Source organism: Pristis pectinata, chromosome 22 (assembly GCF_009764475.1).
Source record: "Pristis pectinata isolate sPriPec2 chromosome 22, sPriPec2.1.pri, whole genome shotgun sequence".
Lineage (NCBI taxonomy): Eukaryota > Metazoa > Chordata > Chondrichthyes > Rhinopristiformes > Pristidae > Pristis > Pristis pectinata.
In genome coordinates, this window is record NC_067426.1 from 21,121,063 (window position 1) to 21,240,548 (window position 119,486).

At 39.2% G+C, this 119,486-nt stretch overlaps 4 protein-coding genes across 6 annotated transcripts; 3 read left to right on the forward strand and 1 right to left on the reverse strand.

The window, feature by feature from the left end:
• Positions 1-17,457: 17,457 nt before the first annotated feature.
• Positions 17,458-22,923, forward strand: LOC127581843 (elongation factor 1-alpha 1-like). The gene is made up of 8 exons (XM_052036619.1): positions 17,458-17,707; positions 18,955-19,119; positions 19,331-19,510; positions 19,837-20,133; positions 20,287-20,437; positions 20,715-20,971; positions 21,641-21,875; positions 22,542-22,923. Exons 2-8 carry the CDS (start codon positions 18,976-18,978, stop codon positions 22,661-22,663), a joined length of 1,386 nt encoding a protein of 461 aa, XP_051892579.1. The 5' UTR covers positions 17,458-17,707; positions 18,955-18,975; the 3' UTR covers positions 22,664-22,923.
• A 2,643-nt stretch (positions 22,924-25,566) lies between these two features.
• rpl11 (ribosomal protein L11) lies at positions 25,567-32,901 on the forward strand. 2 transcript variants are annotated; one of them, XM_052036175.1, is made up of 6 exons: positions 25,567-25,663; positions 27,521-27,671; positions 27,795-27,901; positions 29,031-29,162; positions 31,727-31,837; positions 31,950-32,899. In XM_052036175.1, exons 1-6 carry the CDS (start codon positions 25,658-25,660, stop codon positions 31,977-31,979), a joined length of 537 nt encoding a protein of 178 aa, XP_051892135.1. In that variant the 5' UTR covers positions 25,567-25,657; the 3' UTR covers positions 31,980-32,899. The 2 variants fall into 2 exon arrangements, with proteins under 2 accessions (XP_051892135.1, XP_051892136.1); XM_052036176.1 differs by lacking the exon at positions 25,567-25,663 and adding an exon at positions 25,685-25,703 and having other exon boundaries at positions 31,950-32,901.
• Positions 32,902-38,487: 5,586 nt separating this feature from the next.
• On the reverse strand, positions 38,488-42,857 carry LOC127581807 (kelch-like protein 31). The gene is made up of 2 exons (XM_052036546.1): positions 41,671-42,857; positions 38,488-39,220 (listed from the first exon to the last, which is right to left on the reverse strand). The coding sequence occupies exons 1-2, from the start codon at positions 42,855-42,857 to the stop codon at positions 38,488-38,490; spliced, it is 1,920 nt and encodes a 639-aa protein (XP_051892506.1).
• A 19,188-nt stretch (positions 42,858-62,045) lies between these two features.
• On the forward strand, positions 62,046-117,495 carry eloa (elongin A). 2 transcript variants are annotated; one of them, XM_052036273.1, is made up of 11 exons: positions 62,046-62,185; positions 82,579-82,635; positions 90,709-90,821; positions 91,673-92,723; positions 99,225-99,339; positions 102,808-102,960; positions 104,423-104,520; positions 108,525-108,705; positions 111,678-111,786; positions 112,402-112,556; positions 113,992-117,495. In XM_052036273.1, the coding sequence occupies exons 1-11, from the start codon at positions 62,111-62,113 to the stop codon at positions 114,051-114,053; spliced, it is 2,169 nt and encodes a 722-aa protein (XP_051892233.1). In that variant the 5' UTR covers positions 62,046-62,110; the 3' UTR covers positions 114,054-117,495. The 2 variants fall into 2 exon arrangements, with proteins under 2 accessions (XP_051892233.1, XP_051892234.1); XM_052036274.1 differs by lacking the exons at positions 108,525-108,705; positions 111,678-111,786; positions 112,402-112,556; positions 113,992-117,495 and adding an exon at positions 107,028-107,153 and having other exon boundaries at positions 62,097-62,185.
• The last annotated feature ends 1,991 nt before the right edge of the window (positions 117,496-119,486 follow it).

The following is a 119,486-nucleotide window of genomic DNA, read 5'->3' on the forward strand; positions in this document are numbered from 1 at the left end:
TAGGTAGACTTCTGATTCCGGATCCTCTTCCAGCTACTAGTATGTAAAGAATAAATCCAGTGTACTGAAGAACTTTTCACCTGCCAATGCAGCAAATTGGAAAATGGACATGTCCATTTTATATACATAACCTCACCTGATTTGCTTTGGTATGACAACAATAGGGGCTGCCCAGTCAATCCTGTTCACTCTCTGCTTCTTTCAAGGCTTAGACCATAGATTAAAGCTTATAAAAAATGGGAGTTACTTCTGCTTCCACATGGTTTTTTTTACTTTGAAATCTTTTTATTCTTCCCATTAGCCCTGCTTGAGATAGAGGTATGACTATCCAGCACTTCCTGCAGAGCATGTGATGGATGGCATGCTACCTTTGCTTTGTAAGCAGATGAACTTTACACAGTTAATATTTTTCATCCAGTTCTGTCCCAATAACACAAGGCTGTCCTCCTTCATTACCACCAGGGACAAGATCCAACTACCACCTCAGTACTTCACTGGAACTTGAATCCCTTCTACAACAGGAATTCTGTCTCCTGTATATGACAAGAGGTGACTGTGTGATGGGTGCAAGGGGCATGTCATAAGCTTCTTCTCTGACACAAGTGACACAGGTGTCCCAGTGTTCAGCTGCATGCTCACTGATTTTCCTGCCAGGTCCACCTGGAGGTAATTTCTGTCTCCAGTCCCTTGACAGATAATAACCCAAATTGCATTTCCTCTGGTTCATTGTCCTCTTTGGTTTTACTCACAAGCAACATGTTTGCACACTCCCTGTGAGTGACCTATTTTTCTGCAATTGTGGCACTGTTCCTGATGAAAACTACTAGGAAATTGTCAGTGGTTTCCATCACAACAGTAGTATGTTTGGCAAACATTTGAGAAGTGTGCTTCTGAGGACTCTGTATTTGCTGATAAAATGGAGGAGATCTTCATCACATGTTGGCACTTGTTGCCTCCTAGCACCGTGTAGACTCTTTGAACAGCATTTCTGGTTGGGTCAGAATGGCACATTAATTCCTTGGTATCCTTAAAGGCAAGTTCCAAATCTAGTGCAATATCACAGACTGACTTAAAAGTCAAACCCTCTTATAGAGTCAGAGGGTTGTACAGCATAGAAACAAGCTTTTCAGCCCACCATGTCTATGCTGACCATCGTGCTTATCTATACTAATCCCACTTGCCTGCATTAATTCTGTATCCTTCTATGCCCTGCCCATTCAAGAACCTGCCCAGATGCCTCTTAAATGATGTTACTGTTCCAGCTTCCACCACCTCCTCTGGCAGCTCATTCCAGATACCAACTACACTTTCTGTGAAAAATTTGCCACTCAGATCTCCTTTAAACCTCCTACCTCCCACCTTAAACCTATGCCCTCTAGTTTTAGACACCCCTGCCATGGGAAACAGACACTGGCTTTCCACCCTATCTATGCCTCTCATAATTTTGCATACCTCTATCATTCAGCCTCCTTCACTCCAGGGAAAACAGACCTAGCGTATACAATTTCTCCAATCCAGGCAACACTTCTGAATCTTTTCTGCATCCTCTCTAGCTTAATCACATCCTTCCAATAGTGTGGTGATCAGAACTGCACACAACACACCAAGTGCTGTAAAACTAACGTTTTGTACAACTATAACATGATGCCCCAACTCTTATATTCATTGCCTCAGCCGATGAAGGAAAGTATGCCATACATGTTCATCACCACTTTGTCTACCTGTGTTCCTATTTTCAGGGAGCTATGTACTTGTACCCCAAGGTCTCTCTATTCAACAACACCCCTCCAGGGTCCTGCCATTCACAGTCTATTCCTGCCTGGGTTTATCTTCCCAAAATGCATCACTTTGCACTTGTCCAAGTTAAATTCCACTCACCATTCCCTTGCCCACTTACCCAGTTGATCTATATCCTATTGTAACCTTAGACAGCTTGCTTCTCTGTCCACTATACCACCAATTTTGATGTCATCTACAAAATTGCTAATCATGCCACCTGCATTCTCATTCCAAATATTTAATATATATGAGAAACAACAAAGGACCCAGTACCGATCCCTGTGGCACACCATTGGTCACAGGCCTCAAATCTAAAAAAACCCTCCACTATCACCTACTGCGTCCTACCACCAAGCTAATCTTGTATCCAATTTGCCAGCTCACCCAGTTCTGACTTTCGGACCAGCCTACCATGTGGGACTTTGTCAAAGGCCTTTGCTAAAGTCCATGTAGACAATGTTTACCATCTGCCTTCATCAGTCCTATTGGCTACTTCTTCAAAAATCTCAATCAAATTCTTGAGACATGATTTCCCAAACCCAAAGCCATGCTGACTATCCCTAATGTCCTTGCCTTTTCAAATGCAAAAAAAATCCTGTCTCTCACAATCCAATAACTTTCCCACCATTTACGTAAGGCTCATCAGCCTGTAATTTCTTGGCTTATCCCTGCTGCCCTTCTTAGATAAAGCTCAACATTAGCTATCCTCCAGTCTTCCGGTATATCACCTGTGGCTAAAGAAGATACAAAAATCTCTGCAAAGGCCCCAACAATCACCTGCCTTGCTTCCCTTAACATCCTAGAATACACCTGGTTAGGCCCTGGGGATTTATGTGTTTCAAGATCCTCAACACCTTCTTTGTAATGTTGATATGCTCCAGGACATCACTTTTCCTTTCCATAAACACAATAGCTTCTATGTCCTTCTCCACGGTAAATACAGATGAAGTATTCATTTAAGAACTTTCGCATTTCCTGTGGTTCCACAAATAGATCACCACACTGATCCTTAAGGAGACCTACTCTCTCCCCAGCTATTCTTGTGCTCTTAATATATTTATAGAATCTTTTAGGATTCTCCTTTATCTTGTCTGCCAGGGATATCTCATGGCCCCTTTTTGCCCTCCTAATTTCCTTCTCAAGTGTACTCCTATATCCCATAGTCCTCAAGGGACTTGCATGTTCTCAGCCGCCTGTACCTGACCATATGCCTCCTTTTTCCTGACCAGACGCTTAATATCCCTCATCCACCAAGGTTCCCTCTAACAGCAACATGCTGGCCCTGAACTCTTCCTAGCTCATTTTTGGAAACCTCCCACTTGCCAGACATCCCTCCACATGCAAACAGCCTCTTCCAATAAACTTCTAAGAGTCTCTGTCTGATGCCATCAAAATCAGCTTTCCCCCAATTTAGGACTTCAATTTGAGGACCAGTTTTATTCATAACTATTTTGAAATTAATAGAACCATGACCATTGGTCCCAAAGCGCTCCCCCACTGACATATCAACCACTTGCCCAGCCTCATTTCCCAAGACGAGATCAAGTGTAGTCCCTTCTCTGGTACAGCCATATATGTACTGTTTCAGAAAACTTTCCTGGGCACACATAACAAATCTGCCCCATCTAATCCCTTAGTACTACGGCAGTCTCAAGCAGCTTGCTAGAAGTTTTAATGCAATGATGTCTTCAGCAAGAGCTTCTCCTTGGTGCCAGTGATGAAATCTGAAATGTTCTGCAATGAGAATGGGCTTGGGCTTGAAATGTTTTGAGTTTTTCAATAAGTTCTGTGTAAGACAAATCCACCAATGTCTCTACTCAACCAGACTTTTGGGAAGTCCAAATTTGCAAGGGCAAAAATATTTGTTTTTTTCTCATCTGAAATTGTCTTTTTTTGATCTCTCAAATTATGTTTCCTGCCCAACTTGGCATTTTACTGTTTTGCATTTTTTTCAACAGTGGAGGTTTAATTGTACTAATGACGTTTTGCTGGTTTCTCATGCATTCCAAAACATCATGTAGGACATTTGCAGAAGCCAGTTCCTGTCAGTTTTACCTCGTCACTATTGCAATAACCATTATTATAACACGGAGAGGAAGACAGAGACACCTGCTGTTCACTTGAGTGCAGCCATCTTTCTTTTTGCCACCTGACTCCCCCTGCTGGTTAACTCCCATAAGCCAGCACTATAGCAACCCAAGGCAGACACAACTCCATATTCTACACTCACAACCTTCTGAGAGGCAATAAAAAAAACATCATTTCTATCTTAGAGGGCAAGTCTTATTTTGAGACAGTGATCCCTCAGTCTGGATTCTCCCACAAAAGGAAATAACCTTTCCACATTCCCTTGTCAGAACCCCTGAGGATCTTGTATGTTTTCACTTGGTGAGTACCCTGAAAGTGCACATTATATATGTATTTTTATTATCTTAAAGACAGTTGTAGATAAAATTATATTTTTTTACCTCAGATACTTGTGTTGAGGTACTTCTAAGTGTTTGGGTTTCTTTCAACTTAAATTCTTGAGCTCTGAAATGCATCCAGAGTTCCTACATTGAAACTAATGGGAAAAGCCATTTCAGTTTACAAAATTTTGCTCAACAGAATGTTTTCCAGGAACACAACCCTTTTGTAAATCAAGGAAAACCTGTAGTCCAGATTTCAATGTGATGATTGATGCCCTTTTATCATTTCCAAGTTGGTAATATGAGAAAGTCTGAACTGTACTACAGCTGTGTGCTTTAAAAAAAACAATTATTCTAGAGAATGGAAAACAAGAAGAGCAAAATCATGAGGATTAGACTCTAAGGCTTCATTCTGAAACTATTTTCCTGAGCCTTAAGGTAACTTGTTACATAACAATGTTTTGATGCCATTCAGGCCATCCTTATAGAACACTATAAATTGAACTCTAGAAATTTTCATGTCTGAGCTAATTAAATAGTTGGATTTAATTTTAAAGTAGATCATTCTTTTGTAATTATAATATATAAAATTTCAGTTCCTGAAAGTCTGAGTCAGAAGAATCTGACTGATGTGAAGCATATTATGTGTCCTACATCAGTCTTTTTATTATATATTTGAATAAACAAGTTGCTCCTATTCAGGCACAATGATAGCAACAACATTCCTATTGCCACTGATTATTAGCGTGTAATTATGCATTGGGTATTCCACTTCTGGCACCTTTATCAACTTTTCAAGGCCGTATATGGAAATAGTGTCTCACAGTTTCAGGAACCTGGGTCCATGGATCTGTGTGAAGTTTACATTTTCTCTCTATAACTGCATGGATTTCCACTAGATGCTCCAGTTTCCTTCCACAACCCAAAGATGTGCTGTTAAGTTAATATTCAACTATAAATTACCGCCTGGTGTACCTGTGACAAAAGGAATGAGAGTTGATGGGCATGTGAGAGAGAATAAGTTGTAGGGGGGAATGAATCAGATGTGATTGCTCTGCTAGGAACCACCATGGACTGCATGGCTTTCTTCTGGATTGTAGCAAGGAAGCAAGTAAATACCTGTCATCTGGACATTACACCCAAGCAAGAATGGGAAATTGAATCACGTGGTTCAAGAAGTTTCTGATGCTAGATGGTGTCAGCCTCACTCCTTTTGCAATTGACTCGGCCCCAAGGCCAGTTCAAACTGGTTGCAGATGCTGAACAAATGTAGGTCTGAACAAAAGACAGTTTTCCATGTACTTGGAGGCTTTGATCTGAGTGCCACCATTACCTGTCAAGGTCACCCCTCATGTTCCTGTTCTTCCTGATGTATTCGGCAAAAGGTTTGATACAACACAGAAACATGCAAATCTCCTTCTCACGACTTGCCCCTCCCACCTGACTTGAAAACAGCCTACAAATCAATACTGTTGATTTTATTATCATTTCACCCACAAATGACAATTTATCTTTACAAATCAAAAACCCAGCTAACTAATTTACATGAATAGAATCTAACTTTTTGCTGAACAGCTTCCAATTCAGAAATTCCTCAAAACTATATAACTTTTATATCCCTTGGATCTTAGTGCCATAAACAACCGTGTTTTTGCAACCTAATCTAAATGCACATAGTTTTCTTTTCATTTTTAAATTAAATGTAGATAAAGTAATTCTGCTTTAAAAGAAACCTTTTGGTTACTCGAACAACAGTAGATTGATGAATAAAACATGAGCAATTTAAAGATTGAAAAAGTGTATATATATGTTACATTTTTATTATTGGAGCAGAGAATGTTTACATTGTAGCTTTTTGACTTGCGTGCTATGGTTTCAGGAGGACTGCCTTAAATAATTTGTTACAATTATGTAAATAGTTCTGTATCTTTGCTTAATCATGCTCAATACTGATTTGATACGCTGTAACATTTTGGGGGAAAAGTCAAAGAGAATAGTCAAAACAGAAATATTATTGCAAGCTCTTTCCTGTTTCCACAATGATGACTACACTACCAGAATTACAACAGATTCAAAAGCCAACAATTTAGTTATTTTTGGTGGGTGCTAAAGAAAAGGAATAGAATGCCACATTTCATAGCTTGGAAATGCTATCTCATGAAGTCATATATTATCATCATCCCTATTCTTACCAACCTACACTTCTTCCTCTGTTCAGTTAAATGAAATCAAAATATTTATTCTTATATTTGTACAAATACACTGCTGCGTACAAGTCCAACTTGCATATACATCCTCTCGTGATCCTTTCAGCCCAAGTATCAGCCCGTGCCATTCAATGTTACAAATCTCACAACACACTTCCTCTCTCACTCAGTGCAATTCTTTGTCAAAAGACTTCTTGCATTAAACTTAGATATTTTGTCAATAAAATTCTGTTAGAGCATGTGCTTTTAAACATGCTCACAATATAATAGTCAGAAGTATCTTATAAGCAACATTGCATTATAATATATTATAAGCAGCATTGCAAAGTACCACACACTACCTGTGGGGACAAGGAAAATACGGCACGCTGGAAAGCCACAATTTAGTCTAAGACATCATGGCCCAGGGCTTTACAAGGGGAAAAGAGCAAAACAGTAATATGGTGATGGTATGGGGACTCTGCAATTAGGAGGATCTTATGTATTTAAGGACAAAAATCCCAAAGGTTGTGTTGCCTACTGGATAAGAGATACCTCACAGTGGCTGGAAAGGATGTGGTACAGGATGGGTGTAAATCAGTTGTTGTGGTTCATGTTAGAACAAATGACATTGTCGTAAACAGGAATGAGGTGCAATTGAAATAGTATTTGAAGTTAGGACGACCTTAATTTAGAAACAGCTACTTTACACAGCACCCTATGTTCTAAGGGTTCTTCTCAGAGATGTATATTGAGAAAAAACAAAGGTCGCTGCTGGAAGATCATTAATTTGGTGAAAGATGCACTTTGCTCAGCCTGAAACTTGCTGGTCTCCAGTGCAAAGAGTTGTCCGCAACCAAGTGCTATAGACTGGCACGTTTCAAGGTGCAGCACTGTTTATTGAGGGTCGCACTGAAGCATGGTCCAACCATTGCAAAGGCTCTATAGGAAAATGCCACAGTTTAGGATCCTCCTGCCAATGGACACTGAGGGGCTGTGCCCTGTGTAATAACCTCTCAAGTTTATCACTGATGGAATATTTGGGAATTCAAAATTTATACCATGTTGACATAATGTAAATTCTGTAAATGGATGTAAAAATATGCAGTGAATGAACTCCGTGCAATGTCCATATTGTACAATGGCATATTTTATGAATAAAAGATATATTTGGAAGAAAAATACTTGATTATTGCCTGAGCCACATGCAAACATGCCACTGTTGTTGGCAGAATCTCAGATGACAATGAGGAGGCATACAGGAGTGAGATAGATCAGCTGGTTGAGTGGTGTCACAACAATGACCTCACACTCAACATCAGCAAGATCAAGGAATTGAATGTGGACTTCAGGAAGCGGAAGTCGGGAGAACACACACAAGTCCTCATTGAGGGGTCAGCAGTGGAAAGGGTGAGCAGATTCAATTTCCTGGGTGTCAACATCTCAGAGGATCTATCCTGGGCCAAACTCATTGATGCAATCACGAAGAAGGCACACCAGTGGCTCTACTTCATTAGGAGTTTGAGGAGATTTGGTATGTCACCAAGGGCTCTTGCAAATTTCTGTAGATGTATGGTGGAGAGCATTCTGACTGGTTGCATCGCCACCTGGTATGGAGGCTCCAATGTGCAGGATTGAAAGAGGCTGGAGATGGTTGTAGACTCAGTCAGCTCTATCACGGACACTAGCCTCCCCACCGTCGAGGACATCTTCAAGAGGCGGTGCCTCAAGAAGGCAGCATCCATCATTAAGGACCCTGACCATCCAGGACATGCCCTCTTCATGTTACTACCATCGGAGAGGAGGTACAGGAGCCTGACGACCCACACTCAACATTTCAGGAATGGTTTCTTACCCTCCACCACCTGATTTCTGAACGGTCCATGAACTCTACCTTATTATTCCTCTTTTGCACTTTTTTTTGGTAACTTATAGTAATTTTTATGTCTTGTACTGTACTACTGCTGCAAAACAACAAATTTCACAATGTATGTCAGCGATAATAAACCCGATTTTTATTCTGATTCAAAATTGGTAATAGAAGCATGCAGATTGAGACAATTAACACTTAGCTAGAGAGCATGTATGGGAAAGAGAAGTTCCTCTTTATGGAACATTGGGTACTTGTTCTGGGACTGTACCAATAAGGTGGGCTCCATTAGAACCAGGATTGGTTCAGTTTCTGGTGGAAAGGCTTCAAACTACTAAGGTCAGGGGGGAATGGGTGTGGAAAGTGGAATCTATATGAAATGTAAACAGCTTAAAAAGAATAGGGAAAGAGAACAAAGGAAAGAATCAGTTCCTCAGGGATCCGTACTGGGACCTCTGCCATTTGTGATGTATATAAATGACCTGAATGAAAATGTACATGGGTGGGTTAGTAAGTTTGCAGATGATACAAACATTGGTGGTGGTGTGGATAACGTAGAAGACTGGCAAAGGATACAGCGGGATATAGATCAGTTGCAGATATAGGTGGAGAAATGGCAGATGGAGTTCAACCTGGCTAAATGTGAAGTGTTGCACGGTGGGAGATCAAATGTAAGGAGACAGTACACTGTTAACGGCAAAACCCTTAACAGTGTTGATGAGCAGTGGAATCTTGGGGTCCAAGTTCATAGCTCCCTGAAAGTGGCTACACAGATTGATAGGGTGGTAAAGAAGGCATATGGCATACTTGCCTTCATTAGTCGAGGCATTGAGTTCAAGAGTCAGTAAGTTATGCTGCAGCTTTATAAAACTTTAGTTAGGCCACATCTGGAGTATTGCATTCAATTCTGGTTGCCCCATTATAGGAAGGATGTTGAGGCTTTGGAGAGGGTCCAGGAGGTTTACCAAGATGCTACTTGGATTAGAGGGCATGTGCTATGAGGATAGGTTGGACAAACTTGGGTTGTTCTCGCTGGAGCGGCAGAGGCTGAGGGGAGATCTGGTTGAGGTTTATAAGGTTATGAGAGGCATAGATAGAGTAGACAATCAGTATCTTTTCCCCAGGGTTGAAATGTCTAATACCAGAGAGCATGCATTTAAGGTGATAGGGGGTAAGTTCAAAGGAGGTGTGCGGGGCAAGTTTTTTTTTAAACACAGAGAGTTGTGGGTGCCTGGAATGCGCTGTCTGGGGTGGTGATGAAGGCAAATACGATAGGGGCATTCAATAAGCTTTTAGACAGGCACATGAATGTGAGGGAAGTGGTAGGATATGGACATTGTGTAGGCAGAAGGGATTAGTTTAGTTGGGCATTTTATTAGTAATGTAATTGGTTTGGCACAACATTGTGGGTCAAAGGGCCTGTTCCTGTACTGTGCTGTTCTATGTTTTAATAATGTGTAAGGGAGCACGTTAATGGCAAAGACGCAAATGGTGCTATAAAACAGGTCTCAGAGGATGGTTAACCATACAATGAGAGGAAAATCTATTAAATGAGTTAACCTGTCTGTACAGCAATGTACGTCATATGTACAGTAAAACAGGAAAGCTGGAGGCAATCGTGCATTGGAAGAAACCAGAAATAGTATGAATTACTGAGACATTGCTGTAGAAAAATCAAGAATGGGTATCAAGTAAGATATTTAGAAAAGATAGAGAAGGGAAAGGGGAGGTGGAGTAAAAATAGGGGAACCTCTAAAGGGACCATAATAGCACAGCTTTAACTTGATAAACGATAACAACATAATTTTACTGATTGGAGTATGTTGTTATGACAGGTTGAAAATAAAACTTGGCAAGATAAACTGGACAACCATATCAGCAAAACATGCAGAACAACAATGGGAAACATTTAAACTAGCATTGAACAGAGTGCAGGAAAATATATTCTGTTTAATGGGAGGAAAAAACAAAACTCAGGAGAGTCCATGGATGAATAAAGTCAAAAGAGAACAATTGAAGGCAAAAGAGAACTATAAAATTAAATTATCAAGGAATGTAAAATAGCAAAATATTTTACAGACAACAATAAGAAAAAATAGTTAAGATTGGAGAAGGTCAGAGAATATTGTGTTAGAGGACAAGTAGAAGAACAGATCGTTATCTGTCAGGACAGAAAGCAGAGAGTAGGAGTAAAGTGTGGTTGTTTGTGGAAGAAGAAGGTGGGTAGTGGTTCACAAGAATCATTGTTGGGGCCACTCTGTAATTAATTTACATTAATGATTTAGTCTCTGGAGTCAAGAATGCTATTTCTTAATTTGCAGGTCCAAATAGAGGTAGATGGTCAATGCTGAGCAGGACCTTAATAAATGACAGGAGGACATTAATAAACATGCACAATGGACAAATAATTAGCAAATCAAGTTTAACAGAGATAAATGCAAGTAATATATTTTGATCAGAAGAATAGAGAAGTCACTTATTACTTGGAAGGACCAAGTCTAGCTGGGATAGAGGAACAAAGGAAGCTATGAGTATAAATACTCATTATCAGAGGGAGTGATTGAAGCAAATATTGCAGATACATTTAAGGGCAGGCTAGATAAGCATATGAGAAGGGGATAGGGGATTATGCTGGTAAATTTAGATGAGGGAAGATGAAAGGAGGTTCAAGTGGAACATAAACACCACTTTGAACCTCTCAAAGTTGGGCTGCTGGCCCAACTGGTATTCCTATTTCAAATATTCTCTGTAATCTTATGGAAGTGTAGAACTACTCAGCACGATGTGCTACTCTATATAGATGTTAATGTTTCACACAAGTGTCCCCAGGGTTCCGGTACAAAACTGGAAGAGTGAGTTCTATTTTGCTTTTTGTCATACTATCATCTTGTAAATCTACCACAAGCTGTCCCACCTGAAGTAGACAGGTCCGACAATTAACTAGTTCTCCAACTGCTCTGATGTCATAACTTACATCTTGCAATCAAAGTGTGACTTTAATTGACAAAGTTAAACTACACTTTGAGTGTACGTTGCTATCCATTTACTGAAGAAATGTTTATAACCAGACCAGCTTTCAATTCATATCAGCATGATAACATCCTATGAAAGTATTTTTAATCCATTCTTCTTTTCACCACCTCCCCACCCCCCATGCTGTATATCACCTAATCTGGTAGAAGTGTAAAATAGTGGGTGAAAAGATTTTACATCACTAAATTCTTGACATTGCAACAAGAAAATACCATGCAAATGTTAACTAATTCTATTCCAAAAAATTTGACATCAGGCATGTTAATTCTCACACCCACATATATTCCTAAGCTTATCTCACCCATCAATGTACTGAGTACACTACTGTATGATATAGACTAACAAGTGTGTCTTAGCATGAGATACCCAGGGCTCAAGCAATCATTCATGTTCAGGCAAGGAGTAATCAACTTGTGTACACATGAGATGTGCCTCCCAGGCTTGCAGTTGAGTCTGAGCTCACAATATTTTCCAAGAAACCCAAGACATCCCCAGCTCTTTAAAAGGAGTGGGCTGGTAGGGTCATTCTGCAGAAGTGTTTGGGACTGAGGTAAGTGCTATGGAGGCCAGCAATCAGAGGCAAGACTGAATTCTTTTCACCAGTCCCCAATTCCAGCTGTCTTTCTGGGTCCCACATATTGCTGGTTCTGGAGCCTTTGTCCTAACACGGCTTGGCATAAGGGACCTGGCTAGCGTTAGGAACTGAGGCCTGACTGGGCTGGGACCAAGGATCAGATCGAACCCTGGCCTCATCTTTTGAACTGGTTTACAGTACTGGTGGGCACAGATTTGTCACCACATAGCACTGGGTTAGAGTTTGGTGGACACAGGTCTCTCACGAATGCTAACTATAATTTTAATGAACTCTTTTAAAGAGCAAGTACAGGCAGTGGGCATAAGATCTTTCGAATTACTATCCCTGCCATAGTCTCCTTCCAGGATTTACTCTAGCTGGAAGCACATACTGTATGCACAGACTTGAAATACACTGCTATGAATTAGGACACTCACTGGTAATTGTTTGCAGTGTTCATTTTAAAACAAACTATTATGTGGTTGTTAGATATGACACAACACCTGGAAAGTCTAACTCTTTGGCCTTGAATCTCACTTTTAAGGACAGCTAAACCTTGGTACCTCTATGTCCTTGATATTTCCCAACTACCCCATGATTTCTTTATCTCCCTACTAGCTAGCTTAATTCTTTTAGACAAACAAATTAGCAGTTAAGTAAACAGAAAATGCTGAAAAACTCAGCAGATTGAACAGTTACAGTTCCAGGTTCATAAATTTTCATGATTGAATTATCAATGTCCAAAGTATTTTGCAAAAATTTCTTGTGTCATCTGGTAGAATTTCAATGCATTATTTAAGGATAAATGCAGAGAAATGTGATGGAGCTATAAAGATAAAGGAAGAATCACAGCATATAATCACAGAATCACATATCATAGGAAAATGCCATTTGACCCATTAAGGTCTCAATGGGGATAGGTCCATAGCAGCTACATGCAAGAGCAATCCAACTAGTTCCACTCCCTTGTAGTCTCCCCATAGTTCTTCAAATTCTTTCAAATATTCATCCAGCTCCCTGTTCAATGCCAGTCGAATCTGTCACTGCTACAATCCCTTTAAGTGCATTCTGGACCCTAAGCACTCATAGCATAAAACATTTTTTCCCTCATATCACTTCTGGTTCTTTTGCCAATTGACTTCACTCTGCATATCCTAGATCTTGCCCCCTCTGCCAATGGAAACAGTTTCTCCCTATCTACTTGGTACCTATAAATGACTTGGATGAGGATGTGGAAGGGTGGGTTAGTAAGTTTGCTGATGATACAAAGGTTGGTGGTGTTGTGTATAGTGTAGAAGGTTGCTGTAGATTACAACAGGATATTGATGGAATGCAGACCTAGGCTGAGAAGTGGCAGATGGAGTTCAACCTGGATAAGTGTGAAGCGATACACTTTGGGAGATTGAATTTGAGGGCAGAATACAAGATTAATGGCAGGACTCTTAGCAGTGTGGAGGAACAGAGGGATCTTGGGGACCACGTCCACAGATCCCTCAAGGTTGCCGCGCAGGTTGATAGGATTGTTAAGAAGGCGTATGATGTGTTGGCCTTCATTAGTCGGGGTATTGAGTTCAAGAGCCGCGAGGTGATGTTGCAGCTCTATAGAATGTCACGAACCAGCAACAAAAGAAACACACTGAGCATGATTCAGTGTTAAAAACTATTTTATTAATTACTACTTATGTTAATACGTAAAATAAAAGTAAAAATGTTAGTATGTTAGAATTCAAAAATGTTAAACCTCGAACGTTAACCCCAAAACTAAACTCGTCGTGTGTGTGTGTGACAAAGTCCCAAACTCCAAGTTCCGGAATGGTTCTTAAAGTTCAGTTCCGCAAGCCATAAGGTGAAACATGAGCAAGGGCTTCTTCAACAACCACCGTTGTCTGAAGATAAGACGTAGACGTAGAGAAACATAGAGAGAGTAAATACGAAATCCAAATGTTCCATGATGGAACCCAAACGACACTTCAGTGTTTACTCAGTAGTGACTTCCTCACCCCGAAAAGCATCCGAATCGTGGTCGTCCACACACAAATACCTGTTTCCTTCTACAGGTCAGCAACAAAGTGAACTCCACCGGATTACTTCCAACTTCCATACATGGATTTCAGTAGCAAACACAGTTATTGTTTCTCATCCATCGATAGAGAAAACAAGCAGGCTGGTGTCTCTCTCCCTTCTCTCTCTCTCTCCTTCTTCTTCTTCAACAACGTCATTATGTCCTTTATCTTCTATTGACGTAAGCACGCCCCACACACACATATATACACACACACACTCTATCTTAAAGGGACTTTCACTGAGTCCGTAACAAGAACTCTGGTTAGACCACACTTGGAGTATTGTGTTCAGTTCTGGTCGCCTCATTATGGAAAGGATGTGGAAGCTTTAGAGAGGGTACAGAGGAGATTTACCAGGATATTGCCTGGATTGGAGAGCATGTCTTATGAGGATAGGTTGAGTGAGCTAGGGCTTTTCTCTTTGGAGAGGAGGATGTGGGGTGACTTTATATAGGTGTACAAGATGATAAGAGGGATTGATCGAGTGGACAGTCAGAGACTTTTTCTCAGTGCAACAATGGCTAACACAAGGGGGCATAATTTTAAGGTGATTGGAGGGGGATGTCAGAGGTAAGTTTTTTTACACAGAGAGTGGTGGGTGCATGGAATGCATTGCCAGCGGAGGTTGTGGGGCAGATACATTGGGGACATTTAAGAGACTCTTAGACAGACACATGAATGATAGAGAAATGGGGGGCTATGTGGGAGGGACAGGTTAGATAGATCTTAGGGCAGGATAAAATGTCGGCACAACATCATGGGCTGAAGGACCTGTACTGTGCTGTAATGTTCTATGTCTATCTTTACTTCCTTCATGATTTTAAGTACCTCTATCAGATCCCAACACAACCATCTCAATTTTAAGAAGAGCAACCCCAGCTTCTCTGGAGTAGAAAATAAAAAGCTGGAAGAACTCAACGGGTCAAGCATCACCTGTCGAGGCTGGTAGGTGATGGATGGAAGTAGATAAGGGAGGGATGATGGGCAGATGGAAACCAGTGGTGGAGGGGATATTAAAGGTGAACCAAAGAAGAAACCCAGGTAAATAGGTATATGGATAATGGGCATATGTAACCACATGTGGGAGGGAGATGAGTCTAATTGATGAGAGGAGGGGGCAGGGGGTGAAAAAAGGGAAAGAGACCCTAGGTAGACTAGTGCAAGTGATCACCTACGTCTCTATCTCTACCCCTCCTCCTCCTCCACCCAGCTCCTTCTGCCTAATTTTTTTCCCCGCAGCTGGCTCCATCTTCCTATCATCCCCCACACCCTTATCTGGTTCCACCTATCACTTACCAGCTTCTATCTCACCTCTCCCTCCTATATACTGGCTATCTTCCCTCTACACTCACAGCCCTGATGCAGAGTCTCGACCTGAAGCGTTGACCATCTACAGATGCTAATTGACCTAATGAGTTCTTCCAGCAGTCTACTTTTTGCTCCAGATTCCAGTGTCTGCAGTCTCTTGTGTCTCCCAGCTTCACTGTTCTATCCACGTAAATAAAGACCCACATCCCTGGAATCATTTTAGTCAATGTTTTTGTGCTTTCTCTGAAGCTTTTACATTTGTAGCCACAGCTAAAGATGCAACTCAAATATTGTAGGTTGCCTTCTCTAGTTGAGGGCATAACAATTAATTTGTCAGGTTATTTACTTTCTTGGTAATTGGAGTTGAAGACTGTTCACTTTCTGTGAACAAAATGACTGTGGCAGCATTTGATGACTCATGGTCATATGACTTTATCAAAGGAATTCATCTCTGTGTACATGATTCTCATGACTGAAATTTTCTGGCCTAGTTTTAGTTCAACTGTGACACCTGTGATAGAGACCTGACATCAGTTGTAGGGAAAATGCTGGAATGTATCACTAAGAGAATGCTCAGAAAATAATAATGCAACTGGGCAGAATCAAGATGAATATACAAAAGGAAAATCATATTAGACAAACCCTTAAGACATTTTCGAAGTTGTACCCCAGCAGAATAGAGCTAAGTTATGTGGATTTTCAGGTGGTTTACAATGTATCCAAAATTATAATACATTGTACTCCCAGTTCTAAAAGATACACTTATTTAAAGTGCACAAATTTAATGATTTGTTATTTTTATGCAGTGGTGGCAGAATAATGGACGTCTCAGTATTTTAAGACACTTACATTTTTGAAATTAACTTTTCCATAAAGTACAATTACCTGCTTAAAGTTGCAATTCCTCTGTGTCAGCCTGAAACCATCTGTAGCTAATAACTGTTACTATTAGTTACAAAGGTTACAGGTATACTCCCAAAATATGAGCTTATGCAAAGCATTTGTCAGTAGTTGTAAAATTAGTGTATCTTATCTGTAAATTTATTTGAACAATTTACAATTACAGATGAATGACAGCAGTTTAATGATGACAAACCACTAATTTCTATTATTTGACCCAGAATAAGGCATAAACCATTTGGAACTATGATGAGGGAACATTTCTTCACTCAGAGGACGGTGAACCCTTGGGATTCTCTATCCTGGATGGCTGTGGAAGTCCTAATTTCATTCAAAACAGAGATAAATAGATTTCTGGACATAGACAAATGAAGGAATATGGATAGCACTCCAAGATGGCACTGAAGTAATCAGCCCTGATCTTGACGAATGGCAGAGGGAGCTCCAAGAACGTGATGGTTCCTCTTTTGCTCATATATGCTCTGTTTTTATTAATTCAGGCATTATTTAATAAATGCTTCCAAAGATTTTCTGGAGAAATAATATTTGATGTTGAAGTAGAATGTAGTTTCTTCCACATATTCCAGTTGCAGTGCGCACAAAAATACTTAGCACATAACTGTGGGAGATTAATATGGGGAACTCCAAATCACGAAAGGCAGAATTGTGTAGCTGCATGGTTTCTGTCATCTACCAGCATTTGTTAACGTTAAACAAAGACGGAACAATTTTGATTTTGGCTAATTGCAATCACGTGCTGGCAACTCCCGGTGCTTTGATTTAAACGTGAAAATCAAAAACAGACTTTTACTGTGCATTTTCAGACATGAAAACTACCAGGCGGTCTGCTTCAACAAAATGTAACTTATTAGGACTCTACCCAAAATAACTCACTCTCTTGTATTTCCAGTTTTTGTGTTTCTTTTAAATTTCTGCATAAAATGTAGGTCTCATGTCCATGCGATGGGAGGGGAGGGGAATCAATTTTTAAACATCACTGCATCATTAATACATTATTGGTAAAAGGACCGGAATATTAATGGAAATCATTACTCGACTTATTTTTTTGATTTCTGAAATTACCTTGCAATTCGGTCGTTAAAACTACGCATTGCACCAGAAGGACAACAAAAAAAAAGTCAATCAAATTTCTGGCACGCCGTTCACACTTGGGAAACTTCTGGATGAAACTTGGGGAGGGGGGTGGGAAGCAACAACGTTAATCCGGTTTAGAACCGGATGGGTGGCAACCTGAACCGATCTCGGAAGATTGATTTGATATTTGGGTCGCTAGCACTTTAATAAATAAGGGTAAAATAAATCACGAAATTGCTTGATTTTTTTTCGTTTTAAGATAAACGAAGAGCAGATGAAAAGGCCAAACAAAAACAGGACTGGAGGAAAATAAAATTAGTGCATGGATCCGCCATTACTAGGCGGGCAGAAAGGGGCGGGAAGAGGAAGGCGCCGTCGCCGTCTGCTTGCCTCCCTCCCTCCCTCCCTCCCTATAAATTGCCACGACGCCATTTCTTTGGTCCTTTAGTCTCCGAGTCAACCGAAGGGCGGTTTGCTGCTGTGTCCTAACGGTAACTATTTTGAAAGAAATGGCTACTGGTCTTTCGAACCTCGGCACATTTGCCCGTCTTAGGAGGAGCCTCGGGCCCTGCAACCTCGGTGTGGTGGGATTTTTAAAGTAGCTTTAAGAGGCGTTTTTCACGATGGAGTCGAGTGGGCCAAATTAATTCGACTTCTCAATCAGCAATTCAGCTGGGTTTCTTGATTTTACCGAGAATAGGGGGCCTGGGAGTGGATATTTCTGTCACTATTTTTCTGTGGTGGTTTTCCTTTTCACGAGTTCTAAGTTTATACCAATATAACGAGAGATTTTTTTAAATTCTAACTCGGACGATCGTGTGAGGAACCGCAGGCCGGCGGCGGCGCCTGTTTCGAAGGCCGCTTTTGTTAGGCGGGCGGGTTTTGACGAACGCAATCCGTTTTAATCCGATGTTTATACATTACCATCCGGTGACATCGGCTGGTTCTGTACAAAACATCGAGGGTCTTTTAGCGTTTCGCGGTGGAATTTGTCCTTTTTAAGCATTTTGTGTTTTTATTTTATTGGGTAAAATGAGGGAGGATGAGTGGCGGCCCCATTGTTCGGCGTCTGATGCAATCATGGCCTCGGAAGGCGAGCCTGTTCCGGTCAGGTTACAGCGTGGGCACGGCCCTTGGCGGAGAATCCTTTACCAGCAGAATTATCTACATTTTGCCTCTAAATGAGGGGTGAATTGAACGTATAATTATAGACAATGGGTGGATATTAAAGTTACATAATGACTTTCGGGTGAGGGGCGTTTGACTAAATTCTGAAGGTAGTTCCTAAGTGTCCCCGCTATAGATGTTTCCACGTGAAATTCATGCACGTCCCATCCAGAGGAGACTTCAGTTTTTTTTGCTCCCAGAGTGCCGTAACCAGCATCCGGAGTAGATTTTTTTTCGTTGTTCATTCTGGAAGGGAGCCATCTGGCGTTGTGTAATTCCAATGTCATAGCACTGATTCTAGTGAATCGTTTGCCACGTCCCCATTGACTCACTCGCAGGATGTGATCTTCTGTGCGAAGGCCTTTACTAGCCCTCGGTGAAACCGAAAGGGTTCTGTTAATCCTTTCCCACGCAGATGATGCTCAGCAAGTTGTCTTTAGTCTTGCCTGGAGGTTGACTTGGCTTCTCATTTCAAGGTTGAACTTTAGCTTAAAAGTAATACTTGTTCAGCTAAACTGTGCACACCAGTTTTATTTTGAAATTACATAATAATCTTGCCCTCTCTTAACAGCACTCAGTCCAACCTTAAAAAATGGGCAAGGAAAAGACTCACATTAACATTGTCGTCATTGGACATGTCGATTCTGGTAAATCTACAACCACTGGTCATCTCATCTACAAATGTGGTGGAATTGACAGGAGAACAATTGAGAAATTTGAGAAGGAAGCTGCTGAGGTTTGCCTTTTCTCTCTTGAATAATAGAAGCCATGGTGCTTGCTAACTGCAGAATGCATTGTGAAACAATTCAATTATTAGTTGGAACACTTGTTCAAAGCATTAGTGAAACTGGATTAGCAAATTGATTGCAAATTAGCATTTTAAACTGTTGTTGAATTAAATGAATATTATTGAATTACAGTCCTAAATTTTACCTGATGTTTTCTAGATGGGCAAAGGATCCTTCAAATATGCCTGGGTTTTAGATAAACTGAAGGCCGAACGTGAGCGTGGTATTACCATTGACATCTCTCTTTGGAAGTTTGAAACTTCAAAGTACTATATCACCATCATTGATGCTCCAGGACACAGGGACTTTATCAAGAACATGATTACTGGAACCTCACAGGTACTGGAACCTTGGTCTACCCAGCATATTTTGGAATCTTGAATTGCTGCTGCTTAACTCAAATGCAGGGCAAAAATAGCTACTATTTCTTGCTCCATTTTGGTTAAATGACATTATCTGGGTACTTAATTCATATGGTCAGTTTTGTGGCTGAAAGCCTGACCCAGATTTCTAAATGTTACTACCATGGGTTGCAGGTTGCACATGACTATAAAGTATGTGCTTGTTTTGTACAAGATCAGTAGTAGAGCCTTTAATGCTTTTATATTTGCTTGATCTAAATTGTCGTGAGCCAACACAGATTGAACAAATTTGCTTTTGTCTAGGCTGACTGTGCTGTGCTGGTAGTCGCGGCCGGTGTGGGTGAGTTTGAAGCTGGTATCTCAAAGAACGGACAGACAAGGGAGCATGCTCTGCTGGCCTACACTTTGGGTGTCAAGCAGCTCATCATTGGTATCAACAAGATGGACTCCACTGAACCCCCATACAGCGAATCACGATACAATGAAATCATGAAGGAAGTCAGCGCATACATTAAGAAGATTGGCTATAACCCAGCAACTGTGGCATTTGTTCCCATCTCTGGTTGGAATGGGGACAATATGTTGGAACAAAGTCAGAATGTAAGTGCTAGTACTGCAGTGACTTTACAGATTTGATTTAAATGTTAGGTGCTATCAAATTTTTAATATTCTTTGCAAGATTAAAATGTTTGGTTCTGGGCACCTTCTACAAATATCCTCATGTTAATTTTCTGTGTTTTTTTTAAAAAACAGATGGGCTGGTTCAAAGGTTGGTCAATTAGCAGGAAAAATGAAAACATCAGTGGTACCACACTGCTGGAAGCCCTGGACAGCATTCAGCCTCCAGAACGCCCAATAAAGAAACCTCTTCGTCTCCCTCTCCAGGATGTCTACAAGATTGGCGGTAAGTTAATTATAATATGGGTACCAGAATTTACGATGCATATGAACACCATTTCAAGAGGCAACAGCTTGTCACAATATAAAAAGCCTGACTTAAAAGGGAGTTGCACACCCTAGGTCAATGGTCTCCACTTAATTCTTGGTGTGAACCTAATTTAGACTGATGATGTCTGCAGTACAGTGTTTTTACTTATCATAGCTGCTTTTGGGAAAACTGGAACAGTGGTGCTCTCTGCTTGTCTTGTTTGGGTTCTGAATTTTACTGGGTTCTATTGCAGGTATTGGCACAGTACCAGTAGGTCGAGTTGAGACTGGTGTTCTGAAACCTTACATGTTGGTACAGTTTGCTCCCAATGGAATCATCACTGAAGTGAAATCTGTGGAAATGCACCACGAAAGCCTGCCAGAAGGTCTTCCTGGTGATAATGTTGGTTTCAACATCAAGAACGTTTCTGTTAAGGATATCCGTCGGGGCTATGTTGCTGGTGACAACAAAAATGATCCCCCATTAGAAACTGCTGACTTTACTGCACAGGTAAAGGAGAATTTTCAGCTAATCAATCTGTAAAGAGTATTCTTCTGTTTAGTGATCATTAGAATGTTCATGTCTGCTTGACTGACTTCAGAAAATGTGAGATTAAAAACAGTAACAATGGTGTTTTGATGTCTTGAACTGGTTAGCATTTTTCTGCAATTCTAACCAGTTCAGTATGTAGATGTACTCTGAACAAAGTAATTATGAAGTTAGTATGCATTGGTTCATATTTTCTTTATGAAACTGGAAAAAGTATTGATGGTCATCCCACCCACTGCCCTAAACATTCATTCCATTTATCATTTGTAAATATTACTATCTAGTTAAATAAAGATATAGATAGCACCTTACAGCAAACTATGAACCTTCCAAAGAGAAAAATTTATGAAAGGCTAGAGGAGGAGGCACCACCTGATTGCATAACATATTGCTAAATCCTGTAGCAATTTAAAGTCACTTGCCACCATCTTCAGAGCATTTTGGGACATTGGAATGAGGGCTGCCACAGATGCCCATGTCCCCCAGAAAAGTTATAATAGCATCCTGTCTGGCATCAACCTGTTGAGTCTGTAATAAGAATACTGTTGCTTTATCTTCTCTTGCTAACAGTTCCAGTTATGGACAAGTAACAAACTTTGATTATGATTTTGTAAATATTTTTATTTGTAGGTTATTATCCTGAACCATCCTGGCCAGATATCTGCTGGCTATGCCCCAGTACTTGATTGTCATACTGCTCACATTGCCTGCAAGTTTAATGAGCTGAAGGAGAAGATTGATCGTCGATCTGGCAAGAAGTTGGAAGATAGTCCCAAATATGTGAAGTCGGGAGATGCAGCCATTGTTGACATGGTTCCATCTAAGCCCCTGTGTGTCGAGAGCTTTTCTGAATATCCACCTCTTGGTATGTTTCTAAAAGTTAGATTGTTGGTTTTGCCAGTTTGTCATCAGTTCATAATAGCATATATTGTGCCTGCATTGTATGTAGTTAGCTGAATTTCTTTATAACAAAGCTTGTGGGTATGAATGCTCAAAGGAATTTGGGTAGGGTTGGGCAGATATGTCAGTCATTAAAATGTCATGGGTGTGTGTGCATAGATTAATCTTCATATCTAAGCTTAAGGGCTCCAAAGATGGAGTTATCATGTCTGAGCACCATTGCATCTAAGAGTGGTATACTTGGCAATTATATAAGATGTGCTAAAAGTACTGGTACAGATATGCCAGAATGATCATTAGCAACAAAGTATATGACAAGAAATTACAGCTAGTTATGTTCCTGACTACTGCAAACTTTGATTAAAGATACAAGATGAGAGAACTGCATGTGTAATCTTGGGACTGAAGGGGAGGGGTGGTAGTGAAGTGCAAGGTTTTTTAATTTGGTTCCAGCCTTTCGGGGATTAATTTTGGTACTTGGGTATTGAATGATAGGGACTGGAATGGGCTTGAGTATGTTCTATGTTTGTTTACATTGGTTTTTTGTGGAAAGCCCCAAAGGTAATTGGCTGTTGATCTGGGTTTGGTATAAATAGCATTGAGGATTCACTGATTATCTTTTCTCTTGTAGGTCGCTTTGCTGTCCGTGATATGAGACAGACGGTGGCTGTTGGTGTGATCAAGTCAGTTGTTAAGAAAGAAACTTCTGGCAAAGCCACCAAGGCTGCCAGTAAACAATTAAACAGGAGGTGAATATCACCACTGGCTACCAAGATACAGCAAACCCTGAGACTGACACCAAAATGTTTATTCATTACCAGCCAAATATGTGTATTAATAAGAGACTGGATATTGACTAAGATGCATTGAAAGAAATTCAGAAGGAAAGGATAAGGAATGATGGATTCTAAAAGTAGATTCCGAAGCAATCAGTGTAATTGTAAATGTCCTTTCACTAATTAGGAGCTGTTTTGGTTGTGTAATGATTTAAAACTAATAAATATCCAAAACCAGTTGAGCTTTGCTTTTTTCTTTAATTTGTCGGGTTAGTATGGGAAATGGAATCTGCATGTTTAGTCACATGCAAACATTTGGTGGATGATAGTATGGGTGATTTTACAGGTTCGTTGGAATAGAGAAATCAAGCTCATTGTTTCCTCTTACTCCAAGTTTACATTCCAAAAGTCTGAATTTGATTGCATACTGTAATGGGATATAAAATTACCTTTTTAGAACATCAAGTTGGTCCTGTGTGAGTAGAAAGCTGTAAAACTGCACTATTGGTAAAATCACCAATAAGTAATAATTACATATGAAAGCAGAATGTCTTATTTTATTGGAAGGCTTCAAACCATATAGTATCGGCAGGCACGGTAGCACAGTGGTTAGCATAATGCTTTACAGCGCCAGCAATCTGGGTTCAAATCTGCCACTGTCTGTGAGTTTGTACATTCTCCCTGTGTGTGTGTGGGTTTCCTCTGGGTGCTCTGGTTTCCTCCCACATTCCAAAGATGTACAGGTTAGGAAGTTATAGGCATGCTATCTTGATGCCAGAAGCATGATGACACTTGTGGGCTGCCCCCCAAAATCACTATGTAAAACATGTATTTTACTGTGTTTTGAGGTACATGTGACTAAAGATCTTATCCATTGTCAAACTTAGTAACTCAGACAAGAGTCCATTGGAGGAGGACATGTTCCTGAAACTGAAACCATGTCTGACAAAGCTAAGAAAATCAAATTCCTTAAATAAGGATTAATGTAAAATAATACTGAAAGTACTCTTTCAGAATTTCACATTTTTACATAAAGGCACAAGCAGACTAAAAGATTTTCAAGAATAATTAATCTTTATACACAATATTGAAGTGCTAGACTGGCTAAATGAGCTCCATAGAAATGCTTTCCTGTAGATTATGCAAAATAATATCATACAACTAAAATACATATACCAACAGATAGATTAGTCTTGCATCCTATCTAAAAATAATGGAATTAAGAATTAGCATTTTGATCATTTGTCCAGTATCCTAGTTGCTATCAGCATGGATTCAGAAATAGAAAATCCTGCTTGACCAATCTCTTAACTACATTGAGCTTGCCATTATTACCCAAATATATACAAATTCCTTAAAGGCTTTACAGAGTGATGCACGTGTGAAGTTCATTAGTTAAACTCAAAAGTTATAGGAACTCACTGAACAATGGCAATTAAATGCAAGACTTTTTAAAATGAATAATAGTTCACAATGGTGCAGCTAATAAGAGCTGCTACCTCCTAGCTCTATCCACTTGGATTTGATCATAACCTGATACTACCTGTGTTGACTTTGTATGTTTTCCCTGTGATCAGGTGGGTTTTCTCTGGGTGTTTCCTTCCACATCCCAAGTATTTGCAAGTTGGCAGATTAATTGGCCACTCTTGTCCCCAGTGTGCCCTTCCTGCTGAGTGTAGAAGCTTGGGATGAGGAATCGGTGATCTCAATAAATTGGATTTGTGTAGATGGGTGTTTGGTTGGCACAGACTCTGGGCTAAAGGGCCTGTTTCTGCGCTGTATGACAGTAGGAAATGAAATAAGCTAATTGTTGGGAAGGTGATATTTTCTGGAGATAGTGGATATATGGGAGGAGGTGGGGTCAGGTGGCAGCAGAGATAAAATCTGGTAAGGCCAGAAACAGAAAGCTTGATGACTTGGAATGTTCTGAAGTAGTGTAAAGTGCTATACAAATATAATTCTAACTAGTTGTGCTCCCTGGTCGAGTTGTGTGAGATATATTCATTAAATTTCTCAAATTTTAAAGTAGAATATATGGCAAGAAAGGTAAGTCCAAAATCCTTCAGAAAGCAACCAGGATTCTCCTTGGGAATATAGTACCAGCACAGGGTTGAGAATTAAGAGTTGGGAGAAGTGTGGTATGGGCAGTGAGAGAAATAGAAAAATGGATTATTAGTCTCATGGTGAAAAAACACAAGTTCCATGCCTATTTCGGAAGCAAGAGTAGATGACCATAAACACCCAGTAGTGGCTTGCTACAGTGTCAGTGCTTAGACTACACTTCTTCAACCTAAACACTGTTTTGGACTAAATCCTGGAAGTTCATTTATGTTAGCGAAAGCAAGCAAAGCCCTCACATCCGGAATACTATTTTGGAACTTGGCACCTCTGACCTAATGCAGCGAAGACAATGTCCTTGTTACAATAAGGCTACAGGTTTCCTTCTGCAGAAGGTATCTTACCCATTGGCCTCATCCTAAACACCTGAGTGTCTTCCTAGATATGGCATCTCATCTAACTAAAACACTGAACCACAACAATGGTCCTTGCATACTCTGGGTCAGGTATATGCATGCCCAAGTTAAATTTGATTTGTTGCTAATTTGACTGTCAATAGAAATGAAATGTCACCACTCTTATTTTTCACAGTAACTTGAGGATATACATGACCCCTTCTCTGATCCCTTGATAAACTTTTCTGAAAAACGTATCACATAAAGGGGGACCTTGGCTCTAGGTCTCCCTTTAGAAAAAAACCTCACAATTGGATCTTCATGTCTGTCCACTCAGACGTTTCATTATGAGTGGTAACTGTCCTGTTGAGGATGCGGGTGTATTTTCCTGGCTTTGAGAAGGTGGCGCTGGTCAGTACATTACGCACTGGGAGAATTCTTGCGCATCTTTCAGGCGCTGCTTGATTCAGGGCCCGAAAAATGTTTTGAGCTGTCGCCGTCTTATCCTTTCCACCAACATGGCGGTAAGAAGACGAGAGGAGGTTATGGTTTCCCGTCACTGCGGTGAATTTCAAGGAGGATCCGAGTTTGAGGGGAATTTTTGGTCGCATTTTACCTTTAGTTTCAGGCGGAAGAAAAGCTCCTGTTCTGGCAGTTTGTGGAGGCCAAATTAGGCCACAGATAACGCGACAGTGCCTCTGTTGCTAGGGGCAACGCCGGTTACTGTTGCTAGTGTGTTTTGCTCCATGTTTAGACTTATGCCTTCTTATCGGGAGTAGTGTTTTATGTTAGGAGGGAAAACAGTGACTTCGGGTTTGGGAGGGGGAGGTGGTGGTGGAGGAGGAGGAGGAGGAGGAAGAAGAAGAACGCAGCATTTACAATAAAGACACGTTCTCATCTTGGTGGCAAAAAATTGGTTTAAGGAGCATTTTGGTGCGTCAGGCAATGAGTAGATACATCGACTTTTGTTTAAATCTCCATGCATTTACTTAGACGTTAGGAACAGGGGACACTAAGATAATAAAAGTTAAATCAGTAACTTCTGTTTACGTAAGCAGCAAAGTGAACGGTTCGGGCTGTAGTAGTTTGGAAAGGATGGGAGTGTAGAGAAATGTAATTCAATATCTGTTTAGTAATATGGGAGTTATTTCTCCTCTCCCAAGGATGCAGCTTTTGTTCTGCTATATAATAATCACACTGGAGGGACTTGAGGACATAAATTAACCTCTAGTTTAAATTTATATTTGGTATTAGACTGTCTTTTCTTAAATAGTGACGTTTTGATGCAAGATTTTAAGGGGTTTCAAAATGATTTTGGCTGGGAGTTAAGTGCATGAGGATCTGCTTGGATGTGTGGATTGCTTGGCTCTTGTTCATAGTGGTTTGGATTTCAGTTCTTTTAGTACTGTTGTAGGCGACTCATTTGTACACTACAAGTTCAGTTTCAGAATTAAAATAATGTATTAATAGGAATTGAATTTTTGTGTTTTGTCTTTTTACAGCAGTGATCTATAACTTGATGAAAGGTCTACATTTTATAAAAGCTTAAATTCAGCTTGCCTAAATGGGAAGCTGATTTCCAACAAATCTTGTAAACTGAAACTTTAATATTGAAGAACATTTACAACTTGAAATGATACAATTTGACTCCTCCATGAAAATGGCTTTTATCCATTTCAGTTAACTATAGACAATTTCTAATGTAAGAAGGGCAATGCTTGTAGTTTAAAAATTAACATACCTAGGGATGTAAGAAGTAAATAATCCTATTAGCTTCTGCAAATTTTTAAGACCACCACGTAAACTGTTTGAAATTATTACATCGAATATCAGCATAATGCCATTTTTAAAATAACATGTAGTAAAATTTGACTCTGACTATGGAGCAGTGACATCAAGTCTACCAAAATTATAATTCAAGCTGATTTTCTGAACTTTGCAACATGTGAAATTGAGGAACTTGTGGTTCTGTTGTAAAATTTATTCAGTGTACAAGTACCAATATATAACATTATAGAGTCACAATTTGTTCTCACCATCAATGACATACCTGTAATAGCCTGTACTTCATTCAAATGTCATTTATCTGAAAATGCTATTTTTAGCCAGTTTGTTTACATATACCATGTGAAATTTCTAATTATATCTTAAAGTTGAGGATGATGTAGAAAGATCTTCCATACATTCACTATAATGTGTACTGAAACCCTACTGGCGTTTGCTATTGTAACTTATTAAGGGCAAGTACAGAGGCAAAATCACAAAAGATATTTTTTAGCAGAGGAGGAAAAAAAACTGTTATTAATGCTATACTAGTCAGCTGTAAACCCTTTAATGCCAGTGAAATAAATATTGGTTTCTAAAGAGATCCTGTATTTTAGGACCAGAGTGAGAAGAAAGAAAACCCTATGCGTGAGCTTCGCATCAGAAAGCTCTGTATGAATATCTGCGTTGGTGAAAGTGGTGATCGACTTACTCGAGCTGCCAAAGTGCTCGAGCAGTTAACGGGCCAAACACCTGTGTTCTCCAAAGGTGTGTTGAGCTTTATAAGACTTACAAGACAATTTGATGAATTTACACTTACTATACAAATCTGTTTCAAATGATCTCTGTTGATTTAAAATGTACTGATGAATAAAATTTATCCTCCATCAGCTCGCTACACTGTGAGATCTTTTGGCATCAGGAGAAATGAAAAGATTGCTGTTCATTGTACAGTCCGTGGTGCTAAAGCTGAAGAAATCCTGGAAAAGGGCCTTAAGGTAAGTTGTTCTACTTCAATTCATAATTGTTAAGATAAATCATTTTTACTTTATTGAAAGGATGGATGAACTTTTTAATTTTAAAAGGTTTTTTTTCCCTTTACAATTTTTTGGGTACAATTTCTATTTGCTTTAATGATTTGACCTATGATCTGTCCAGCCATGAGTTGGGTTGTATGTGAATGACTGGGACATAACTGTCCCTTTATGTGGAGGGACTCTTCTTGAAATTGTCATCTCCAAATGCTGGTTATAAGTGCCCAGTGTTTGGGGTGTGGATATGAATTTGTCCCACTAATGAGGGTTAATAATACTGTGAATCCAGTTTTTTTTGGAAATTGTAGCAAAAATCGTCAATGGAAGTAATTGCTGTAATTTTGGTTTCTCATTCTTTTCAATGAAAAACCAAATACTTGTTACCCACATCTTCACTTACGTAAAGATCTTTATTAATTTGACTAATTACAATATGGAACTTATGATTTTTCTCATTGTATGAATTAAGCATGATTTGTTGCTCATAAAATTATGCATAACTTTCTAGTACACTTGCATTAACTTATAGCAGTTCATTCACAAAATATGCACTGCCTTGTATTTCTTGTCATACACTTTGTCTGATTGTAAAGACAATTGCTGCAGATAGCTTAAAGGCACAAATTCTTAAAACTGATGTAGAATTTCATTTCCAAAATTATAAAATATAATTTTATGCTATGTGCTCAGATTGCATTACTTAAGATTTAATATATAAGGAATATAATACAAGGTGTATCTGTCTGTCCAATCGTCTTTGGAACTGAATTCTGGGGCAGTCATTAACAAAGAAACTTTGATTTGGACACCTTGCATCCATGTGCAAAACCCAGGTTTTTTTTTGCTACTTCAAAATATCTCTATTGTTTTCTTTTGATTTTTTAGATCCTCTAATTTAAATGAAGTATTCTTTTTAAACTATAGTTTACCTAGAAATCTAACTTGAGTAGCTTTTCAAAGAACGGTAGATTTTTATCTCTTCCAAAAGAACTTATATACTTAAAATTGACAGTTATCTGTTGATCATCTGTTGCGAAAATGAAGCATTAGAGGAAGCTCTTTTTTAATATTTTTCTTTTTTTTTCACCTACAGGTTCGTGAATATGAGCTGAGGAAAAACAACTTCTCCGACACTGGCAACTTTGGCTTTGGTATTCAGGAGCATATTGATTTGGGTATCAAGTATGACCCAAGCATTGGTATCTATGGTTTGGACTTCTATGTGGTATGTCCCATCTGCTACGTGGCTGCCTGTTAGGATTAAAACATTTGAGAGAATGTGATTTTAAATGTGCTACTCAAAACTATTTCCCCCTTGTGAGACATTCTTCCTAACCCAGCTTCATCGACTCCAAGCCAAGAACTTCTGTTACCAGGTCACTTTCAGTGCTGCTGTCAATAAAGTAAGTAAAAAAAAAATCCACAAAAAAGTAATAAGTAAAAAAATCCACAAGACAATCTGGAACTCTTTTTATAATATGTTTCCAATAGCTGCCATTCTGCAGCTGGTGCACTGGTGTGATAGGTGAGGGATTCGGTTAACTTGTGCTTGTCAATAACCTTGGTTTAGGTTAAATTATGCATGAACATCGTGTTGTGAAGAACTTGCAGTTTTTCCATGGCTTTTAAATTTGTAGTTCTTGGTCAGGGAAAATTGCAAAATGGACCATTTTCTAGGAACGCAACCCATCCCCTGAAATGTGGGGTCGCTATCTCAAAGAGATCACCTCTCATTCATCTAATCTCTGGTTAGTATGTACCAATTTTACATAGTCTTTCCTTGAGGATAACCCTTCATCCCAGGAATTAGTCTAGTGAATCTATGGTGCATTGACTCCAAGGCAAGAATATAGATATTTAGGTTTGAAGATCAAAATTGCACAATGTATTTCAGATGGGGTCATATTAATTTTTTATAATCTCAGCAAGACTAACTTATTTGCTGTACCTGCAAATTTACTTTTTGTATCTCATTAGCCAGCAAGGATCAAGCCTTAGTCCTTGGCCCTGAGGTCCAAAGTTTCCTGGTGCTGATATTTTTGTACCAGTGTAGCTGTCTTATGAGAATCAGCTGAGCTTGTTGTGATGATTGCTGCTTGCTTGCTGCCTTTAGTCACAAAAGAAGAATGGCTACTTGGACATGGTAACAGATCAAATTTGGCTTCTTTGGAACTGCACTTGAGCAAAGAGTACATGCCTTCAGGGGAGAAAATTGGTGAGAAAGGGAAAATATATGATGGGTAGGTAATAATATGTAAACCATGGTTTTACCTTTTATCCAACCAACAGTTAGTGACATTTGATGGGAGAATGGAAGATACTGTTACTCAAATCTTTTCAAATTGATTAGAGTTGTAGTATGCTATACCACTGGGTCATATGCTGTTAGTTGCCTACAAGCAAACGATGATGAAGCTACTCACAACTTTGAAATAGTTTGAGTCATAATTTGCTGTGGCAGGGCATACAATGGTGTCTGTTCTTAATAGCTTTTGGGGAGACTCTGGTGGTTTCAGGACATATTGGTGGAGCAAGCTGAAAGCTACAATGAAGGTAGACATCCTGCAAGTGTCCTCTGGATCCTACTGAAGAAAAGTAGGAACACTTAAAATGTTGTCAGTTATTTTGTTCAACTAGACCTATCTGCTGTAAACCTATTCCTGTTCCATTTTATATATATTTTTAAATTAAAATTTCTTAAATGCTTACACAGTCCTTACATTTTGGAGTATCTTAGTGACCATTCATGCCAATGTTCTAATCATATGTTGCGAAACCATGTTGTTCACGCGTGGTGGATAAAAATGTAACTTCTTCTGATTAACTATCCACTTCAAAAGCCATAGTTTTGTAAACACCTACTGAATTGTCCGTAATCTTTTCTTGACAAAAGCATTGACATTTCTATGACCTATAATACTTCCTGTACATGTACTTTCTATCTGTTACCATGTTTTTAAAGATCTATTAATGTATTATCAAATATTTAATTTGGCTTTTAACTACCCACTATCCTGTCCAGTCCACCTTCTCCAGATCTTGTACATTCATCTTCCTAGGCTGGTGCTTCATTTGCTTTTAAATGATTTATCTTCCTCTTTATCCATGAAATCCACAGCCTTTGACATGTCCTTACTATTCCAAAGAAGAGTAATCAATGAATCGCTTATTGTCCTATGTTGAACTATTTTTTTCTAGTCAATTTCTGGACCACATTCCATTGAAGTTGATTACCAATATTCTTGATTACAGATCAAATAATAAGAATTAAATATACAGTTTGTGAGGCAGCCAATTTCAGACAGTTTCTGTTTAAGCATTTCCTACAATAAAAACTTGTTCTGTTGACTGCATTCAAACCCTAATTCTCATTTAGTCCACATTACCATGTTTTTGCTCTACCTTAACATTTATAAATTGGTTTATTTAGTTGCTGTTTTCATTCCATTGTCTTCAACTTGCCTTCATTTTACCTAAGGGAGTTCCTTGCTCTTTCTCTTGTACTGCCTCTGTTGTCTATATATTCAACGATTTTTCCCATTCACTATATGCATTCATATTTGTTTCTCCCTCACTTCATTAGCTTTAATCCTCACTAGAACCTCTATTTACCAACTGAAATCATTGGTGTTTAATTGCTTTGTTCAACCCATCTTCTTTGTAATTTCCCACTGCCTGAGAATGCTCACTCCTGACAGATTTACGGAAAATTTTTACTGACACCATTAGAACTTTCCCTTTGCCTACAGACTACTTTGGGTGTGACTCCTGTCTCTTCTCGTTTTGTAGGTTTTGGGTAGACCAGGCTTCAGCATTGCTGATAAAAAGCGTAAACGTGGCCGCATTGGAGCTAAACACAGGATCAGCAAGGAGGAGGCCATGCGCTGGTTTCAGCAGAAGGTACCTTAGCTTTTGAAATTTAAGTCATTGGTCCGGATTGTCTTTGCAAATTTAAATTTGTATCTGAGACATTTCATTTTCTAATGCTTTCCTTTTCTTTCTTTGTTTACAGTACGATGGTATCATACTCCCAGGAAAATAAATGTGTTTTGAAACTATCAATAAAGGAAAAATCTAATCAATAATTATTTGTTTTTAGACTAGTGAGCATCATTGTAACTTGGATTGGGCAAAATGTTAAATGTCAAATGTACTACTTGCTTACATTATCTATATGCTTAAAATGTACAGAATAATTACATTACCATGTCCAGTGATGGGTCATTTATCACATTTTGGTAAGTGCAAGCCTTTAAGGTATTTCACCTCAACAGCCCTATATGCCTTCTCATGTGCATGTGTTTAAATGCCATCAATCAGTCCCTCATCCAAATGCTCATTCTTTAAGTAAAAGCCTAAACACTTAAGTCAATTTTCCAGTTATGCATCCTCAACATAGTCTTGTCAACATAGAACATAAAACAGTACAGCACAGGAACAGGCCCTTCAGCCCACAATGTTGTGCTGAACTAATTAAACTAGTAATTAAACACCTAACTAAACTAATCCCTTCTGCCTACACAATGTCCATATCCCTCTATTCTCTGCACATCCATGTGCCTATCCAAGAGCCTCTTAAATGCCTCTATTGTATTTGCCTCCACTACCAGCCCTGGCAGCACAGCTGTGAGAGATTATCCACTAGGAATAGGACATTTTGAGCTTTGTAAATGTGATTTCCTGATTATGCTCTTGGTGAGGAGGGAGGTGCACCGTGAATTCATAATTGGGAACATTTTTAATGTCAATGGGCAATTCAGCACAGAAGAACTTTACTTCTCAAGTCCTATCCTCTCACCATCTGGATTCACTAGATAGCAAATGATTGGAACTGACACTGCCACCTCCTGTGCTGAGGTTAGTGCAGTATCATACCTTGATAGCTATCTTATTTGAAGGTAAGATGAACTTTATTTAAGAAGGTGTGAAGGGGAAAGAAAATAAGCTTCTGGGAAGAGTTTTTTAAAACAGGTGGAAATTATATAGAGAGTGTCATGTTATGATGGAATGAGGAAGGAGCTGGTTGATACATGAAGCCTAAGATCGGAACATCATGGTGTACCCTCTGATATTGGCCTTTTATTCTATCCACCAGGTCTTGAGATGCTAGAACTGGCTCTACTTTCCTAGATTTCTGTGCTTTCATTTCTCTTTTACCCATATTCCTTTGGTCTCTTATGGTGCTTTTTATTTTCTAACTGTTATCATAAACATTCATTATCACTTTCTAACCATGTTGTAAACATTCTGTTTTCCAGCATTTTGTTATTTTTATCCTTTTAAAGTAAAACACTATCCATAGTTTCTGGTTCTAACAGAGTGCACATCCAAAATATTAATTATACTGTTCTGAGGGTTTCCAATACTTTTTAATCTATCCAATATTGGTTCATTTCACAGAGAATTTTTAAAAATGTTTCATTTCAATCTGTTGGCAAATTAAGAGATTTTTAAGTGTATGGTATTACGGTATGTAAAATCTATCAATGCTAGGGAAGTGACAAATACAATGAAAGCACAATGTTTACCATTTATATACTTTTATTCACACAAATAGTAAATCACTTTTTATGACAGTGAATATGCAAGGAGACAGACATTTCTGTAATGGATCAAGGCAATTTTCTTTTAACTTCAACAAACCATTGTTACTTTCACTACCGTTCACAAAACCTTTATTGACGTCAGTCACCAACCTGTCTACCAGTGTTATACAAAGAGTGGAATTGACTCTCTCTGGTGAAAAGTGGAGATTGGAAAAATGCAACTTGATTTGACTGGCTGAAACCATTCCATTCAATCATGTTGGAGAAATTTTGGTGGTGGTGGTGGGGGTGAGAGTACTTCAGAATTATCTTACTTTTGTTTAACTAAGATTTCAATGAAATAATCTTATCATTCTAAAATTAGGAAGTCTGTCAGGGTTCAATCATGTTATTTTGTATATTTGTTCCATATTCATTTCCTCTCATGGGTAATACCTCTGTTGTCTTCTGAATTAATATGGTAGCAGTAGTAAATTGAAAACCTATTGGAACAGAAGTGCCAGCAGTTTTCAGTAAAAGCTTCAGTAAGAGTGAAGCTCTTACTGAAAATAGTTCAACTGGTATCAAACATTTGTTTTACAGTGGCAACTTTCTTGAAGAGATATCATGCAGCTGACTTCTTTTTGATTATTTATTCTGCATTATTTACTCTGCACTTACCTGATTACTGAAGGCCACAGTCAAGCCTTGACTGGGTCTCAATACATCAAAACCAAGTTTGCAACTGAATGTTAGATTGGTAATTTAGAGTAGTTCTCTGCAATGTTTCTCCTCCAACCAGTTTAATTTCTGGGAAACCCATACCTGGCAATTTCCAGCAACGATAATATTTTATAATTCACTAATCTACTGTTTTTGATGTACATTGCAAGGCTATTTGAAATGTTTGTAACACTTTTTTGGTAAAAGAAACTATCAACTGTATTGCCTTTTAAAAACACAACACTGGATGTCAGCTTTCATTAACAAGCAAACTATCATTAACCTTTTTCAGTGACCTTTCTTACTCTCTTACATTAACTTAAACATTTTTAACTACAACATCTTAAAACTGCTCAAGATTCCATTAACTTCACTGTCATCTTTCTAAAGCCTCTTGCCTTTTCTTAAAGCCAACAGAAAAGCTTTTCACCACCAGCACAGTTTGACAGTCTTCACGTTTCTGAGATCCGGATAGAAATTACAATTGCTAGTAACTAAACTTGAAATTTAATTATATTCCAAGCTAAGTTAAGTTAAGTGCAATTCTAGAATCAATAAAAGCCTTAATTTTCATGTTCTATGTGTAACATACGCCATTTCCCCACATAGCCATCAGGTTGTTCAGGATTTTGGTGTTACTATCTGTTAATATGATGGAAATCCCAAACTTCCTGACAGGACTTTGCTGCTGTCATTCTGAATGTGCTGTGACAAATGTGAAGTGAAGCATAAACTTCCTGCAATTTCCTAGGAGTTATGCTAGAAAATCTGCCCAATCAACAATGATTCCGTTCATTTAAAATAGAGAGGCAAGTTTTTGGTAAGGTAATTTACTTTTTAAAATTTAATTGAAATAAATATGTTTTCATCTTTATAGTATGTTTAAGATTTTAATGTCAAAGTATCTCTGGGATTTATGGTTGGATCAGGTCAAGATGTTCTCCCTGGGGATCCAGTTGTGGCAGGGGCAAGTAGATGAATCACTTGCAGCTCCCAGCAAATACTGGGCCAACAAGTATCTTTTTTTGTTTTGAAGTACATGCTGTGCTATTAGCCATACTTTCTTCATGTCATGTCTAAAAAAACCTCTTAAATTTTAGACTTGATTTTGTCTTTGTTCTGCATTTTAAGGGAGGGGATTAGACTGGGCTCAAGCATTTGCCACTGTTGGTATATACACCACTTCTCATTTAAGACAGAAGTTGCAATATTGCAAACAGAACATGGTAGGTCCTACCATTTTTTTGTTCCCCTTCCTATAGTTGTTTAGCATTTTGTGTAATATTTTAGCTCTGAACCAATTATTTCACTAAAGCAAATTCAGGAGTCTTTATCTTAAATGTGCAATATGATGAATAGTATTTCACTTGCCACATATTTGTTTAGATATTTTGAATTTGCTATTGTTTGACCTCGAAAACCACATGTCCCTCCTTTTTATTCATGAATTGTTCTTTGCCCTATATGGGTGCAATACAAGAGCAGTAATGTTAAACTTGTATAGTTTATTTCAACCTCAGTTTTCATTGTTCTTCTGCTTTATCTGAATCAGCCTTGTAGCTTAGCTTTACAGCTAAGTTTCATTTTATTTCTACCTAGGGACTAGCTCTTCAGCTCAATCCCTATTACTATTGGATGAACCACATTTACAGATTCAATAAAAAGTGCAGTTCTATGTGGGCACAAATCTTCATACTTGGCCATTTAGATCTCCTATCCTCCCTATTTTTTTTATTGGGATTCATAATTATAAGTACAAATTATGTGCTGAAAATACCTAGTAGGTCCAGCAGCATCAGTGGACAATGGAAGGCTGGGTTAATATTTCAGGTACATGACTTTTCCTCTCCCATCTCCTTACTTGTATCTTGAAAATCAAAATCTGCAGATAATGGAAATTTGAAATAAAACAAAGTGCTGGGAATACTCAGCAGGTCAGTCACCATCTGAGAAGGGAGGAAAAACAGATATCGTTTTTGGTCAATGATCCTTCATCAGAACTGAGAAAGGAATGTGTTTTAAGTTAGGGATGGTAGAGGGGATTTGGAGAGAACAAAGGGAATGTCTCTGATAGGGTGGAGACCAAGGTTGTGCGATTGAAGCAATGTTTTTGGATTCATTTAGTTAGCAGATGAATGAGGACAGTAGGGGAGAGAGCAGAGATTGTGAGATGCAGAGCAGTTTTTGAAAATCTGAAACAAAAGAAATTGCTGGAAATACTCAGCAGATCAGGCAGCATCTGCGGAGAGAGAAAAACAGATGTGATGCTATCAGTGGGTGAGCTTGCATCAGAGCTGCTCGGTTCTCATAAAAACAGAAAAGGCTGGTTATTCGAAAACATTGAACTCCGTGTTGAGCCCAAGGTCTGCAACGTGCCTAGAAAGAAAAAGAGGCATGAGCTTGCATTGGGCTTCATTGGAAAAGTGGAGGAAGTTAAAGCCAGAGTGGGATGGAGGATTGAAGTGACAAACTACTGGAAGCTCAGAGTTGCCTGTTACTTTAATTCTCATGCTCGCCTTTCTGTCTTTGACCTCCTGCACTATTTCAGTGAAGCCCAGTGAAAGCTTGAGGAATTGGATCTCCCTTTCCATCACAGTGAATTCAACAATTTCAGATAGCTAGCCTTTCCTGTTTATAGGAGAACAGTTCTGATGCAAAGTCACCTAGCTATGGCATTAACTCTGATCACTGGCAACTGTTCTGCATCCCACAGTTACAGCATGTTTTTTTGTGCTTCCTTCTCTCTCTCTCTCTCTCGCTCTCTCTCGCTCTGCTCTCATTCATATCTATTAATTTTGTTGACTTTGGAAAAAGTTGCATCACCAGTCCAACCTTGACCTCCACCCTATCACAGACATTCCCTTTCTTTTCTCTAATCCTATCTCTTGTAACTTGAACCATGTTTTCTCAGTTCTGATGAAGAGCTATCAACCTTAAACACTATCTCTGCCTGAATTACTGTGTATTTCCAACACAGTTTTGATTTGTGTCTTGCCTTTCTGAATTAAATTGCACCAAGGAAACAATGGATTTTTCAACACTTTTTTAAAATAAACTATTTTAAGGTAGAAAGAAAACTCCTTTCAGTTTTGGGGATGGGGGTGGGTGGGGGGAGTATAAAAGGAGGATAACATCTGAATCACTTTTCTGTTCATACTCTCTGTTCTTTCAAGCTAACTGTAGTTATACGTTCAAACTTCAGGTGATTTACAGCATCTTCCCGTTTTCCATAAACAGTGGACTTAGCACAACATACCCTCCCTTCCTACTACAAAAATGTTGATTGCAAATATGTCTTCCTTAATGCTGTTTTTTCACAACCTTGTTCTCAGAAAGATGGTCAAACTCGACAGCCCACGAGATTCGCACTTTTACCTCCATACAGCCAATAATGCATCTTGTTTAAATGATCGCTGATCTTTTAAAACAAACTCTATAAGACTCAATTCGCCCGAACAACTCGTTCTTTAAATTGTTGAACTTTCATCTTATTCTTTGATTTTTGATTGATAAATTAAAATGATCAACAGAAGTAGTACCTTTAAACCTTCGCAGCTGTTTTGACTGTACCCAGTGAGGTTGTCTAAACGCTGTCAGATGTTCAGCAAAGCCATTTAAAGGTGCTTTTGGGAGAGGCACGGTCATCACCATTCAGCAGAAGTTAAGACCTTACCTTTTGCGTACAAACGCTCACTATCTCAGAGATGTTTAAAAGGGAGAATAAAATCGACGTGGATATTCCTTTTCTGACTTCCAAGTTGGAGACGTAAAGGTACGTTTTAAACGCAGTCTACATTTTGTAGGCTCTTCCTCACTCGGGCTGGTTAATATTGATGCAACTTTACCAAGTCTGAATTCCAGAAGTAAAACTGTTCTTGTTCTCCGCATACAAGTCATAATGGAATCAAAGAATACATTTGATAGTAGTTGTCCGTTGTATGATTGTGTCTTAGAGGATACCATGGCCAGTGAACCATTCAATTTGATAAATAGATATGTCTTGGCTACTCACACTACCTTCATGGGAAATATTTGATGAAACTTGTTTTGAGAATGAAAATATCTCTGCACTTCACAATGTTGGGGCACAATTGGGGTAAGGAAAAAAATGATTTGCCAAACACTTTCGTACAGATAAACCTTTGTATGTCATAAGACAGCCACCCTCTGCTTCAGCCCAATCTAGGATATTATTCATGGAATGGGGCAGGAATGGTGCAGTAACGTAGGGTTTGGATTCCTGAGTGGATCTTGAACACTGGGTGTGTGGGGAGGTTTTTTAAAATTAAAACATGTTGTTCATCAGATACTGATTGCTGCAGATGCCACGGAACTAGCTCTGGACTCTCGGAGTGTGTTGTTGGGTAACATGATGGTGCAGCAAGAAACGCCCACGGTGGCTTCTGGTAGCTCATCTTCCTCAATCCATTCATTCAGATCGGGATTGTAGACTTGGATACAGCTCTTGTATTTCTTTGTGCTTTCGTTCCAACCTCCGACTAGATAGATTCTGTCATTCAGGGTCGTTGCACCTGCTGTGCTTACGCCAATTGATAGAGGAGCCACGTAGCTCCATTGGCCATTGTAGGCACTGTAACGTTCAATTGTTAACACATCAACTCGCTCACCGTGTGGCCCGAGCTGACTACCGCCCATCACGTAGCTATAATCACCGAGGGTGACTGAGCAGTGCCAGCCTCTCGGGGTGCTCAGGCCGGTACGGTCCTTCCACATGTCTGTTGTAGGGTCGTAGGTGCAAACTGTGCGAGAATAGCCATTGTTGATGTAGCCGCCTGTCACCAGGATCTGGCCGTCATTCAATGCAGAAGCATGGCAGCAGCGGGCGACATCCATTGGAGCCTTCATCTGCCACTGATTGGTGGAAGGGATGTAACATTCCACGGATGCGAGAGGACCTTCTAAATTCCGACCTCCCAGAGCAAAGAGAAGGCCATTATATGCACACATGCTGAAGTGGGTTCGCTTCTGAAGCATGCTGGAGAGGTGAAACCAAGTGTTGAAACGAGGGTCATATCTGAAAAAGAAAATTTTAAAAAATCAGTGTACCTCTCGATTTTTGGAAAGACCAAATCAAACTCATGATTTAATTAGATTTGTGATATTTGCATAGGAATTGGTAGACAAGAGAGACAAGGATCCATATTGACAGTCGTCCACCATACCAGAAGTCACGCAGCAAAGATAATAAGAGATATTGATTTCATAGCAATCGATCTCTATCTATTAATGCCAGGCATGATATAAGAAGTAGATCAAAGAGAATTCCTGCGACTCCCTTTGTGACCATTTGATAATTTAGTGGATACATTAAATTAACTGCATATTAGTGAGGCGCTTCATTAGTCTTATAGGTAATCGGCCTATCCCAAGATGGTGAAAGGCACTGCATAAATGCTAACCATCTTACTTATGAAGTTAATTGTGCATTGGCTGTTGACTTAGGTTTCTAACGATAAAAAAGAGCTTTAACTGGTAGCTTGTAGTGTGCAGTAAGAACGTTCAGTGATTATGAAATATCTTCTTGAAACAGACAATTTCATAACCTCAGGATATCCCAAAGAGCTTTTTATTGTCCTGAAGTCACTCCTGTGAAGAAATACAACTCAGTAGTGCACAGCAAGTCCAGCACTCAGCAAAGTGAGAGTAAACAGATAATCTGTATTTTGTCAATGCTGGTTGAGAAGTAACTACTGGCTAGCTGCTTTTTAAAACTGTAACATAGCAAATTTTTTGCATCCACCTGAAATGGAGATGGATTCTCAGTTTAACTTTTCATCTGAAAGATGGCACCTCCAACAATCCAGAATGGTCAAATCAGAAATAAAATTTGAACCATCAAGCCTTTTGACTCAGAAGGATGCTACCCATTGCAACAGGTAAAGGAGCAGGGCCAAAAAAATTACATGTGTAACAGTTAATTTGAAATTAAGATGGAACAAAAGTTGAACATCGCAAATATTAGACTTGAAAGTCCTTCCTTCCTTCCTTGGAGCTTGTTGCTTTCGAGATAGGTAAATCATCTTTGTATTCAGGTCAGTAGTGCTAAATAACCTAGTCTTATCAGCCCTTGAATATACCCAAAGATTAAATAATGCTAAAAAAAAAATTCTAGTCCAGAGTATTGTGATGGGCAGCAGGAAACTCATGGGAAAATTCAGGAGCATTCCAGAAATATCCAAACTTGGAAACACTGTGTCCTTCTGTTTCTAATAAAGTGCCATGGGAAATCCCATGATTATGAAAGTCTTGTTAAGTTTTCCATTAGGTTTTCAGTCTTAGAATTGAATCCCAACATATCCCTGATGTTTTATTTAATGTCTGTGGTTCCTGTAGTGGTGTGCTGTATTTCACAGCTTTAAAATAGTGGTAACCACAAACCTAACAATATTTGGATAACTTTAGACATCAGATTAGAAATTAGTGTGTCAATGACTTTTGTATTTTAAGAATCTTTTACATTTTAAAAATTATGTTAAACATCTGTTTATTGCATTAATAACTTGGAGTTTTAATTTTCTATTCCCTACTGTTATTCAATCTGCATAGAACTTATTAGACATGCAAAGACCATTCATTTATTAAGAAGAATGAAACATAACTGTCATCAGCACCTCATCTATATAGAAATATATACAGCACTATGTCATGTCTCTGTGAGGTCCTAAATTAAAGCTCTTACTTTTCTATAAAGTAACTTTTATGACTGAAAATGAACAAAGAAATGTTACACAATCAAGGCCAATGAGTTTGACTAAAAATAGGCAGGTAGTGGAAGCCTCAATTTGAATTCTTCTAGGTATCCATTAAAATGTTCAATTGCTTCTTTGGTCTTAGTCTGAGATCTGGAGCTAGCTAAACAAACCAGTTTTCAAGAATAAGTGGTAGTCTCACCTGCAATCAAACCCAGGTCCCATAGGTAAGAGGTTATGTGTTCTTGCAATGTTTCATAACTTCACCAGCAGAAATAGAGATTATCGTCTCATTTGTTTGAATTGCAGCTGAAGTTCAAGGGAAGTACAGTGGAAATACAGCACATTTCAGCTTAGTTTCTCTCCCTCCAGAGATTTTGACACAAATAGTTCTTGTAGTTTGACTATCAGCAGATTGAGAATTTATCTCATTGCTGTCCAGGTGTACAAAATTAACTATTGCATTTTCCAACTTACCTTGGATGTAAAGTATTTAGGAATGTCCAGAGAACGTGAAAGGCATTATATACATGCAAACACTTCTATTGTGAAAAGCATGTATCTGATCTGATATTTAGCAAATGGTTAGAGTCTTAGGGTGATAGTTATACAGCATACCTGCAATTGGCCCATATCGCTCTAAACCTTTCCTATCCATGTATCTGTCTAAATGTCTTTTAAACATTGTACTTGAATAGTTCCTAGTCCTTATTTTTCAAAACTTTAAAAAAAATGGTATACTAACATAGTCCAGAGGATAATTAATTCATTTTACCTGCTTAAATTGCTAACAGCATGTTTAGCCTGATTTCGGGCATCATTTTGATCTTCACCACCTGCCACATATAAAAAGCCATCCATCACTACAACACATTGATTGAAACTCTTGGCTGGCATTTCTGCAAGTTTGTTCCATCCATTTTCAGGGTCTCTGTATAAGATTTCTCTGCTCAAAGCCTTCTCAGTCAAAGCTGGCCGACCACCCACAGTTACCAGTGCCTTTTGTCCTCCCCTTAGCTTTGTTCTTCTAGACTGCATCGAGTTCTGTTGATGAGGCAGGAGGTGGTAGTTCATGGCATTAACTAGAAGTCGATGGCAATCTGGATCTTGCATCATACATGGGATAGGTTGAACATAACTGACCAGATCATGAGCTGAAATGGTACCAAATCTGATATTACTCAACAAATCAGCTGCTTGCTTCACCCTCTTGGAATCAAACTGCAACCACTTCATAGCAATTTGGAAAGCAGTGAGCTCAGAGGGCAGTTGGAGGCAATCATCCATTAACAAGTCACTAATTTGGTCATAAGTTAGCTTCATAAATTGATCATTCTCTGAAAACTCCAAGAAATTTTCACGGATGAATTTCTTCACTGACTCTTTAACCTGTTTGAGCCCATATGTTCCAGCAATGTTGGAGATGTACATGCAGTTTTCCACATTAATTTCTTGAATAAGGAAGTCAGTGCACATGTTGATCAAAGTATACATTTGGAATTGGGTGGCAGTAGCAATGGTGCATCCAATGGTATAAAGAGACAAACTGAGTGTCCCTGTGTAGGCGTAGGTTATGGCAGTGGCCAAACCTAAAGGTGATACATCATTGACATCTACACATTGAACAGATGGATCTTTCTTTAACATATTGCGGAAATAATCACTGCAAGCTGCCATCACCACTTTGTGGACATAATAGGATTTGTTTTTAGTGGATAGTGTGAGATCAGAGAGGAGTCTCTCCTGGCGCATCCTGCTGATTTCCTCCAAGATGATGGAGCCATGGTTGGGATTGGAGATTTCTGTGGCTGTGCATCGAAATCCATTTGATCCACTATCATAGAGAGTGTTAAGATGGTTCAGTTGGTCAATATCAATGGTTGTTTCCTCAACAATACTTATTTTTGGTAATTCATTCTTTTCACTTTTGTTTTTTTTGGTACTTTTCTTCTTTGGTGCCATTATGACAATTCAGCCTAAAGATAGAAATTCAATTAACAAATTTAATTACAATTCACAATTCCTCTGCCCCCTTTTAAAACAACAGGCTTTAAAACGTAGAAGCAAACCACATGAATGTTTTTTTTTCTGAACTGACATCTCAGCTACTCAAAGTTAAAAATTGTCAAAAATGTTAAGATTCATTACTTTTCTCCTTGGAATGCGTGTCAAGGGAAGGTTCGTTCATATTGTACAGTTCTCTAGCATATCTTAAGTACTGTTTCAGTTCTGGTCAGTAAGCAAGATGGATTCAAGTTCTGAAGATGAAAGGCCAATCTTGATTACAGAAGACTGGATTATGAGCAAAGATAGGAGAATGTGGTCTTTATAACCTCTTAAAGGAGGGAATTGTGCTGATCTTGTAGGTATATTTGTGGTATTGAAAATGTTATAACATAATGATTAGCTAAATTAATATTATACCAAAAATATACTTAAATTTTAAACTAATCAAAGGAAAATTTAGCCTTGTATTAGAAAGTAAACAAAAACGGTATTCATAATCTTTATTGGAATTTTGTTTAGAATAGTAGAAGCAAAATTCTGGAATTAAAAAAAAAGTCTGATTTACAATATAGCATAGAGACATCTGGCTGAACAATATGAAGGTGGGGGTAAATTTGCATTTAGCTTTTAATTAATTGCCAAAAACTATTTAAAAAGCTAATTGTAAACTATTCTTGTATTTTACGTTATCAGTTGAGAATTTCTTTTAATCTCTGTGGTACATGGCTGATTCAGTGACTGTTTTGTCTATATAAAGATCTCTATTTTTAGATAAAGCATTCCAGTACATGTGATCCCTCATAAAAAAGATTTGTGGCAATCATATAGACTTGTAATTTTTTGGGTGACTAATGCTATTAATGTTTTTCTTTAAAAAAGGCAACAAATTGTTAAAGTTGTACATTATATAAAATCATAAAAAAGAATGACAATTTAATAGTGATCCCAAGATTTATGACCTTAAGGATCTATTTTATTAGCACATTTTAAAAAAAAACTTAAGACCAACAAGGTGATATGCAGGTACAGTGACAGGACTTAATGGATTACTTGGGATTCATGGTAGCTCAATAAAATTCTTAACTTGAATGTAATTTTTCAAAGTATCAATGGACAAAAAAAGATTGTCAGTGATAGTTACAGAATAGATATGTGAGCTATCATTGTGATAATAGGAAACTCCTGATTGATGAGTGGATTTTCCAGCAGGAGTGCCAAACGATTCCCAAATTTGAAAATGATGTGAATATTGTGTAAATGAAACCACTGATATTTACATTTGACTATCTTCCTTATTTCACATATTTTCCAATCTCTCCTCTGAAATGTCTCACAATTACTGCTGTATAGCCTCTATTGTACCCTACCACAAGCTGGGTTGTAAAAGATAGTCAAAGATTGTATTAGATCTAAGGCATATAATGTTGCCAAAAAAATGTAAGCCTGAAGATTGTGGAAATTTCAGAATTCAGCAGAGGACAACCAAGGCATTGATAAGGAAAGGGAAAGTAGAATATGACAGTGGTCTAGTGAGAAACATTAAAACAATGTAAAAGCTTCTCTAAATACACAAAAAAGAAAAGATTAGCAAAAGTTAATGTGGATCTCTTACAGAGAGATACAGGAGAAAGTTTTGTGTGTTTTCATCCTAGCTGTTTACAACCAAATCAATAATTTGAATGAGGGGATCAAGTGTAAAATATACAAATTTACTAATCTTACAAAATGGGAGTATGGGCTTTGAATAGGATGCCGAGAGGCTTCAGGAGGATGTATACCAGTGAAGTGGGTGGGTGAGAACAGGGCAGCTGGAATATTATGTGGAAAAGTGTGAGGTCATCCACTTTGGTAGAAAAATAGAAAGGGGTAAGACATTGAAATTTATTTATATTCAGAGTCATAGATCTGGACCTGGCCAACCAAGTCTGTGGTGACCAAGAATTCATCAACATTAATCTCTTAATCTGCATTAATCCCTTATTATTCTCTCACATTCCCACTAAACTGTTCCTAGATTCTACCACTTATACACTAGGGGCAATTTACAATAGATGATTAACCTGCATATCCACACGTCTTTGGGATGTGGGAGGAAACTGGAGCACCCAGGGAAACCCACGTGCTCACAGATAGAACCTATGAACTCCACACTTCCAGCACCAGAGGATAGGATTGGATCAGACTCACTGAGCTGTGAGGTAGCAGCCCTACTAGCTGCACCAGTATGGTGCCCCAGAGGAACCTGGATGTCCATGTGCACAAACTAATGCAAGTACAGCACACAATTTGTAAGACAGATGGTATGTTGGCTTTTATTGCAAAAGGACTTGAGGAAAAGTAGAGATGTCATGCACCAAAATCCTGTCTGAGGAAGCATAAACTTGTGATCAAGGGGCCTCCAGATTGAGTCCTAAAGTGGTGGCTTTATCACATGAAGAGATTACGTACCTGTGCATTCTTGAGTTCAGAAGAATGAAAGGGGTGATGTCTTTGAAATGTAAAAAATTTCCTACAGAGCACCATGAAGTAGATGCAGGATTGATGTTTCCCTGACGGAGTGTTTAGAGATAGGGACCACCATTTCAGACTATGGCGTTAGCCATTCAGGCAGAGGTGAGAAGAAATTTCTTCTCTGAGTATAGTGAATCTTTGGAATTCTGTATCCAAGAGGGCTACTGAGGCTCAGTCACTCAGTTTATTCAAGAATGAGACTGATAAGGGTTTTGGATGGAAAGGGAATCAAGGAATATGGGATTAGTGAAAATAATGGGAAAGTAGTTCTGAGGTAATGGCGCAGATGTGAGGGGCCAAATGGCCTATTCCTGCTTTGATTTTTATGTTTTTATAAACTATGACTCTTTGCAGAGAACAGATGGAATATCTAACCAAGAGGACTCAAAAAATTCCATTGCAACCCAGCTGAAATTGACAAAATCATAGATCATAGAACAGTACAGCACAATACAGGCCCTTCGGCCCACAATGTTGTGCCAATGTTTAAACCTCACCTAAGACGTTCTAAACCCTTGCTCTCACATATCCCTCTATTTTAAATTCCTCCATATGCTTATCTAGCAATCTCTTGAATTTGACCAATATACCTGCCTCCACCACCGCCCCAGGCCGTGCATTCCACGCCCCAACCACTCTCTGGGTAAAAAACCTTCCTCTGATATCTCCCTTGAACTTCCCACCCATTACTTTAAAGCCATGCCCTTTTGTATTGAGCATTGGTGCCCTGGGAAAGAGGCGCTGGCTGTCCACTCTATCTATTCCTCTTAATATTTTGTACACCTCTATCACGTCTTCTCTCATCCTCCTTCTCGCCAAAGAGTAAAGTCCTAGCTTCCTTAGTCTCTCCTCATAATCCATACTCTCTAATCCAGGCAGCATCCTGGTAAATCTCCTCTGCACCCTTTCCAACACTTCCACATCCTTCCTATAATGAGGCGACCAGAACTGGACACAATACTCCAAGTGTGGTCTAACCAGAGTTTTGTAGAGCTGCATCATTACCTTGTGGCTCTTAAACTCGATCTCATGACTTATGAATGCTAACATCCCGTAAGCTTTCTTAACTATCCTATCCACCCGTGAGGCAACTTTCAGGGATCTGTGGATATGGGGCCCCAGATCCCTCTGCTCCTCCTCACTATCCAGAATCCTGCCATTAACTTTGTACTCTGCCTTGGAGTTTGTCCTTCCAAAGTGTACCACCTCACACTTCTCTGATTGAACTCCATCTGCCACTTCTCAGCCCAGCTCTGCATCCTATCAATGTCCCTCTGCAATCTTCAACAAAATCTTCTGAGAAAATCTAACTTTAGGTTTTAGGGGATTGTGGAGGCTTGCATTTGGATTCCCATTTCAGGCAAACCTTAGCAATGTCTTCTGTCACTAGCATAGTACACATGATTAACCCTTTCTGCTTCCCCTTTAGTACTGAACCATTTCCCCTTGTCATGCTGCAAGTCTTTACAGATGTGGCAGTATAATCCAGAGCACCACTGAATATCCCAAAGCCTGATATGTGTGAAACCCTTCAAAAGATTTATCTTTTGCCCTGGATTGAGGTTTCAAAATCAGGTCAGGCAGCATCTATGGAAAGTTATAGACCCTTCCCGAAAAGGATGCTACCTGATATGTTATTTCCAGCATTTTTTCTTTTATGTCAAATTTCCAGCATCTGCACTGTTTTATAATTTCCCCCCTCTCTATATAAATGCGAACTTTCTTTAAACGTGCTTCAAACGATAAGGGTGCAGTGTGAATTCTGGGGAACATATTGGCTATTGTCGGTAAAAGATTATACCAGTTTAAGTCACATTCCATATATACTGTAAGTAATTACCCAGGAAACCCGAAGAATATTCCTGTCCCAGGATGAAAGACCCCGGGACTTTGCTATAATTAACCACCAGAAAAAAACAAATAGGTGAAACCCAAAAATCCGCAAATGCTGGAAATCTAAACGTTACCTCTGTTTCTCTTTTCACAGATGCGGCCTGACCTGCTGAGTATTTTCAGCATTTTCTGTTTTTATTTTAGGTAAACAAGTAGTTCGTTTGATTTACCATTTAACTTTATACTGTATGTGGGGGAAAAATTCACGGATAGTGCCCGCTGGTTGAAAACTGGGATTAATGTTTTGGATTTTATAATTTATCATCAAGTCTGAAAGAAAGACCGGATCTTTGAAAAGCTGATACAGCTCCTTTCCCCAGCTCATGGTTAAAATAGGTTACAAAGAAAAAACCAATGGGTGGATTTCATTCCAACGAAACCTATTAATATTCTCATGTCGTCAAGCGAAATGCGTGGAAATAGATCTCTGGTGCAACTGAAGAAAAACACTGAAGGCAGATCCTTACCAAGAAACGCACGATGCCCACACTTCACTGACAACATGTTTAATGTTTAGGTACTGTAAAAAAAAGCTTCCATTTAAGTGACCGGCGAAACGTGACAGTAAACAAGTAGGAATCTACAGTTTTCCTGCACATTATTAAGCTTCAAACTTTTATGAATACCAAAAAGCAAATTTTCGGAAAATCTTGCAAAATCGGGGTTTCAGATGTTAATAAACTATTATACTAAAGTTTATGAAGTGCATCTTTTAATTGCAACTTTATTTTAGCAATAAATTCGCATATACGGATCGTATTTGTGTACCATAGACCCCAGTCTGCTGTCTCTCCGCTTCAATTCGTCAGAAACGTATCAGGCAGTTAAGTAAATTAGCCCTCAACTGGCTAGGACCATATTTACTGGCTAGGGAAATATTTACAACCAAGGCAGTCAGCAAATAATATAATTGGAACGAACAAATAAATAAAACTCAACTCTTTTATTGGAAGGAATAACCGGGCATGAACTACGCAAGGACAGGCATAGCAGATTAGGCAGCAAGATTTCTCGTGTGCGTAACGACACATGAAACCTCTCCCGTCATACCTGCATTCAGTGCTGTGTAGGCACGGTTACATTACTTCAAACATTATCGCTAAGGGCATATTCTCACCTCGATTAATGGGGCAATGTAGAGTGATGCTTCTCAAAGTATTAACATTTTGGAAGGTGGTGACTATTCATCACGAATTGTTCGTTCAGTGGTATTACATTCTGTTGAAATACATTCTTTACCTTAACCTACTCTTGTTTGAATTAAAGATCGTTTCATTCCATCCCCCACACATGCCAAAAGTTGAAACTACTTACAAAACTCACGTATCTACAAAACAATTAACATTAATTATAATTCCAGAAATTGCTGGAAATACTCAACAGGCCAGGCAGCATGTGTGGAGAGAGAAAATGAAGGTTTCAGGTCAAAAACCCTTCATTGCAACTGGGAAAGCAAGAAAGCAGTTTAAGTTGCAGAGCAAGTGGGGCGGGATGGACAGGACAAAGGAAACGTAACTGTTAAAGTGAGGCCGACAGGGATAAATTGCAGAGATAATCTGGTCGATGGAGGAAATTAGAGAGAAAATGAACAAAAGTTATCAGGTGAGGTGGGGGGGGGGCGGATTACAAAACGAGAATACAAAAGTGTAAATGTTGCAAAATGTGTCCCAGCAGGTAGGGCTGAGCCAGTATTATAGATGAGTGACTGGCATCAGAAACAGCCAGTTCTGGCGCGCACAGAGAGAACTAGTGACGTTAAATTCTACAATTCGATATTGAGTTTGGAAGGCTGCAACGTGCCCAGATGGAAAATGGGCCGGTGTTCGCTGAATTTACGTTGGGCCTCATTATAAGAGTGTGAGAGAGGTGGAAGATTGAAATGGAAGGCAAAAGGGAACTCCGAGTCTCCCCTGCAGACTGAATGCAGGTGCTCCGGGTGCGGGTGTGTTTGGTTTCTCCCGTGTGGAGTAAAATGCAATACACTAGACTGGAAGAAGTGCAAGTGAATCGCTGTTTCATTTGGAAGGCCATTTGCCTGCAAATTTGTTCTTCAATTTCCCTCCAAATGTTTGGAATTTTATAGTACACGTCCACCTATGATTGCTCTTTTTGGTCAAGTTCAACCAATATGGTGTAATTTGATGATCCTTCTAACATCGGTTCTACAACTTTTCAGAGCTGAGATTGTTTCTTGAAGCAATCCAGGGGCCCAATCATGAGTGTTTCCAACAACTTCTGTCTCTATTTCAGATTTCCAGTATCTGCAGATGTTTTTTCATTCACATTTATTAGACTGCCTTCTAATTTTTGCCGAGGAGTGTGAACTCTAATACTTGGAAGAAGTTAATACACAAATCGTAACCTAGAGGATATTGAATTTCTGGAAGGGCAACAGCGAACTATGTTGAACCTCTCAGCTGCTCGGTTACTAAAGTGTCTCAGGACAGAAATAGAAACATGGGCTGTGGCGCAGTCTGAATTATTTATTAAACCCGTACGAAAGGGGCCACTTTCCTATCACTAAAATAAACAATCTGAATTAACGAACCTGATATGGAATCAGTTTCTTGAATAACAGGTAGGTTGTTCCTGGTAACGACATTAGAAACTACCTACTTTTGGTCGCGTTCACCAGGGTACAGTTCTTCCCGAGTAATTTTAACATTTTATACTGTGGCGACCTCTATTTTTAATTTAAATTTGTTGCTGAGAGGTATAATTAATGAAATAGAATGAGCAGCGGAAAGCTGACAAAAAAATTGTCCAGCTTCGGACTCCCCAGAGGAGAGAACTACATGGGAGCAAATCATAAAACAGAAAAGGCGTCACTGTGGTAACTGTTAGAAACTTAAGAAATTCATCATTTTATTGTCTTCTATCTAAATACAGTACTTCTATCCCTCCCCACAAATGGAAATTGGCATTAAATCTGAAGGATATCATTTTTATATTTTGTTTGGCTTCAATCACTGTAATTCGGCCATAGATTGTCCTCTATTGCAAGTGGACATAAGCTTCACACATCTCCTCGTTAATTCGGTGTAGAGACGCTTCTAGTCGCTGTTCCGTTAAATCCTATTTTATGAGTTCCTTACCTTAGGTAGTAAAACTTGCCAAGAGGTGCTTTCAGGAGAGAACTCCAGTTCCGTGCACAGATCTGGGAGCAGCAAGGAGATAGTGAGGTTTGGAATGCAAAACACTCCAGATCTACAGACGGGGGCTGACGTTTCAAACTCAATCCAGCAAGGAGAAACTGTGGTATTATGGGGATTGGAGACTGTTTATAACATTCGGCTGTCATATTACAAAGTATTTACAGCACAGAGACGGGCCATTGGACCTGACAGAATCAGCTGCTATTTATACTTCACAGCCCGCCTCCCATCCCTTTTAATCTAATTCTACCAACCGGTCCCTCTGTACCGTTCTCCCTCATTGCTCGGTCAGTGAAGTGGAAGTCTTCATGAGAGGAGGCGTGCATTCTGTCCAAGATACCAAATTCCTAAAAACATTTTTTAAAAAAAAACACAGAATAAAGAGATTCCTGGGAAGGCAAACATTTATTCTCTGTTCCTAAACTCCCTCAGTTTAGTGTTTTGCCGCCACTTCGGAAGACAATCACATTGCTGGGTCTGGAATTAACAAATAGACCAGACTGGGTCAGGATGGCAGATGGATCATTAATTTCCCAGCTACTATGGTGGGATTTGAATTCATAGCTCCAGTTTATTCTCACTGGAATGTAGGAGCTCAGGGGGTGACCTTACAGAAATTTATAAAACTATGAGGGGCATAAATAGGATAAATGGTCAGAATCTTTTTCCCAGGGCAGTGGAGTTTAGAACCTAGAGGGCACAGGTTTAAGGTAAGAGGGGAGAAATTTAAAGGAGATCTGAGGGGCAAGTTTTTCACACATATGGTGGTGGTTATCTGGAATGAGCTGGATGGTAGTGGCAGATACAATTACAATGTTTAGAAGGTGTTTAGATAGGTACCTAGACAGGAAAGGCCTGGTGTGATGTGGGCATAATGCAAGCAAAAGGGATTAGAGTAGATAGGCATCATGGTTGGCATGGACGAGGTGGGTAGAAAGGGCCCGTTTCCGTGCTGTACAGCTCTATGATTCTAGGTAGAATTTTTTCTAGTCACATTAAACTTTTCCATTTGTTCTTTTTGGAGGCATTTGTTTAAAAAAAAGGTCAATTTCTTCTCTAAAAAATGTGGATTCAGTTTTGGGAATGCAAATGATAAATTGACAAGGGTGCAATTTATTAATTTGCTTCCAAAGCAGAGCTACGTCCAGTCAGTACTACAAAGTCCATTTGTCACTAAGTGGATATGGTCACAGATCAATTGGTATTTAATTGTTATTCAAGGAATGTGCTTATAAGTGGTACGGGCCACATAGCTTCCTTTTCTTTGTTTTGTCCTTTTAACATCTAATATGTTGAGATGTGAAAGACTTGTGATATATGCAGTGCACAATCACACACAGTTGAAACAGTATGATGGAGTTGAATTAGCATTAGCAAGGACATTGCCAAAGACCCAGACTAATCAGAAAATTACTTGTTATAATTATTGTTAATCCATTCTAGTCTGAGTGCCAGAGATACTTTCAATTAAAGGGAAGAATTAGAATTAAAGTTTAGAATTAAGGGAAATTTATGACACAGAAGTCAGCCACTCAGCCCATGCTGGCCAAAAGAGTCACCCAACCTGAATCCTACCTTCCAGCACCTAATCCATTGTCCTGCCGGTCACAGTTTTTCAGGTATACATCCAGCATACATCCAAATGTGATGACGGTTTCTGCTCTGTCACACTTTCAGGCACTGAGTTCTGGATACCTACCTCCCCAAGGGCACAAAAAACATTCTTCATCTCTTCACTAATCCTTCTACCATTTACCTTAAATCTATGCTTCCTGATTTCTTAACTTTTAGATAAGGGAAACAGATCTTTCCTCTTTATTCTATCTAAGCTCCTCATCATTTTATACAGCTCTGTTACGTTTCCCCTCAGCCTCCTCTGTTCCAAAGAAAACAACCTCAGCCTATCTAATCTTTCCTCACAACTAAAAGTTTCCAGACATGGCAACATCCTCTAATCTTTTTTTGCATGCTCTCCAGTGGAATCATGTCTTTCCTTTAATGTGGTGAGCAGAACTGTTCACAGTACTCAAGCTGTGGCCCAACATGTGTTTTATACAATTCTAGCATGACCTCCCTACTCTTATATTCTATGTCTTGGCTAATAAAGGAAAACATCCCATGTGCCTTTTTATTCAACAGTATCTGCCTGTTGTGCTATGTATAGCAATCTGTGGACATGCATTCTTAACTCCTAAATGTAGTTAGGAATTCTGAGCTCTCTATACCTTGTAATAATATCCCAGCTGATTGTTGGGTAATTAAAATTCTCCATCTTTACCACCTGTGTTTTCTTTTCACTTGTCAGAAATTCGCCTGCAAATTTTGCTCTTCAATTTTCTTTGAAAGAGCAAATTGTTTGGAAGTTTATATTACACTCCTAACATTGTGGTTGCTCTTTTTGTCCTTTGTTCAACTAACAGCCTAATTTGATGATCCTTCTAACATATCTTCTATAACTCCTCGGAGGTGTATTCTTGAAACAACATTCCTTCCTTTTTTTGCCTCTTTTAATCAGGAACATTAAACTGCTATCTCAGCCTCTCTTTAAACCATGTTTCTGTAACAGCTGCTATATCACACTTCTATGCATCTTTTGGTATCCTCAATTCATCTGCCTCATCCAATGTACTTTTTGCATTTAGGTATGTACCATTAAGCACAGTCAGACTCATTTTTGTCTATCTTCCAAACCTTGTCTATGCTGCCTTCCAAACTCCCTCACTAATTTTCTTTTTCCCATTTTGGGTCTGCTTTTCTTTCTTCTGAAACTTTTCCCAACTTCCCTCTCCCCCTGCCAGACCTGTTTAAACTCTCCCCAGTAGCACTAGCAAACCTGCCTGTGATATTATTTGCTCCCCCCTCCACCGCCACCCACCCCAACCCCTGTTAAGGTGCAACCCATCTGGCCTGTACATGTAACACCTTCCCTTAAACTAGACTGAACAACGCAAGAACCTAAAGCCCTTCCTCCTGCATCTTCTCTCTAGCCATGCATTTATCTGTGCTCGCTTTCTGTTTCTGTACTCACTCACACATGGTACTAGGAGTCATCCAGTATTTGCTAATTCTGAGATCCTTCTTCTTAATATCATTCCTAATTCCTTAAAATCTGCCTGAAAGATAGTTTTCTTTATTGGTACCAATATTGACTGTGACCTTTGGACACCCCCTCCAGAATTTTCCACAACTGTGCTATAGTATTCTTGACTCTGGCAGCAGAGAGACAATATACTATCCTGGAATCACATCCATGATCAGAAACACTTGTCTTTTCTCCTAACTAATGAATCTCCTATAATTATCACCATCTTGAACTTTCCCTTCCCTCCCTGGACAGCTGAGCTACTCAAGATTCTATAGCTTTAGCTCTAGCTGAACACCCTAGGGGAATCCTCTCCCCCGTCAGTATTCAGAACTGAGTACTGGTTAGAGAGCAAGATGCACTCAGGGGTCTCCTGAACTAGCTGCCTACATTATATTGTCTGTCTGCAAGTCAGGAGTCTGCTTAAATAAAAATGCTTAAAAACACATTTTTGTAAGTTATTTCTTTCCCACTTGATTTCTTAATTTGTAAAGTGGAATAATGTAGTATTGATAAGATTTTGGTCTATGAGTCTTTTCAGTGATGTGTTTATTACATCTATATATATTGATGAAGAATAAACACTTGAGCAGGAGGATAATCATTATCTGTAGGTTTGCTTCTAACCAGTAATCATATCTTCAGGGGAGGAGGAAGGCAAAAAGGTAGAAGCATTTGAAGAATATCACAAATGATAAAGGAAATAAATAAAACACCCACGCCATATTTAAGTGGTGACTACAGTGTGAATGAAATAAGTTGAGTTGTTCTGAGACATTTCTTAGAATTAATAGTTTAGAGATAACCTCTTGTTTTTAATGATATCCATTGTTGCAAGTTCAGTTCAGCCATAGGATCCTGCTCCAGTTCAGTAGCATGTCATTTGCTTCAAAAATGGTCTCAGCTTTAAGGAGGTAAGCCACAATGGGCCATATTTACAGACAATAACATAGCTCTAGGACATATTAAAGCTGCCCTGGTGATCTGCACTGGATATTCATGTCTTTAGTGGACATATTTCCCAAACCTCTCTGATGGGAGACTGCTAACACACTTTGTAAATTCAAGGCAGTTATGAATTGTTAAGACGCTTTATTTCATGCCAAGGTGAATGTACAGAAGAACAGGTGTATGACCAGGCTCCAAGCTGCTATGTTAATCATCATGCAATAACAAAAAATAAACAACATACCACGCTGACCTATATCAGTTAGTCATCTTACTTTACTTAAGCAACAATTTGCATTAGCGCAGTGCTGTTAATATAATAAAATGTTTCAAGATGTTCACATGAAAAATTGACACCAGGCCAAAAAATGAGACATTAATGTTGTAAGAGAATAAGATGAAAATTGAAGATGGATGACCAAAAACTCAATCAAAGCTTTGTCAAATTTGTAGAGAGAGAAAAAGAGAAAAGGATATCATGGTAACGCAGAATTTGCAGCAGGATAATAGCAATGCTTTCATTCTTTCTAGTATGTAAATGCAAGAGCTTTTAGCTCTTCTGAGGCTAGATATAATGCAGCACAGAGGCAGTAGTGGTTAGGCAGTGCTGGATATGTGGTTATCATTCCTAACATCCATATCCTTGTCTGATATTTCCAAGGGACAAAACACAGATGAAAGTAAGGTGGAGACCAAAGATGATTCTTGGAGGACTCTCAAGTAAAATTGTCAGAGCAGAAAGTGAAACCAGTGCAGAAGATGCTCTGTCCATGACTAGATAGATTAATGTAATACTTGTCTCATTCATTTGGACAATGACAGTGGGATCATTGTCTCAGAAAATTTCATTTATGGCTTTAATTAAGGTGATTTCCGTCTTGGAGAACTTTATAAATGAAGGTGCATGACAGTCGGGGGCATGAATTTGGGAAGTAATAAATTATGAAAGAACTTTGGAGAGGAAAGAGAGATGAATGTGGAACAAGGATGGAGAAGCAGTGAGTGGATATTTTAAGGAGTGTGTAATGAAGGAAGATTTTAAAATGGCAGGGAAATAATATACAAGGAGAGGTTGACTTTAATTATTGTTCAGAACTTTTAACTTCTGTATCTCAAAAAAAGGTACTACAGTTCCCTTTTTAAGAAATCTAATGGCCTTTGTTGCCTTCCTGTTTCAAAATGTTACTTTATTTGCATCTGCCTGTGTTTTATCCCTTCCTGCTTGTACCAAAAAGGGAAGGACTACCAGATCCTCTGCTGAGTCCATGGGACCAGTGACTCCCAACTCAATGTATATAAGGCATTCATTATTAATAATACTAAGAACAGCTTTTTGAAAGTTGTTTTTCAATTGAGAGCTTGTTTTTCCAGTTGCAGCAGCCAGAGCAGCAGCCAGCACCTTCTTGAAAGTTGTTTCTCTGCAGATATAAAAGGGAAGCAGGTTCTAATGGAGGGACCATTTTAGAATGGCCATTTCTGGGAGTGGCCGTGTTTGAGTTGTACGTGCCCTGGTTGAGTATAAGCGCTGAGGCTTTGGTTCAGGAGGCTTTGTTGAGCAGAGGCTGAGCAGGTAGGTGCAGGTAAGCCCAGGTAAGGTTTTCCTTCGAACCACTCACTCTATTAGAGTAGCTGGGATGGCAGTTAGGGCAGTGACATGCTCCTCCTGCAGGATGTGGGAGATCAGGGAGACTCCCAGTGTCCCTGATGACTTCACCTGTAGGGGGTGCACCCAGCTGCAGCTCCTGGCTGACTGTATGAAGGAACTGGAGCTGGAGTTGGACGTACTTAGGATCATCTGGTATGCTGAGAGCATCATAGACAAGAGCTTTAGTGAGGTGGTCACACCTAAGGTATCGGCTGCAGATAGTTGGGTGACCACCAGGAGAGGTAAGGGGAAGAGACAGGCAGTGCAGTGTCCCCCTGTGGCCGTTCCCCTCAGCATCAAGTATACCCCTTTGGAGACTGCTGGAGGGGATGACCTTTCTGGGCACAGCAGCAGGAGCCAGGTTGGTGGCACTGAGACCAGCTCTGAGGCGAAGCGGGAAAGGGAGAAGACAGGCAGGGCGGTGGTGATAGGAGATTCGATAGTTAGGGGGACAGACAGGAGACTCTGCGGCTGCAAAAGGGATACCAGGATGGTGTGTTGTCTCCCAGGTGCCAGGGTCAGGGACGTCTCAGAGCGGCTGCAGAACATTCTCAAGGGGGAGGTTGAGCAGCCAGAGGTACTTAGATAGAAGGAGGGATGAGGTCCTGCACAGTGAATATAGGGAATTAGGAGAGAATCTAAAAAGCAGGACCTCTGGATTACTCCCAGCACAATGAGCTAGTGAGGGTAGAAATAGAAGGATAACTCAGATGAATGCATGGCTGTGGAGCTGGTGCAGGGGACAAGGATTCAATTTCTTGAATCATTGGGATCTCTTTTGGGGTAGGAGTGACCTGTACAAGAGAGGTGGGTTGCCCCTGAACTGAAGGGGGCCAATATCCTGGCTGGGAGAGTTGCTAGTGCTACTCAGGAGGGTTTAAACTAGAGTGGCAGGGGGGTGGGGCCCTGAGCAGTAGAGGGGCTGATGAGAAATTGGGGGATAATTTGGTAGCCAATGAGAGCAATTTAGTTGTCAGCATAGACAGGAGCACAGTAAAGGGAGAGGAAAGACCATTGGTTTAAACTGCATTTATTGCAATGCAAGAGGGTTGACAGGGAAGGTGGATGAACTCAGGGTGTGGATTGGCTCTGGGAAGTGGGATATCACAGCCATAACAGAACATGACTGAGGGAAGGGCAGGATTGGCAGCTCAATGTTCCAAGATACAGATGCTACAGGTGTGACAGAGGTGCAGGTAAGAGAGGAGGGGGAGTTGCCTTCTTGATGAAAGAGGACACAACAATGGTCATTGGAGAGGATATTCTTGGGGCATCATCCAGTGAGGCTATCTAGATAGAATTTAGAAACAAGAAGGGGATGGTTACTCTGATGAGATTGTATTATAGGCCCCCAATTGTTAGCGGGAATTGGAGGAGCAGATATGTAGAGAGAATGCTATCTTTATTAGTCACATGTACATCAAAACACACAGTGAAATGCATCTTTTGCGTAGAGTGTTCTGGGAGCAGCCCACAAGTATCGCCATGCTTCCAGCGCCAACATAGCATGCCCACAACTTCCTAACCCGTACATCTTTGGAATGTGGGAGGAAACTGGAGCACCTGGAGGAAACCCACACAGACACGGGGAGAATGTACAAACTCCTTACAGGCAGCGGCCAGAATTGAACCCGGATCGCTGGCACTGTAATAGTGTTGTGCTAACCGCTACACTACTGTGCCTGCCTAGCATGCAGCTAGGTTTGCAGCTAGTTGTAAACATAACAGGGTAGTATTAGTGGGAGATTTTAACTTCCCTAATATAGACTGGGCCAACCATAGTGTAAAAGGCTTTGACGGAGTAGAATTTGTGAAATGTGTCCAAGAAAGCTTCCTTTATCAATACATAGAGGGACCTTTTTGAGAGGGTGCAACACTGGACCTCTTTCTGGGAAATGAGGTAGGGCAAGTGGCAGAAGTGTCTGTCGGTGAGCACTTTGGGTCCAGTGACCATAATTCTATTAGTTTTAAAATAGTTATGGAGAAGGATACAACTGGTTCACAGGTTAAGGTGCTGAAATAGGGCAGAGCAAATTTTGGAGCCATTACGCAGGATCTTGCAGTGGTTGATTGGGTGAGATTGTTTGCAGGGATAAAGAGTGTCTTCCAAGTGGGAGGCCTTTAAAAGTGTGTTGTCAAGAATTCAGGCCCTGCATGTTCCTGTTAGGGTGAAGGGCAAGGCTGGCAGGTTTCAGGAACCCTGGTTGATGAGAGATATTGAGGCTATGGTTAAGAAAAAGAGGGAGACATACACTGCACATAAGCAATTGCAAACTATTGAATCTCTTGATGACTACAAGAAGTGTAGGAGTGCACTTATTAAGAGGGAAGTTAGGAGGGAAAAAAGAGGATATGAGAAAGATCTGGCAGGCAAGGTGAGGCAAAATCCTAAGAGATTCTATAAGTATATTGAGAGTAAAAGGGTGCCTAGGGAGAGAATAGGTCTGCTTAACGATCAGCATGGCAATCTGTGTGTGGAACCAAAGGAAATGGGTGAGATATTTAATGAATATTTCTCTTCAGTTTTTACTGTGGAGAAAACAATGGAAGCTAAGGAAATGGCGAAAATCATTGGTGTTGTCTTGGACCACACACAAATCAGCAGGGAGGAGGTATTGGAGGCCTTAAAGTGCATTAAGGTGTATAATCCTCAGGGCCTGACCCAGAGCATTTTTGGACCTTGTGGGAAGTTAGAAAAGAAACTGCAGAGGTCCTTGCAAAGATTTTTTTTTCTTCATTTCTGGCTACAGGTGAGGTTCTAGAGGACTGGAGAGTGGCTAATGTGGTACCATCGTTTAAAAAGGGTAGCAAAAACAAGCCAGGAAACTACAGGCCAGTGAGTCTGACATCGGTGGTGGGTAAATTGCTGGAATGGATCTTAATTACTTACCATCTCAGATTTTGTCTACCTTGTGGGATTATACTAAAATAAATGCTTGCAGAAATTCCTTGAGAAAGATGGTCAAAAATTCCAAAGCACTTTGATACTGAGAGCAAGCAGGGAATTGATTTCATGTTGTAGCTGAAAGAAAGCACATCTGACAATGCAGCACAGTACTGAAGTGAAATGTCAACCTAGAGTTTTTTCTCTCAAGTTTGCAGTGTGACTCTATATTTCACATTATATATAACATATAATGGGTGTTAATGTCATATATACAAAGGAACTTTATCTTCTGGTAATTATTTGAAGATTAACATCCAATAAGGTTTATAAACATTAATCAATCATTTCTTCTAGAAGCACACAAGTGATGACTTTACATGTAGAACTGGACTGGGCTAAATGTATGCCATTATACTGTGTAGTAAACTTTTTCTGTCTTGGCTTGCATATGGCAAACAATGGTTTGAGTTAGGTACTGCAGGGTGCTGGGGTCCATGGAAACTTGCTCTTGAATAAGTCAACAGCTTCAGTAATGATGGGGGAAGAGGGGGCTGTAGGGGGATGAAATATGTGTATGTGGAGAGGGAAGGGAAATGTGTGTAAAAATGTGTTTTTTACACATAGGTAAGCAATGTTTATATACACACAAACAGTTTTATCTTCTTACATCACATTTTTTCTCATAAGTACCCCCCCCCCACCAAATTAACCTCCACGTAAGGCTTTTTATCAGCAACTGTTTTTGTAAGGCTTTCTTCTTCTTTACACAGACTACACTTCAGTGATCTAAAATAAGTAATAATGAATGAGCAAATATATAATTCCCCATATCTCATAAATCAGATAATTGTGTTGTATCTTTATCTTACTCTTTTTGAAATAGTCTAAGGCATCACATACATATAATTAAACTCTTTTAAGAAGAGTATGAGTGTAAGGATTTTTTAAAGAAGAAATGTAAGAATATTTTAAGAAGAGCACCTTAGCTTTTAATGGTAATGTAATCATTAGGAAACTTTGAGTTTTAATATACAAGTAATACAGGGAATAGATTGTGCATAGATTGCACACACACACACACACACACACACACACACACACACACACACACACACACACACACACACACACACACACACACACACACACACCAGGAATAGATACAGTGGCATGCAAAAGTTTGGGCACCTTTGGTCAAAATTTCTGTTACTGTAATAGCTAAGTGAGTAAAACATGACCTGATTTCCAAAAGGCATAAAGTTAAAGATGACACATTTCTTTAATATTTTAAGCAAGATTACTTTTTTATTTCCAGCTTTTACAGTTTCAAAATAACAAAAAGGAAAAGGGCCTGAAGCAAAAGTTTGGGCACTCTGCATGGTTAGTACTTAGTAACACCTCCTTTGGCGAGTATCACAGCTTGTAAATGCTTTCTGCAGCCAGCTAAGAGTCTTTCAATTCTTGTTTGGGGGATTTTCACCATTCTTCCTTGCAAAAGGCTTCTAGTTCTGAGAGATTCTTGGGCCGTCTTGCATGCACTGCTCTTTTGAGGTCTATCCACAGATTTTCAATGATGTTTAGGTTGGGGGACTGTGAGGGCTATGGCAAAACCTTCAGCTTGTGCCTCTTGAGGTAGTCCATTGTGGATTTTGAGGTGTGTTTAGGATCGTTATCCTGTTGTAGAAGCCATCCTCTTTTCATCCTCAGCTTTTTTTTTACAGACAGTGTGATGTTTGCTTCCAGAATTTGCTGGTATTTAATTGAATTCATTCTTCTCTCTACCAGTGAAATGTTCCCCATGCCACTGGCTGCAACACATGCCCAAAGCATGATCGATCCACCCCCGTGCTTAACAGTTGGAGAGGTGTTCTTTTCATGAAATCCTGCACCCTTTTTTCTCCAAACATACCTTGCTTATTGCGGCCAAAAAGTTCTATTTTAACTTCATCAATCCCCAGAACTTGTTTCCAAAATGCATCAGGCTTGTTTAGATGTTCCTTTGCAAACTTCTGACGCTGAATTTTGTGGTGAGGATGCAGGAAAGGTTTTCTTCTGATGACTCTTCCATGAAGGTCATATATGAGCAGGTGTCACTGCACAGTAGAACAGTGCACCACCACTCCAGAGTCTGCTAAATTTTCCTGAAGGTCTTTTGCAGTCAAAGGGGGTTTTGATTTGCCTTTCTAGCAATCCTACGAGCAGTTCTCTCGGAAAGTTTTCTTGGTCTTCCAGACCTCAACTTGACCTCCACCGTTCCTGTTAACTGCCATTTCTTAATTACATTACGAACTGAGGAAACGGCTACCTGAAAATGCTTTGCTATTTTCTTATAGCCTTCTCCTGCTTTGTGGGCATCATTTATTTTAATTTTCAGAGTGCTAGGCAGCTGCTTAGAGGAGCCCATGGCTGCTGATTGTTGGGACAAGGTTTGAAGAGTCAGGGCATTTATAAAGCTTTGAAATTTGCATCACCTGGCCTTTCCTAACAATGACTGTGAACAAGCCATAGTCCTAACAAGCTAATGAAGGTCTGAGACCTTGGTAAAAGTTATCTGAGAGCTCAAATCTCTTGGGGTGCCCAAACTTTTGCATAGCGGTCCTTTCCTTTTTTTCACTCTAAAATTGTACAAAACAAAAATAATACACTAACCTTGCTTAAAATGTTGAAAAGAATGTTTCCTCTTTAACTTTATGACTTTAGGAGATCAGCTCATCTTCTACTCACTTAACCATTCACAGTAACAGAAATTTTGACCGGGGTGCCCAAACTTTTGCATGCTACTGTATATATATATATATATATATATATACATATATATATATATTCTGTATATACTATATATATAAAACACCATTTAGTCTAATAAGCAATTTTACAACATTACGTGCATTTTCATTTTTGTGGTGCCACATGATGATTGTTTGAAAGCACTTTAACCGATTACTTGCAAAAACTGGAAGCTGCTGATGCCCGTATCCAGACTGAATGACTATCCGGAGGGAGGGTAAGGCGAACTGGTGCATGTTCAGTTCCAGGTTGAATACGCTAAGTGTTTCCGGGTGGTTGTTGGGTCAGAAGCGGTGGATCATGGCTGCTGACGGGGTGCAGGAGAAGGTGTTAAAGCTGCAGTCTCGTCTGTCAGCGACCCAGGAACCCAAGAAGGTAAACGATCGCCTGTTGCAGGGCTTCCACCTCATCCCGGGGTTCTGTGGTGGGCTAACACCCAGAACAGGATCATAAACCTACCACGATAAAGCGTTTGACTAACGCTTGTGAAACCAGCCTAATAATCCATTAATTAATAATAAATCAAACTGGTGGAAATCAGTGGGTCAGAAGCTGGGGATCATGCGCCGGGGTGTTTACCAAGCGGTTTACGAGCTTGTGTTGTTTGTTCTGTTCAGTTTCCGTTAATTAAAACACGCATAATCCGAATGTGAAAGAATCTCCATTCTGTGGTGCAGGAAAGTGATGACATTGTATTCTTTGGACCTCACCAGAGTCCTGATTTGATTATTGAAAAACAGTATATGTAGTCGTGAGTTTTTGAGAATGGACGTGGTTTGCTGCTGCTTTGGCATTAAATTTTCTTGTACACGATTATGAGCCACCTGGACACTGTGGGAATTAATTCGAACTATTTTATGTAAATGAACTATGAGTAAATATCAAGTGATAGAGATTACTGTAAATGCTTAATGATAATTTTCTACATGCCTGCAAAAGTAGTTTTTTTATGGGCTTTTAAAATTAAGCTGGTTCAGCTTGTATTAAATTATTAGTAGTGTAAATTCCTCTAATTGACTGTATTTGCAGAGCAAACAGGCGGACCTTCCTTTGCCTAGATTGGAGGGATAATATTCATTGATAATGTCCTGTTATTATAACTGCTTATTGAAGTTGGACTTGTCTGAGAAGTGATAGAAAGGGAAGCTTGTGTTTGAAGAATACAACTTTTTAAATTCCTTAAGATCTGTATTGCTGTAAATGATAAAGTGAACTTGTGGACTGCATTGTGACGCAGAGCGGGATGCATAAGCCTTGCTTTCCCATGAGATGCTGGAAAATAGAGCTGTTAAAACCAAATTGGGCTTTCATAGTGATCATGTTATTGTTCTTGCTTTTTTCTCATCCTTGCTGTTGCATTGGACAGCTGTAAAAGTTGGATTTAATGTATACTTTAAGGATTTCTGAAATGTCTATATCATGCTTAAAATCAGCTGTAATTTATTTTTAATAATCAGCCCAGTAATGTACAGAAAGAATGTGAGTAATGCACTGATCAACTAGTTGCTCGTGAGGTGGCAATTTGGGGTCCTGTGTTTTTGTGGTAATTTGATATAACTGACTGACTTGCTAGGCTACATCAGAAGACTATAACTAATCAACTGTATTTATTTGGAATTGCAGTAAGGTGTATAGGTCAAGCAAAGTAAGAGCACCCAAGGTCTCTTTCTTGAGGGACATCAAATGAACTGTTTGGGCTTTTATTATAATCGGACAAATTCATGATAATTTTTATTTGACTTCTATATGCTTTTTCAGGTATTTTAAAAGTGACTTCTGATGGGAACTGAAATTCCTTCACATGGTGTGATTTGAGCATGCATTTTTCAGATTTAAGAGTCTATTAGTGCACCACAATGCAATATCCAATATAGGTACAGTAGCACTTTGATTCCCAACAGTCAGCAGGCTTAGTTTGCTGATGTTGAGATTTCTTGTGGGAAAACATTCAGCAAAGTCATCTTGGTTCATTTGGTACTTGGGCTTCCTGAGTCAGAAGATTTTTGAGTTCAAAAGCAAAATTCTGTAGATATTGGATCTCTGAAAAGAACATACAAAATGTTGGAAACATGCATCAAGTCAGGCAGCAATTGTGGAGAGAGAAGCAGAGTTAACATTTTCTAGAATTCTTCTGGTTTTCATGACAAATATTATTCCTTCATTTAAAGCCAGATAGATAATTAATAGATTAATTTGCTGCTTATTGGACACAAATTGGAGCTTATAAACAAAATAACTGACAATGTTTGGGGCGGATTCCACATCCGCCCCAAACATTGTCAGTTATTTTGTTTACAAGCTCCAATTTGTAAATCTATTTGTAAATCCAAATTAATTTATTGTAAAATGCCAATAGTTATGATGTGTTTTTTTTTGTTTCAACTGTTCTGCTTCATTACCACTCCTGTCCTTAATTTAGTTTCTGATTTCAGAGATATTATGAAAGTTTGAGGAAAACTTCTGTGTATCTACGTGGATAATGATAACAAATGCAATACCAAGATTTAGAGGAGGGAAAATATAATGTGAAAATGGTAGTGTAGCGGTTAGCGTAATGCTATTGCAATGCCAGCGACCTGGGTTCAGTTCCGGCCACTGTCTGTAAGGAGTTTGTATGTTCTCCCCATATCTGCGTGGGTTTCCTCCAGGTGCTCCGGTTTCCTCCCACATTCCAAAGACATACAAGTTAGGAAGTTGTGGGCATGCTATGTTGGTACTGGAAGCGTGGCAACACGCGGGCTGCCCCCAGAACACTCTGCACAGAAGATGCATTTCACTGTGTGTTTTGATGTACATGTGCCTAATAAAGATACCTTAAATATTTTGACCAGACAAGCACAATAAAAAATGTACCCAGTCAAGTGTTTCAACATTGTTTTGTTCCTCATTATTGAAATTCTCAATAGTTATCCATGTGGGAGTACTTAATCATAAGGGATTCTTCTTTAGTTGTTTTTTTGTGACTACAGACAGATGAATTAGAGACTTGGCATGCTGGCCAGCTTTTAAATGCCCATTCCTAATAATTGGGAAGGTGTTAGTGCACCGTTGTCTTGAACTGCATTAATTCTCTTGTTGTACATTTTCCCAAATGTTTATTAGTTCCAGTTTTTGATGCAGTATCAATGTAGGAATGGCAGGATGGTATGTAACTTGAAGGGGAGCTGACAGTTGTTGTGTTACCATGGGTCTTCATTTCATTTTGTAGGGATCATGGATATGGAATGTGCTGTTGGTGAAGTCTTGGTGAGTTTAGAAATGTGCTGTCTATGCAGCATATCAAGCAACCACTGTGCAGAGGTGGCAGAGGGAATGAATGTTTATGTTGGTGTATAGTGTGCTAATTAATTTGGCTGGTTTGTCCTAGATGATGATGGTTTTCCTGAGTATTGTTGGAGCTGAACTGATTTCTGCAGGTGGATTCTATCATGTGAAAAACACTATGATGCTGGAGGAACTCAGCAGGCCAGGCAGTATCCGTGGAGAAAAGCAGGCGGTCAACGTTGTGGGCCAGGATCCTTCTTCAGGACTGAAGATGGGGAAAGGGGAAGGCCAGTATATAGGAGGGAAAAGCAAAACAGTGATAGGTAGACAAAAGAGGGGAGGCGGGGTGGGCACAAGATGGTGATAGGTAGATGCAGGTAAGAGATAGTGATAGGCAGGTGTGGGGGAGGAGGGGAGAGCAGATCCACCGGGGGATGGGTCAAAGGTAAGGAGGAAAAAAGCTGGGGGGGGGGGGGGAAGAGAAGAAAGAGAGCGGCTAGGAAAGGGAAGAAAAGAAGAGGCATGGTTGGGGGTGGGAAAGTTAAATGTTCATGTCATTAAGCTGCAAGGTTCCAAGATGGAAAATGAGGTGCTGTTCCTCCAGTTTGCGCTTGGAATTCTCCTGGCAGTGGAGGAGGCCGAGGACTGACATATATGTGATAGTGTGGGAGGGGGAGTTGAAGTGACAGGCAACAGGGAGATGCAGATTGCGGTTACGGACGGAGCGTGGGTGTTCTGCAAAACGGTCACCTAGTCTGCGTTTGGTCTTGCCAATGTAGAGGAGGCCACACTTGGAGCACTGAATGTAATAGATGATGTTAAGGGAGGTGCAGGTGAATCTCTGTCTCACCTGAAAGGACTCTTTGGGTCCCTAGATGGAGGTGGTGTAGGGGCAGGTGTTGCACCTATGGAGGGGGCAGTGGAAAGTTCCCAGGATGGGAGTGGGATGGGTGGTGGGGGGGGAGGAATGAACTCAGGAGTTGTGGAGAGAGTGGTCCCTGCAAAAGGCATAAAGGGGTGGGGAGGGGAAGATGTGCTTGGTCATGGGGTCCCATTGGAGATGGTGGAAGTGGCAGAGAATGATGGATACCTAGGCTGATAGGATGAAATGTGAGGACAAGGGGAACCCTATCCCTGTTGGGTTTGGGAGGGGTGGAGGTGAGAGCAGAGGTGTGGGAAGTGGCAGAGATACAGGTGTGAGCTCTCTCGACCACAGTAGGGTGGAAGCCACGGTTAGTAAAAAGTTGGACATCTCGGATTGGAAAGCCTCATCGTGGAGGTGGGGAAATTGAGAAAAAGGGATAGTGTCCTTGCAAGAGACAGGGTGGGAGGAGCTGTAATCGGTAGCTGTGGGCATCGGTGGGTTTGTAGAAGATGTTGGTGGATAAGAAATCTCCTGAGATGGAGATGGAAAGATTGAGGAAGGAGAGAAGGGTGTCGGAGATGGTCCAAGTGAGTTGGAGAGGAGGGTGAAAATTTGTGGCAAAATTTATGAAATCGTCAAGTTCCGCACAGGTGCAAGAGGTGGCACCAATGCAGTCGTCGATATAGCAGAGAAAGAGTTGAGGAATGGGGCCGGAGTAGGCTTAGAACAGAGACTGTTCAACGTAGCCAACGAAGAGGCAGGCATAGCTGGCATGCCTTGCAGGGGATGGAATGTCTGGAGGTGCTCACTAGCTTCAGAATGCTAAGTTTCGGTAGACCACTTAGTCCAAGAAAATACCTTCTTTTGGATTATTCCAATCGCTTCAGTCTTTAATATCTAATTTCCCAGAAGTAAATATTTTATATTCCCCAAATTTAACTGTAATGTTGAAAAACAACTGGATAGCCAGAAGGAAATTGCAAGTTTGCACAGAGGAGGTTTGGGTAATGGGTGTTTCCTGAACCCTTGTCATGTTACGGATTTTGATTCCATTACAGATATCTTTGTAGTAACCTATGCAAGATGATTGGTTGCATAAAGTGCAAGATTGTGCTATTATTTCCTGTTGGCAATCTGCAAGAATCTTGGTTTCCTGGTTAATTAATGAACCTTGAGCTCCTAATGGCATAAAGAATGCTACTCCTTTATAGCTTGGGTATCTTGAATGCTCCCTCTTCATTTCGAGCAGTCACATGCCTGGAATTCCTACGAATCAATGGGGATAATGCAGTTTTTTCTGAAGATGTTCTCAAAAACTCTGATTCAATTCCTCTGTCCACCTGATAACCTCTTATTGTGATGGAGACATAAAAGATTGCAGATGGTGGAATCTGGAGTAACAAACAATCTGCTGGAGGAACTCAGCAGGTCGAAGAGCATCTGGTGGGGGTGGGGGGGGGGGGATGGGGTCGGGGGAAGGAATTGTTGATGTTTCCAGACATTGATAATTCTGGTGGTGGGTAATTTGAGTCCTGATGCAGGGTTTCAACCCAAAGTGAGGACATTTCCCTTCCCCGCCCCCACAAATGCTGCTTGACTCGCTGAGTTCCTTCAGCAGATTGTTGTTCACTGTGATGGAACTGTCTGTTTGTTGTTGGCATGCAAATGACTTGGCTTACCCATTGAAGCTGACTGACTATAATTAGGGTCTGAATGGTGAGGATGTTGGCCTGAGAGTGGTTGCTGATGTGGTTTGCTTATCTTGCCAATAGATTTGGAGGATTTTGTAGAGGTAGCATTGGTGGTATTTTGGCAATGATTTGGTATGATAATGCCCAAACTTCAGTTAAATGTGTTGAAATATAGAAAAGTAGTTTGGGGGAAAAAAAAACTGTTTTGGCACCACTATTAGGAGAGGGAAACTTGCCACATTCCTGGCTAACTTGCTGTCCAATGATATTTCAAGGAGGTACATCTGTGCATATTGGATATGGCTATTTATGTCTGCCTGCCTGATTTCAAAAGTAAGTTTTTAAAATTGTAGTTCTGAATTTGTTTTATGTGGGTGTGACTTTTTTTTAATTCCAATTAAATAAAACATCATGGTCGTCACCACATTTCTGTGTAAACTGAGAAAGCCCAGTTAGTCATTGTCCAAATACGGAATAAATTATCAGTATATCTCCAATAAATATCAAATGAATTTATGCTGAAGTAACTTTGTTCTCAAGTCATTTTTTCACAATATGAATTTGTATTGTTGATATGGTTCTGAATTGTAAGTATTAATTTACTCTTTTCCATATCCAAATTTTACCAGAGGTTTGTTGATGGTTGGGAGCTTGATTTAGCTTAAAAAGATGTCTTTACAAGTCTCGTCAAGTTGTGCATCAACTGAAAATGAATCTTTCTCTCATTCTTTTTCTCTTGTCCCCCAGTGTCCCCTTGTCCCTTGTTCTCCATCTACTGAATATTGCTTTCATAAATATATCACTTAGTGACTGAAATTAAATCTAACATTTAGTAGGACTTGATGAAATTTGTTTATTCTGTGATAGTATGATAAATTTATACATGGCCAGTAAGCTAAGAAGCAGGCCATTGCAATTGTTATCTTTAATATTACTGGGTGTAATGTTTGTTCTGACTGTACAGAATTCCTGTTTACTCAGCAAGACATAGAGTTGTCTTTTCAATTGCTGACACAGTTGTTCCATCTTAAAACTGATTTGTTTTGTAGCTGTAGCTTATTAGTTTTTAAATAAACATGAGCTTAGAAAATAAGTTTTCTTATATTAACATAGTAGCATTATCAAGCATTTTACATATCGGGCCGGGGATAGTCAAGTTTAAAGAGCTGCTATTGAAATTTCAGGAACTCCGCTTTTGGTACAGTTGGGCAAGAACAATTTTCTGCTTTTTGGGTGAGGAGTTAGTCTCTAAAGTTTGTGAACTAATTGCAGTTCCTTTAATGGGATGAAGCTGATTTTTGCTCACTGTAAGAGCACTTTGTGAAATGATAAAGTACTTTGGCACTTAACATTATGTCTTATTTGCCCTTGCCTATTCTCTAGGGATTAGTTATTTTATTATAATATAGTATTTTACAAGCCTACTCTCGATAGATCAGGACCCAGATCCAGTTGCAGATTTGATAATCTGAATGGATTTGCCTTCTGCTATTTCTTTTTCTTCTTTTGAGTAGTGTCCTCCCATTACAGTCCAGCTGCATTCAGAAAATTTAGTGTAAAAGGAATACTAGTATTTAAGAACATAGTTCCTTTTTCATGGTCTTGACTTGTTTCTTACCTTTTCTATTTATGGTTGTGTTATGCATTCATGGAATCTGGGTATTGTTGGCAGAATTGAGCCCGATAAATTAATAATCCTTTTTTATATATAACATGAAAATATTTTGACTAGGTAAACCAAATATGTTGGATCCAGGCAGAGGATTCAATATTGATGGAGACACAAGTAACTGCAGACGCTGAAATCTGGAGTTACAACCAATCTGCTGGAAGAACTCAGCAGGTTGAGCAGCATCTGTGGGAGGAAAGGTCCTGATGTAGGGCTTCGACTCAAAACGTCAACAATTCCTTTCCTCCCACAGATGCTGCTCGACCCACTGAGTTCCTCCAGCAAACTGTTACAGGGAATTCAATATTGTTTGGTTCCTTTTTTTTAATCATTGAATACTTCACTAAGTTATAAATTCTCAGTAGTTTTATGTTTAATCATTCATCCACAAGATTTTTCCATTGCTGCTACGTTCCTGTGATCATTGAAGAAATAATTGTAGATTTTTATTCTTTCATGGGGTGTGGATATTATTGCAAGATCAGTATTTGTATCTATTTGGCAGTGGGAGGATAGTAGTGAGCTGCCATTCTGTACCAGTGCAGATTCAGTATTGAAATTACTCTTGAAGTGCTGATAAGTAGATGTTGTAGGATTTATACCATGAAGGAACAACAATTATATTTTTGTGTCAAAGTGGTGTACACCCTGGTGGGGAACTTGATGTTGTTACCACTTATTTGCTACCGTGGTCATTCCGGGGGATAGAAGTTGCAGGTTTGGAGATGCTGTAGAAGATGCCTTGGGGTGATACCACAGTGCAACTTGTAGATGGTACAATAAAGCCATGGTGTGCTGGTAGAGGAGAGAGTGAGTGGAATGGGGGCCAGTGGAAGCTTGCTGCATTGTCCTAGACATTGTAGAGCTTCTCAAGTTGTTGGAAAGCTGTACTCTGATTTGCAGCTTGTGAATGGTCAAAAGATTTTGGAGAATAATGAGGTGCATCTCTTGCTGTAGGATTCCCAGCCTCTGACATGCTGTTATAGTCAGAAGTATTTATTTGGCTGTTCCATTTAAGTCTCTGGTCAGCAGTAATCCCTGGGACGTTAATGATGCAGGGTTGGCAAATGTATTGCCACTTAATGCCAAGGATGCTAGACTGTGGTTGATGTTCATAATCTGGCACTTACACAGAATACATTTTACTTGCCATTTTTCAGCATGTGCCTGGATGTTCTCCAACTCTCGCTGATGTGGATGTACTGCATTAGTTGAGCAGTTGTGCAGAGAACTGAATTTCAAACATCAATGAATTCCCCATGATGGAGAGAACACCATAACTGAAGATGGTTGGGCCAAGTACCCCCACCCCCCCTCCAAGGAATTCCTGTATTAATAATCTGCAGTTGAGATGATCGACCTTCAACCACCTTCCTCCACACTTGGTGGTGGAGAGTTTTTCTCCTCAATTCTCATTGTTTTTAATTTTGTTATGGCTACTTGAGCAACATTCAGTCAAGTGTTAATTCTACCCCCTCCCTTCGGGCAGAAGATACAAAAACATGAAAGCACATGCCACCAGGCTCAAGGACAGCTTCTATCCTGCTGTTTTAAGACTATTGAACAGTCCCCTAGTACAATAAGATGGACTCTTGACCTCACAATCTACTTTGTTATGGCCTTGCACCTTTTTATCTGTCTGCTCTGCACTTTCTCTGTAACTGTAACACTTTATTCTGCATTCTGTTATTGTTTTCCCTTGTACTACCTCGATGCACTGTTGTAATGAAATTATCTGTATGGATGGCATGCAAGACAAGTTTTTCACTGTACCTTAATACGTGTGACAATAATAAACAAATTTGCCAATTTAGTTGCAGCCACTCTCAGATCACCTGAAACTCCAACCTTCTAGCCAAGGTATTAAGCGATGGAGTAAAGTGGACCCTAATAAGTGGGCAAATTATTGTTGAGTGAGTGATGCTTGACAGTACTGTTGACGTTATCTTAATGATTTTGCTGATACTTGAGAATAGACTAATGAATGTTAAGTAGCCATGTTGGATTCGCCTTGGTCTTTGTAGGTTTTGATGAAGGGTCTTCAATTCCTTTTGCCCCCACAGATTCTGCATGATCTGCTGAGCATTTTCAGCATTTTCTGTTTTTGTTACTTTGCTAATTCTGGAGCATATCTTTAGCACAACAATCAAAATGCATTTGCCTGCTGGGCTCTGTTATTATTGAGATAACTTCTCTAATTAGATGATTTTCATGACTGGATGTGCTGGTCTGCATAGGTTTGATGTGATTCATTGGATCTGGAATGATGCTTGACGTTACCAAGTCAGGGATTCTTGTGTTCTAATGTTGCTGAATATCTCCTTTGCGATTCTTAAGACATTTCCATGCTCTGCTGCAAACTGACTAATGAAGAGCTGGCTATTTTGCTTGTTATTTATTAGCCTGCCGACTATGGTTTCTTAGAAATGCCATCATTCAATTTTCCAATTACTTGGCCTTTGTTACTTGGACACTTTTGACTGTAAATGTTGCCTCTCTCTGAGTAGTGAACTTGACTTACTCCTGATAGTGTTGTATAATTCATGATTATATAATGCTGTCAATATTTAATTTCTTGTTAATAATTAAATTGTTATTTTGTGCTTAACAATTTATCCTAAAAGCATTAAATTATAGAGTCTTGCCATTTAACAATTTTACTGTCAAGTATGTATTTGTTACTTCCCTCTCTCCCATACTTTAATTGAAAGGTGTTAATCCTTTGTGTGGATCCAGCCATTGAATATCGGGCAACTATTAGAGTGTGGGCTATTATAGTTGCTTGACAATGGTTTGCAGTGGCAAAATGCCCATTTCTGTGTAAATAATTTTATGTTGCAATTCTTTTTATGCTTAAATTAAAGTTGCACTGTCTGCCTTACTGACAAGTTCAATGATCTTTTTTTTCACCTTTTATCATAATCTTTCATTGATCTGAAGGAAGAATCTAAGTTTTGTAAGGAAGTTGCCACTCGGGTATAAAGCGACTTGTATATTGATGAATTGTCATATTGATTTTTATCTTCTGGTTGCCTTATGACATTTACTTTCTGGTGTCCAACTCTGATTTGTTGCATTAAAAATGAACTTCTTTGCTCTATACTTTGTCCTCCTTGTCTGTGAGCACAGGAAAATTTGTATTAGTGTCTGTCATTCCCATTCCCTTCCTAAGAGTAGCTCCATATCGGGAACTACTTGTGAGCGTCAAAATTTTTCTTCCTCTCATTATGTGCACCTTTTAGATGATTGTTCAACATATAGACTCTTGCACAAAGGCACAGCATTTGTAATTTTTTTTTCTCTGGTCTATAATTGATGGATACAAATAGTAGATTTCATAGTTCAAAGTGCATTAAAAACCTCCAGTGTGATTCTCCTTTTTATAGCTTTAGTTTATCAAACTATAAAAAATTTGCAGCAATGTACCATGTTTGAGACAACATGAAATAAAGCAGTTATGTCAAGTAACTTTAATTGTAAAATTTGAAGAAGGTTCTTTTTTTGTGAAAGTCAAAATTCTACAACTGGTAATGCAGCCTATTCATATGCTGTGCTAGGGAGAAGTTTTGAGTTCTTGACATTCCTCATTTGACAAGCAAGACTGACCCTGACAAATGGTAGTATTGACAAGATGCATTTTGCAGAAGATAGAATTAACTATTTTTTTCTACAGACTGAGATGTACTGTGGTAGTTGAAAATTTTACTGAAGAATTAATGATGAAGAAGAAACTTTTTTGGCTGTATTTGGGCATTGAATTCACATTGGTATCCGAGAAGAATTTCCTGGGATATATCCTTAAATTAGGAACCATATAGCCAACAGGGTAGCAGCAAAATCTAATTTAGCATCAGTGGCAATGCTATATGAGCAGAAGTTTATACTTCTGCTTTTAAAAATATATAGACAACCGATGAGCTTGACTTGGATTTACTCTTGGTGTTTTCTGTATTTGAATGATCAACAACTATCACATCCCTTACCTGGAGCAGCAGTAGCAAAGGGAGTGCAGCTCCATGAAGAGCAGTCCAGTCAGTTCAATACCTCTTTCCATTCCCCAGGGCTTTACAAACTTAAAAAAAAACTAATAGTACTGCAGGCTGGATCACCAGAGGAAATGAATTAAAAAGTTAGATTTAAATTTATTGAACTAGTAAAGTTCAATAACTTTTATTCAAGTTATAAAGTAATAGAGATCTGGAATAACACAACTAAAAAGAGATCATTGTAAATGGGTAGTTGATGATTGGCACGGACATGCTGGGCCAAAAGGTTTTTTTTGTGCTGTTTAAATTTACAACTCTATTTTGTGACTGGCTGGATCACCTGACCTGCTGACAGATAGTTACAGAATTAATGGCCTGTACCTGCCAACTTTTCTGGACCCTAGAATCGCAGCAGGCCTCAACCTGAGTGAAAACCTGGGAAAGGTTAGGAACTCTGGGAGGGGAAAGTAAATTTTTGTGATTGTTGCAGGGATTGTTCAAATTGTTTTTGTGATCGTTCAAATACCAGCCAAAAGAACCAGAGAGATTCTGGACAAACAATTAAGTGAAGACAGAAATTTGCACCAATATTTGTTTGAAGATGGTTCATAGTTTTTTTCAGGTTTTTGTTTTTTCCCAATTGACTCTCATGGAAATCCCAGCAGGTATGTCCTTTTATATGGGATGGGGATGGGTATGAGGCCATTCCCCATTTCCCCCTAAAAATACAGCTAAGAAACATCAAGTGTTTCCACTACCTTTACCTCCAAAACAAAAGTGATATCTTGGTGTGTGCAAGTGACAGTCAGTTGCAGGCATTGCAATGATTGCCCAAGTGGTGCATGTTATGGTCACAATTCAGCGTTGAGTGCCAGTTGGACAATCCATCCTGACGTTAAATTTCCTATACTCTATTTCTTTAAGCACTGTAGGATGGCTTCTTGCATTTTGTAATGTGCTATATAAATATAATGTTTTAGCTCCTGAAAGGGTATTCAATTGGTGTTACAGAAACATGCAGCAATTGTGTATTTGTTCATTTTGAATTCCAGCATAATTATGTTTGATACTGTGAGCTTTTAGTTGGGGAAATGAATAGGGTGAATCCTGCAGCAAGATTTGATAATGTGCAGAATTGGTATGTTGAATATAGTAATCTGTGCGCTGCTGTTGGATATCTGAATGTATCAGTACAGTAATATGTGTTAATTGACTCAGTGTTGTAAACACTGAGTAGGCCAGGCTCACCTGTAGAAACAGAGTTAATGTTTCGGGTTCAATGATCCTTCATCAGAACTGTGGGTGAGAGAAGACAAGTTAGTTTTAAGTTTGTGGAGGTATGGGTAGAGCAAAGGGAATATCTCCGATCGGGTGAAGCCACAGTTGTGGTGGGGATGTTTTTAGATGGAGCCATCCATTTCATAGGTTGATGAGGACAGTAAGAGAGAATGAAAAAAGGAACATAAAAGCTTTGAAATTTAGAGCCATAGGGAATGGTCAGTTTTGCTGATGGAGAGAAAAATGGAGCCAAAATTACAAATGGATGATCCCAGCAGAATTGACCAGTTCTGATACAAGCAGAGAGAACGTTAAATTCAGCATCAAGTGAGCAAGGCAGAAGATGAGGAGCAGTTCCTTAAGCTTCTGTGCAAGTGGCCACAGATGGGTCAGAGTGGGATAGCGAATGAAAGAGGCAACAGGAAGCCTGGGCTCACCAGTGTGGCCATAACACAGGTGCTTCAGTTCTGACAATGGGTCCTTGATCTGAAATGTTAATTTGTTTTGGTTTCCATAGATACTACCTGACTTGCTGAATGTTTCCAGCAATTTCTGTTTTTATTTCAGATTTCCAGCATCTGCAGCTTTTTGCTTCTCACTTAATGCTAAATGCCTCTTTGTTATCATTGAAACTCACTTCCATTTATTTAAAGTAATTATCAGAGTGCGAAGTTGGTGACTGAATTGTGCTTGTTTGTCGTCCTGAAGATAAGTGTCAGGTGGATGCTATTTTTGCCACTCAAGCAACTGTAACATGTTTGAGTGGCTGTTTATAGCTGGCATCAGTAACTACTAAGTGTGGAATTCCCATAGATGGAGGTTGATGTCAGTGCAAGTTCAGCTATTCCAAAGTTCTCTGAAGGAACATCGGCAGCCTGCCATATATGGTACCAAAGCAGCTGTGCTTCTGTCTTTCCTACACAATCATGCGGCGGTATGCTATGTAACCGGCAGCAGGACGCACTAATGGCTCTTGAAGAGTTTGGACCTAAAGTCAGTGGGCCTGGACAAATCATAAAATTTTACTCATGATTGTGACTTGGTTACAATCATGCCCCTCAAGTCAGAAGTTTGTGAGCTCAAGTGTCACTTGAGATTTGAGCGCATAATCTAGGCTGATGTGTAATAAGGCTGTGAGTGGATGGGGTTGGCGGTAAAGGATTAATATTACAATAAAGGTGTTTTAGCTCTTGAGGAAAACCATGCATTTTTCTCCTAGTGCAAAATAAAATAGTTTAGTAGAGAATCCTCTAATTTTGAGAGTCAGTACATTGCCTACCATGGAATGGAACAGAGTAGACTGGGAAGCTCCTGGTAATGCTTCTGAGTATGTCTCTATTTATTTTAGTGTTACTGTACTAAGGAGAGAAACAAGGTTACTGTTGCTGATACTATCTTATGATACCTTTTGGTGTTTTGTGGATGTCAGGGAGGGATAGGATGTTCTTGTAGTCAAATGACCTTGTACTTGCGTCATCACACATAAATAGTGAACGTTGCAGATACTAGAAATTTGCTGAGTGCTTCCAGCATTTTTTTATTTTGGGTCAGCCAATATTTGTGAAGAGAGGAACATAGTTAATATTTCAAGTCAAAGACCCTTTGACAGAATGGGGGGGGGGGGGAAGAGAAGTTTCAAGTTGCAGAGAGGGTGGAGGAGGAATGGGTAGGGAAGAGGGAATATCTCTGGGTGAGGCCATTGTTGCCATGGTGATAGTGTTGGTCAAGCTATCTGGTTAGTAGGTCAATGATGGAAGTTGGAGGGAAAGAAGGGAACACATAAAAGCTAAGAAGGTAGCATTTGGGCATGTTGCAACCTTGAATAATGTTGGGTAACTTTCTTTCACTGACCAGTTCTGCTGTAGGTTGTCCATCTGTAATGTTAACTCAGTTTTTCTTTATCCACTAGCATGGCCTGACATGCTGGATATTTCCTATGACTCTGTGTTTCACAGACTTCTGTCTCTGGCCAATAATATTATGAATAGCTGACATCCAGTTATCAGTCGTTTCCATTTGGCCCTTTATCACTTCCTTGTCTTACAATGTGCCTTTGTCCAGTTGTGCACAGATGTGGTGCAATTTTCCTTTTGTCTTAGTGCCCATTTTTGGTTCTTCCGTTATTTATTTTTCTTGATTTATACTTTTTCTTCCCATTTTAAATTTCTTGCCCGTGTGTCCACCTGCCACCATTACTTTTAAACTTGCAGGAGTTTCCTTTTCCCTGTTACCTTGATCATGATTTATTCCCTACTTCAGTTGCATTGAATCAGATTTTGTTTTTATCACTGACATATGATGTGAAGTTGCCTTTTCTGTCCTCGATTGCTGCCTTTTGACTCTTGCTTTGGATTTTCAACTTCTTCAGAACTGCTTTCAGCCCCATGCCTGACTGGTATTTACCAGTGCCCTTGATGTTTTGCACAGAAACTGGTTTCAAGATAATTATGGAGGAGGATAGGACTGGTCCTTGGGTTGAGATTCTAAATTGGAGTAAGGCCAATTTTGATGGCAACAGAAGGGATCTGGCAGGCTTGGACAGGGATGGGCTGTTCTCTGGCAAAGAGATGCTTGGTAAGTGGGAGGCTTTCATAAGTGAAATATTGAGGGTACCGAAACTGTATGTTCCTGTTTGAATAAAAGACAAGGCTAGCGGGATTAGGGAACCTTGGTTATCAAGGGATATTGAGGCCCTGGTAAAGAAAAAGGAGGTGCATATAAGGTATAGGCAGTTACAATCAAATGAGGTGCTTGAGGAGTATAAGAAATGCAAGAGAAAACTTGAGAGAAATCAGGAGGGCAAAAAGACGACACGAGGTTGCTCTGGCAGACAGGATGAAAGAGAATTCCAAGGATTTCTATAACTATATTAAAAGCAAAAGGGCAGCAAGGGACAAAGTTAGTCCTCTTGAAGATCAGCATAGTCATCTATACATGGAGTTGAGAGAGATGGAGGAGATCTTAAGTGAATTTTTTGCATCCGTATTTAATCTGGAGACAGACACAGAGTGTAGGACTGAGGCAAATGAGTAGTGAGGTCATGGACTGTATCTGGATTACGGAAGAGGGGGTGCTGGCTATCTTGAAGTGAATTAAGGTGGATAAATCCCTTTGGACCTTGTGGGAGGCTAGTGCAGAAATTGCAGGGGCCCTGGCAGAGATATTTAAAACATCCTTGGCCACAGGTGAGCTGCTGGAGGACTGGAGGATAGATAGTTGTTGTTATTGAAAGGGTCTAAGAATAAGCCAGGAAATTATAGGCCAGTGTGCCTGACGTCAGTCGTGGGTAAATTATTAGAAGGCATTCTAAGGGACAGGATATCCAAGTATTTGGATAGAGAGGGCCTGATTAGGGATAGTCAACATGGCTTTGTGCATGGTAGGTCATGTCCAACTAAGAGTTTTTCGAGAGGTTACCAAGAAGGTCAATGAGGGGAAGGCAATAAACGTTGTCTACGTGGACTTTAGCAAGGCCTTTGACAAAATCCCACATGGGAGACTGGTCCAGAAGGTTAAGTTGGTTGGCATTCAGGATGAAGTAGCCAATTGGATTCAACATTGACTTAGCAGGAGAAGCAGAGAATGATGGTAGATGGCTGTCTCTTTGACTGGAGGCCTGTGACAAGTGGTGTCCCACGGGGATTGGCATTGGGTCCATTGTTGTTTATCATCTATATTAATGATTTAGATGATAATGTGGTAAACCGGATCAGCAAATTTGCAGATGACACCAAGATTGGGGGTATAGTGGACAGTGAGGAAGGCCATCAAAGCTTGCAGTGTGATCTGGACCAGCCAGGAAAATGGGCTGAAAAATAGCTGATGGAATTTAATGCAGACAAGTGAGGTGTTGCACTTTGGGAGGACAAACCCAGGTAGGACGTACACAGTGAATGGTAGGGCACTGAGGTGTGCAGTAGAACTGAGGGACTTGGGAATACAGGTCCATAGTTCCTTGAAAGTGGCATTACAGGTAGATAGAGTTGTAAATAGAGCTTTTGGCCTTCATAAATCAGGGCATTGAATACAGGAGTTGGATGTTATGTTGAAGGTGTACAAGACATTGGTGAGGCCGAATTTAGAGTATTGTATGCAGTTCTGGTCACCTACCTACAGGTAAGAGATCAATAAGCTTGAAAGTGTGCAGGGAAAACTTACAAGGATGTTGCCGGGACTTGAGGACCTGAGTTATAGGGAAAGGTTGAGTAGGCTAGGACTTTATTCCCTGGAGCGCAGGAGAGAGGGGAGATCTTAGAGGTATACAAAATTATGAGGATTCTAGATAGGGTGAATGCAAACAAGCTTTTTCCCCTTAGGTGAGACTAGAACCAGAGGAAATAGGGTTAGGGTGAAAGGTGAAATATATAAGGGGAATCTGAGGGGAAACTTCTTCACTCAGAGGATGGGGCAAGTGTGGAATGAGTAGCCAGCAGAAGTTGCAGATGTGAGTTCAAGTGTAACATTTAAGAGAAGTTTGGATAGGTACATGGATTGGAGGGATATGGTCCGGGTGCAGGTAGATAGGACTAGGCAGAAGATCAGCTCGGCATGGACTAGATGGGCCAAAGGGCCTGTTTCTGTGCTGTAGTACTCTGATTCTATAACACAAGCTAGAGGATGTGTTTTTGCTTCCAGAAAGGGCATCTGGGGTCTGTGTGAAAAGGATAATCAATCTGTTTATTTCTGTAATTGGATTAAAGCATTGTTGCTAAGCAGTGAAGAGTTTGACTAGGAAAGAGTAGGTTTAGAATATTGAATTCTAAGAAGGTGAAAAGAAGCTTTGATTAAGAAAGAGGCAAGAGAACTTGGTCATCAAGTTGTACAGCACGGAAACAGGTCCTTTGGCAATTCAATTTTGTTATGATTCGTATGTGAAGGAATTGAGTGGCAGAATTGGTAATTTTCAGTGGCAAAGAAACTGGAGCAGCAATTATGTTTTAATAGATTATTCATGGGATGCCTACACAGGAATGGACATGCTCTTAGATTTTCTAGAGAGTTTGATTTGTATACATCAGATAAGAACAGCAAATTCAAGCGGTTCAGTGTATTTCAACATTGAATAGTATCGGTTTTGGAGGAATAGTTTCTCTGAGGTAACAAATTATAGTGACTACCTTTCCTGAAATCAGCAAGTTGTTGACCCATTTCTTTGTAACTACATGAGTGCTGTCAGATTCGTCTCAATTTCAACTACAAAAATCTAGCGTATAAGCTTGAGGCCGTTTACATATCAATATTACAACACTTCTAAACTGCTCTGGGGATAAAAGTAACCTCTGTGAGATGACTTATTAGCTTGAATAATGCTGACTATAGCTGATGAACCCCAGAGGAATTGCTGGCACTCAACTATTTGAGAAGTCCTGAAATTGGTACATGTGTTGAGTCTGGGATTTGGAGTGACAGATGACATTACATCTGAGACTATGGTTCACTCCTGGGTCCTATATGGAGTCCAGTGACAGAGCTCAACATTGCTGGGAATCCCCAGCGTTTTCCAAGGGTTTCTCCTGTCGGGTGCTGCACCTGGTTATGGTAACCTCATAGATTTGAGACCAGTGGTTTGTACTCAGCAGTCCTCAAAGTGCTGTGTTCTTTAGAGAGCAAACTATGGTAAGTAAGGGGTTTTTGGTCAATAGGATCTGAGGTAGAATCATATTGTTGGGAGTCGTATAAGTCTTGTAAGTCTTTTCTGACACTCATAGTTTATAAATTATTAGTGAGGATGAGGTAGTTATGGGCACAGACTGGTGCTTTTGTGGTCACAGGCGTGACTGCAAGATGGTATGTTGCCTTCCTGATGCCTGGGTCAAGGATATCACATTGACTACAAAATATCTTGGAGGAGATTGGATGGCCAGAGGAAGTTGTGATTCATAGTATTAGCAATGACATAGGTACAAAGAGGGATGAGGTCCTGGAGGCAGTGTTTAGGTGGTAAGTTAAAAGTTAAAAAGCCTTGAAGGTAGTTCTTATCATATGCACTACCAGTACCATGTGATATTGAACACAGAAATAGGAAGATAAAGCAGATAATTGTATGGCTGAAGAGATGACGTAGGAGGGAGGGATTTAGATTATGATAAATGTCAGGTTGTAAATACCAGCAAGAACCAGGCTAATATATATTAAAAAAATCAAAGGGGGAGTGAAAATTAAAATGAGACATTTTAATAAGGAATGTATTAAGGAAAAACTGGCTGCCAACATAATTGGGAATCGAGAAACGTACAATAAGGGATGCCAGAGAATAGGAACCTGGGGATATAGGTGCACAAGTCATTGAAAGTGGCCGGGTGAATTGAGAAAGTTGTTAATAACCTATGCACATTTCTGGGCTCCATCAATAGAGGTATTGAGTTTGAAAGCAGGAGGGGGAGGGCTATGCTAAGCCTTCATGAAATACTTGTCTGGTCTGTCCTGGAGTGCCATGTTCAATTCTGGTCATGCCATTATAAAAAGGATGTGAAGGTATTGGAAAGGGTCCAGAGGAGATTTATAAGAATGGTTCCTGGGATGAGGAACTACAGTTACAAAGACAGGTTGGAGATGCTGGGACTCTTTGGAGATCTGATAGAAGTATACAAAATGTTGAGGGGGTCTGGACAGAGTTGATAGTGGGAGGTTCGTTTCATTGCTGGGGGCTTGAGGAGTAGAGGTCACAGGTATAAAATAAATGGGAAGAGAATTAAGAGTGACATGATGAAAGCAGCATGTGGTTGGAATCTGAAATGAATTGACTGAAGATGTGGTGGAGGCAGGTTCCATTGTGGCCTTCAAGAAGGAATTGGATAACTCTATGGCAAGGAAAAGTTTGCAAGGATATGGAGAAGGGTCCAGTGGTGGAATGAAAAAGTTGGTCTGGCAGAGAGCTGGCATGGACATGATGGGCCAAGTGATGACCTTCTGTGACATAAGCATTCTGTGATTGTTGGTCTGCAGGTTTGACATTCGTAAGGAATGCAGGAGTCATTTTGCACACAAGATCTCTCAACTTAATCCACTTTTGATTAATGCATGAATTTGATTATGTTATGAATATTGAATAGGACACTGGGAAGTACATCCTTTCTCTGTGAATAGTGCCATGGGATCTTTTGTGTTCACTAAAAGGGCTGCTTAATATCTCATCTGAAAGAAAACATCTCTGATAGTGCTGCCTTTCCTCAGTTTAGCACATGGATTATGTGTTCAATTTTGGGTAGGATTTTAAACTCATAACCTATAAAGAGATGAGAGTGTACCACAGAGCTACGGCTGATGCCGAAAGAAATCTATTTTTATTGCTGCACAGTTCATTTGATATATAAATAGTGTTCGTATATTCTGTCAGTTGACCACAGGCTGTAGAATGAATTCAGAAATGGCAGTTTGTATTTTGTATCTTCAGAGCTCTATGAGAGAGGTTTGGTTTGGTTTATGTAACACAGATGGGATTTTAATTTACAATAAAGTCTTTTTCCACCAGATTGACTGAACTTTGTAACTAATTTTGGCAGAATGAGCAGGAATATTTGGTCATTTCCAGCAAATGTGCTTGTAATTTATAAGTAACTGGTTTGTGAATTTCTTTAAGTTTCATAAATTTTAACATTTACTTCTTCAAGTAAATAACAGCACTTCTTAATGGTGGCGGCACTGTTCAGGTATTGGATGAAAAATGAGCACTTGTGTAAAATCTCAGAGCACGCTATTTGCTTGAGGAACCATACTTGGGGACAGCAAAACAATTTGTAGAAATGCCATCCTATATTTTGACTACTTGCAACTGACTTGTTTTCATGCACGTTCATTGTAGAGAGCTGGAGGTTTTTTTTTGCATTGAACTTGTTCATTTTGTTATGTAATCAAATGTCAGTAATACTCGTATATCCTGCAAATTCTACTTATTCATCCACAGGGGTGTGGATACTGCTGGTAAGGATCGCAAGTTGTTCTCTATGCTGTATGATAAATGCAAGCATGTACTTTGAAAGTAAATGCTGAAACATTTTTTTCTTTGTTTTGCCCAGCTCCTGAAGACCTTAAAGCGGTTAAATGAACTTCCTGTCACTGTGGATATTCTTGCAGTAAGTTACAATCTTTTGATTTTTTTTCAAGATTTTGGGTGGGAGTAGATCATGGTTGCTCTGCTTGCAGTGATTTTTTTTTTCTCTCGTAAATAGATAGAATTTTAAATGGGATCTTGATATCACCGGCAGAGTTAACACTTATTGCCCAACCTTCTTTGCCTTTAGAAAGATGGTAGTGAATCATGATCTTGATCTACTACCATATATTGAATGAAGATATTCCCACCGTCTTGCTGGATAGAATTTCCAGGATTTTGATTCTGTGATGATGAAGATGCAGCAATACATTGACAAATCTAGATTGTGTTTGACATTGGGAACCAGCAGGTGTTTGTGTGCGCCTGCTGCCCTTGACCACCTTGGAAATGGAGGTTTGGGAGGTGCTTTCAGAGTAGCCTAGGGTTGAAAATAAAATTTTACATTTCCATTGTTTCTGGAATAAACAGAAACTGCACTGGTAGGTTAAAGGCAATGACTTAGAATTTACGGTCAGCAGCAAAAGAGTGGCACAGTGCTGTTCCCTCCACTGACAACAACCTATGTAGTTTTTGTGGGTGCAATAAAACTCCAATAATCCAACATCCATTTATTCAGAAATCATGATGGTCTGGCAGCTGGCTTACACATTAGTCCCAGATAAGAGCTGGGGTACAGAGTGTGAGTATGTGGCCAGGGCTGGGTGTGTATCTAGAGTCAGGGTTGGTGTCTGGAACACCAGCGATCAATAAGGTAGGTAGGTGTGTGGCCGGAGCCGGGGTCCTGAGTGCTAGTATATTCCTGACTCTCCTTTAAACTCACTGGAAAATTTATTATGCTACCACGTAACTTGTTTTTTTTTAAAAAATGTGAAAGAAAGATGTTTACAAACTTATAGGAATAACATCCAATTGTCTGGCAAATCTGCTAGTTCGGCAATACAAGTCCCAAGGATGCCTGATTATCAGAGTTTTATTGAATTCAAGTAGATACTCACTTTAATCTGGTGTCTGATCCAGCTTGGCATCCTCTACATGACATCTGTGGCATGTATGAACGGGAAATAAAATAGCATTACAGCTTTTCTATTAATCATATTGAAAAATCCTGGACTCGTGCAATATCTATCTAAAGCGGGAAGTTTAAATTAGATTTGTACAGAAATCAAAATAAAGTTTGGGAATTGTACTGGATTAAGAGAAATTGTACTGGAAAGAAATAAGGAATGAACAGTAAAAGTTTGAAAAGTGAATATTGGATTGTATATTTCTGGATCTAAGCTGCCACACAGATTTGCCACCTTTTGGCCTTTGCCCACCCATGCTTTCTCCAGAATGCCAGACCCAGATGAGCTGACTTTTCACACCCAACAGATATCCTGTGAGGTGGAACTGGCTCCATACTGTGAGTAGGTTTGGACAGCATATCTTGATGTCATTCTCCCAGATCACCCTGACAGCCTTTTGTAGATCTAAATTTAAAAATTGTAGATTTACACAGTTAAGTAATGAAGACAAATTTAAGGTATGGTGAAGGAATGGCATCTGACCTTTCGGAAGTCTTGATTATATCAGAAAGATTTTTCACTGAGTTAGATTGTGCCCATTTTCAAGAAAATCTAAAATCTGCCATGCTAGCTTCTGCATGAATGAAGCTCTATATCTGTATAATTAAACTTTTAGAACCAGAAGTGTTATGATTTTAAATATCATGCCTTTTAAAAATTAAATTAGTCCTGAATGTACCAGCTTTTTTCTGGGCATCTTAAAGGGCAACAAGCAGAGACTTAGTAGATAAAAGGGCAGGATTGGCAACTCCAATTTCCAGGTGCGACAATGGAATGTAAAAGAGGAGGTTGCATTGCAGTATTAATTGAGAAGTCCATTACTGCAGTAATGATGGAGGATATCCAAAACAAACACAGAAAATGCTGGAAATATTCAGCAGGTCAGACAGCATCCATGGGAAGAGAAACAGAGTCAATGTTTCAGGTCAGAGACCCTTTGTCAGAACTGAAAAGGAAACAAAAGAAGCTAGAAAAGCTGCCCTAGCAACTGCAGGTGATGCAACACTTGTCTTTTCGCCTCTTCCCTTCCCATCATTCAGGGACCCAAAGAGTCTTTCCAGTTGAAGCAACAATTCACTTGCATTTCTTCCAATCTAGTGTACTGCATTCATTGTTCACAATGTGGTCTCCTCTACACTAGAGAAACCAAATGCAGATTAGGTGACTGCTTTGCAGAAGACCTGCGTTCATTTCCATGGGTGACCACGAGCTTCCTGTTGCCTACTGTCCATTTTCTCATTTTCCATTTGGGCACATTGTGGACTCAACTTCAGGCAACTTGCTTTCTCAGTCTGTATTAGTCATCCATCTGTAGTATTAGCTCAGCTTGTTTTTTCTTTTTTTTCCCTCTGGGAGTGGAGCACATGCCCAGCCTGACCTGCTGGGCTTGTCTTCCCGCTCTGCATTTCACTACTCCCACATCCTTTTGTCTAGGTTCCTCTGTCCATGTTCTCGCCCTCTAACTGCTCCAGTTTGCTTATTGACCAGATAACTTTGTTTACAGTTTTACTAGCTGCTTTTGTCTCATTTTCAGTTCTGACCATCTCAGACTTGAAATGCTAACTTAGTTTCCCTTTCTCATAGATGCAGCCTCAGCATTTCCACCATTTTGTGTTTACGGTTAGTCTAAAAGGTTAGGGCCCATGGAATCCAGGGCAGGTTGACCAATTGGATCCAACGTTGTCTTGGTGATAGGAGGCCGAGGATCACAGTGGAGGGTTGTTTTTGTGATTAGAAGCCTATGACCTTTGATTTCTGTGGTATACCAGTGAATGGGACCCTTTCTTGTTTGTTATGAATGTTAATGATTTGGGTGTAAATATATGTATGATGCTTAAGTTTGCAGACAACTCAAATTGGTGGTGGTGTGAGGAGGGTAGTCTTAGTCTACAGGCTGATGTTGATGAGTTGGCAAGATGGGCAGAACAATTGCAGGTGGAATTTTAATCCTGAATAAATGTGAAGTGATGTATTTCAGAGGACAAATGGGCTTGGATGTAACAATTGGGGCCCAAGGGAGTATTGATGAATACGGGGACCTTGGCATATAAGTTCAGGGATCCCTGAACTGGAAGCACAGATGGATAAAGTGGTTAAGAAAGGCATATGGTTACTTGCTTTCATTGGCCAAGACATAGAATACAAGATCAGGGAGATTATAGTTTAATTTTATAAAACATTGATTAGACTACAGCTGGAGTACAGTGCACCGTTCTGGTTATCACATTATAGAAAAGATGTGATTCCACTGGAGAGCGTGTAGAGGAAATTCACCAGGGATGGAGCGTTTCATTTATGAGGAGAGACTGGAGCAGTTAGGGTTGTTTTCCTTGGAGTGGAGGGGGCAGATAGGTGACCTGATTGTGACTTACAAAATTTTGAGAGGCAAAGCTAGGGTAGATTGTCAGAAACTTTTCTGCAGTGCAGAGGTGTATAAAACCAAGGGACAGAGGTAGAAGACTTAAAGGGGATCCAAGGAAGAATTTTTGTACCTAGAAGGTGGTTGCAATTTAAAAGGCACTGCCTGAGGGACTGGTGGATTCGGAGACTTTCAAATGTAAGTATTTATATGAGCTCTTGAATCACTGAGGTATGGGAAAGCTGTGGGATAAATGCTGGAAAATGGAATTAGATTGGCATGGTAGTCTGAAGGGTCAGTTTCTACACCATGTGGTTCTATGTCTCCATGAAGTACTCAATATCATGCTATTGAAACTATCAATAAGGTTCTGCAGAATACAGGCCTGAACAAGCAGAATATCCCTTGCATCATTATTTCTATGTATGTAAGTGTGTACACAGATGCTGGGGTCTGCTGTTCTGTTTACCCTGTAATGGTGAGTGCTGTTTATTCATATAACAAAATATGGACCATTCTATTGTCTTTTATTTAAAATGGACAGTAAATAAATACTAGTTCAGTGAACTGAGAGAGCCTGTCTATTTGTCATGTGAGACTTGTTGCTCTTGTGGAAATCAACAAAGATCTATTTTTGAGTGAAAATCCAACTGTCTAGTGACACAAGATGAAATTATTCAAAGTAACATCAAAAGATTTTCTCTTGTGATTCTTCTTTCAATAATCAGGCATGGCAAAGTAATAATGGCACATTGGGATTTTGCATTGTACATTATTACTACAGAATTCTTTGTACTGATAATGTACAATGCAAAATCCCATTGTAGTAATCTGTAATTATTCATTCTTAATGCTTAAATTAATGTATTATTTGAATTCTAGCTCTATTTCAACATTATCCGTTACTGAAAAATGTTAAGACTAATGTAACTTCCGAATTATGAATTCTAAGTAATTCACTCACTATGTGTCACATCGCAGATTTTTTTATCCCAAATAGATTTGTCTCTTTTCTCTGCCATTGTAATTGATTTTAACAGCTTACTGGAGTACAGAGACCTTTTATACTGATTGCCTTGTCTGTGTTAACTTCTATTGTGGTTACTTGTGTGTAGGCTATTTCACTGACTAGATATTCTCTTGCAGAAAAGTATAACTCTCAGGCCAAATCCTTTGCAGACATCAATTTATTTTCATCATAAATTATTGGATTGTGAGTGTGAATCATAGTAATTTATTCTTCTATAATTTCCTGTAACGAGGCTAATTGTTGTGACCTCATTGTTGCCTGAAATTAGTAGATATGAGAAAATCTGATTAAGGAATAGGGTTTATTATCACTGACATACAGTGGCAAGCAAAAGTTTGGGCACCCCTGGTCAAAATTTCTGTTACTGTGAATAGCTAAGCGAGTAAAACATGACCTGATTTCCAAAAGGCATAAAGTTAAAGATGACACATTTCTTTAATATTTTAAGCAAGATTACTTTTTTATTTCCATCTTTTACAGTTTCAAAATAACAAAAAAGGAAAAGGGCCCGAAGCAAAAGTTTGGGCACCGTGCATGGTCAGTACTTAATAACACCCCCTTTGGCAAGTATCACAGCTTGTAAATGCTTTCTGTAGCCAGTTAAGAGTCTTTCAATTCTTGTTTGAGGGATTTTCGCCCATTCTTCCTTGCAAAACCCTTCTAGTTTTGTGAGATTCTTGGGCTGTCTTGCATGCACTGCTCTTTTGAGGTCTATCCACAGATTTTCAATGATGTTTAGGTCAGGGGACTGTGAGGGCCATGGCAAAACCTTCAGCTTGTGCCTCTTGAGGTAGTCCATTGTGGATTTTGAGGTGTGTTTAGGATTGTTATCCTGTTGTAGAAGCCATCGTCTTTTCATCTTCAGCTTTTTTTAAAAACAGACAGCGTGATGTTTGCTTCCAGAATTTGCTGGTATTTAATTGAATTCATTCTTCCCTCTACCAGTGAAACGTTCCCTGTGCCACTGGCTGCAACACATGCCCAAAGCATGATCGATCCACCCCTGTGCTTAACAGTTGGAGAGGTGTTCTTTTCATGAAATTCTGCACCCTTTTTTCTCCAAACATACCTTTGCTCATTGCGGCCAAAAGGTTCTATTTTAACTTCATCAGTTCACAGGACTTGTTTCCAAAATGCATCAGGCTTGTTTTGATGTTCCTTTGCAAACTTCTGACGCTGAATTTTGTGGTGAGGACGCAGGAAAGTTTGGAGAAAAAAGCATGCAGAATTTCATGAAAAGAACACCTGTCCAACTGTTAGGCACAGGGGTGGATCGATCATGCTTTGGGCTTGTGTTGCAGCCAGTGGCACGGGGAACATTTCACTGGTAGAGGGAAGAATGAATTCAATTAAATACCAGCAAATTCTGGAAGCAAACATCACGCTGTCTGTTTAAAAAAAAAAGCTGAAGATGAAAAGACGATGGCTTCTACAACAGGATAACGATCCTAAACACACCTCAAAATCCACAATGGACTACCTCAAGAGGCACAAGCTGAAGGTTTTGCCATGGCCCTCACAGTCCCCTGACTTAAACATCATTGAAAATCTGTGGATAGACCTCAAAAGAGCAGTGCATGCAAGACAGCCCAAGAATCTCACAAAACTAGAAGGCTTTTGCAAGGAAGAATGGGCAAAAATCCCTCAAACAAGAATTGAAAGATTCTTAGCTGGCTACAGAAAGCATTTACAAGTTGTGATACTTGCCAAAGGGGGTGTTATTAAGTACTGACCATGCACGGTGCCCAAACTTTTGCTTCGGGACCTTTTTTTTTGTTATTTTGAAACTGTAAAAGATGGAAATAAAAAAGTAATCTTGCTTAAAATATTAAAGAAATGTGTCATCTTTAACTTTATGCCTTTTGGAAATCGGGTCATCTTTTACTTGCTTAGCTATTTACAGTAACAAAACTTTTGACCAGGGGTGCCCAAACTTTTGCATGCCACTGTATGTTATGAAATTTGTTTTGTGGTAGCAGTACAGTGCAAGACACTGAAATTATTGTAAGTTACAAAAATAAATAGTGCAAAAGAGAAAGACGAGGTAGTGTTCGTGGACTGTTCAGAAATCCAATGGCAGAGGGGATGAAGCTGTTCCTAAAACGTTGAGTGTGGGTCTTCAGGCTCCCGTACCTCCTCCCCGATGGTAGTAACATGAGGAGGGACTTCCCTGGTCTATATAGCTACTGTGTAAATACACTGATCGATCCAAGCAAGTTTACCTGAGTTCTTGATGTATGAATATAAATTTGACAGAAAATAATTAACATAAACATCTAAAAGAACTAATTTGTTTGTACATTTACTGTTTCAAGGAATGAACCATAGAATATGTGATTGCATTTTCTCCTATTGTGTTGATTGCACAAATTTGAACTTCTTTTGTGGTCTTGCACCTCCTGCTATACTTAAAATCTTTCAAAAATGTTTATGTTCCTCCATATCACACCTTTTTGCCCCCTTTCTCCACCTTTTGGCCAGAGTGTTGTGAGCCACTTAGGCTCTAAACAGTGGAACTCCTTCTCTGATACCCAATTTCTTCTTCCTGCATCCTCTTCAGATCCCTTCAAAGCTTACTTCTTTAAGGTATTACTTGCCATTTCTAATCTTTCCATTGGCTTGTTATACTTTTTGGCTGATTATGCTCTTGTGAAGGAACTTGGGCTACTTTCTCATGCTGAAACTGCAAAAGTATTGTTAACTTTCTGAAGCTAAGTAAACATTTAGTGATAATCCTACTGTTTGATACTGATTTCCCCTTTCCACATGGCAACTGATAACTCAGGGTGACTTATCAGTTTGGGTATTCTAAGCTAATGTTCCCATTTTTATCACTTTTCACTAATGAGTTATGGCACTTAAATAATTTACATAAGAATAGATTGTTACAGCAAAGTCTCAAGGAAAACCATCCTATAAAATTCTTCATTCTTCTTGCTATTTGGGGGTGGCAGCAACTTGTATATGGATGTCCAGGTTTTGGACTCGTATTATTTTTGACTGGGTGAATGCTGTCCACGTGCCCTGGAAAATATTGCACAGTATATTCTTTGAGAATATGTTCCATTATTTGACTTTTCTGTGGTACAGCAACTAGGGCTTGATGTGACTTCCATCGGTCTGAGTATGGCCACGTATATCTGGTTCCCTCCTGGTTGAGGACCGCCATTCTTGCATGGAAGATCTAGTCCATGTATTGGTGGTTCTATAGAATCAGTAATGCAGTGTTTATTCAGGATGTTGTTTCATTGCGATCTCCATTGTTCCTTACTGTTAAATTTGGAATGTTATTGTATTCTGTCTCAGTGGTTTCCTTTGTTTGAGCCATGATCTAGACCTGGCTTTCATTCTTAAGTGGATATGGTATGACAGGTTTGTAGGGATGTGATCAGTCTTTCCTTGTACCCACTGGAGTGATGCTTCAACAGTCGCTATCTTCAGTGGTGTAATGACTATGTAATGATTATGTTGAATAATCATTATCAAATGCACCACAAACACATTGTACACTTAAAACTAAAGTGTTGGAGCGGCATTCACTGCCTGTTTTGGAGTGTAGTATTGAGGACTTTGAGTTTGTGCTTAATGGACAAGCTAAAGAAATTTTCCTTCATCTTTATTTCTTCTTTCTGTAAACAGGATACGGGAATAGGGAAAACAGTGAATGGATTCAGGAAGCATGATGTGATTGGAGAAAGTGCTAAGAACCTAGTCTCAAAGTGGAAGAAACTTGTACCGCAGGAAGTAGAACGGTATTGTTTCAATAACTGTCTCATCTTAAATAATGGCAGTTCTTATTATGATTTGTTCATAAGTTATTGTTATGTAATAAGTTGATTCTGGAAGTAAGGTTTAGTGGAATTGGGATTATTTTGTGTTATCATACATACTGGTGTGAATATTACCTACCACAAACGATGCTTCTCAAACTGGCATTTCTTTCACAAATTAACATAGGAGGGAGTTTTTTTTCATAACTTGCATGATTAGTAACCTGAACAATTTGGCTCATCATTCTTCTAAGTCTAGTAAAATAATGTGCTTTTCTACATGGATATAATCATTGTAATTTATTAACTGATATTGGTTAACTTGCATGACTTGGACAATATTTTGGGCACCTCCAATCTTAAGATTAATGTTTAATATTATTCCTTAGTTTTCTATCCCTGTTTTCAGTCACTGAATTTTATCATAGAAGAAAAGCATTTTACCATGTGTACCTGTCCTAGTTTTCACTTTGCCTTTTATGAAAAGTAAATTAGTCTAAATTAGCCTAAACAGTGACTTTTGTCTGCCCTATATAACCTCGAAGATGATTCTGATAACACCACAAAAATCCATGAATGGATTCTTTTCAGTGGATATCACAGTTTAATGATCTGGAGTTCTGTCTCGTTTTGTTTTCCCTCAACTCAATATGGGGATCAGATTTTGTCCCTTCTTCAGCTCTGTTGTACACTGGGCAATGCTTGTGCCTGCAGTGCCATTGGGAAGAACTTCAGTACAACAGTAAAAGATCTTGTTTGTAGTAAGTACTGTAACAATGTTCATTGAATTTTTTTCTTTGGCCCATCATTTATTGTACATTTGTTTTGCTTAGGTCCACCAATACATTAGAGGAGAGGGAATTCACTTATAATAAAGGGGTTTCAAAAAAAAGACACAGGGAACTTTCTCCAGAAGATTATAGACAAACATTCCAGACCCCTCATGGAGAGTCCTATGAATCAAACTATGAACATGTTCCTGTGAAAGGGCAACACTCACTTGAGAGTGAGAGATCTTACACATATAGTAGCCATGGCTATCAGTCAAAATCCCATTCTAAAGAGCATGTGGACAGATGGACTAAATCTCCTCCTGTGGAGGATTACGATGATAAAACTGGTTCATCTGATGAAGATGCTGAGCAAACTATGCAGCCCCTTAAAAGCTTCCATAAAACTCACCAGGACCATCACGGCTCACGAGCAGAAGTGGGCACAGGTCGTGACAAGGAACACAAATCTTCACACAAAGAAAAGCAGCATTCAGTTCTAAAAGGTGAAGAAAAGTATAAATTATCCACTCTCCAAATGCAAGATAAAATTAACAAATCTTGCTCAAAGGAACAATATAATCACAGGGACCAAGGAGATTGTACTTCAGTAAGTTCCAGTAATAAGAAACCTCGAGTACAAACTGAGGAGAATTTAGATGACAGAAAATATAAGCATAGAGGCTCAGACAAGCGGAAATCTGAACATGACGAGCAGAGAAGTACATTGGACAAGCCCAAAGAGAAACCCACATCAAGTAAACCAAAAGAAGAGGTGGAGTCAAAAAAATCAAAATCTGCAGAAAAGTTTCAGTCTGTTTCTTTCCAGAAGGACTCTTCTAATGTTGCAGTCGTTGATGAATTCGAAGAACCGACAATGTCATTTGAATCTTACCTTATCTATGACCAACCACAGAAAAGAAAGAAAAAGATAAGTAAACCTGTTGCTGGGAAGGTTAAAGCGACTCCGCCATTAAAGTCTAGAGGATCAGATAAACCTACTTCAAAATCAGGTTCTAAGGGCTCAAGCTCTTCCTATGGAGAACAGAATGCTGAAGAAAAGAAGAAAGCCAAGAAACGTGCTGAAGATGTGCCTCATGTTAAACCCAAAAAGGTAACGTCAAATAAGGTCACACAAAAAGATTAATGGTAGAACTTAAAAGTATTTTGTAGAATGTGAATTTTTTTACAGTTTCATTTGAAAGGTCTGATTGACACAAAAATCTTAAAAACATTGCTGTTTTGATTTTAGTGGTTGAGTTGTTACATTAGCTAAGGGTGGGTTTCATAAAATATATTTTATGCTTTTGAAAGATGCACATCATATGTAGCATATGGTATGTTTGCATGTGGGAAATGTTAATTGCATTGTTGATCTTCATCACGTAGGATTCATTATCACAGTCCTCCAGAGCAATTTGGTCTCTGCTGAATGATCAAGGGAGATGCATTTGTCATCTCTGAATTGATAATGCCTCATACCATCAATTCTGGTGGATTACCTCTTGAGTTTGGGTTCCTGTGCCTTCTGACCTATGTTCTATCCAATAATGGTTGCATCATTGAAACCATCTAGCTACTCAAATCAATTTTCATTCTGTACCCTGTGTTTTTAATCACTATCTTCTTGGGTGCCATGTGCCTGTGTTAATTTAACTATTTGACATTTTGACTTCTCTTAACTCTCTTCACCAGGTAGTTCATGATCACCATCTCTCCATGACTCCATTTGGACAATCTTCCATGTACTGACAGTTGGAGCATTCCTGTGGTGTCTCCCACATGAAATGATCTATTGTGACCTTTCTTTTGGCTCCTCTTCTTCCCACCACCTGTGCTTTTCATATCTCATATTTCCTTATGAAATATAAGGAGACCATTCAACCCATCAACTCTGAGCCATCTTATCAATCCTTTTTCTCCCATCCATTTCTCTCATATGCGACTATTAACACTTAATCTCCTGGTCTTGACCCCCTGAGATCTCCACAATTACAAAGGTGCATTTGTCATCTCTAATCTGATTCTCTTGCCAGCCACCTATATCAGTCACCAATTAACCTAACACCAGCGCATCTTTGAGTTATGGAAGGAAGCTGGAGCACCAGGGAGAAACATGTAAACTCCACAGAGATGGCTCCAGAGGTCAGGATTGAACTTGAATCAATGGAACTGCAGTGCCACATTGCTGCCTTAGGCTACAACAAGGTCAGTTGTGTCTGCAAGCATCTTAACCCAGGAAATAATCCATGATTGAGTGAGGAGTGGTCCCATGGGTATTGAAGAAAAATGATGCAAGCCAATGACTAATAGGTCATTTGGTCCTCATGGCCATTGATTGTTACTTAATTGTTCCCTTCACTGTTTGGACTGATTATTCAAACTCCCCGTTAGGCTCTGGACATATAAAACATGCCAGAGTGGAGAATTGTAACAGACTGCTGACCTGAACAATGGGTCGATTGGGGTAGGCCAGTTCCTCGGGAAGACCATGAGGTGCAAAAGCTGACTTCCAAGTCTGAGGAGCATAACTCAGAAAGCAATACCTCCAACTACTTTGAGTGACATTCAAGCAACCAGAGGAAATATTTCATTCTCAACTGAAAAAAGTCAACACACCCCTTGGAAAGGACAGCCAGCCACATCCATGTTTGCACTGGAGCTGTGGCCTGCAGTGGTGACGCACAGAATGGAACTTCAACAGATCTTCAAGACACGAGACTGCAGATGCCGCAATCTGAAGCAAAAAACAAACTGCTGGAAGAACTCAGCAGATTGAGCAATGTCTGTGGGTTGGGGAAGGAACATATCCTTTGGCATTTCCACCAGCTGCAATGGGATCCCACCACTAGCCACATCTTTGCCTTGCGCAGGTACCACTCCCTCCCATGACTCTCTGATTCACTCATCCCTCCCTGTCCACCTCTCCCTGACCCCTGGCACTTTTCTCCTTGCAATCTCAGGAGGTGCAACACTTGTTCTTGCATATCCTCCCTCACCACCATCAAGGGCCTTAAAAAGCCTTTCAAGGTGAGGCAAAGATTCACATGCACCCCTTCCAACCTCATCTACTGCATTTGGTACTCTGACTATGGCCTCCTCTACATCAACGAGACTAAGCGCAGACTAGATGATTTGCAGAGAACCTGCGCACTGTCTGTAATGGCCATCCTGAGCTCCTGGTTGCATGCCATTTTGACTCCCTTTCCCATTCCCACACTGACCTGTCCATCCTCTGCCTTAACCACTACCAGGGTGAGGCCCAATACAAACTGGAGGAACAACAGCTCCTATTCCAACTGAGTGGTCTACAACCCAATGACTTGCCTACTGTGTTCTCTCCCCCTCCCCCAACATTTCACCCACCAGGTCCCCTCCTCTATCTGCTCTTCCCTGCTCCTCTAGTGGTTTCCATTATCACCTTTCTTATCAGATTACTGCACTGGTTGTTTTTGTGTTCCTGCTTATCACCTCTTCATCAGCTGTCTCCACCTTCACCCTCCCCTCCCCTCCCCTCCCCTCATATGGTTCCACCTGTCCTTGTTTTTCTTTCTGCTTCCACCTATCAAACACCTGCCTCTGTCTCCCAGCTACATCCCTCCCCCTCCTCCACTTGTTCCATCTACCTGTCATCTTTCACCCCTCCTTGGTTTACCGACTACCTACTGGCCCTGTCTTACCACTTCTCTCTACTCTTTATACTGGCTATCTTTCTTCTCCACTCTCAGTCCTGATGCAGGGTCTCAACCCAAAACATTGACAATTCCTTTCCCCCCACAAATACTGCTTGACTCACTGATTTCCTCCAGCTGGTTTTTTTTTACCCAGACCTTCGATTCCTCTTTAATGCTAGACGTGTATACATGACCTCTGACCGCTGCCTTCATGCAGATCATTCCTAAATGCTGAGCATAGATGTGCTTCATTATACACACATGTACTACCTTTTCTGGATTCACCATTGTGTGGTCCCACTTTAGATGACCTTGACTTTTGACACAGCATGTTGCCTTCTTTAGAAAGATCTCATCTCCTTGTTCAGTCTTTTCTCTAACTTATTCCACTCCAACAAGATATATTCATACTCCTACTTCAAGGAACACCTTTACAGACTGTCGCCAGAAAACTATCAACAGAACTTGCAACTGCCCAATTTCAAATTTGTCTTTACTGCCTCAAAAGGCGGACAAGACAGTGGATTTGGTATGCGTTGTCAATAGTGTAATTCAGATGTGACAGAAGGATAGCCATTTATTCCTGTTGCTGGAATGAACTGGTAATTTATGGTCTGTGACTACATTGAAATGCCAGTCAACCAGAATCTCCTGATATTGAATAAGTCCAATTGCTTATAATTATTCACACTGGAAATGAGGGTGTGGAAACTGTAAGTAGTAAGTAGCTCATGGCTTGATTTCACGACATGGGTAATAATTGCACCTCCTCGGAGCCATCACTTGACGATAGTAATAATTTATGCAAATCATGACAGAGAAGGAAAGCTTTACTACCACATTTTGCTTTATACAGCTTGTGCTCCCCATTGCTCCTTGTCCCAGAGCTAGGACTCCCTCATTGATTTGCCAACACTAGTTATTGTATGCTGTAATGGCCAAATTCCATAGAACCTTTAGTGGTACTGAAACGTCACAAGTAATGAGAGGCATACAGTAAAGTTAGTCAGTTCTTTTGCACCCAGCCACTACATTATACTGTTAGATCTCTGACTATTCTTGATGACTCTGAATCCCAGATGGACAAGTTTGGGCTGCGTATGCATACATGTTCTATTTCAGCAGGATGCTCTGTTTCTGTACCCTGCTGAGTACTGGCCTGGAGTGTCTTCAAGTGTTCCGGTTCAGTCCCTGTAAATAGATAAGGATATCATCTTGATTACGTAGGTACACCGAGATCCCTTGCAGCATCTTGTCCATCACTGACTAAAGAATATTCAGGGCTAACTTGGCTCCCATATGGTAGTTTAGTATAGACATACAGCCACTTGTGAGTATTGTCAGGTAGCTCTAACCTCCTGTGTTCCTATGTCCACGTTGCAAGCTTGACTGCTCTTGTGTTTATCCAAAGTATCGCTAGCCTGCCAATTCTACCAATAACTGTTGGGCAGTCATTCTGCTCGTGATCAGTTGTTCTATTTAGGGTTATTTTGTAGCCTTCACATAATCGCACTGTTCTGTCTGCCTTTGGGGCCATCATTAATGGGGTTCCCTATTCACCTCGGACCTCCTTACCTCAGTATGTTATAATCTGGAAATCCTCCTCCACCTGCAGCTTAAGGATATAAGGAACTGGTTTTGACTGATATTAAATAACCTGGTTTCTGGACAAATGCAAATGTAAGCCATACATCCATTGCCACTGCAAAAGTTGGTGAAGAAATACTTGTTCTGAGTCAAAGGCTTCTTCAGGTCCTTGGTTGCCATGCCGATTCTATGGCTTGCTGTCCAGCCGAAGTGCAGTCCACTTTGCCGGTCCTTCCCCATTAGTATTGGCTAGTCTGTGTAGCTTGCAATAATAGTTGGCAGCTCTCCATGCCTTTATACTAAACATTGGTTAACTGGGCATATGTTATGCAAGACTTCTCTTAGGTTAATCCATAGAATAATATTGCAGCTTACCAATGGACAGCTGAACAACCGTCCATACATGTCGTGATCCATTAGTAAATGATGACTATCATCACCATCACTTTGTAGTCACCAAAATACTGTTTCCCTTCAGGTGGTACAAGTCTTTCTGGCCTTTCAGTCCTTTGTAATCTAACAGTTTTTCACCAAAATCACTTTTTGTAGCTACAGCACCCAACACTGTAGACAAAGAAGAGGTTGCAGTCATTATCATACTACTTTGCTTTCCTGACGTGCTGACTGCAGAATTGCACCCCAATCGAAACTGCCTTAAGTTTGTAAATTTCATTTCCATGATGGTGGCCATCCTGCATGTTCCCTTGAATCTAAGTCTGTTGTATTGAATAGATTTGCCTGAATTTTCTCATCAGTCAGTCCACTCATTAAGTGATCCAACTATGCCCAATTTTAAAAAGCCTAATCATATATTCGTCAACCACATCCCCTTATTCCTGGTTGCACATGGCGAACTTGTAGTTCTCTAACACTAGATAAAAATGAATAGAAAATATAGCAAATAAATAATGGTTGAGCTGTCAAAAAAAATCCTTTATTGAAGGCATTAACTCTCAATTAAACAGCATTATCTGGTACAGCGACGTATCATACCACATGGTACACTCAGGTTCTCAAAGGTATCCTTACATTTATGCACACTGGAGCACAGGATTCTGCTGCCATAAATGATATGAAGTAACTATCTTATTTTAGAATGTATTCTGTTGCAGGATTTTTGAACTAATTTACTTTTCCATTTATTTTATAAAAGTAATAAACAGCATCCATTTGATCTAAACCTGTTGAAAGATGGGATTTAAAAATTGCTTTCTGTGTCTGTCATTTAAGAAATACTGTAATGATATTGACACACCTTTTCTGGGTGGTTCAAAATGACATCAATGCTTTTAAAGCTTGTTAGGCAAAAGGTTTTATCCCCTGGTGCACTAAACAGGAATGCTGGGCAAAGGAGAAATAGTGAGTAATTTTTTTCATTTAAGTGTTTAGCACAACCCCTAATCTGGGACTTCTCTGAAAGAGTCCAGAACTCGATGAATGAGAATGAATAAGTGATTTCCTCCTAAAAGTAGAATCAAAGGTTGAGTCATTGTCAAAACTTGGTGATACAGTGACTGTCCCGTGCATACACTTGTGAAGGAACTCTGGTGCCATTGTGTATTCCCTGTCTTTGCTTGGTCATGAAATCAACGAAGTTCAATATGATCTGGGAATTATGCATGGATAAAATTGCTCTCAAAAATTATAGCTTTCTAAATAAAAGGTTGGAACCCTATTCTATAACTATCTAATTTAGCCCATCAAACCCAGGTACCAATTGAAGACCAAAATTGGAAACTTTAATGCATCTCAAACTGCACACTAAAATAGCGAAAAAAAAGAAATCTATACTAAAATTGACTTCTTAGTGTTTGTGGTATTGACTATCTAATTTTAAAATTTGCCAAGAACATAGGTGGAAATTGGCTGATGGAATATATATGCATACCTATATAGATTCATATCCCCTCCAGGTGTAACACAGAAATTTTATTTTATTGCAGCAAAGCACAAGTTGATTCTAGATGTCCCTGCATTTAATGTGGAAGTGAGGAATTAGTTATGTTCCACTGAACCACCTGCAGCAATACAAGTGCCAAGTTAGAAACTGGCAGTAGGATCAGCTTAACTCTCAAAACCATGGATATGAAATGAAATACAACACTAAATGATGAAACAGGAAAAATATAGATTTATTCTTACAGTGCTATCTTCTGCAATATTTCTAATCATGCCTATAAATGCTAAAAGAAAGGGAATAAAAGTATAGGTAATTAACTGCTTGGTTTTATAGTATTAGTGGCTTTAATATCACACATCACCATGGTGCTCGTCAATTACTATTTGCTAGTTTGCCACTTAGACACTGAAGTTTTAATTTTTTTTTCTTTTCATACTCCCAACCCCAACAACAGATGATGATTGATGTGGTACCAGTCTTGCCAGATATTCCATTGCCAAATATCCAGCCCAACTACAGACCCCTCCCTTCCATGGATTTCACACCATTATCTCCACCCAAAAGGAAAGGTAAGTTTACTGAGAGGGTGGAATTCACCATTCAATAAAATCTTCCCTATTTACTTTCTCATAAGAGTGTGAGTAAGTTTCTAATTGTCTAATTGATGTACTTTGTATATTGGGAGTGATGGTAAGGGTTACTGTAAGGAGAAATGGTCATGATAAAGAAATTCACTACCAGGACTATCAGTTTCTACTGTTGCTGTCTCTAGATTAATTTCTCAAAACAGTAAATTTACATAGGAACCACAAAAGTTCTCCTGAGTTGGTGTTATGTTCTAGGAATAGTCCAGATACATTTGCCATTCCATTCTGGTAACTTCACTCAATTAAGTTGTTAATTTTCGATGAAGATTGTGCAGAACTACTGTATGGGAATTGAAGTCTATAAGGTCATGAGTGCAGTCTATGAATGCCTGCACTTGAGTAGCTTGCAGTTATTGGAAATGTCATTTTCCTTGGCTGCCCAAAAGAAAATCAGCGAATTTTCTTTCCTCAAGTGTGGAATTTGGCTGACCTCTCTAATGCAGCAGTGAGTAACAATCTGCAATATTGCAAAGCTAGCAATAGCAGCAGCAGCAGACTGGAATGACCCTAAATCTAAGAAGCTAACAGTGACCCTGACCCTGACTTCCATGGACAAAGTAGTCAAGGTACATGTGAGGTTGTATTTGAAGCCACAGGATATTGCTACTCTTGATGAGGATGAGGAATTCAGTTTGATTGTTGACCCTTCAAATATGACAGTTTCAAGAGAAATGGGCTTGGTAAAACCTGGTTGTTCTGTGAGTAAACAAGAACTTGCTTTATAGAACAGTGAGGTTGAAAGTCTCACTGCTGACGAGATTTACATATTGCACTACTGTTAATATCATTAGTAGAGTTTTATGCTGAGGGGGGAGAAAGTTAGAGGGAGAATGAAACTACTGTGAAAAATAAGGAGATGGATGTCCCTATTGCCACTCGGGCACCCAGAAATGTGTGCAAAATTATTCAACTCAGCAGATTAGGCAGCATTTGCAGAAAGAGAAATTGAGTTAACATTTCAGGTTTTTAAAACCCTTTGTCCAGACTGACAAAGAGAGAGAAAAAACATCAGTTTTAATTTGCTGAAAAGATGGGAGAAGAGGTAAGGGTTGCCGTGGGGATAAAGTTGAAGAGTTCTAATCAATGGGTTAATGAGGGGTGATTAGAAGGAGAGAAAATAAACAAAAGTTATGAGGTCAGGGTGGTTACAGAGTGAGAATACAAGCAAAGGAATGTAAAAAGGTGTGAAATGCAGGGCTGTGGGATGTGCCCAGAAAGTCATGCTGTGCTAATAGAAAGAAGAAAAACTGAAATGGTCAGTTCACCTATAGACATGGCAAGATACTTGAAGTTGTAAAATTGGAAATCAAGCCCAAAGGCTACAACATACCCAGACAAAGATGGTGTTTCTCAAATCAACTTTAAGCATTGTAATAACATTGCAGGAGGCCACCAATAGGTCAGAATAGGATGGAGAGTCAAAGTGGCAGGTCTCTCCTGTGGATGCAGGTGCTCTACAAAATGTTCACCAATCTGTGTCTGGTTTCTCCAATGTAGAGAAGACCACAATGTGAACACAGAATGCATTGCAGTAGATTGGAACTGCAAGTGGATCACTTTGGAAGGACTGTTTGTGTTCCTGCACAATGGAAGAGGAGGAAGCAAAAGGGATAAGGGTGGTACCTTCTGTGGCTGCAGGAGAAAGTGTCATAAGAAGGGGAGTTGTTGTTGGGGGACGGAAGAATGGACTAGGGAGTTACGAAGGCAACAGTACCTTTTGAAATGCTGAAGGGGGAGGGTTATCTGTAGTGGAATCTTTTTGAAGCTGGTGGAAATTACGAAGGAGAATGTTGAAGGTGCAGGCTGGTGAGGTGGCTGTTGAGGACGGGGTCCGAGCATGGGTGTGGCAAGTAGATAAGGTGCACTCAAGGACTCCTACAGGAACGTAGAGGGAAGTCAGAATTCAGGAAGAAGAAAGACATCCAGAAAGCACCTGTGTGGAAAGTTGAATCATCTTGGCCAATACACCAGCGATGAAGGAACTGAGAAAATGGAATGGAGTCCTTGCAAAAGGCAGGGTGAGGGAGTGGGAGGGGAAATGTACTCAGCTATGCTTTCTCCCAACCTGCCTCCTGTAAGGACTCCACTTCATTCTCCCAATTCCTCTGCCGCTGTCATATTTACTTGAATGAGGCTTTCTACACCTCTGAGATGCCTTCCTGAGAGGAACCATGGCTTCCTCTTTACCATTGTTGACAGAGTCCTTCATCACATCTCTGCTTGCAACCCCACTCTTGGACAGAGCAGCGACAGAGTTCCCTGGTCCTCTGCTTCCATGTCACCAACCTCTGTATTCAACAGATAATCCTTCACAATTTCCACTCTCTCCAATGAGATTCCACCACCAGACACATCTTCCCCTCCCCTTTCAGTATTTCAAAGGGACCATTACCTTTGTGATTCCCCGGTCTCCTTCATCCCCACCAACCACTTCTGTTCAGTTGGCACTTTCCCATGTAAATGCAGAGGCAACTCGCTGTCCTTTTACCTTGCTTTTTCCACCATCCAGGGACTCAAACCGTCCTTCTAAGTGAGGCAATGAATTACTTGCTCTTCTTCCAATCTAGTGTACAGCAATCTAATGTAGTCTCCTCTACACTCGAGAAACAAAACACATATTGGGCTACCACTTCATGGAGCACCTGCACTTAGTCCACAGGAACAACTCCTTATTGCCTGCCACTTCAATTCACTGTCCCAATCACACTTCCACTCTAACCTATCTATCTGTGGCCTCCTGCACTGTAATAATGAGGCCCAATATAAATTTTAGGAACTGCACCTAATTTTATGTCTGGATACATTGCAGCCTTCTAGGCTCTATCGAATTCTTGAACTTCAGGTAACTGGCTTTCTCTGCTATATCAGAACTGACTACTTTTGCTGCATGTCCTCCATCTGTGGTATTGGCCAAGTTTCTCTCCCTGTGTTAGCACAGTCTTTTCATCTGGGTATGCCTGATAGCTGACATTTTGCAACTTTTTCTGTTTGTGTTCTCTTCTGCCTCAATCCCCACCCCATTGGCAACCCTGGATTCACCCTGTCATGGACACCCCTTTATCCTGTCCCCCCACTTTCTCTGTAACTGAGAATTAACCTGTATTTCTCCCTTTCTCAATTCTATCAAAGGATCTTTGACCTGAAACATTATCTACGTTTGTCTTTCCACAGATGTGGCCTAACTTTTCAAGTGTTTCCAGCATTTTCTATTTTTGTTTAGTTTATTAGCCAGATATGCTGATTGTGGAGAACTTTTCTGATTGCATGATTGTTGGAAGAAAACTAAAGGAATGTGTATATTATTAGGGTGAGGACTAAAACATGCAAGCAGTTGATTTTTCAAATGCTACAAAATCACACAATTAACCCATATTTTCCATTCTGATGCAGCTGTGTCTATTCTGTCTGAAGAAGATCTGGGATTTACTGGTCGCCGTTTTAACTCAAAGATGCAAGTGTACTCTGGATCAAAGATTGTTTATCTCCCAAAGATGATGTCATTATTTGAACAGTGCATTCGAGTTCTTCAAAATAATGTGGACTGTAAGTCATAGATCATTGTCAGAGATGTGTACGTGGAAATATGGAAAATACAGTAGGGTTGAGTAGTTTATTTCTGATACGGCAGTAGTTCCATGCTGGAATCCTGTACGATTTGACATTCCTCTGATTACAGCAATTGGATTTCGACTCTTCTTATCTGGACCATACGTCAAATACTGCCAATTTATAATTCACTATAAACATTAAATGTTAGTATGAGGGGGCTGTTTTGTGAGCAGTGTTTTTTTTCTCCTACCTCTCCTGTAGGATTTGGCTCTTTACTTTTGTATGATTTCTCATGCACTGAGATCTTGTGTTCCTCCCCCAAGTGGATATTATTGATGTGTAGCTTGTGATGATGAGCATTAGCAAACTACCTGATATGGGGAACAACGGATGCTCAGCAGCTATCTCATAACTGATCTCGTTTTTGAATTCTAGCCTCTAATGACCTATTTCTCCCTTCCCCTACTTCTCCTAAATGTGTTGGGATGTAGCTATTTTGACTTGAGTTTTTTGCATTTTTCCTGAGTTGGCTGGTTAGCATACTGTTTGTACACTCTATTGGCGAAGGGAAGGAATAGCAAAAAATTGTACCACCACTTTCCATTGGTTCAAATCTGTAGAGGATGCTTATTTAAAATTAGCTGTAAAAATGGAGGTAACATGTAGAATAATGGTGTCTACTGACTTCTGTTTTACTAACATTAGGCAATATGTAACATTGATGCTTGAACAGCTAAATGTTTAGCAAATTCCTTCTCATTTTTTTTTCAATTTTGTACAGGCTGCAGGATGAATTCTGTTTTAACTCTTTGAAAGCTGTTTATTAATATTTACATGATGACACTTGCCATGCTGGACAATATATACACATATACCTGTTAATCAATACAAACAGTCTTACTGATAAAATAACTGACACTATAAAATAACATTTATGCCAGTGTTCAGAATTCCACTTGCCTTTTCTCTTCAATTCGCCAAATAAAGATATGGGCTGTGCAAAGTCCAGCTCACTTTGCTCTGTTTATTTTTCGTGTGTGTCATCAGAGTAAAGCAGAAGTTTCTCATTCATGAGACAATTGAAGGTATAAATGAAATTCTCCAGGCACATCTAAAAGGCCATTACATTACACTTTCTGCTGAGGGAACGGGTTTCTCCAGGCCTCAACATGTTTTTGTCAACTTTCTTTCCTTTTTTATTTGAGTTCTACATAGATTAGTTTCCATGTAATGATTATCATATACATTTTCTGAGTGTTAACACTTGCATGTGATCCTAAACCAGATATTGGCAGTAAACGCAAAAATTACAGCATCAGGGAAACAAATACTGCTTTACAAGATTACATGATTTGACACTATCCCTATGTGCTCATCCTCATGAGATGGAGTAACTTCAGAAAATATCTGTACATATTATCTTGTTTTACACAACAGCTACTGTGTTTTCTTACAGCTATTCATGAAGTTGGAGGAGTGCCATTTGAGATCTTGGAGCCCGTGCTGGAGCGTTGTACCCCTGATCAACTGTATCGTATAGAGAACTGCAATCCAGTAAGCCTTTATGCTGAGTACTAAATGGAAGTTGGCAGGAGTTTCTCTCAATAATACCATTACTGTTTTTATGCTTCTTTAATCAAATTATGTAAAAACTTATCTGGTAACTTAGCAAATAATCTTTTCAGGAATGGAGTTCTAATGGTTGAGAGATGAACAGTTTTTAGAAGAACTAGCTCTTTTTCAATTGGCTAATTCCAGAAATCTGCTGGTACATTTAACAAGTGAGTTATGGATACAGACCAATAATATTTAATAGAACATTCCCTAAATCTCAGGAATTTTGGAAAATTAAAATCTTAATACAACTATTGTCTCACAAACAACTCGTTGTAAGACCCTTGGGTGAAGTCCATCAGGTCTCTAGAGATTTGTCAAATCTCAGCTCCGACAATTTGCCCACTACCTCCTCCCTGGGGAATGCATTTTCCTGAGTTCCTCTATTCCAAATTCTGATTTGCAGTTACTTCTGGAGTTTTACTTATATCTCTATTATTGAACTGAACATATTCTGGCTGCAGCCTAATCAGTGGCATAACTGTCACTCGCTCTACTCTGTCCCTAGACTGCATGTGCAGTTCAACAATGGAATCTCGTTTTGCTGGAATTCCCTGACATTATGCTGAGGAATTCATTTCTCTGATTCTTCATCATTACAACCTGGCACAGAATCAGGAAAATCTTACATTTCCATGAACGGGATTTCTTAAAAATTTATTTTGCTTTAATTTAATATTTAATGTGTTTTTAATTAACATTATGTAAATTACAACAATATATAAATTTTTTTGTCTATGAATATCAGTGAATGGGTATCATGAGCAAGAATAATGCAAATTATTTGACCTTTAATCTGCAAATCATTTATAAATGACTCTCTCCCATTATTAGAACATAGAACAGTACAGTATAAGAACAGGCCCTTTGGCCCATGATGTCTGTGTCAGCTGTGATGCCAAATTAAACCCATATGCCTGCACATGATCCATATTCCTCCATTCCTTGCATGTTCATGTGCTTGTCTAAATGCCTCTTAAACGCCACTATCGTGCCTGCTTCTATCACCACCTTTGCTATTACTGTCTTGGCATTAAGGGAAAATGATGGTTGTGTAACACTTTGATCAATGTTGGGGATGTATCTGACACTTGAAGAGTTCAGCTTGAAAGATGCTTAGCAATCCCGACCCTTTGTGGAAATTCAGTGGTTTAAAGAGCTACATAAACTATGGGAAGAGGAATTTAAAGATGGGCTGTTATATAAATGGAGAAGAATTGTGTACGAGTGAAGCACAGGGGGATCTGAGTGTTCTTGTACATGAATTGCAAAAAGTTAGCAGGCAGATTGAACAAGTGGTTACAAAGCTGAATGGCATATTGGCCTTTATTGCAAGAGGGTAGGAATTTAGAAATGGGGAAATATTGTTAAAATCTTTGTAATTGTGAGGCCACACCTGGAGTACTGCGAACAATTTTGGTCCCTTTATTTAAGAAGGGCTACACTGGTATTGGTGGCAGTCCAGAAGAGATTCACTGGGCCATTTCCTGGGATGGGAGGGTTGTCCTATCATGAACGGCTAAAGTTTAGATCAGTGAGGGGTGATCTTATTGAAATATATAAGATGCTGAGAGAGCATGACAGGTTAGATGTTGAGCAGTTTCAACTAGTGGGAGAATCTCAAACAAGGAGACATAGTTACAATATGAGGGAGTCGTCTTTAAAAACTGAGGTAAATGAAAACTGCTTCTCGCTGAGGGTGAATCTCTTCGGTTCTCTACCTTGATGAGTTGTGGAGGCTAGACCATTGGGGTATTTAAAGAGGAAGTAGATACATTTTTGAAAGATCAAAGGGATTGAAGGCAATGGCGGAGATGAGATCTGATCACATTGAATGGTAGGGCAGACTTGAGGGACTGGGTGGCTTGCTCCTGCTCCTGTTTTCTTATGTAACATAGAGCTGCTGCCATTTCCTGTCCAGCCTTGATTGCTGGACTGGTCAAAAGATTGAAAACTTCTGGGATTATGGGTGGTTACCTAATCCATAACAATGTATCTTGTGCTGCTGCAGGTTTCACAACTATATAGTGACAGGCTGATATGATGGATGAGATTTCTGTTTTCAAAAGAGCTGCTAAAATATCAGATGGTCTGAACTTGGCCTTCAAATGTTGCTGTCAGACATCCCTGAGGAACAGAGTCAGACTAACTTGAGAGATCTAGTAGTTATGTATAAATTTTTAAACCCTTGTTTTTGGCAGTTTTATTTCTACTAGTTTGAGAATTTTATTAGTTCTTATTTGTTCCATAAGCGTTTGGACAAGAATTTGTGCTGTGTTTGCAGACTGATTTGCAGTACTTCCTTGCCATCTTCAGACCTTCTATGCATGACTTTACTTTTATCATCACTGGTTTTGCTTATTAAACAGCTATGAATACATTACAGGTTGAAGTTGGGTGAAGTGAAATGTTGCCAAGCTTCTTTCCCTTCCCTTGTACTTTAACAGGCTGATTTACATGGAAAGACCTTTCATCTCAAAGGCATCACTCTTGTCAAGTACAGTTCTACCATTATCTCTCATTCTCCAGCACATCATTCAAGTGAACCATGAGAGCAGAAAATTTGATTAGAGGAAAGCCATCTTGTTCATCAAACATTAGTACTTTCTATCAAAGATTACTGATATACTGTATATTTGTAATTTTTAAAATTATTTTTCATGCTGGGATCAGCTGATTATAGATTGGGAATTGATTCTTCCTGGTGTATGAGACTGTATGACTGCTGAATCATTAGGAAAGTACATATTTACTATTGCATTGCTTCCAGCTCAAAGTGAATTGCAATACTGAGCAGTATAAATAGTTACATTTGACAACAAGATTCCCAAATGCACAAGGTTGTGCATAATACTAACTTTGACCATTATATTGGGCCACTGGTGTGATAGAAAGTTTAAGGAAATCAACCTGTATGTGTGGGAATTTGTTGGATTTGACATGTTATGTAGCTTTGTACATTATAATATAAATTTTAACCCAGTAAAAATGCAGACTTTGCCACATCTATCTCAAAGATTATCTTGTTTTTAAAGGCTTTATTCCATTTGTTTATGTCTAATTTGAGGATTATTTCTATTCCACTAATTTACATTTAGAGGGTGTGAATGATGCTATTTCATTAATATCATAACTGAAAAACATCTAACATTTTTTCTGGGGTAGGCTTCCTTTATAGTGGTAAAGTACATTAAATAAGAGAAGTAAGGAAAATGAGCTAAAGGAAGGAATTTAGCTCTGATGTAACAGACAAATGGTGAACTAATGGACAGTGGTGCAAAATGGGCAATAATGGATGGGGCAACCAGTTTGCACATGTCTGGTTTTCGTAATCACAGTAAGTAATATGTGAATATCAGCAAATATACCTTGCAAGTAGCCACAAAAATAAAGATAAGATTTTGGGGAAATGCCTAAGTTACAAATGCATCAGGTAGTGCATTCAGCCACAGCACTAAGAAAGTTTTTTTAAAAAAATCTATTAGGATTAAAAAAACACAAAAAAAATGGTTGGTTCCGAGGACTCTAAATCCAAAAATGGCTAGCGTATGGTAACAGGGCCTAGTATCCTTGAGTTGATTAACCTCTAAATGTCTAATTAAATTTTAGAATTTTCTTCTAACAGGAGTTTCTTGACTGGGGTACCTAAACTTGTATCCTTGGAAAGTCACGTTCAAGATAAAGCAGAGGACTGTGGCTGCAACTTCTTGCACATGTAATGTTAAAATACAGAAGCATGTGCAGTGATAACAAACTGGGTCTTTGGACCTTGCACTGCAGAATATCTAATCCTGAACCTTGCAATTGTCACTGGCCAAATTTGCTCTGATGACCATAGTTTGGATGCCCCTGTTCTGCAGCTTTCCAATGCACTTGTGTTCCTTATACCCTTTGATGCATACTGAACAGAATTATTCAGTGTCTTTTTTTTTGCTACAAATTAGACGTTTGTTGAAGAAACCGATCATCTATGGTTGAGACACTGTAAGAGAGACTTTAAGAACCAGGACAGACAAGAGTTTGAGTCATGGCGTGAAATGTACCTACGTCTTCATGATGAACGAGAGCAGAAGCTGCGTGCTATAACTCAAAGTATTAGTTCGGCTCATGCCAGCAAACCTAAGGGTAAAGAGCATTTTTCATACATGCAATGTTGTTGGTCAGTCACATCAGTGTTTTTTTTTTGTTGAGCTATAAAGAACAACAAACTCCTTTGGTTTAAAAAGTTCTTTTTTTTTCTAGTACTTCAGTGGTACTGTACTTAATACACAATATTATGCAAGATTTGGCTGTTATAATTTACCGTGTTATTTTGATCTGGAATCCACTGCTTGAACCAATTTCCACCATACCTTTTCATGAGTAACTTTCAAACTAAATTGGATATTCACAATTAGGAAAAATTAGCAATCCTGATGCATAATAATTGGAGAACATTTTCAGAGATCTGGTAGAGATTTGAATCGAACAGCCTCTTGTGCAATTATGATTTTATTATTTCACACTTAAAATATTCTGTTACTTTATTCTGAAGGTAAGAAGTTAATATTTTTAATGTTTGCTCCAAATGACTGACTCTTATAATTCCTAGAGCAGCATATCTCATGCAACATGGAAATTACTTTTTGTTTTAGAACAATAAGGTATACTGGTTTCTGAATTTTCATTAACTAAATCTGCTTGGCCACATGTGGTGTTGGTGCAGAATTATTAGACTATTTACTTAGTGCTAACCTGCATCTCTGCAACTATTAGGTTAAAGCTTTGCATAGGCAACGGAAACATTATTTACGAAATGTATGCTTTGCTAGGACGGCTAGCATTTATTTTCCATCCCTAGTAATTATAGAGAATGCAATGGTGAGTCACAAACCTGAACTATGGGAGTCTATGTGATGAAGCTATTTCTGCTCTATTGTTGGGTAGAAAGTTCCAGTGATTAGGCCTTTGTCAGTAAAGTGCCAATATATTTTCAAGAAAGAATGTGTGATGCAGTAGGGATCTTGCAAGTGGCGGTCTTCTGTTCTTGTTATTTTTGTCCTTTTTGAGTGTTGGAGATCCTGAGTTTGAGAGGATTTGCTAGCCTTGAACAGTTGTTGCATTGCATTTTGTGGGGACCATACGGTGCCACCGTGGTGATCCAGTGGTGAAGGGAGTGTTTAGGATGGAAGATTAGCTAATTATGCTAGATACTTTTCTGAAATACTGATGAATATTGTTGGTGCAGTAATCATCCGGGTAAGTAATCCATCATTCACCTGACTTCTCTCATAAAGGGTGGAAAAGCTTTGGAAAGGGTGGAAAAGCTTTGGAAAGCGTGGAGGTGAGTCTCCTGCTGCAGAATACCAACCCCTAACTTGCTCTTGTAGCCCCTGATGATGGGGGATTTATTAACATTAATGCAACTGAATGTCAGGGAGAGTTTAAGACTGTCATTATCTGGCATTATCTCAAAACTATTTGCCATTTATGGGCCCATGCAATGTTGTACCATTCTTCTTCCCTTTGTCCTTTTGACTGATTTGAAGTAATGTTGTCCAGGTCTGGACTACTACATTTTCTAAGGCATCACAAATGGAATTGAACATTGTACAAATATCTGTACTTGTGACCTTACGATGGAACCAAAGTCATTGATGAAAAAGCTAAAGGTGAGGCATGGGCATTATCCTGATGAATAACTGCAGTTCTTGGGCTGGGATGGTTAACCTCTGCAACTGCAACCATCTTCCATTATCCTAAGTATAACTAAGTTATTGAAGAGTTTTCCCATTGATATCACACTTATTAAGGCTCCTTAATAAATGTGATGCTATGTTCGTATCTCTGGAATTCAGTTCTGATGTCCATATTTGACCCAAGAATGATATAAGGTTTGGAACTGAGAAATCCTGGGGAAACAGAAAATAAGCATTAATAAGCAAGTTGTTGGTGAGTAAGTACTTCCTTTTGGCACTGTCACTGATGCCTTGCATCATTTTGATTTGAGAATTGACCGATTTGACCATAACTAACTGGATTGTATTTATCCTGTCTTAGCTCTGTCAGTAGTGGTCCTTTTAACCTGCTTTTGATGTGGACATTGAATTCCCTCACTTGGAGTACATTCAGTACTCCTGCTGCTCTACGTTGCTGAGGAATCCCTGAGCCACACCATCCCTACTGTATACCACAATGCTATCACCTGCCATGGGACAGAACATATCCAAGGGTTTTAATGATGGAGCCTGGGTGCTGGCTAAATGGTATTATGATGTGATATAATAAAATAAGTACCGTTAAATATTTTACCATTAGAGTTGGATTTTACAGGATGAGCTGGGTAGGATTTGTTTATTGCGTCCGAGTCTGGTGATTAACCTAGTTCTTTGCTGGATGGTTTATCTGCTTTTATTATTGTGTTTTGGTGTAGCAGCTTGATGCAACTGAGTGGCTCGTTGGGCTACTTTAGAGGGAAGTTGTATTGCTGAGAGTCTTGGGTGAGAAAGGAATGCAGGTGCCTCCCTAAAGGACATTATTGATAATCCAGTTCTTTCATGATCACCATTAGCAATACAAGTTTTTTTTTTTCCATTCCAGATTTTAATGAATTAGCTAAATTACCAATTGCTGTGGTGGAATTTGAACTCCATTCTCCAGATCATTGTTTAGGGATTCTTGACTACCCCGTAAATTAATGACTCTGCTGTCATTCCTGCTTATTTTTGTTGACTTTTGTGATTTGGAAAGGAGATGATACAAAATTATTATAGTTTACAAATGTTGCTTCTTGATGACCAACTCTGAGATTCTAATTCTTTCTAAAACATCATGAATTTTGTCATTACTAGAAGTATATTGCAAATTAATCTATTAGAAGTGCATTATCTAATATTTGATGAACGTGCAATCAGTCCACTGGGATTTTGTATATTAAAATTAAATTTAAAAATAAAATGCAGATTGCATTCCTAATTTTCAGTAAATGTGCTCCTGTTGGATAAAATTCTCAGTTGTATGCATAAATTGTAATCTCTGGAATATTTCAAGAACTGAGATGTGTGTAGTGGATGTATTAGGTGGCTCAAAGTACTAAGTTGCATGTTCTTTATAAATAGGTCGCCAGGCAAAGCTGGCCTTCGTAAACACTGAAGTAAAGCCACCGAGAGATGTAAGGCGCAGACAGGAGAAGCATGGGACTGGAATGTCTGTTCCAGCACCTCCAAGGTGATTCTATTGTTTATTTTGATGTAATGCTCCCAACCCCTTAATTTGCAAGTCATAGCATTAATTTTAATCCTTTTTCTCTCTAAAAGTGAGATTTGCATTCAATATACAAGATTCTGATAGGGCTTGAAAATTGGGATTAAAGGAGGGTGTCTAAAACCGGGGGAGGGGGGGGGGGAGTTGGTCACAGTCTCAGGATATAGGTTAAGACATTTGGGACTAAGGTGAGTAGTTTCTTCATTCTGTGGAGTTCTCTCCCTCAGAAGTCTGTGGAGTCCAGGTAATTGAATATCTTTAAAAACAAAATAAATTTCTAGCAACAAAAGGCACTAAAGGATATGGGGGGAGAATGGGGATATGGTATTGAGTCTGAGGACCAGCCATGATAATATTGAAAGGCAGAGCAGTTTCAAAGGGCTGAATGGCCTCCACTGGCTCCAATTTATTATGTTTCTATGTTTATATTTTTTTTCCAAAAACTTTTCTTTAAAAAAAGCATTTAGTTCTGTCATATTATAAAGCTCCATACACTCGATCTATAGGTTCTGTGGAATGAGTTAGGAAGTTGAAATTAAGACTTTTTAAAAAAAAATGTCTTAAAACTGCTTTTTGTAGAATAAAGATGCATAGTCAAACAGGAAACAGTGGCAGTGGGGGAGGAAACCAGTCCTTTGATGGTCCAGGCCCCAGCACTAGCCATGGCTCCACAGCAAGTGTGACAACTCCCAACAGTGGAGGTGGAATCTATGAATCAAAGAAACAAGTCAAAAGTAAGTTCAAAATATATTCTCGATCCTTTAATAGGGTGTAAATTGTGTTATTTGAATGACTGACAGTTGCAGAGGAAAGAAGTCGTGGTGCACAGTAAAACATTTGGAGATTCCAGTTTGATAATTGTTTTGTCCTCTGGAACAGAGTTGCAAACTGGATCTCCTGACGGATCGAGTGCATGATCTGCATCAATTATCTGTCCAGTCTGGCCCCCAAACTGTAACCTTCAGCAATTTCTGTAAGAAAAGAAAACTTGAGAATATCTGAAATTTATTTTCCATGTTATAGACGTAATTTTGCTTAATTATTATTTTTAAAAAGTGATGGTAAGATTCACTTTTAAAATATTCTAGAGCCATGGAATGATTTGTATTTTAAAAAATGCATTCTAGATGTGCTTAATTTTGACATTAATTTTTGGAATTGCTTTGTGCTATTATTTCTAGTATACGGTATCAGTACAAGTAATTTTTGATTTTGGGGTGGAAGACTGTGATCAGAGATCAGCTAATTCCTGAATATTGCAGGCAATTATCCTGGTGTGCTTGGGCTTTTCCTGGTAATTGTTCTAAAGATTATATTAGCAGAGGTGTAGATGCAGGTGGCTACCTGTCTTTATAAGCCAAAGAATGCTTGACCTGAAAACCAAAGTCATTTTGCAAAAACTGAAATATTAGCAAACATCACCAATATCCTGCCCTGGTCTAACCATGTGGAGGCCCCGGCCAAGAAAGTGTACCAGTGCCTCAAATTCTTCAGGAGGATGAAGGAATTCAGCATGTGCCCGTTGGCCCTCGCCAGTTTTTATAAATGCACCATAGAAAGCATCCTATCCACATGCATTGCAGCTTGAGAAGGCAACTGCTCTGCCCGAGACAGCAAGAAACTGCAGAGAATTGTGGACACAGCTCAGCACATCACGGAAACCACCCCCCCCCCCCCCCCCCCCTCCATGGACTCTGCCTACACTTCTTGCTGCATTGGAAAAGCAGCCAGCATAATCAAAGACCCCACCCATCCTGGATATTCTCTCTTCTCCCCCCTCCCATCAGGCAGAAGATACAAAAGCCTGGAAGCACGTACCACAAGGCTCAAGAACAGCTTCTATCCTGCTGTTATAAAACTATTGAACGGCCTTGTATGAAAAGATGGACTCTTGTCCTTTATAATCCTCTACCTTGTTAGACCTTGCACCTTATGATCTGCCTGCACTGCACTTTCTCTGTAAGTGTAACACTTTATTCTGCATTGTTACTGCTTTTCCCTTGTACTACCTCAATGTACTGATGTGATGAAATGATCTGTATGTATTGCATGCAAAACAAAGTTTTTCACTGTACCTCAGTACGTGTGACAATAATAAACCAATTTAACATGTATAAAGAAAAGCAGTTTAAATTAAATTTGCAATTGTTACTTTCTTTTGTTTTTCAGAAATTGCACCAATGATGGCAAAAACAATAAAATTTTTCAAGAACCGTTTTAGTCGAAGGTAAACTGAATGGGTGAAAAGTGGATGGAACAGTTACATCACCAGCTCCCTGCAAAGTGCTGTATCAACTGGTCCCATTCTGAGCCATTTTGTGCTTGAACACAAGGGTACAAATTGCAATACCAAGAACTTAAAAGACAGTATGTGCGCTTGAGATGATGTCTAAGGATTACATCTTATTTTTTAAAAATATTTTATTTTACATTTTAGAAGCAGAAATGTAAGCTCTTATCATTAGAGCATTGAGTGTACCTTTATTTTAGAATGTTCATGTGTAAGCAACACTTGGGCCAGCCTTGTTGCACAAATTCAATCACTATTTTTAAAAAAAAATCCCTTTACATTTTAAAATTCTTTGTCTTCATAAAGTGTAGTTAATTTTAATGGCCACAGATTTCAGGCCCAGTCAACATCAATGTTACAGTATTGGTTTTAAGCGTTCTTTCCCTTTTGTTCTGTTGTATCATCTTTGACTGTTGTGCCAATCTTTTTGTCCTCGTGCTATTACAAAGGTGCTGGCATTTTGAAACCAGTTGTTCCATTGGGTAGAATGAAATAGGTCATAAATTGCATAAACACTGTGGATAAAGGAATGCAGTCACAGAAACAATTAGTGCCATTTTGAGTTTTTTTCTGTGGTAAGATGATCTTTTGCTAATAAAGTCCTAGTACTGTAAGTGAACATGTGACATTGACAAGTATGTTGGTTGTTTTCTTGAGGCTTTGTCAAAAATGTGATTATAGATTTTTTTTATCTTGGATTGGGTATTTTATGTTTGTAGATGTGGAGGGGAGCATACGAAATGATTGAGTTATTAATTTGTTGATATTTGCTGAGACAAAGCTTCAGGATTTTGCCAGTCATTTCAGTGAATATTTATCTTGGCATTAGGATGGCTACATTTTCTTTAAATCTGTTTGAGATTATTTATTCTGTGATCATTTTGGGTAGCCCATTTCACTAACAACAGGATTGATGTGATTCATTGAAAGAAGTAATGTTCATTCTGAAATGACACAGCAATGTTTTAAAACAAGAAGTTTCTTTTATTTGAGAACTAAAAGTTGATTCATATTCTGCAGGCAGATACCCATTCCTGAAATCTTACCTATAACACTAAGTTCTGTGATTTTTTTCTTTTCATTTGTGGCTTGGGAGTGGGGGGGAGGTGGAATACCCTATCTCACTTGCAGGTTGTATACGTGAAAAGGCAGATCCTGATCTGTTCATTAAAATTTGCTTGGATTTGTCTTTCAATTTATCCTATTGACATAATAGTTTTGTTAAGCAGTGTGTGTCTTTGTAAATGCACTGTGGATTGATCCAGGTCAAACCCAATTACAGCCAGAGTTACCCAGCAGAGATTATTAAGAACATGTTGAAAACAGAATTTCAGTTCCTGCATCGATACGGTGCTATTTTAATGGGTGCATTATATGAGAGGAAGATATGAAATAAATACGAGCATAGATATTTAAAGAGCAAATATAAACATTTATTTTAAGGGGACATGAACAAATATTTAACAATGTAATAAAGAACCATTAATATACCATGGAATGAATGTATTTATTGTACATAGTATGTAGAATTTCGAACAGTCAGTTTAGATTATGCAATTACATTAATGGTAATGATGCCTAATTGAACTATGAACTTCATCACATGTGCTTAGACAGTTACTAAAAATCAGATCTGAGGCTTGAATTGCATCTGTAAAAATTCATAAAATGTAAACTGTGTGTTTAACTACTTTAATTGGATGCCCACAGTGTTTTCCAGGAATGAATTCAGATGACTGTTGTAAATGATTTAAGTTTGTTTCATGGATATATGATGTCTTTTAAAGCTACTCAAAGTTGCTGTTTTATGAATCTGGGTGTCCTTTATTTTGTGTAATATCCTTGACAATGTAACTTTTATATGTAAAAGTTCCTATCTTTAAATCCCCTCTTCCCATGTATCATTCATTAGTTCCCAACCAGGTGTGTAGCTGGTTTCTAGTTCTGAAAATACACATCTAACTATTTAAAACTGCACTGTTTTATTAATGTGCTTCTATTCTAGTTGTTCTTCTTGGAAGGTGCTTCTGCCCGACATCTACCCCAGCTGATTTGACAAGGTTAGAAGGTCGCTGTGTTGGAAAGTCATAGAATCAGAGACCCGTATGGTAAGAAGGTGGCAATTTGACCCATCTTGTCCCTACCAGGCAAAAGGAGCTATTTAAGCTATTCCCACATCAAAGATCTTGCTCTGTGTTCTTGTAGGTATACATTTCGTGTTCATTCAAGTACATATAAGATACATGCTGTTTCTACCTTTCATTCAAGTAGTAATTCCAGACTCCTGCTACCCTCTGCTTGAACACTGTTTGTTTCTCAATTCCCTTCTATTGCTACCAGTTAACTTAATTCATCATCCTGTAGCTGCTGACGTCTCTGCCAAGGGAAATGGGTTCTTCCTATTCACCATGTCAAGACCTCTCAATTTTATCCACTGTCAGAGAAGAAGGTTTTGGCATGATGTTCTAATATTATAAAGCTTGCCTAGTGTTGATCTTTATAGCATGTCACTTATTGCATCTGTCTGCAATTTTTAGAGAGCTGATGGTGGAGATTTGACGTGGTAAACAACTGGGAGATCACTGAATGATTTGTCCCTACAATAGAACAGTCATTATTAATGTACATACCTTTCCATTCACACTGCATGTCTTTCCATTCACACTGTGCGTAAAAACCAACAGCAGCATTTTCACCAAAATAAAAAAAACAGCAGTTTTCATTCCATTAAAAAAAAATGACATTGCATTCAGGAAATACTGAAACTTCTGAACTGCCCCTCCTCCTCAAAAAGGAATGTTGTACATCTCTTTGTGTTGTAGAACAGTGTAATTAAGTACTTGCACTGTATATTGAAAATCTGTGTCATCGTGATATAATCCTGAATGGAAGAATTGTGACATTTTGATGGCATCTCCGCTCCAGGTAACATGGCACTTTTCATAAACTACAAATATTGCACTCTAATATTAAAATAAATGAAAAAGGGAATTGAAGTTTGCATACTTGGCATTAAACTACAGGAAGTTAAAATGGGATTACAGGCTATTTCATGTATCAAGCCTATTTATAGCACATTATTGTCACCAAGTACTTTTTCATTATTTTCAAAGTGTCTGTTATATGTTAATTCTTGTCCCTTAAAATAAAATGTTATATTAACAGCAAGTTCTATAAAATTTAGTTTCCTCTTTAGGAGATAATCAAAAATTGACTCCTCTTCTGCTTGCCTAATTTTAACTACTTTTCCATCTCTCATGATTTAGACATAGCAAAGCATCTCACATTTTATCTAACTAAGTAGACAATGTGTACTTAAGGTAATTGCAAACTTCAGCAATGAGCAGTTTTTTTCTATTGTTTTGAGAGGTAAGTACTACAGTGCCTTGAACTATGGTATCATCAATCAAATATCTGCAAATGGATACTTCAGCAGATGGACTTGGTGGAATTGTTTGTGTGTGTGTGTGTGTGTGGGGTGGGGGGGTGGGAGGAGTGGGCAGGTGGAAACAACCTGAAGAAAATTTTCGGTATTTATTATAGGAGGCTCATCAAGTAACTATTCCTCCTTTAACTGAACACCAAAAGGCACTTGGTATTAAATGTATCCTAAATAAAAATCTGGACCAAATAAACTAATTTTATTTTTGTTGTAAAGATTTTGGATGTGTTTTAAGAATATAGAATTATCATAACATTATGATTGTTATGGAGCTAATTATTCCAATATTTACCCTCCAATACTAATTAAACTTTTGGGTTACAATGATTGTGGTGATGAAGCAGCTATGGGCAGTCATTTTCTTAATTTAGTAGCATGTGTGTGATATTTTAATGAAGTGCATTTGAAAGCTGCTTTAACAAAGTAAAAAGAGATCAAAATCTGAACACATGTTTTAATTTCATCTGATTTAACTTGATTCTTGTGTACTTTTTACTTTGTTTTGAGCTGTAGGTTGACCTTTTAAATGTACTGTGAGAAGTGAACTGGACAACGCCAGATCTTAATTGTTCTGATTCTGAGAACTGAGTATCTTTTCCCTCTGAGTTTCTATGCTGAAGTTTATTTAAATTGCCTCTTTCAATAGGATCCAAAATATAAATGTCACTAAAATATACTTTGGAGAATTTCCAAGGGCATCACTTAATTCATAATTTGTTTAAATCTAAAGTAATACCATTGACAAGTTCTCTAAAACTTAGTTATTTGAAGGTAATTTTAACAATAATAGAATTTTTTAATGCGCTTAAAATCAGTTGTTTCCAAAGTTTTCTAGATAGAAATCTTTCTCCAGACTAGAAGTTTGTTTTTCAAAAATAGGTATTCAGTGAGACTAATCTAGACACTTCCTACTGGGGTTTGTGAGTATTGAACCAAATAAAAATTGTGACCGAATGGGACATTCAATGTATTATTGGGGACAGTCGTTTCGGGACTAGCAGAGCTTGTGAATGCTCTTTCCTGAAAGAAAATTTCCATATTAATTTATTATCACTCCCCTACCACTTGCAAACAATGTCTGAAGGGCTGGGACATGATATTTTCATTGATGGAATTGGACAAACTGAAATTCATCGACTAATTTATCAATGTAGCAAAAGAATCGGAAAGACACTGGAGAACCAATGCTTGTAATTTCGTTGGCACATTGGATTATTTTGCTTAGGGCTTAAATTTTTGCTTTTTTTTGTGTGGCTGAAGATTTCTTGGATGGATGTGTATGAAACTTCCTTTTCAGTTTGACTTTTGTTGAATATTCATACACAGTGGTTTTTGGTGGTTCTGAGTGAAGTGACATGTATATTACTGGAATTTTTTCTTGTTAAATTATCAATGCTGGTGAAAGTGTGAAAATATTCAAAGACTTTCATAACTAACTGTATTCTTTGAATAAAATGCAAATATGAAAATAATAGTTGAATTTTTAGGTCCTTGTAACTTGGATGATTGACTTCTGATGATTTGAAGAGCATTTCACTATTGAAAGCCACCTCAGTCAGTCATAAAATTATTTGGTTTTAGTTAAAGACCCAAGTTCATATCCATGTAAACTTAGTGTAATTAATTAATCTCAGCTATATTGTGGGTCTCTAAGTCTTCCTTGTGTGTATTCAAAATTCATCACTTAGGTAGAAATAATTAAATTTATAAAATTACAAAAAGTAAGCAATGTATCACTCAGTAAATTTGATTGTCAGTGTGATGGGAAATTAATTTCAAAAGTCAATATAACTATTTTTACACAATGTTTACAAATATGTATTTGAACAATTCTATATTGGAAATCCTGAGTTAACTGAAATACTTCCTGGCTGTTTAGAGGAGGCTTTAGTTGTGGATGCAGTGCTTTATCTTTGAAGTTGCATTTCCATG

Bases quoted from the DNA above. Each gene is read 5' to 3' on its own strand.
- LOC127581843 (XM_052036619.1), top strand. From the start codon at position 18,976: ATGGGCAAGGAAAAGACTCACATTAACATTGTCGTCATTGGACATGTC. The intron at 19,511-19,836 runs GTACTGGAACCT...GCTTTTGTCTAG, and splicing joins TGATTACTGGAACCTCACAG to GCTGACTGTGCTGTGCTGGT. The intron at 20,438-20,714 runs GTAAGTTAATTA...GTTCTATTGCAG, and splicing joins GGATGTCTACAAGATTGGCG to GTATTGGCACAGTACCAGTA.
- rpl11 (XM_052036175.1), top strand. The intron at 27,672-27,794 runs GTGTGTTGAGCT...ATCCTCCATCAG, and splicing joins AACACCTGTGTTCTCCAAAG to CTCGCTACACTGTGAGATCT. The intron at 27,902-29,030 runs GTAAGTTGTTCT...TTTCACCTACAG, and splicing joins TCCTGGAAAAGGGCCTTAAG to GTTCGTGAATATGAGCTGAG.
- LOC127581807 (XM_052036546.1), bottom strand. From the start codon at position 42,857: ATGGCACCAAAGAAGAAAAGTACCAAAAAAAACAAAAGTGAAAAGAAT. The intron at 39,221-41,670 runs GTAAAATGAATT...TTTCTTTTTCAG, and splicing joins GCTGTTAGCAATTTAAGCAG to ATATGACCCTCGTTTCAACA.
- eloa (XM_052036273.1), top strand. From the start codon at position 62,111: ATGGCTGCTGACGGGGTGCAGGAGAAGGTGTTAAAGCTGCAGTCTCGT. The intron at 62,186-82,578 runs GTAAACGATCGC...TGTTTTGCCCAG, and splicing joins CGACCCAGGAACCCAAGAAG to CTCCTGAAGACCTTAAAGCG. The intron at 82,636-90,708 runs GTAAGTTACAAT...TTCTGTAAACAG, and splicing joins TCACTGTGGATATTCTTGCA to GATACGGGAATAGGGAAAAC.